Genomic DNA, 142,772 nt, shown 5'->3' on the forward strand with positions numbered 1-142,772 from the left:
AAAAAAAAAAAAGTAGCAAACCTATTTCTGGACATAAATGCTATTTATCTCAGTCTTGACTGTGCTTTTCACACTCAATGACCAGCATTCAATCAAAAATTATAAGACATACGAATATCAAAAGATAAAAACATTATCAAGACAAAGCAACTTTGATCCTGACTCAGCGATGACCCAAATGTTCAACTATCAGGCAGGGATCCTAAATGACTATTATTAGTATGCTTAAGGATCTAGTGGAAAAGGAAGACCAGAAGCAGGAGGGAACTTCAGCAGGGTAGAAACCATAATAAAGAGTCAAAAGTCACACACATTGTCTTTCTTCTTTTGGTTATTTCCTTCAATTGTTAAGACCTTTTCTTATGTTTATTTTTCCCCTCTCTCAATATTTTTGCTCATTTTGGTTCTCTCTTGATTTGTGTTGGTAGCACGGCAAGTTGTCAACCTCTCTTCCACTTCCTTGGCATCCCTAGGGCTGAGATTGAGAGATGAAACAAAGTTTACCATCTTGTCAGGAATTGGAAACCTCCCCCCAAGCCTCAGCTGTGATCTTCAAGCAGTGGGTGCTTAAAGAAAAGTAGTTTCAGTGAAAATATCAAGAAATTGCCCCAGAGGTTAGTTAAATGGAAGATCTCCTTGACTTTGTGAAAAGGGTTAATTTGTTTTTTTGTGTAAGTAGAACATCTCATTCTCTGATAGGGCCGCAAAATGGAATATTGCCTACATTTAGAATAATGATACTAATAGGCAGTCAAATTAGAAAAATGAAACAAAATAAAAACAGCTCATCATCCAATGATTATTTGTCCTACAATTAGGTCCATTTTTTTCCCTCTCAGTAATATCAAAGTTGGACACTTATTATGTTCACAGCCATGTACCCTGAAATATACCCAGATTCAGATCAGATATTGTAATATTTACTGAGCTTTGGTTCTACTGCAGTTTTTACATAGCTCTTATTTCCCTTCATTCATTCACTCATGATTTTGATATCCTAGATTGACTCTTGATATATTGTAACTGCAAGATAGGCATTATTTGTCGCTAAAGAAAGACTGCCAAAGGAAATGAAGGGCTGTGCACACTGGCCAGTTCTGCTCCATCTTGTTTCATCACTGGAAATCAAGAAAATTGGATCCATGGAGACATCTTCCTCCAGGCTATTTATCCATCAGGTACTGAAGGCACAGTGCCATCAGTCTCTGAGTTTTTAAGGACTTTCAGAAATGCTTGAGACCTGAAAAAAAAATGGTCTCTCCAATACCAAAAGAAAATTTTGTTTGATATGCTACAGGATGGGGTAATGGGACTCCAAAAGAAAAGTGCTTAGAACCTTTGCAAATCCTAAACCAGCCTTGAACCTTTGTAGGAATAATCTCCCACCTACTTTTTTGTTTGTCTACTTTGTTCTTTGTTTTGGTGAGTTGAGAGCGTTGGCTGATAGAGTACAATGGAGAATACCAGGGAATTCGAATGTTTAATGCTGAAAGCTATAGTGGAGACCATCTATCCAGAGTTTCAAACTGTGCCTCAGAAGCAAAGGGATGGTTGAGGCAGGGGGCTTTGGTCACCCTGCTCTTGTTTGTACCCCCATCTATTTCCATTCTTCGTTCTTACTGCTATCGGAGTAGCTCCCTCTTAGATGTGTTTAACATATTGAGATTCCCTGTAAAGCTTGTTTGGAAATGGAGTTCACTGCATATACCGTTAAAAATCATGGACCCATCGGACTTCATCATTTTACTAATGAATGCCCTGCAGCTCAGAGAATTTACATAAGTTCCCCAAGTTTCCCAACCAGCTATTAAAGCCAGGTTTCCTGAATCCTGGTTCAGGACTGTTTCTTTAGGTAGAGCAAGTTTGTTCCCAGATCTGACCTGTTCTGAGAAGGTGTTACTGCTGTCTTGGGAGGCAGGTGGGGTTTGCTAGAGCCCTTGTGAGATGGTTCTATCACCCTTCCAGTACTGTCTTTCAGGCCTAGGTTACATCCTGGACATTTTATCTCATTTTTAGTACATGGGTTATTCTCCAGCTTCCACCCTTTAAGAGAAAATTCCCATTTCCCCATGGAAGAAAATCAAAACAAAGACGTACAACTCACCAGAAATCTAAGAAGCAAAAATACAACAAAAGCAGAAAACATAAAAAAAGAGTAAAGGAGTGCATCTATAATGGTGAAGTACCACTAGAAGCCAAGTAAAGTTTTATTAGTCACCCCAAAGCCTAGTACGGTGGCCACTAGGCACCTGTGGCTATGGAGCACTTGAACCAAGGCTGGGCCAACGTGAGATGCACTGGAGGTGTAACTCACACCCCAGAATCATGACTTACTATGAAAACATTCAAAACGAAGGTACAAATCCCTCAATAGTTATTGTTTCACGTTGAGATAATATTTTGGATGTATTAAACTATCATTAAATTTAATTTCACTTGTTCTTTTGCTTTTTTAAGGCGGCCACAGGAAAATTGAAATTGCGTATTTAAATATAACCCTTACGTCATATTTCCATCGCACCACCCTGCTCTGAAAACACTGAACACCCGCCCATTGCGACTGAGCTGAGAAGGCTGGGGTTCTTTCTAGAAGCGCCTTCCTCCCTGCTGGCCTGAGACTAGGGTCTCCTTCAAAGAGCAGCTCCAGGCTCCCGACTCAGGCTCTGAATGCAGAACAGCCTATAACCCCCAGCAGCGAATTTCTCCCTCACCGAGTCACGGGACACTGGGTCTGCTAAGATCAGAAACGTGAAAACATGTCACTCAGCCCTTTGCTGACCAGAAATCTCTGGGTGTTTTATTTTCTGACATCTCTAAAACAAATCTTTAATCAGATAAATCTTTATTTCAGCTTAGCTTCCCTAGAGGGGCCTTTCAAAAGAGATGCCTGATGGGAAACAAAACTGCAGTTGTGTTTTTGGGTTATGATTCACTTGCTCTTCCTTATAAAAACAAAGTTTTGGTCTAAGTGGTTCTACCACTTAGAACCGAAGTTTGATTAGCATTGAAAATTGCTAGAGCCCTGAAGAATAAAAAATGTATAAAGAACCTGTTGAGTTCCAAAAACAACCCCCAAACCCAGCAAATAGAGCACCTGTTTTTTTTTTTCTTAAAGAGGCAGTCCAATAGAAATTCAAAGTTGAAATGGACCCGTGGTAGGCTGAGTGATGGTCCTCAAAGACGCCATCCACACCCTAATCCCTGCAACCTGTGAATGCTGCCTTATATCAAAAGAGAGACCTTGTAGATGTGATTAAATTAGGGATCCTGATAGAGAAAGATTATCTGTGATAGAGGAAGAGGACCCTGGGTAATCCAGGTGGGCCGTAAACGTAATCACATGTGTCCTTACAAGAGGGAGGGAGAGGGAGACTTGACCACAGAAAAGGTAACGTGAACAGGAAGCAGAGATTGGAATGATGTATCACAAGCCAAGTATTGCGGCAGCCACTGGGAGCCGGAAGGGGCTGGGAACAGATTCTCCCCTGGAGCCTCCAAGGAGGCTGCCGACACCTTGAGTTTAGCCCCATAGATTCTTTCAGGCTTCTGGCTTCTAGGACTCAAGAGAGTAAATTGCTGTTGCCTTTCAGCCACTATACTTGTGACAGTTTGTTATAGCACCAATGGGAAATTAAAACAGGACTCCTGGGGCACCTGTGTGGCTCAGTCAGTTGAGCGTCTGACTTCAGCTCAAGTCATGAACTCATGGTTCATGAGTTTGAGCCCCATGTCAGGCTCTGTGCTGACAGCTCAGAGCCTGGAGCCTGCTTTGGATTCTGTGTCTCCCTCTCTCTCTTTGCCCCTCCTCTGTTTGCTATCTCTCTCTCTCTAAAAAAAATAAATAAACATTAAAAAAAATAAAACAGGGCTCCATGACTTCACAAAATTAACATAGAGGTTGAATATTTTTTCCTTTCAATCACATTCAGTTTTATAGGCTTAACACCTGGAAAATAGAAATCTCTAAGGTAAAGGTTTTGGGAAAACGCAAATCAAAGAGCAAATGCTCCAAGGGGCATTTTGTCCCTCGTCTTCTCTCACCCCATTTCCCCAGCCTGGGGTTCCCCATCCCTTGCTCTCCCCCTCCCAATACCTTCCACCCCCCCCCCCCCCCCCCCAGTTCAGGGAACCATCCAAATGCAACCTCAGAGTTAACTTTTATGTCTGACTTGCCAAACCTCCATAGCCTTAACAAAAACATTCCGATTTTCCTTGTCAAGCCATGTATGGTGTGATAGCTAATAAATACAACTGTCAGCTCATGGTTTGTTATAGCTATCAGTTCTTTTATTCAACAAATACTTACTGAGTGCCCACTTTGTCCGAGGCACTGTGCTAGACCCTCGTGGAACAACAGTGTACAAGGCACATGTACTCCCTGCCTTTACTTACAGATTAGTAAAGAACATGGGTTGAAGCAAGTAAATACAGAAATGCATTAAATTACCGCCTGCGGTCAAATGCTGTGATGCAGGCAGAGTGCAGCAGCAGGGAATAGCAGAGCCGGCCTCTCTTAGCCAGTGGCTCAGGACCTCACCTCACCTGGTTAAGAGCATCCCGCAGAGAGATGGCACTCGAGGACCCAGGTGGGGCGGGAGCTTAGTGTGTTCCAGAAACAGAAAGAAAACCCCTCTGGGCAGAGCACACAGTGGGAGGAGAGGCAGGTTAGAGAGGCAGGGAGGGGGGTGATGACCTAGGGATTCATGGGTAATGGTAGAGTCCTTGTCGCCTTTTCTCCTAGTGAACAGCCTGGAAGTGAAAATGGCTTAGCTCAGAAATATGCCAACAGTCAAAGTTTTACCAGGAAGGACACGCTCCTTTAGATTTATCAGCATGTCCTTTACACAAGCATTTGAACACATTATCAGTTAACACTTTGGTGGGAATTAGCTTTCTGGACCGCTTTCCTGCATCCAGCATTTCTTCCAGCCCCTCTGGTGCTGGAGGGTCCCCATCTGGGGTGCAGTGTATGCCCTGGGTATCGAGGGTAGGAGACCCTGGCCCTGCCCTTGTGGAGCACAGTGGCGGTAAAGCACAACGAGGTGAAATGGCAGAGAGCAAATGCGAGTGGCTCCAGAAGTCCCCAGACCGACCTGGGAGAAGGAAGAAGGCTTCAGGGAGGAGTGGCTCTGGACCCAGGAACTGAAGGATGAATGGGGGTTGGTCAAGTTGGGGTGTGTATGGGGGGGGACCGAGGAGGCACATTCCAGGCAGAGGGAGGCCCCTGGAATTAGCACCCCAGAGGAGCTGGGAGAAGTCTAGTGTGCCAGAATGAAAGAAAGAGGCCTGGAGGGGTAACTATCAAGACAGTGCAGGGTCTGAAAGGCCCTGGTTAATGGATAGGGACTCCACACTAAGAAAAAAAGAGGCTATTAGCAGGGGAGTGAGCGTGCTACGGGGGACCTCATCAAGATAAAAAGCTTCTGCACTGCAAAGGAAACAATCAACAAAACTAAAAGGCAACCGACAGAATGGGAGAAGATATTTGCAAATGACATACCAGATAAAGGGTTAGTATCCAAAGTCTATAAAGAGCTTACCGAAGTCAACACCCAAAAAACAAATAATCCAGTGAAGAAACGGGCAGAGACATGAATAGACACTTTTCCAAAGAAGACATCCAGATGACCAACAGACACATGAAAAGATGCTCAACGTCACTCATCATCAGGGAAATAGAAATCAAAACCACACTGAGATACCACCTCACACCAGTCAGAGTGGCTAAAATTAACAACTCTGGAAACAACAGATGCTGGCGAGAATGTGGAGAATGGGAACCCTCTTGCACTGTTGGTGGAAATGCAAACTGGTGCAGCCACTCTGGAAAACAGTATGGAGGTTCCTCAGTAAATTAAAAATAAAACTACCCTATGACCCAGTAATAGCACTACTAGGAATTTATCCAAAGGATACAGGAGTGCTGACGCATAGGGGCACGTGTACCCCACTGTTTATAGCAGTGCTATCAACAATAGCCAAATTATGGAGATGTCTATCAACTGGAGATGTCTAAATGTCTATCAACTGATGAATGGATAAAGAAGGTGTGGTTTATATATACAATGGAATACTACTTGACAATGGGAAAGAATGAAATCCTGCCATTTGCAACAACGTGGATGGAACTGGAGGGTATTATGCTAAGTGAAATAAGTCCATCAGAGAAAGATAAATATCATACGTTTTCACTCATATGAGGAGCTTGAGAAACTTAACAGAAGAGCATGGGGGAAGGGAAGGGGAAAATATAGTTTCAGACAGAGAGGGAAGGAGGCAAACCATAAGAGACTCTTAAATACTGAGAACAAACTGAGGGGTTGATGGGGGGGGGGAGAGCAGACGAGAGGGGAAAATAGGTGATGGGCATTGAGGAGGGCACTTGTTGGGATGAGCACTGGGTGTTGTTTTTAAGCGATGAATCATGGGAGTCTACTCCCGAAGCCAAGAGCACACTGTATATACTGTATGTTAGCCAACTTGACAATAAATTATATTAAAAAGAAGAGGAAGAAGGGGAGTGATAGGATCAGGTTTGTATACCAAAAAGATCACTCCTGGTTTGGTGCAGAATAAGATTGGAGGGAAACAAGAATTTGGGTGAGAGAATATGAAGGAGGTGATTATTGGTGTTCAGGCAAGAGATGACAGCGGCTTGGATGGTGATGATGAGGTGGTGATGAAGACTGGCTGATCACAGAGCCTGCTTAATCTTTGCATTTACACTTATTCACAATTTAGGTTAAACATCAAGTCTATAACAGTGATGTTGTCCATATGCTGGGTGTGAGTTTTGTTCCTTTGCCAAGAAGTAGAATATTATTTTGTATATACGTGAAGTTAATTTTAGTTCCAAGCTCCCATTCTTCTGGAAGCTGGAAATCTGATTTCAGGCCATTTGGGGGTCTTTCCACCTCCTTGATATTGATCTGAATTTGGGGAGGAAGGTACGCTGAGATCTTATACAAGGTGGGTGAACGGTCTGGTCTCCTTGTTCATGTTCTGCTGTGGAGTCTACTGATGTTTTTATGGTCCCATCACCCAGGCTTCTGCTGCACCCTCTTTGCTCCGTCTTGAAACTTTCTCAGGTCTCCTCTTCCCTACACCATGTCTAATCTGTTCTCCAAGGGTACAGAAAATATTCTGCTTCTTCCAAAACAATCTGGCTGTGGACAACACTCTGAGGCTGTTTCAACCCTGCTATATTAATATTCCGCGTCTCTCTCTTCTGCTCTAGAACCACACATGGTGTGCAGGACCAACAGTTTCTTGTTGGATCTTGGGAGACAGATTCAACAGATCTCTAGTAGGAAAAAAAATGATTATATTTGATATTCATATACATCAAGGGTGAGGCTATAGGAATGACTCCGGTTTTTTTTTTTTGTTTTTTTTTTTTTGCATGAGAAACTGGGTCGTGCCTTTTTAATGAGACAGAATGTTGGAAGAGAAGCAGGTGTGGGGCAGTGGGCTGGAATCATGGGGTCACTTTAGTACATGAGGTGTTCGTAATATTCAAGAAGAGATATTGAGGACGGGGTTGGTAATGGGGAGTCTGAAGCGTGGGAAAAGTCCAGGATGAAGAAAACACACATACACATTGAGTTTCTTTCACTGTAAAATAGATGGGAGTGGAAGCCATGGCACAGCGTGAGATCCCCCGGAAAAAGAGAGAGTGCACCAAAGTCTCAAGAAGAGAGTGTCTCGAGAAGGTGGGAGTGGCTAACAGCATTAAATGCCCACCACCAAGAGGTCAGGTAAGTGGAAAACTGGAAAGTATCCTTTGGATGTAAAAGTTACTAGTGTTCAGGGCACCTGGGTGGCTCGGTTGGTTGAGCATCTGACTCTTGATTTCGGCTCAGGTCTTGAGACCAGGGTCATGGTGTCAGGCCCTGTGTCAGGCTCTGTGCTGAGCGTGGAGCCCACTTGAGATTCTCTCTCTTGGGGGAATGTCTGGGTGGCTCAGTTGGTTAAGCAGCCAACTCTTGGTTTTGGCTCAAGTCGTGATCTCACAGAGCCTGCTTGGGATTCTCTCTCTCCCCCTCTCTCTGCCCCCTTCTCTCTCTCTCTTTCTCAAAATAAATAAATAAGCATAAAAAAAAAAGATTCTCTCTCTTGGGGCACCTGGGTGGCACAGGGTCAAGTATCTGACTTCAGTTCAGGTCATGATCTCATGGTTCGTTCAAGCCCCGCATTGGTTTCTGTGCCAACAATGCAGAGCCTGCTTGGGATTCTCTCTCTCCCCCTCTCTCTGCTCCTCCCCTGCTCATTCTCCCTCTCTCTCTCTCTCTCTCTCTCTCTCTCAAAATACATAAATACACTTTATATAAGAAAAGATTCTCTCTCTCCCTCTCCCCCTTTCCCCCACTAGTACTCTCTCTCTCTCTCTCTCATAAAAAAAGAAAGTTATTGTGTTCCCATTAAAAACAATTCCAGGATATAGAAAAGGCAAAAGCCAAATTGGTGTGAAGAGATTACAGTGAACACCTGACGTAGTCACTAGATGCTTCAGAGGAGTCACGCTTTTGCAGGAGGACTAAATTAGCCCTGTAGGGAAGGCTGCCCCAAACCCACTCCAAAAAAGCTTCAAAATGTCCAGCCGATGCACAAACAGATTAACGGCCCGCTAGAATAAAATCTAATACGCTTGAACTAAGACAAACTCCAGTGCTCAATAACAAACATTCACAATTTCTAGAATTCAGTAAAAAACCACTATATAGGAGCAGCAGAAAATTGGGACCGATAATCAGGAAGAAGAAAAAAAAAATCAAACAATGCCAACAAACCCACAACGGAAGAGACAACAGAACTGGCAGATTAGCAGACAAGGACTTCAAAAGTTATTATAAATATGCCCATGAGTCCAAAGGAAAACATACACGTAATGAGAAGTGGAAGATATAAAAAAATGAACATATAAACAATCATATCAGGATTTCTTTTTCAGAAAACTTCCCCAACCCCCCAAGCTGTAACTATCCCTGTAGCCCCTTTCTATAAAAGATGTTGTTTCATGTAAATTTCTACTTTCGTTTCCGGTATGGAAGAATTTTAGAACTATCTTGGGGAACATACCGTATATAAAGAAGGAAGTTTAAAGTGACCTTGCAGGTGCTGCGGAAGCCGGCAGACGGGCATGACTGTGACAGAGCTCCAGTGCACTTTTGCGCAGAGTTGACTTTGTTTGTGGAAAGTGTAGGACTTCCTGGTCCCTGAGCACAGAGCAGGTGGCTAGGGCAGAAAGGACCACCAGGTTGCACGCATCTCAGGTGTACTTGCCTCATGGCCCATCTGAACCTGAGGTCTAACAGTTCTGAGCCTATTACCGCAGAGCTCTTGGTAATTGCTGGCCATATTATCTTTTTTCCTTGTTTGTTTTCCCTCCTTTTAACCATCCTTTGGGAGCTTTAAGGGCATTTTTTTTTTAAGGTATACGCTTAACATTAAAAGAGAGAGATTAACGAAAAGGAAAACATCAATGTTCAAGAGCTCATTTGAAATATTTTGTGAGTCTTTATTGTGGTTATGCTGATTCTAGGTCAAATCAGGCAATTTAGGGGAAAGGGAGAAGGGCTGAATCGTCTCTCCTAGCTCTGCATCCCCATCAAGGAGATGTGGGCCTCTCAGGAAGATATTCATCCCGGGGCACGTGGGTGGCTCAGTCAGTGAAGTATCTGACTCTTGGTTTCGGCCCAGGTGGTCATCTCATGGTTCGTGGCATTGAGCCCTGCACTGGGCTCTGTGCTGACAGCGTGGACCCTGCTTGGGATTCTCTCTCTCCCTCTCTCTCTGCCCCTCCCCTGCTCTCTCTCTCTGTCGAAAATAAGTAAACTTAAAAAAAAAAAAGATACTCATCCCATAAACATTGCCACCAAAGCTGAAATTTCTGGGGCGCCTGGGTGGCGCAGTCGGTTAAGCCTCCGACTTCAGCCAGGTCACGATCTCGCGGTCCAGGAGTTCGAGCCCCGCGTCGGGCTCTGGGCTGATGGCTCAGAGCCTGGAGCCTGTTTCCGATTCTGTGTCTCCCTCTCTCTCTGCCCCTCCCCCATTCATGCTCTGTCTCTCTCTGTCCCCCCCCCCCAAAAAATAAATAATCGTTGAAAAAAAAAATTAAAAAAAAAAAGCTGAAATTTCAAATGTTCAATTTTCAATTTCTCATGCCGTCAGCCTTTTCAAGTGTGTTCTACGGTAGAGAATGGATGGGGCCCACCTTACTTTGGTTCATAGATCGCTCAGTTCCTAAAACGCGAGTATCAAAGCTTCAACTTTAAAATTCTAACTGGTTGGCCATATTTTTATTTCAAATCTTTAACTGAAAACTCATTGATTTCTGTACTGCCCCATGCCAGTAAGGGAACTAGAGATCGTGTTTTTAGCTATTCCCTGGATGAGGGAAAATAGAAACGGGGGGCTCAGTCGAGTGCACCAAGCTGTCACGCTTGTATCTGGTGCCAGCTGGTCACCTGTCGGCAGGGCCAGAAGAGAGCCCTGGGACTAAATCCATCCTGGCCTTCTACATCCGGCTTCAAATAGAACATCTCCATCAGAATGCCTCCTCCCTCTGCCAGCCACTCCACTGAAGAGGAAACCTCTCTGCTGAAGTGATGTCTAGTTATCAGCGTGTATTTTCGTATCCCACAAATTAAAAACTAAATTAACTTTGAGGAAATTTCTTTCCATTACGTGTTGTTCGAAGAGATACCCACCTCCTTGCAACAGAGCACGTTTTTATCTCACAAACGTGCAGCAGGAAAAACCAGGGATAAAAATAAAAAAATAAGGGGCGCCTGGGTGGCTCAGTCGGTTAAGCATTTAACTCTTGGTTTCAGCTCAGGTCATGATCTCACAGTTTGTGGGATTGAGCCTTCGTCGGAAGCTTGCTTGGGATTCTCTCTCCCCCCTCCCTTCCTCTCTCTGCCCTTCCCCCACTCTCTCGCATGCACACACTCTCTCTCAAAATAAATATAAACTAAAAAAATAAAAACATAAACTCAAAACAACTCAGGTATCTTTATGCAGATATCTCTCTTATCCTTTGTATTGGTTTATTTTATGCCATAAACATTTTGCTTCTAAAATCCTGCCTAGGGGCGCCTGGGTGGCGCAGTCGGTTAAGTGTCCCACTTCAGCCAGGTCACGATCTCTCAGTCCGTGAGTTCGAGCCCCGCGTCGGGCTCTGGGCTGATAGCTCAGAGCCTGGAGCCTGTTTCCAATTCTGTGTCTCCCTCTCTCTCTGCCCCTCCCCCGTTCATGCTCTGTCTCTCTCTGTCCCAAAAAATAAATAAATGTTGAAAAAAGAATTTTTAAATCCTGCCTTCTTTCACTTATATTATTTCTTCATTTTACCCCCCATGGACAGGTCTGAGAAGAAGACAGAAGAAGAGGAAAGCTGGCCACCAGGACACTGTAATGACAATGACACATCAGTAGGGACATAGGCATTTAACAGACCAGGCTGAGAATACACCATTAACAACCCAGACAGAAGTCATCATCTTCTGTCATCAACTGAAATTAAAAAGTACCTCCAAGGGGCGCCTGGGTGGCTCAGTCGATTGTGCCCGACACTTGGTTTCAGCTCAGGTCACAATCTCACGGTTCGTGAGATCCAGCCCCGAGTTGGGCTCTGCACTGATAGCACTGTGCCTGCTTGGGTTCCCTCTCTCCCTTTCTGTCTCTGCCCTTTCCAGCTCTTACACGCGTGCGTGCACACACACACTCTCTCTCAAATAATAAATACATGAAAACTTAAAAATAAATTACCTCCCAAAGAACGGTTTGCTGCTTTGTCTGCAAAAAGTGCCCCGAACAGTAAACCAAAGAGACACAACAGCCTTTAGTGGATTGTCAGAAGACTTCAGGAGGTGTAAATTGTAATTAGCCATATGCCAGACATTCACAGCCCAATAAGAAACATGCCTGATGGTGCAGGATCTCTGTGGCCCAGTTTTTTCAGGTCAAAAGCAGAATGGCTGCTGAGAAAGGAATAATCCACAAAGGAAAACTACAACACTACTCCATTCTTCAGCTTCCAACACAACAGATGAGAACTCTTCTGTGTGTGTGTGTGTGTGTGTGTGTGTGGCTGCAATCATGGGGCTGAGTTATCACATATGCCCGACTAGAGTCTCTGGCTTGGGAGACAGGCAGGGAAGGCCCTATTCAGCTAAAGCCCCAACCTTAAAATCATTGTGGGTCTGGGGACACATTTACTCTTGTTTACAAAGGAATCAGAGTGCAAATATGTTACAAAGATAATGTTGGTCTATATTAACATTTCCACGCGAGAAAAACATTGTTTAGAGATGGGCCTATAATCCGAGAAGGGTCTCTGGCAGTTTTAAAAAACAAAAAGGCCCAAACTTTTGAGAACTTGGTTTTCATCCACTGCTCTACCAACTGTGGACTTTCGCTATGTTCCTTAATCATTTTAAACGTATTATCTAACCTCTGGTAGCCCTAATTCATCGTATCTATCATGGCGGGGTTGGATTCAGTGATTTGAAAAAAAAACCAATGTTCAAAGTATGTGTATGAGTGCACCCTCATTTTCTTGAGAAAAACCATTCACTTCCATTAGATTTGCAAAAGGCCACATGACAAAAAAAAAAAAAAATGGTGAAGGATGCATCTCAAGCCCTGGTAGGAGTGGAAAATGAAACCGAGAATATTCAAAATCTTGTGCTAGAATATATAATTGACTGGAGGACCTGATTTGCTCTGTTTGGCTAAGGATTAGATACTCTTCTCATGCAAATGAAGACTGAGGAAGAGGAGTTTATATTCTTTCAAATGCATTATGATCTTTTGGCTCAGAATAGCTGTGTGCCAGTAAACCGGGGATTCATTTCCTTCGGAAGATCATGCAGATTCTTTTTGTGAATTTGTGAATTATTGCAACTTTCCACTATGTGACTTTCACTATTGGGAGATAACAAGATTTGGCTACATTCTTTTTCTTTTTCTTTTTTTTTCTTTTTCTTTTTCTTTTTCTTTTTCTTTTTCTTTTTCTTTTTCTTTTTTTTAAGAGCCCGATGTGGGACTCGAACTCACGAACCATGAGATCATGACCTGAACCAACAGCGGATGCTCAACTGACTGAGCCAACCAGGTGCCCTTGGCTACGTTCTTTTTAAAGCAGATAAACACAGGGACAAGAGCCCATAGGCTGAATGATAGACTGGAGAAGATGGGCTGGATTGTAAAGCTTTGTTTATGCTCTAATTGGTTCACATTGTTATGTTTGGATTTGGGGGTGATTTCACGTTCAGATAATGCAGCAAGTGTGCAACTTCCATAGTTGCCAACTCCTCCTCCACCTGTGCCATCCAGAACTGCAGCCAAGAAGGAAGTCTTCTCTGTAATGCAAGCATCCAGGGAGAGGGAGAGGCTCCGATGGTTTAATGCCTTATTCCTCACACCTACAACAATGCCCAGTAGGGAGGAGTTGCTCAAGCCAGCTTGCTGAATGAACGTAATACTTGCATTTTCAAATGGTTTAGGATTGATGACCTCTCCTGAGATTGAGTAGATCAAGTGTGTCACACTTGGTTCTCTGAAGTCTACTTTGACTTCCTATTTTCTGAAAGCAATGTCAATTGCTGGTTTTAACTGGAAGGCCCAGTTGCAGCTAGAATTCTCTATATGCAGGTTATCATCAGCTTTATGCAATACTCAACAGCAAAGATGGTTTGGACAGTTCCCATGGCCTCCAGATTTTAATCCTGGGCAACTTGGAAGCATTTGTCTGGTAGAGGGTAAATTTTCATCCATCCTACGGAATGCAGTCCCAGTGTATCCACCCCATGCGTAAAGCAAATTCATCATTTTGGTCTGTATTCCCTTGATGGATAACTCCCATGGAAGGAATAGTAGCAACCACAGGCACAACAATATGGACATTTCCATTAAAATTGAGCACTCAAGAATGAATTTGTTGAATTCAATGAATGTCCTACTATCTAAGCTTAGTGCCTCTTGGGACAGCATGGAAACTTCGGCTCTTAGCAAGCAAAACACTCTACTACCTAAATTCAAACATACTTAATGGCTAACTTCCCTCATATTTCATATCCCTCTTCCATAACCTTCTTAAGTTTAGACCTCACTCTATTCATCCTCTTTTGTTTTATTGCTAAGGTTTAAGACATGGGAATGGTCAATTTCTCCACATTAATTTAGATTTATTTTAGTATATGTTTGTCACTGACTCACGGATGGTTTTTGAATGAGAGTTGTTAGTTTGGGAGAGTTGTTAGTCAACCGATGGAGACATGTCCTTTTCACTGCCAATTCCATTTTCTTTTTGCTTCTCTTCCCTCTGCCCTCGTGCTCCTTCCTCCCAGGAGGAAGGCTTCCTTGTGATCTGGTCATTCCCAACGTATTTGCTGTGTTTCTATCAACTTAATGTTGACAGAGGTAGTTGTACTTTGGCTATCTTTATTAAAGTTTGTTGCTGTGAAATACTAAAAATGAAGGGTTAGCACAGCATGAAGGCTTATGCAAAAGGAAAAATGTTCTTCAGATTTTTCAAAAAGATGGTAATTCTTGGTACATTTAGGTGGGTCTGCAACACTGATTGCCAAGGATCTGAAGCAACACTTGACATATGTGAAGTCTGTTATCTTGCACACCAAATTTCAGTAACCTTCTGGGACATCAGATTACCAATAAAGCAGAAGACATGATACAGTGGTTAGGTGCGCAGCTTTCATAATAATAATGTTTAAAAAAAGGTTATAATGATCAAGTCTATTTGCTTCAAAGCTTTATCTAATTTACCAGATAAAGTTTACCCTTTTTCTTCTCAGATCCCAAACAGTATGTATTTGATAGACATCCTATTCTAAACATTATTTTAATTTTTTATTATTTAAAAAACAACAACAACAACAACAACCCAAGATGCTCATTACTCCTGAGTGATAAAAGAAAGATCCAGGTACTATAAAATTATGGGAGGAAAGGGCTTAAGAAAAAGAAAAATGAGAAAAGAATAGTCCGATGGGGAAGATATGCTCTCAAAATGGAACTCTTTGCTAAGAGCCACAGATGCAATACCTTGAGCCTCAGGAGAGCTTTAATTAGGCCAGCTCTTTCTTCAGCGCATGCTCAGAAGCTCTGGCGCTGACTGTAAATTAGGGCAAGAAAATCCAGCAGGGACCTGGGTGGGTTAAGGGGGAAGGGCAGGATCTTAAAGGGGCAACGACTATTTAAAAGAGCAATGCTGGTCAGCCCCACCATTCCTATTATAGGCCCTGCAACCCACCACTACCAACCTACTCCACCTTCTGTGTTCCCTATCTCAGTTAATAGCATCTCCATTTTTCCAGTCATCAAGGCCAGAACCATAGGAGTCATTCGTGACTTCTTTCTCTTTTGCCTGTGCAAAATGCAGTCGCTATCAATTTTTGAAATTTTACTTTAAATTTGACTTGACTTCTCCATCTATATTATTACTATTCTGGTTTAAGCCCTCAGGCCCTCGTTGGGTCTTGCCTGGGCCCTTACAACTGGTGTTACATGCTTTTAATACTTCTACCAAATCATCTGTTAAAAATCACACTACTCCAGCTTAAAACACTTCAGTGGTTCCCATCACCCGTAGGAAAAAGTTCAAGCTGCTTAGCACTGCATACCTGGCCTTTATCAACCCATCAGACCTCATTACTGACAACCCCCAGGTTGTACTTTCTTATAATAGCCAACTGCTTTTAGCATAAATATCCAATAGAAGAAAAATTAATATATAAACTTTAAGGGAGTAAGATGAAATAACCCTCTTTCTACTCGACACATTATTTAGCTATCATATAAATATTAATTTATAATTTTTTCATTCTCATACATGATGATGTCAAAGAAAAACTTCCAAAAATTAAAAATATAACCCTCTTACCAATAGAGAATGAACCTGTGTCAAAGATTTTATTTTAATTGGTGAAAGGACCAGTAGTATGGTAAAGCTCGTTCTAAGAGCAGTTGAGGAACTTGTAATTCCCAGAAAAAAAAAAAAAAAAAAGAACATTAAAATAGAATTTCTAAATTTGATATAAAACAAGCTAATGTTTTATAGGATAATTAAATAATGGATTATCTTTTCTATTGAACATAATCATTTACACGTATCCCTAACAAAAATCTACAAATTTACATGTAAACACGTAGTCTCTGCACTCTAATTCATAGTAAATACAAAGTTAAACACAAGTCAGTTCTTTTACAGAATTAAATAATCCTAGAGTGGGCCTGTTAAACAACGCTTCATTACCACATTGAAAGGACACACACAGTTCTCTTCTTGCTTTCATATTATTTCCAAGTGCAGGATAATTTTTCTTAACAATGGAAAGTTTTTATTAAAATACTTCACATGAATCTTCCCCATCCATGTTTTAGTACCACAGCAATAACTTCTTGAGTCACCTAAAAAAGTTTTCCAGCATATGTAACATCTTTATGTTCTCCTATGTTTTCTCAGATAAAGCTTTCTTAGAATTATTGGAGAGAAAAAAATTTCCTTTTACCGTTCTAGATTCTCTGGCTGGTCTAATAATTAGAGAGATTAACAGGAGAAAAATATTTAATTTCACACCTACAGGGAATATGAATATGAGATCCAAGGACAAGCGAGGCAACTGGGGCTTATATGCTATCCTGAACTAAGGAATGGGATCAGGGCTGGGGCTTTAAAGGGGTGAAGGGTGATTCATAGGACAATATGAAGAGGAGTTGTTTGGTAATTAGATGTTTGTCCTACATTATAGATAAGTCTTTCAGATAAAAAATTATCTCTTGGGGCACCTGGGTGGCTCAATCGGTTAAGCACCCGACTTTGGCTCAGGTCATGGTCTCACAATCTGTGAATTTGAGCCCTGTGTAGGTCTCTGTGCTGACATCACAAAGTCTGGAGACTGCTTTGAGTTCTGTGTCTCCCTCTCTCTGCTGCTCCCCTGCTCATGCTCTCTCTCTCTCTCTCTCTCTCTCTCAAAAATGAATAAACAGTAAAAAAAAAAAAGAAAGAACGAAAAAAATTATCTCTTAGTAACGAGGTCTCCTATCTAAATTCTTTTAGGTAGTTTAAAGGAGGGGAAAATTTTTCTTGAGTCTGCTGTGCCTTTATTGCCTTCAGCTAAAAGAGTCAACATGCCAAAGTGACACATTTTAGGGAGACTTGTTCTGAACTCCTTCAGAATCTTGTGTAGGTTCCTATGAGTTTGAAAAGAAAATAGGCATGTTAAATAACTATAAACATTGTAGAACAGTATATAGTTATGAGGATGTTAAAAAATGTAAGTTTTACTACCAAATTAATAATAATAATATAATAACGCAATCTGTAGGTCTCTAAAATAGCAAAAAGAGAGAAAGGCAGGATGAAAATGGCTTTCAGACTCCAACAGATGGCCAAGAAGAAAAAAAAAAAAAAAAAAGATGGTGAACAGAAAACACTAAATGAAATGGTAGAAAAAAATTCCAAATATATCACTCACAATAAATATAAATGGATTTAACTCACATGTTAAAAGACAAAGACTATCAAAGTGGATGGACAAAAAATCCTCCCTCCATAAACATTTCTAAAACATAGTAAAAACAAAAGGATGAAAATAAAAAGACTACAAGGAAAATAATATTTAAAAACCCCGATGTTGCAATATTAATATCAAACAAAATAAAAATGAAGACAAAAGCATTAAAAAGAGGAAAGAGCTATTTTATCACAAGAGGAATGATTCAATTGGTCCTTTTATGTACCTACAGAAATAAAAAGAGAACTTGATAAAAACTCAAAAACAATAAACATTTTTGACATGTTTATTAAAAGTTGATATATCTAGTAGTAATACACATTACTTGAATACAATTAACATGATTGATCTAATATATAGAGAGTCTTGCACCCAAGCAAATGGAGACTATTTTCAGTACATTCAGTCCATTTTTCTAAAATGACCACATTCCTGGTCACAAGAAACCTCAAACAATTTCCAAGATTTAATATCATCTTGGTTCACAAAGTATTTAAATTAGTAATCAACAATAAAAGGATGGTTTAAAAATAGCAATAACCTTTACTTGGAAACTAAAAAAAAAGAAAAGAAGGGAGAAAGCATTAACAAATAACTTAGTGGTTTGAAGAGCATATTACAATATGATGGAATATTCAGAACTAAAGACAACAGAAACCACATCATGACAAAACTTATAGGACAGAGCAAAGAGAAATGCATAGCCTGAAATGTAATTATTCTTTAAAAAGGAAAATTAGGGGAATCTGGGTTTCTCAGTCAGTTAAGCCACCTACTCTTGGTTTTGTCTCAGAACATTATCTCATGGTTCAGTTTGTGAGATCGAGCCCCTGTCAGGCTCTGATTGCACAGGGCTTGCTTGGGATTCTCTCTCTCCCTCTGTCTCAAAATAAATAAATAAACATTAAAAAGAAAATTAAAATTTAAAGCAAATAAGCTAAACTTTCAAGTCATGTTGCTAAAAAAGAAATACAGAGTAACAAAAGTAAGGGTGAAAAGAATTCACATAATCCACAAAAGAGAAAACAAAGAAACACAGAAAGAAAAACCACAAAATAAAAACTGGTTTTTAAAAAAAGAATAGAGAAAAAATTTTAAAAAATAAAGAAAGAATAGAGAAACTCCAGCATGATGGATAAGAATGAGCAATAAAAATAAACAATATTAAGAATGAAAAACAGAGCATCAATACAACTAGAGCATGAGTTTATAAAACCCTATGAGAACAAGATGAACAATTACAAAACCAAAAACAAAAAATCTCGATTAAAATAGAAGCATTTTTTAAATAATACAAGTAATTTAAGAACACAAAGCCATAAAAATATATCTGATATTTCTATGTATCTCTGTAATACAGGGGTTCGCCCCGGCAAGACAAGCCAATCCAGATGGTTTAAAGGAGAGTTATACCAAATATTTCCAACTCATTTTGCTAAGCTGCTATGATCTTAATGCCAAATGCAAACAGGGACAGTAGGAAGAAAAGAAGACTTAGGCCTATCGCACTCTTTTAGATGTGAAAGCCTAGGTAAAACATTAGCGGGTCACCTCTTCTGTTCACAGTGTATTGAGGGTCATGGTCTGGACCAGGGAATACTAGGCAGCTGTTAAAACCAACCTCAGGAGATGCAGGAATGAGGGGACTTAAGGTGGGCGACCCCTCTCTCCGCCCTGCCTCTTCTTCCTCCACCTTTCCCGCCTGACAAGTGCTGCTTATCCTACAAACACCTTGGTATCCATCACCTCCAGTCTCACAGCTTAACCTTGGCTCTTTATTTCCTTTGTACCTTGTGCGTATTTCTATTTGCAAATAAGTCTCCCGGCTTTGCAAGAATGTGTTTACGTGTGACCCCCACAGCGCTACCGGGGCGTTGGACCAGAAAGAAAGGCCGGCCAGCCCTCTTCTCCGAAGGCTCTGGCACGCCCCCAGCCCCCCGATTTATACAAAAGGACAAACAATGCCGAGCGGCCACCAGGTCGCCCGGTAATCGCGCCCCCGCCCCAAGCAGGGCCGGGGATCCGACTGGCAGCCGTTTCCGTGTTTCTCCATCGCCGCGGATGTCTCAGCCCGCGCCCACTTCCTCTTCCCTCGCCCCGCGAGCTGCGCGCACGCCAGCCCCTCTCCGACCCAGATCCCCGACGCGCAGCCCCGCGCCCCGCGCCCCGCGTCCGCCCCCTCCCGGCCCCGCCCCGCCCGCGCACGCGCGCCGCCCCCGCGCCGGCTCTGGCTCTGCCCCCGCCCCCGCCCCACCCCTTCTCTCCCCTCCCCGGCCCCCGCTCCCGCTCCGCGCCACCGGGCCGAGCCGGGGCCGCCGGGCCGGGGCCGCCATGGAGGTGGAGGAGGCGTTTCAGGCGGTGGGGGAGATGGGCATCTACCAGATGTACTTGTGCTTCCTGCTGGCCGTGCTGCTGCAGGTGAGTCCCCCTCCACCCCCAGCGCTCCGCTGCCCCGCCTCCCGCGGATCCCCCGAGGGGCCCGGCCGGTAGCCCAGGCTCTGCAACCCCGGGGGGAGGGGGGGGGACACGAGCCCCCTGCCCCCGTCCCGCGCGAGGGCCGGCCTGGGCCCCAGCACCAGGTCGCCGTCAGGCCTGGTCTTTGGTGCCCGCCCCAGCCTCAGAGCCTGCCCCCTGGGGCTGTTCCGCCAGGCCCACCCACCTGCCACCTAGAATGGGAGAGGGAGTGGGGTGGGGGGGTGGTGGCACTTTATCTGCCGATGAGCTGGTTAATCGTAGCGGATGCCGGGTTCTGCGGTTACCTGGGACAACATCGTGAACGCGTGACCGAATTGTTACTCACCTGCGGCTCTGTCACCTTGGAATGTAGAGCACACAGTGAGCCCCGGTTGCCTCTGACGCTGACGAAGGTCCGACCTAGAGCGGCCTCCTTCAGTTCTGGGTGTCCACTTACCATCTTTTCCTGGATTTCAGGGGGCTTTCTGTTCCAGGTGCTTTCCGTGGGTTTATTTCTAAATAAACGGGGGTTTATTTCTCCCCCGTTCAGGTTCTGCTGGGTCATTCTGCCCAGAGGCCAGCCTCGGGCTGAGACTACTATAAATTGAATAATGTCATCTACAATGTATAAGATTCAGTTATAAAGTAGAATCATTTCTTCACTGTGCAAAATTCTCCCACACTGCTTGCCCACCCCAGCCCAAAAATGTGGGTTTGGTATGCTCAAGGTCGCTATAGATACACTTTGCCAGGCAAGAGTTACTCTTCCTTTGCCAGCCTAAATGGCCCATTTAATGACATCAGTTACCTCTCCCAATATTCTAAAGGCGTTTCATTCACAAATTCTTGATTAGTATCTACTGTGAGCCCTCATTTTACTACTCCTTCATTCAGCACATATTTAATGATGCCTACTATTTGCTTAGCAGGGGCTACCGTGGTGGGCAAATCAAAGCCCCTTTCCCCCCAAAAGACCCCCATTCTAGTGGGAGGGGGGGTTGGGTGAGGCAGGCAGACAGTTCAATAAGTACAGTTAGTGTGTGATGATTATCCCGAGGAAAGTACAGGGAAGTCGTGAGTATAACCACCAGTTGCTTGAAACTGGCATAAGGCAACTGCTCAACAGGAAGGTAGGGGGTGGGGGAGGGTAAGAGTTGCCTTACTGATTCTGTTTTCCATTAAAATGTTTGTAAGTTCAGTTGTTTTTATCTCCAGCCAGAAGAGCTGTTCAAACGATGGACTGATAGATGATGTCAGTCCTTTTTTTAGCAAAGCAAGTTTTCAGTTCACAAGTATTCAGGATTCTGAAGTTCTTTAAGTTCGGTGTTTCAGCTTTAACTGTAATTTTCCTGTGGGGAAAAAGTACTTCCTAAATCACAAAACAGTACTTAATACAGAGAGTATTTCATTGTACCCATGATGCTTGATGTTCATTTATAATACTTTTTCTTTGAGAAAATTCTTTCCTCTTCTAACCAAGAATTCCAGGAATATAATTTGTTTTCTGAACAATCCTGTCCCCCCATGCCTATACTCCACCTGCTGTCATTATCTTGTTAAAGGCCTAGCTAGGTGTCTGCCTATTTAGAATAAGTTTGTCTTGAGGGAGTGCAGCACTAAAAAGGCCACTGTTCTGGGGCCCCTAGGTGGCTCAGTCAGTTAAGTGTCCCACTCTTGATTTTGGGTCAGGTCATGATCTCATGGTTCGTGGGTTCGAGCCCTTTGTCAGGCTCTGTGCTGATATGGAGGAATCTGCTTGGGATTCTCTCTCTCTCTCTCTCTCTCTCTCTCTCTCTCTGTCTATCGTCTCTCTCTCTGCCCCTCTCCTGCTTGCATGCTCTCTCTAAATAAATAAATAAATAAATAAATAAATAAATAAAAACTTTAAAAAAAAAGGGCCACGGTTCTGGGTTCGAGACCTTTTGTTTTTCTCATTTACTTTTCTTTATGGTTGGCCCAGTTGGTTTGAGTTTAGTACCAAAGAGCTCTAAGCCTGTGACCATGATTGTTCACTGATCCCTGCCTGACATGTGGTCAGTATTTGCCATTGAAGAACCAGGTCTTATGAGTATTGGGAGTGAGTGACTGTTTATCTTGTAGGTGTGGACTGGGAGGCACCCTGTAGCTGTGTCTGTCCCAACAATGCCTCAGTCCAGGCAGAAGTGAATCCTTCATAGTGCTACATATTCATGAGTATTCAACACTCCCATTGATATACATGATAAAGGTGGTCTTGGGGTCACCCAAAGCTATCTTGGATATGAAAGTGGACATCACCAAAGACTTCTCTACCAAGTCACTTGTTGGAGATGGTTTTGGTTTGGGATGGTCTGTGGAGTGGGAATACTAGGAGCCCCATTACACAATTATAATATGATGCTTTCATCATCTTGTGAAAGTTGCTTCTTCCAGCAGAGGAAGAAAGTAGGAAGCCCTTTTCAGAGCTGGCTTAAATGGGAAGTTGATGTTTGCTTCAAAAATCAAAGCCCTGGGCACCTGGGTGACTCAGTCAGTTAAGTGTCTGACTCTTGATTTTGGCCCAGGCTCAGGTGAGGATCTCACAGTTCGTGGGTTCGAGCCCCACGTCAGGCTCCACACCAACAGTCAGAGCCTGCTTGAGATTCTGTCTCTCTCCCTGCTCCTTCTCTCAAAAATAAACTCAAAAGAAAAAAAAAAGAAAAGAAAAGAAACCAGAGCCCTGGGGTGCCAGGCTGTCTTAGTCAGTGGAGTGTATGACTTTTGATCTTGGTGTTGGGAGTTTGAGCCCATGTTGGGTATAGAGATTACTTTCAAAAATCTTAAAGAGCACTGGGTGTTGTATGGAAACCAATTTGACAATAAACTTCATATATTGGGAAAAAAAAACAAAAAAAAAAACAAAAAAAATTAAAAAAATAAATAAAAAATCTTAAAAACAAAACCAAAAACAACAACAACAAAAACCCTCAAAAAAACCAAAGCCCTGGTCTACTGTTGCCCAAGGAACATGCAGACCCACCTGCAGAGCAGCGCTAGCAGAAAGAGAGCCCTGTACACAGTAGGCGGGACTCCCAGAGAGAGGGACAGCCAGACAGGGAGCCACTGCTGAAGCAAGAGCCTTTTCTGCATCTGCAGTGTGGCAATGACCAATCCCAGTCGAGAAACACAGAACTAGAGGGGACAGAGATGGCAAATTCAGATCTTTGCATTTTCTTCTATCGGGGTTTTATTATTATTATTATTATTATTATTAGTGGTTTTAACCCCCCCATACTTCGAACATCCAAGTTCAAACTAAAAGGACAAAAGCACATCACAAAGCCAACTCGGAAGGTCTTTAGGTTAACCGTTTTTGTGGATTGTGGGTACCATCAGGTAGCGTGTCGCAAGTTACCTCAATATCCGCTTGCCTTTAAAAGCAAGGTGACTTCTGGCCACAGGCTTTGCAAACACAACCTTTAGAATCTCTATAGTGGCCACCTTTCAGGTACATAAAGGATTGATGCAGATTTTGTAGATCTCCCTTCTTATGCTGATGAAAATGCCCCTGACAAGAGTGATAGGCGGTTTGAAAGTAGATAAGCAGAAAGCTAGAGGAAAAGGGATTGCCACAGGTAAAAATCGTTGTCTTGTGAACGCGCGGCAATGTTCACAATTTTGTAGTTAGAAAAACTCTTACTGTCCAAATATAGGTGCCCTCCCTTGGACAAGAGCTATCTGTGGTATTTAAATGTGAATAATTCTGTGTGCTTTATTTCTGTTTCTATTTTCTGGTAGTGATTCAGAGCTGATGCTGTCATCGTCATTTGTGTTTGCGTACGTGTGTGTTTGTTTGCCAGGCTGTCTGGAGGAAGAAGGTTGGAATACAGTTCTTTGTTTTTTGAGCCCTTTAGACGCAAAGTGAAAATGGAACCCACTTCTTTGTGTTCTAAGCCGTTGACTCCAGCTCCTTCATTTTCCCGGGGATCATGCGTCACAGATTGTAGTATAATTTGCACAGGATTTAAAACATCCATGAGCCAACTGGAACATGTAACCTGTAACAGGCATTAGTTTCGCCAGCAAAAGTGTGATGTCATCGTGGATCTCAGCTTGAGGTACAGTCTTCCGGTGTTCTGGAACGCATTATTTTAATGTAAACTCTTAATAACCCCAATCTTATTTATCAACCCTGGGGTTACCAGTGCCTTCAGATCATTCACGCAATAAACATCCTTTCATGGTGTTTTAGAAAGCAGAATGACTGACCAGGTATTGTGCAGAAGAGGAAACTGTGATAGTCAACACAGGAAAAGATGTTTACCTTCAGTGGTCACCTGGGACGGGCGTATTAAAATGACTATGAAATATCATTTCACACTGAATAGATGAGCAGACATTAAATAGTCTAACAGTACAGGTGTGCTGAAAAAGAGGAGCGGGAACTGTGTCGTTCAGAGAATAATTTGCAACGGTCTAGTAAAATTGAAACCCAGCTTTAGATTTCTAGGTGTATGTCCTCCCACATTTCTTGAACACGTGCATGAAGATATGGCTCAGATGTTTACTGCAGCACTGTTTGTAATAATAAAAATTAGTAACCACCTTAGTGACTCCCAAAAAGGGACCAGGTAATCAAAATGTGGCATAAATTTGATGGGCTATAACAGGTTGGCGTGAATGAACCAGATCGATAAACAACTACAGCAATGAATTTCTAAAACACGGTGTTACCTGAAAAAAATAACAAGTGTGATATATACAATATGACACAAAAGTCTTACTAAAAATTGTAAAAATATCGGGCCTCCTGGGTGACTCAGTCAGTGGGTTGAGCGCCTCACTCTTGATTTTGGCTCAGGTCATGGACCCAGGGTCGTGGGATCGAGCCCTCCGCTTAGTACAGAGCGAGGGCCTGTACTCAGATTCTCGGTCTCTCTCCCTCTGCCCCTTTCCCCTACTTGCATGCACACTCTCTCTGTCTCTCTCTAAAATAAAATCTGAAAAAATTGTCAAAATATAGGAAACTGTACCATATTTGGTTTATCAGTGTATATGGACAATGTAGCAGTATAAACATATGGGGTAGAAGGCTCCACACCCAATCCATCAGACTGGTTACCTCCAGGGAAGGAAGGAGGGGTGGGGGTGAGGGGGGTACAGAAGACATTTGCTCTGTATTCATAATACCATATTTTAAAAATCTGAAGCAAATATAATACAATGTAGCTTGTTAATTGGGATGGTGGGTTCCTGAACTTTATTTTGTTTTGCTTCTCTGTGTTAAATTAAAAAAAAAAAAAAAAAAAAAGAAGAGTGTGGCATAGAAAAGATCGGCATACTGAGAAGCAAAGGCTACAGTTCACTTCATGAGAGTAACCGTCCACCCTTCTCCTGCCGTCCCTTTAACCAGTTAGCACTGTCAACTGTGGTCTATGAATTTCACACTTAAGAGAATGAGGTAGAGAGAGTTTTGTTCAGCGTGCGCTCTTGAACTTTGTGTAGAACACTGTCACAGGGAATGTCTCCTACGTGCTTGCATTTGCCTCCCGGTCCTTATCTCCCCAGGAGATTCGTGGAAAGACTTCTTTTGATGAGGTATCGCTGAGGTGGTTCTGACCCCTCAACCTTAAGCAAGTAATGAAGTTCGTAGGGCAGACATTAGGGAAGACCTCACTGTGTTGGTCATTGAGACCAGCCCTTGTGCCTCAGGAGAGTCTCACCACCACCAGGGGTTCAGCCGTGATGACAACACCCGGCATGAGAGCCACTCTATCATGACTCCAGAACACGTGAACATCTACCAGGTTCTCTGTTAGTTTGGGCAAGTTTTACGCCGCCCTTACACTCAGATTTAGTTGTGTCTGCCCTCAGACGGTGGCCGCGAGTTTGGGTGATAATCCGGGGAACCTTTGCTGGTGGAATATTCCATCACTTTAGGTAAGTAGGGCACTTCCTAAAGAGACCATAGCTACACTTGCCCCCTAGTATGTCCTCAGGAAAGCTGTTGTCTGTAGACAGACACTGCCCCCTGGCGTAAAGCAGGTGAAGTTGCAAATCAGCCAGACCAGATTTCCATCTGGGGAGGTTATGGAAAACAGGGAGCTTCTGGGAGGTTTAGGGAGCCCCTTTGAGCCTCGGGCATCTGAAGAATTGGGATGTGCCTTAGAAAGCAACTGGCTCAACACCCCCACAGCACCCACATCTCTAGCAGCATGCCTGCTGGGGCCACACACAGCACAGCTACTCAGCATGTGCCCTGACAGAGAAGGTATTACCTTAATAAGACAGCGTGAGTGCGCGCACACACACACACACACGTCATTAAAAATGTGAAGATAGACAATGTGTGGCAGAGAGAACGCTAGACTCTCTGAATGCCGTGTTGAATGCTGTGACCCTCTGCTCTGAGATGGCTGAGAGAGCTTCAGTAGGGGACCCCTCAGTCGTTTGTGTACTCTGGGAAGTGGCTGGATCACAAAAGTGTAATTCATTTGTTTTGCAAGTTCAGGATTTCTTCAAGTTGCCCAATGCCCAGCAGTTAGTTGGCGTTGTGTCAATGTCACCTTGAGGTTTTCGGAACACGAGCTTGGCCCTTCACCACGGTCAAAGCCTGCCTTATAAGGGAGAGCTGGCCAACCCCAAGATACGCACAACTCAGGAAGCTCATCTCTGACTCCCTTAACCAACTGTTCAGGCAGAAATTAACATCTGCATTTAGGGGAGTTGTATGAGGCTCAACAAGGAGTATATGGGGATTGTAGCAAAAAGAGAAAACATAGAAAAGAGAAAAGGGAAAGAAAGACTCACCAGAACTTAGACCACTCAGACATGAAACACACTCACATGTTGGTGGATTGTCTTCCAGACTTTTAGTTATACAAACATGTACATTTGGCTTTTTTGCATAAATTTGTATCTTAACCTCAATTTTTGTCTGTCAGCAATATCATGCATGCCTTGCTGCAGTCATAAATGAACAACCACATATTTTATAATGGCTGTAGCAGTGTAGCAATGTGCGGCTGTACCAGAACTTGCTTATTCCATTATCTCTTGTTGCAAACATAGGCTGGTTGGTTCCTCTCTTTCGGAGTTCTGAAACCCATGCTTTGGGCCATTGTCCGGCTCTGGTCTGCACTTCTCCCGGTTAGCTGTTGACCACTCTTCCTAAGCTCAAATTTTTCCTGACTCCATTGCTCACACTCTCTCCAGATGTTCTTTGGTCCCACTTTATGGATGGAATAGAAGTACAAACTTCCTAAACATCTCCTTTCTTTTGCTTCGAAATTAACGTTTACCCTTACCTGTCATTACATCTCTTCAGAGTGTCCAAGAGGAAGACAGCTCAACCTTCCTTCCAGGGACATCCTCTCACCTTTGTTCTTGATTCTTTGTTACTCTCTCAGTCGTTTCTAATCTTCCATCTTTCGGCATTGTCTCATGTCCCAAAGGGTGCCCTGCATGGTAGATCTAAGTGGTCTGTGGAAATTATATTGAATAGCATTAGCTTTATAAAGTGAGAGAGTTATTCCCTTTTCAGTTCCTCCTTAATCTTTCTTTAATTAGAATTTTTAAATGTTTATTTTTGAGAGAGAGACAGAGTGTGAGCAGGGGAGAGGCAGAGAGAGAGAGGGAGACACAGAATCCGAAGCAGGCTCCAGGCTCCGAGCTGTCAGCACAGAGCCCGACGCAGGGCTCGAACCCACGGACTGTGAGATCATGACCTGAGCCATAGTTGGACCCTCAACCGACTGAGCCACCCAGGTGCCCTGATCTTTCTTTCATCTAAGAAGAAAATCTCATTTGGTGCTAGCACTTCTCAAAACTTTTGCAACTATTTCTGTTTTAGCAAAGGAAATGAACTAGAAGTAAGAATTAAAGAAGGCTCAGACTTCAGACTTGGGCAGAAAACCTTACCTAGTTGAAATTTAGTAACATTATTCTTTTTTTATGGTAGTGGTCATTTTATTTTCAAAGAAACATTTCACATGAAACACAGAGACTAATGTCACAAACATACCTGTGCCTACTTCTAGATTTGACAAGTGCTAATATTGTGCCATATTTGCTGAAGGTGGTGTGAGTTGTAGTTCAACCCAAGAGGCAGAAAGCAGAACTCTTGGGATGGGGACGTGTGTGTATGTGTGTGTGTGTGTGTGTGTGTGTGTGGTATGTATTCATATGTGTATGATTATACACATAGTCAGTGAATAATTTGTCACAGAGATTTGACCACGCACAATTGTGAGAGTTGGTTAAGCCGTCCCTGTAAGGCTGTTGTCTTTGTGTCTGATGTTGGAGCTTGAAGTCTGCAGGGAAGGCAGTCTGGAAGGGAAAGTATGGTCTGGAAGCCATCCGAATTGATGGGAATCTGTGCTGTTCTCACTGCCTCCAACCTTGATGAAGCAACTGCCTTTCATCTTGGAAAACACATACTTGGCCCGGGAGTCAGAGATGCTGAGGGAGGGTCCAGGGGAACGTGGATCTGTTGCAGGCCCAGCTGTTGTGCTCTACCAGCAGAGCGAGCCAGCAAAGAAGTGGCAAAGAAAGGCAAAAAACACCTTTCCCAGCCTTCCGAGCATAAAAAAACAAGATGGCCGCTCCTTTGTTTTCACCCTCTCTCCCCAAATCCTGCTTGAAAATATCTCTTGTGGCCCGTCTTAAGTAAAAACACACTAGCCAACACTTGGCATTATGACATGGTGTTTATTTTGATAGTTCCATCTGTCTGGTCATATCTCTATTGATACAAAATTTTATTTCTTTGCAAATTCACTTAAGTTAAAAATTTTGAACTGAATTTTCAAAGGACATATCTGATAAAGGGTTAGTATCCAAAATATATAAAGAACTTATAAAAGTTCAACACCCCCAAAATGAATAATCCAATTAAAAAATGGGCAGAAGACATGAATAGACATTTTTCCAAAGAAGACTATACAGATGGTCAACACACATATGAAAAGATGCTCGGCATCACTCATCATCAGGGAAATACAAATCAAAACTACATGAGATATCACCTTACACCTGTCAGAATGACTAAAATCAGCAACATAAGAAACAACAGGTGTTGGCAAGAATGTGAAGAAAAAGGAACCCTCTTGCACTGTTGATGGGAATGCCGACTGGTGCAGCCACTGTGGAAAACAGTGTGGAGGTTCCTCAAGAAGTTAAAAATAGAACTAGCCTATGATCCAGCAATCGTACTACTAGGTATTTACTCAAAGAATACAAAAATACTAATTCGAAGGGATACATGCACCCCGATGTTTACAGCAGCATTATTGTGGGAACAGCCCAAGTGTCCATCGATGGATGAATGGATGAAGATGTGGCATATATATACAATGCAATATTATTCAGCCACAAAAAAGAATGAGATCTTGTCATCTGTGATGATGTGGTTGGAGCTAGAGAGCACAATGCTAAGTGAAATTAAGTCAGAGAAAGACAAATACCATGTAATTTCACTCATGTGAAATTTAAGAAACAAAACAAGCAAAGGGGAAAGAAAAGAGCGAGAGGCAAACCATGAAACAAACTCTTAACCCTAGAGAACACACTGACGGTTACCGGACGGGAGGGGAAGGGGATGAGTGAAATATACGGTGGGGACTAAGGAGCGCACTTGCTGTGGTGAGCACTGGCTGTTGGAAGGAAGTCTTGACTCACTGTATTGTACACCCAAAATTAATATTACACTGTATGTTAACTGGAATTGAAATAAAAGCTTAAAGAAACATCTTGAATCAATTTAAAAGAAGACCGTTAGGGGCTCCTGGGTGACTCAGTCCGTTCAGCATCTGACTCTTGATTTTGGCTCAGGTCATGATTCCAGGGTTGGGGAATCGAGCCCCGTGTCAGGCTCCATGCTGAGTGTGGAGCCTGCTTGGGATTCTCTCTCTCTCTCCCTCTCTCTGTCTCTCTAAAAGGAAAAAAAAAAAAAAAGACTAGTAAGTAAATAGAAAACAAAAAAACGGCACATAAAATTCTTGCAGGGAACACACAGGTGACCGAAGTTTGGGAAAAGCTGAGCTATCCTGTAATATTTCTTCAAAGAACACTAAAAATATGTGGTTTACCTTCTCGACTCTGATTGGCCTATTTTTTTGCCCCAAAAGTTCCTTCCTCTGAATTTGGTTTTGATTAAACCCCTACTAGGTTTTCTCTACCTAGTTTCTGGTGTCATATTTGCAACTTTTTCCTTATTCCCCAGTTAGATTTCCCATCTACTTTCTCTGTGCTCTCATCACCTCATTTCCGCCGTGGCTAATACTGCATTTGTGAAAATCTGCCTTGTGTTTGTAGCTTTCGGTACGTTTGTTGTCCTCACTTGAATGTATTTGCCTAGAAGGAAGTGATTATTTTTTAGCCATCCTTGTTATCATCTGAGGCCCACAATATAATGTGTTGCAAAGTGGTGGAGCTCACTAAATTTTTTTAAGAATTAAACTGAAGTCACAGATGGAGGGTAGTCAGGTGGGGGTATTTCCATTTTATTTGGGAGAAAGCTAGGGAAACAGATGCAGGTTAAATCACTGTTTACCCAAATACTTAATTTATCCAAAGTCTTAATTAGTGGTTGGAACAAAGATTAGGTCCTGAAATTACTGGTTTTTTTATCTTGATCATCATCTTTTTCTTTTCTTTTTCTACACCATTTTGCAAGGAATTAGTTAAAATGTATCCTAGGCTGTTAGTTATAGAGTGGTATGTTGGGTTTACTTGGAAGCATATAGAAATCGAAGTTAGCATTTCTTTCGTTCAGGAAAAGACAGATCATTAACAAATTAGAATTTCACTATATCTGCACTGTTAGATACAAAATAATATTTCCCCAGTAAATAGTGCAGCCACTGACTGCTTTGGAGATTAACAAAGGAGCCATCAGCGTGGTCTGGAGTGGTTTGTTGAAGACTTGAGAAGGGCTGAGCTTGTGCTGAACTTGGCAGCTTGGGTTTAGAGAGAAGTGGGAAGGTCATTTCAGATGGAAAACAGTAAAATTGGGGGGAAAAAAGTGTAGAAGACGGAACAACTTTTAGGCTTACTACACAGAGTGTGGCCCAGACTAGCAGCATTGAGCTCAGGAGAGCTTGCTAGAAATGTGGAACTCAGGTCTTTCCCAGGCTACAGGAGCAGACCCTGCACTTTAAAGTCTGGGAGGCACTGATAGATGCCATTTGTATGGGGCTGTAGAGTTTACTGCTGGCTAAAGAAAACATCCCATTTGACCCTCAGAATAAGTTAGATATGAATGAATTAGATTAAGATGGTTACTACCAGTGTCCAGTCTCGCTGAAAAGAAAACCTGAAGTTTGGAGAGGTTTTGATTTGCTGAAAGGTTCCTAGAGCTGAGTTTCCAACTCAGGTATACAGATTCCTTCCTCTTTTCACACCACACCATGAGAAGTCGTGCAATGGGGAGCTGAGCACGCCAGTACAGAAAGCGTGAATGTGGATTAGGTAGCAGCTGGCCCATACAGTGGGGATCTGGAACGTTAAGACATTTATCACTGATCCATTGATATGTTTTGGCCGGAAGAATGTCAGGAGGAGTGTCTCAGGGAGACCAATCTGGTGGCATTATGTGGATGAATTAGAGTTGAAAGAAACAGGACTTCGAGACACCAGTTATTCAGGGCATGATATTAAATATTTTCAATTAAAAAAAATAGGTGGTATCTGTAAGTCACCCGACATTGACTGAAGACCCAGTTTGTGCTGGGCACTGGGCATCTGGGCGTGCTGTCATGATATGCTTGCCCACGTAATGCTTTGGTTGAGTCAGTCAGTAACGGAGTACGAAGTGCAGAAAAGACTAACGGTAATGACAACAACAAAGTCATCTTCCATTTTTCCCATGAGGTGATCCCGTTCTCATCCTGGTTTTGCTATTAGTGTTATACGTGATCTTGAACGAGTCACTTAATTGCCCATTTTACCTACTTTAAGACCTAAACATCATACTTCCCATGACTTCACAGCACAAGATATTGTGATGAGATCATTTATGGGGGACGGTTTGGTTTCCGGAGTGGTATAAAAGCTTATAATGCTGTCGATATAAAATCACTTTTAAAACCTTCACTTCTTGCAACTTCAGAAATTTCAGTCCCCCGGTGCATTGTAGTCACCTAATTATAATGACACTGAAAGGGGAAGAAAAAGTGCAGCCATCTGTGACACTTGTTTTCCTTCCCTGGAGGGGGCGTTGGAGAAGGTAATGGCCTCTCTGTGGTGTTGTTGACCCCACTTGGAAGGAGCGTGGATGGTGGTTTCTGATTGTGGCTTTAAGACCCAGCCGCTGATGGGTGTGATCATTCGACAAGAATCCGTGGGCATGGCAGTTATAGGGTAATACAGACAAGATTGAGAGACTCTTTGGACTCTGGCGGAGAGAAGCAGGAGTTCTGGGCTGCACGTGTCTGACCCGTCTGGTGACATAACGCCACGGCTCTGTGTGTGCAGTTGAGGTCCCTGGGTGTACACGTGTGTGTGCACGCATGGCGTGCACACTGGAAACGCTGCGAGGGGTGGGAGGAGGGCAGAGGAGATGAGAAGGTGAAAGCGTTCATCGGGCTTCAGGTTGCTGGGAATAATACTGATTAACACAGATCATACTGATTAACTGGGTTTCACTGCTCCCCTCTGTGAATTAGCGTGTGTATGAGCACCACCTCTTTGTTTCTGAACTGTTTTCTTTTTAAAAATTTTTAATTGTTTAATTGTAATTCCAGGATAGTTAACATACAGTGTCTTTATCCATTCATCTGGACACTGGGGCCGCCTCCATAGTTTGGCTATTGTAAATGAATGCTGCAGTAAACACTGGGGTGCATGTAGTTTCTGAACTGCTTTCCACACATCGTAGCTTCTGCTGAGAATGGGAGTGTCCACGAAAAAGCACACTTCAGAGTAGAGGATCCTCTGAGCATTTCCTCTCTTACCTAGAACATTCCTTATCTTAGAACAGTCCAGATAAAAATATGATGTATTAACGTATTTTCAACAAGCACCTAGAATAGGGCTTGGCGCATAATTAGAATTTAGGGAAGCATTTGCTGCTGTTATTAGCATTCTATCCCAGTCATTTATTCATTCATTCACTTGGTGAGTGTGGGCTTCATGTGTCCAGACCCTGAGTTGTTTGGTGTGGAAGCCCAGGAGTGGATCACACAGAGATCCTGCCCTCAGGGACAGAATATTCTGGTAGGAAAAATAAGATGAGCAAGTACATAAATGGGATGGCGTGAAGAAAATGATCTGTCTCTTACTAAGAAAGGTCTAGATGGAGCTTTTGGGGGTGAACAGAAGCAGTAGAGGGCTTCCGGTGGGTTCGAAAGGAAGGTGAGGTGGGGGGGGGAGCGGTGGGAAGTGATACCTGAGTCGCATCCCAGAGGATGGAAAAGGTTCAGAGACGCTGCTGAACCAGGTGAAGTGCTTTCCATGTAAAGCAAGTGGGAGGCACAAAAGCAGAAAATAGCGTATTTAAGAAGGAAAATATAACTAGTTTGCTTTGCCCGATTGACGGCTCTGTTTTGAACATGTGTTTTGCTTCATCTCCAGAGTTCACGTGCCCCATATTTTTTCATTTCTTTGCCCTTCAATTAAGATCAGCAGATTATAATAAGGAGGGGCAGTTACTAACACGATGCAAGCGGCTTTGTAATTATAGCTGCTGCCAAATGTGTAATCTATCTGTTCTTGTAATTATTAAGGTTTTTATTTTTACAGACTGATTGCCTCCTGGTCTAAAACTTCCCTAATAGTATGCAAATAGGGGCCAGGAAGCAATATAAATCTAGAAACATGATATCTTCTGCCTTCTACAATAAATCACCCATGCAGACTGACCTGTGGTGGCTGGGTACCTCTCGGGAGGCCCACCGTCATTTGCCTCAAAACAGATTGGGGCTGCCTCATATCCTCGCAGCCTCACAGAGAGTGCAAAAATCACACCCTGGGTTTTACATTAGCTTTCCCTTATGACACACACAATGGCATGACTTCCTTTCTCTTTCCTTGACGCTAATTCCATCATTTACTTGTGATAAATTACTCTGCCTTTGGCATTTTAGCTTATCCACTCAACAGCTGAATATGCCCCTACACCGTGGAAGGAGCTCGGGGTTCACTGATGGATGGAGCTGAAGCTGTTGCCAGATCTCCTTTTCGTGCCTCAGTCAGCACATCCGTCCAGTGGGGGTGTTACTATATGCTATAGTGAAATCACAGCTTCGTGCTTTGTAAAACGCTTATTGTGTTTAAAGGTATTTTAAGATACCAGGTTCTAAATTAATGGGGATCAGTTCTTAAAATAAGAGTTCTTCCTTAGTGAGACAGTTCTCACTGGAACAGACTGATTCTGTGTTTTCCGAATTCATTTGAAGCTTGAAATAATCATCCGGCAATGAGAACTAATATAAATGGAAATTCATAGCATATAAAGGCTGCATAGGGCTCAACAGCTTGTAAACCCGATTGTGAATAGCTGTAAGGCCCAGAACAATCAGAGGCAAATGGCATATGTGCTCAATAATTATTTCTTGAATGAATGAGGGAATTTTTTTTTTTTAGGGGAACAACTATGTTTAGATTAAATAATGATTAAGTAGAGCTAAGGGTTATAAAGTGAGTATTTATTACGGGATTTTGAATTTCTTTACAGCTTATGAAAGTTGTCTATTATGTTTTAATATAGTATCTACTTGGGAGCCTGGGTGGGTCAGTTGGTTAAGTATCTGACTTTGGCTCCGGTCATGATCTCACGGTCTGGGAGCTCAAGGCCCCTTGGAATGAGCTCCACTTTTCTCTCTCTCTCTCTGTCTCTCTCTCTGCCCCTCGCTTACTTGTGCCTCTCTCTCTTAAAATAGAATAGAATAGAATAGAATAGAATAGAATAGAATAGAATAGAATAGAATAAAATAGTGTCTACTCAAGTACATATTATGCTTACCTGCTTTAATAAAGTATTTTCATTTGTGTTCTCTGTATATATGTGTTATCTATCTATACTACGTCTCTCTATATATATTCTCTTCCTATATATACTTTTTATATATACTCTCTATATGTACTCTATAAATGTTCTCTCTGTATATACACACTATATAGATTCTTTGTCTCTGTGTGTATATATATACACTCTATATGAATATGCTCTCTCTATATTCTTTTACTATGTATGTATATTCTCTCTCTGAGAGAGAGAATATATGTGTGCTGTTTTCTGAGACATTTAACTGTGCCACAAAAGGTTTTGTTTAGATGGTGAATCCAAGGCCAAGATACTCTTGGAGCCTGGTGCCTGCTTATCTGAACTGAGAGTGTAGTGTTTCAGAGCCGTAATGTCCCCCGCCCATCCCCACCTTCGCCAGTGTCATACTGTCATCCGTGTGCAGGGTCCTGGGCATCAGATGTGTCTCAAATGTAGAGGAGACCCCCTCCCCCCCCCCCCGAAAAAGCCTAAGGTGCTTTACAAGTGGGATTGCTAATGATGCTGTTGGTAGTAGATCGGGAAGCTTCCTTTCCAAGTTTCTCTCCTTTGCTTCTGATGTGTCTGGTTTTGTGTAGCTCACGAAAACACAAAAGCAAGAAACCAAGAAACTGATCTTGCGGGGCTTGTGAGCCTGCTGATCGCGAGCTCAACACTGATGGGTTTGTATGTTTCCTCCTTCAGCTCTATGTGGCCACGGAGGCCATCCTCATCGCACTGGTGGGGGCCACGCCGTCCTACCACTGGGACCTGGCAGAGCTCCTGCCCAACCAGAGCCACGGCAACCGGTCGGTGGGTGACGACCACGCCTTGGGGGACTGGCTGCTGACTGCCAATGGCAGCGAGGTCCAGAAGCACGTGCACTTCAGCAGCACTTTCACCTCCATCGCCTCGGAGGTAACACCAGTGGTGACCGTCGGGAAAACAAGATCACGATCGCTGGGTGAACGTTTCTCCTGGTCCAGATGGAACCATTTTTCTGTCTTGTTGATTTAAATGTCAGCCACCTCTTCAAATAGCTGTCGGGTACATTGGAGAGTTTAAAGGAGAATGTCGTATGGGAACACATTCTCTTTCCTTCTTGTTACAAACAGGAAAAGCATGAGCCTCGCCAGACTGGTTAGATGAAGTACGATGTGCACTCCGGAAGAGCCACATTCCAATTACAGTGTCCTTTTAAAGTTTATTTACGTTTGAGAGAGACAGAGACAGAATGCGAGTGGGTTAGGGGCAGAGAGAGAGGGAGGCACAGAATCCGAAGCAGGCTCCAGGGCTCCGAGCTGTCGGCACAGAGCCCGACGCGGGGCTCGAACCCACGAGCTGTGAGATCATGACCTGAGCCGAAGTCGGAGTACAGTGTCCTTTTAAAAAGTGAATTAAAACTCTCATTTCTTTTTCTTATGTACACAAAAATTAGCCGAGTCAAGAGACAGAAATGTGGTGACTGTCTACAACATCCACAGTTCGTGTGGATTCAGTCCAGTCCTGTGTGTAGACCACATGGGGCCCCTTGACTGTACAATATAGAATACAGGTGGGACCGCCTCGTGTGTGCAGGAAGCCTTACTTTGAAGGGGGCTTTGTGGCCAAGATAGTTCTGGTAAGGATGGCACCTTCTGGGCCAGCCCCAGGTACATAAACCAAGGACGGATAGTCTGGTGAAGGAAACCCTGGCGTAAGAGGGGCACGGCTCACGCTCAGCCAGAAAGCACGTGTACTGGTTGTTAAAAAGCTGACATACTCAGTCCTTTGCCTGCTCCCCACAAGCTATCCATTTGCCCACCACCACCCTGGCCTAGCCCTTGGTCCCGGTGATCTCGTAACCATAGGGTTAATGCCTGGTGGGCATTGCCCCAGCTCCGGGTGCTGACTGTCATGCCAGTTAGCTGCCCCCAGATCCGTTTGGCTGCCCCCCTGCAGGGCTACCAGAGTGCTTGCCAGCTGCCCTGCCTGCATCCCCTGCCCAACCTCCCCTGTGTGTGTGTGTGTGTGTGTGTGTGCGCGCGCGCGCGCGCGCGCGTGCACCATGGCATCAGCCAGTCTTACCTGTTGCTGACTGTTTTGATTATCACCCTTTGGGCAGGACGTGCCAAAAACAGAAGAGACACGAAGGGGCTATTTGCTTGGCCTTCCCTTAAGAGTTTCCATTTGAAGGCCTGATTACTGGGTTAACGTTCCGAGCTCCTGCCAGGTAGTATATTTTCTATGACAACAATCCAGTCACGTCACCCCTCATTCAAAACCTCCCGCGATTCTCCCACTGCACACAGGAAACCATGAAACCCACTTAGGGTGTTACATTCAAGGCCCTTTATCCTCCACAGCTGTGGCCCGGATGTACTTTTCCAGCCCCACCTGCACTTCCCTCTGCCTCCACTCTTTCCCACCCAAGCCCTGAGTGCTTGGCCTACCTGTTACCTCAGTAGGTAACTGACCTCGGAATGCCCTAACCTCACCCTTGTGTCCACCTGGTGAAATCCTAACCTTACCCTCTACTGCTCACCTTGACTGTCGCCTTCCCTGCGATGTCCTTTCCAGTCCACCCCCCAGAAGAAGCAAATACGCTTGTTTCCGCTGCGGTAACATTTTGTGTGCACTTACGTCACCCACGGTAGCTTGCGGTTCAGCTCTGTTTCTTTTGAAGTCATTTGAGGTCAGAAACCATATTTTGGTCATCTTTGTACTTCTGTGGCCTACTAGCAACAATGACCATCACCACAAGTGCTAACTGAGTACCACGACTGCTAACCTATTGAAATAGCAAGTAGCACTGTGGAATGATGACTAACTATATGCTAGGTGTTGTGATCTGCACCCTGAACTCATTAACCTTCAGAATAATTTATGAGGTCAACGTTATTTCCCCCATTTTACAGGTGAAGACATCGAGGCATCTTGAGGTCAGGTCAGCTCAGAGGGTCAGAGCTAGATTTGAAGCCAAGTTTGTCTTAACTGAGAGGCCTATGCTCTTAATTACTCTACTTTTTGGAAGCCTATCCCGTACAAATTGGTATGCACATCTCTTAGTTCTTTGATAGGTAACGGTAGCCAAAGAACTTAAAAAAATGTTTTTTTAGTTTGGAAATAATTTCAAACTGGCAAATTTCAAGACTCATACCGAGAATAAATACCCTTACATCCTTTAATTTCACCTATCATTACTATCTCCGTTTTTTTCCAAGCCTTTTGAAAGTTCCATATACCATACTGTTGTTCCTTTATGCCCAAATACTTCTGCGTGTACTTCCTAAAAAGTAAAGGAATTTTCTTACATAACCACAGGACCATTACTAACTTCAAGACATTTATCATTGGGGCACCCGGGTGGCCCAGTCCGTTAAGCGTCCGACTTTGGCTCAGGTCATGGTCTCAAAGTTCATGAGTTAGAGCCTGCATCAGACTCTGCTGACAGAATTCTGTTCTGCTTCAGATTCTGTGTCTCCCTCTCTCTCTGCCCTCCCCTGCTCATGCTCTGTCTCTCTGGCTCTCTTCTCTCTCTCTCAAAAATAAGTAAACATTAAAATATTAAAAAAAAAAGAAGTTTAACATTGATTCTATATTTTAATCTACCATCCATACCCAATTTTGTCACTTGACCCAGTACTGTCCTTGCTAGCACTGGTTTCCCCCTCTTGTACTCAGTTCCGTTTTAGGGTCACATGTTAACACTTAGTTGTCATGGCTCTTAGGGTCTTTTCACCTTCAGCCTTTTTCTTTTATGACATTGATACTTTTGAAGAAGACATACCTCCCCTCTTTTTAAAAATAAGAATGTTCTCCATTTTGGGTCTGTCTGATGATTTCTCATTAAGGTTACGCATCCGAAGTCAGAATAGTAATAAGTAATATGCCCTTCTGGGTCACATATGCTATCCATCTGTCCCTTTTTGGTGATAATTTTGATCAGCCACTCCGGGTATTGCTTGACTTTTCCCCTGTCCAGTGAACATTCTTTTCATTTCCAGGAATATGTAATCTATGGAGAATCACTTCAAGATTATGCAAATGTACTCTTATCAGAACCCCCCGCTCCAAATGGAGCATCTTTTCATGATGCTTTTGTAAACCAAGCTAAGACTATGATGGTTGCAAAATGATGATTTCTTTACTCTAGCACTTCCTCCATATTTACCAGTTGGCATTCTGCCCCCCCCCCATTTTTTTGAAGTATAGTTGACCTATAACATTATATTACTTTTAGGTGTACAACATAATGATTCAATGTTTGTATGCATTGCAAAATGATCACCACGGTAGGTCTGGTTAACATCCATCACCATCCATAGTTACAAAATTTGTTCTCGTGAGGAGAACTTTTAAGATGTATTCTTTTAGCATCTGTACATTATTATTATCTGTTGTCACCAGGCTGCTCGTTACATCCCCAGGACTTAAGTATTTTATAACCTGAAGTTTATACCTTTTGAACCCCTTTACCTATTTTACTCACCCCCTCTACCCCCTCCCTCTGGCAATCACCAGTCTGTTCTCTATATCTATAAGCTTTTTTTTTTTTTAAGATTTCCATGGCATTCCATTTTTAGCTGGAAGCAAAACCCTTTCTTTTCCCTTGTCCATCTGTATGCCTGCCTGTCTGTCCCTATCTCTCTATCTCTCTATCTCTCTATCTATCTCTATCTCTATCTCTATCTCTATCTCTATCTCTATCTCTATCTATGTATCTACCTATATATCTATCATTAGTATGTACTTATTGGTCCCTATTCTTAATTGTTTATGATTTTTTACCATCTTTAATTATTTTGGTGCTCACATTATCCCCAGTTTACCAGTAGGAATCTCTTCAAGCTGGCTCTTGTGTCCTTTTTAAAATATTTATTTATTCATTTATTTACTCATTCATTCATTCATTCAATTATTTGTTTTAAAGAGTGTGCAAGTGGGGGAGAGGGGCAGAGGGGGAGAGAGAGAATCTCAAGCAGGCTCCATGCTCAGCACGGAGCCCAACACAGGGCTCTATCCCACAACCATGAGATCATGACCTGAGCCGAAATGAAGAGTCAGACGCTTAACTGACTAAGCCACCCAGGCGCCCCTCTAATTTTTTTTAGTTTTTATTTTGAATATGTATTGAATTTTGTCAAATAGAGCAATTTGCAATGTTTGACATCAATTGCAGTGATTATGTGGGGTTTTTTTTTCACCTTCTACTATGGTGGGTTGTCCTGATTGACTTTCAAATATTGAACCAGCTTTGCATCTCTTGATGGCATATTCTCTGTATATATTGCTGAATTCTGTTTGCTGATATTTTGTTAAGAATTTTTGCTTCTGTATTTATGAGAGATATTGATCTGTTGTTTTCTTTTTTTGGACCTTTGTCTGGTTTTGGTATCAGGGTGCCTTCATAAAATGAATTGGGAAGTATTCCGTTCTTTTCTGTTTTCTGGAAGTGATTGGGTAGAATTGGTGTTAGTTCTTTAAATATTTGGTAGAACTTTCCAGTAATATCATCTGGGCTTTTTTTTTTTTTTAGATTTCTTTTTTGGGAGTTTTAAAATTATGAATTCAATTTTCTTAAAGGTTATGTAGCTGTTTAAATGATTTATTTTGTATTGTGAGTTGTGGCAATTTGTGCTTTTCAAGGACTTGGTCCATTTCGTCTAAGTTGTCAGATTTACGTGTGTAGAGTCGTTCATTGTATTACTTTATTATTCTTTTGATGTTTGCAGAGTCTGAAATGAAATCCCCTCTTCTATTACCCGATCTTGGTAATTTGTGTCTTCTGTCTTATTTAATTACTTGTCAGTCATACAAGCTTGTCAGTTTTACTGATTGTTTTAAAGAACCAGCATTTTGTTCATTGATTTTTCCCTGTTATTTTTCTATTTTTAATTGTATTGATTTCTGTTCTTACCTTTATTATTTCCTTTCTTGTGCTTGCTTTGAGTTTCTTTTTCTCTTTTTCTTTTTAAGGTTATAGAGTTGGTAGCCTAGATTTTTTTTTTAATTTTTTAATGTTTATTTATTTCTGAGACAGAGACAGATCATGAGCAGGGGAGGGGCAGAGAGAGAGACACAGAATCAGAAGCAGGCTCCAGGCTCTGAGCTGTCAGCACAGAGCCCGACGCGGGGCTCGAACTCACAAACTGTGAGATCATGACCTGAGCTGAAGTTCGTTGCTCAACCGACTGAGCCACCCAGGCGCCCCTGTAGCCTAGATTTTTAATGAGTCTTCTTCTTTACAAATATAAGTATTTTAGTGCTATAAATTTTCCTCTCATGACTGTTTCAGCTGTGTCCCACAAATTTTGGTATGTTGTATTTTTATTTTCATTTAGCTCACTGTATTTTTTTTCCTCCTTAAGACTTCCTCTTTGATGCAATGGTTACTTAGAAGTCTCTTGGTTAGTTACCTAGTGTTTGGAGATTTTCCTGTTAGCTTTCTGTTTTTGCTTTCTAGTTTGGTTCCATTATGGTCAGAGGACAGTGTGATTTCAATTTTTTAAAAATTTGTTACGGTTTCCTTTATGATTCAGGATGTGGTCTCTTTTGGTATATGTTCCACTGGCACTTGAACAAACTGCTGCTGTTATGTGGAGTGTTTTATAAATATTGTTTAGATCCTGTTGGTCAATGGTATTGTTGATTTCTTCTATATCCTTGCTGATTTTCCACCTAGTTGTTCTATATTGTTGAGAGAAGAGTATTTATGTCTTCAATTATTATTGTAGATTTGTTGAATTCTCCTTTCACTGCTCCTAGTTTTTCCTTCATATATTTTTTAGCTCTGTTGAGTCTGTACATATGGATGATTGCTATGTCTTCTTGATAGACTTTTTCTTTTTATCATTTTATAGTGTACCTTTATGTCCCTGGTAATTTTGTATGTTCTGAAATGTGGTTTGATACTAATCTAGCCACTCTTGCTTTCTTTGATTAGTTTTATTAGCATGATATGTATTTTTCCACTTTACTTTCAACTTGTCTGTATGTATGAAATTAGTTTCTTGTAGACAGCACATAATTGGGTCAGGTTTTTAAACCCACACTGTCAATCTCTGTCTTTATTTATATTTTTTATATAATTTACATTTAATATAATTATTTATATGATAGAACTTACCTCTTCTAACTTATTATTTTTTATTGTTTTCTGTTGTTGGTTTCTTTTCTTTGATTTTTCCAGTCTTTCTGTAGGTTATTTGAACATTTTTAGAATTTATTTTGACTTATCTATGGTATTTTTTATAGCTTTTTTAGTGATTGCTCTTGACATTGCCTTATATTTACATAACTTATCACAGTCTATTGATGTCATATCACCAGTTTGAGTGACATACAGAAATTCTACTTCACTGTATATTCCTTTGCCCTCTCCGGTTTATTTATATAATTGTTCTAAATATTTTTCCCACATGCTTTTAGAACCACATTACATAGTGTTATCACTTTTGCTTCAGCCATCAAACGTAATTTAGAAAACTCAAGAGAAGGAAAGTCTAACATATTTACCCCAGTTTTTCTTACAGTGCTCTTTTTTACTTCCTGATGTTCCACGATCCCCTTTTTATGTTTTCTTCCTTTTTAGAGAACTTCCATTAGCCACTGTCTTAGGGTAATTGTGATGCTGGCACATTCTCTTAGTTTTCCTTCATCACTTATTTTCACTGGTAATAAAATTCTTGGTGGACAGTTGATTTCCTTCAGCATTAGAAACTCCTGTGCCACTTCCTTCAGGCTTCATGGCTTCTGATGAGAAATATGGTGGTATTTGAATTGCTTTTTCTTTCTTTTTTTTTTTTCCCTACAGGGAATTTCCCTCTTCCTACTTTCAAGATTTTTTTTAGTGTTTTAGTCGCTAGTGTTTAGAAGTCAGATTATGATGTTTCTTGGTGTGAATTTCTTCAGGTTTATCCTGTTGGGGATTTACTGAGCTTCTTGGATCTGTAGGTGTATGGCCCTTGACAAATTGGGAAATTATCAGCTGTTATTTATTCAAGTACTCTGTTTTAACACTTTTTTCAATGATAATTCATTTTTGAGAGAATGAGAGAGAGTGAGCGAGCATGAGCGGGGGAGGGGCAGATAGAGAGGGAGACACAGAATCGGAAGTAGGCTTCAGGCTCTGAGCTGTCAGCACAGAGTCGGACACGGGGCTCGAACCCACGGACCGTGAGATCATGACCAGAGCCTAAGTCAGACGCTTAACTGACTGAGCCAGCCAGGTGCCCCTCTTTATTTATTTATTTATTTATTTATTTATTTATTTATGTATTTATGTATTTATGTATTTATGTATTTATGTATTTATTTATTTATATTTATTTTTAATTTTAAGCTTATCCTCTTCCCCTTTTCCTTCCAGAACTCCAATGACAGAAATATTAGGGTTTTTTTTTTGCTCTAGCCCCATAGATCTCTGAAGCCTTGTTCATTTTCTTCTGTCTAGTTTATCTTTGTTTTCATATTGGAGATTTTCCTTTACTCCATTTTCACCTGTATTGATTCTTCCCTCTGTCTCTTTCATTCTGCTGTTAAACCCACTCATTGCGGTTTTTTAGTTCTAAGCTTTCCATTTTTTTCTTTTTTAGTATATTCTCTTTATTCGGTGAGACTTTCTGTATTTCCGCTGGGTCTATTTTGTCATCTGTTTCAAGCATGTTTGTAAGTGCTCCTGGAAGCATTGTTATGATGGCCGCTTTCACATCTTTGTCAGATAGTTCTAACATCTCTGCCGTCTCAGTAGTTGTCTTTTTGTTTTGTTTTGTTTTCATTCTACTTTGAGATTTTCCTGGTTGCTGGTATCACAAATTATTTTTGTTTGAAACCAGCAGTTAGGGGGATTATGTTAAGAGATTCTGGGCCTTAAGTAAATCTTCCGTTTCAGCAGACTTTCTTGGACACAGTTCTGGCCCAGGAAGAGGGGAGAGGGGCCTCATTACTGTCACAAGGTGTTGGAAATCCCGTCTCCCCGTGAGGTCGCACCGCCACCAGTGGTGGTGGCGGTGGTATGGAGGGTTCCTACTGCAGGTGGCAGGAATGATCGTGCTGGCTCACCTGTTTTTCTTTTTCTGACACACCCAAGTGGAGTAAGGTAGGGTCACTTATTACTACCCAGCCTGGGGGGAAGGGTTAGTTTCCCCACTTAGCCTTCGCTGTGGATGGGGTTGGGGCCATAGTTGGTTCTTGTTTCTCATGGTGGTGATTGGCCAGAATAAAACGGTTATAATCTAACAATGTTCTGTCTTTCTGGGCTGCCCCTTTCCCAGGCCTTTGGCTGGAGAAAGTAGGTTTTGTTTGGGGCTTCTTTTGTAATTTTCTTGGCATTTCTAAGTTGCTGTCTTCTTCAGTCCCCAGTCTTGGGCATGTGAGGCAAAGAGAAACCCAGGGAACTCACCACTGGCTCATTCCTTGGGTCCCAGGGTCTTGGCTGGTCTTCCCTCCGTCTTTCAGAGTTCTTTTATGTTTGCGTTATACCCGATGCCCAGGGGTCTTAGTGGTATCTACTGGGAGAAACAAGGAAAAGTACATTTATTCCATTTTCCTGGAGCTGAAAGTCCTCCTGTGTCCTTCTGATGTGCCCATCATTTGCGGGTGGGGGGAGTTGAAAAAATTTTGGCATAACAAGATATTTCAGGTTCATCTTTTACCCCACCCCCCACCCCAACTGTGGAATTAGTCATTTCTCCAAAAAGCCCTTGTTCTGTTTATAAACAGTCCTCATAGGATTTTGCGGTGGGTGAGAGCCATAAGTCTGCCCTCTAACAAATCCATTACCATATTAAACTGAAAGTGGATCTCGGACCAGATTCTGCCCCATATAGAAGCATTTATCAACTTAATTCTTATTATCAGAGAAGCACAAAATAAAATATCTTACAGGCTTGAGAAGTCATAGCTTTGTGGTTCTGTCGGTACTCTACAGTTTGCATATCAGGTCACTACAGAAAAACTCCAGTTTTCCATAGTGAGAGTACTGACACTTCCCCTCCCTATCAGCATCAAGCAAGCAGAACCATCCAGAATTCGTATTGTCTCAGGACCAAGGAGGGAGTTGAGCCGAGGGCATCACCCCTTTATAAAGAATACAGAACACACTGGATTATCCCACAAATTCAGGGAAGGGTAGTGAATGTCTCTAAAATATATTGACCTAATTTATATAACTTGGGTGTCTCTAATTTCACCAGAGGTAACCTGTTTTTTGGGATCATATCATTGCTAGTCAATAGGCCACTGCTTTAATCAAGAAGAAGCAAAGGAACCATTGCTGATAGAGACAGTGATTAAAGTCCTTGCAGGACCTCGCTCTGGAGAATGGGCCCACTGACCACCACTGGCCAGTACAGCCTCCACTAGAATAATCTTGGTACCAGATGGGAGCTTGGCCTAAGTAATGTTTATGCAGAATATCCTAAGGTATGTACTTCATACTTTAAAGTAAATTAAATACCATAGCAACACCGTGCTTCAGCACAGACACTCAACACATTTCAATGCAATTGAATTAAATTAATACTAATGAAATCTATAATTAGGAGCCCTTCCAGATATTATCAGAGGGACCCCATTATTAGCAAATATTCCTTGGGCAACTACTACTCACCTGATGCTAGATAAGGCCTTGATATGGGCCAAGGAAGGAGAGTGCCGTCAGAAACTACGCTCCAGGCCAGCAGGATTGGGCGCCCTGGTCACCAGCGTACCTCCCGTGCTGGTGCCCAGTGGCTCACCCCCTTCACAGTGCTCGACTGGAGGCTGAATAGGGAAAGAAGGGAGTCCCAGGGGCTACTACTCCCAAGATAAAGAGTTGGTAGATGCAGGAGAAATGGGATTAAATAGCTTTCCCAGCAAGTGCTGATGATGTTTAAAGCAGCTCTGAAAAAAAAAAGGATGATGGGCTAAGATGGCTTCACCTTACCTGCCTGTCATGTCCCCTTCTAACGACCACTGGGGCACATCTGTGAATCACTGTCTCTCTCGCCATCTGGCTTCATCAGACTGGAACTGTGTGCCTGTCTCCCTCCCCTCCCCACCCCCCTCTCTCTTGGTCTCTCTTTTCTCTCCTTATTTTTTCCCGCTCTCTGTCATTTTGTCTCTCTGCACCTGTTTCTCTCTATCCCCACCTCTCTCCATCTCTGCCTTTCTTGTTATTTACCTCCCGTTTCTTCCTCTCTGCCTTTTTCTGTGTCTCTGTCTTACTGTCTCTGTCTTGCCTTTCTCTTTTCTCTGACGTTTCTGTCTCATTCTCTCTGCATGTATCTCCCTGTTTTTCTCTTTGTCTTTCATTCCTCCTTCCCCACCCTGTCTCCCTCCTTCCTGTTACTCACCTGTCCTTTCTCATTCCTGAGATGTATGTATTTGGCTGTATATGCTGCTATCCATCTTGATTATTATGTCTTCTCATTATAGATTTATAGATGCCTGCTACTTTCCTCCCGTGGTAGAGAGGCACACATGAGGTTCCCGTCCCATCAGGAGGTCAGTTATCTACCTCAGAGGTGTATCTCAAGGCACAAATATTCTCTGTGCGGACAGTGATCCTTGGTCTCCAGCAGGTGCCCCCAGATGTGTCCAGAATGGCGGGTGGCGGTGGGGCTGTCCAGCTGCACAGTTGGAGATATTGCTGCACTGCTGCTCTGTGGGCACCTCCAGGGGGTGGACGGGTTATCCCGCATGGGGACGGGTTATCTTTGGGGCATCCCAGATGCTAAATCGGCTGCTTCCGGCCTGAGTGGGTTCATGATGCTTCGCAAGGGCGGCCGTGGCCTGCCCACTCTGCTGATGGAGGAGTGCAGGTGGCATTGCTGGCCGCATAACGAGACAGAGGTCCACGGTCCTCACGGAATCCTCTGCTGCAGTGAGACCATTCCACGCAAAGAGTTTGTGGGTGCAGATGAGTTTTATAAGGTTCGGTGGGTAGAGGAGAGTGAAGAGGCAGGTAACTGTGACTACTTTATTTTGCTCTTATGGGAGAGGCTGTCTCTCTCAGAGACCTTCCCCATGTGCTCCTTTGTTAGTCCTGGCCGTAGCCCTACCCTATAGATGAAACAACTGGTGGGCAGAAAGTTGAAGGAATTTGCCCTAAATCACGTATTTAATAAGTCACCGGTCTGGGTTCGATGAGCCCATATTCTTTCCACTACTCCAGTGATTTTCAGGCTTGTTTTTTCTCAACAGACAGAAGCCTTTAGGTTTAACGTCTTCTCAGTTGGCATTTCAGGATTTAAAATAGCTAGGTACTTTGCTGCTGTCAGTGAAGAGAAGCGAGATCAAGGGCTTCCATACCCCCATGGCCCCCAGCCGCCCTCCACAGCCCCAGAAGCACTTCCATGTGGAACAGAGGGAGGAGCTTGGCTCTGCCTGGGAAGAGTGGCTGGAGGTATGGGTCGGTGGGTTGGTGGGAATGAAGGTCGGCCAGGTGACTGTGAGATGATGGCGCATGGTGCATACATGTTGGGTGGAAAGCTAAGCAAAATAAATCCTCACCGAGCCCGGGCTGCCCGTCATCTGCTTGGATTTGCCTCTGAGAGAGTGAATTCTAAGGAAGAAGGGCAGACAGTCACAGCGTGTGCATTGTGGCTCGCAAATTAAAAATATCAGAATTCGTGAGCTCAGAGTAGCTGGTGACTCACTCAGTGTCACACTGTAAATGGAGGAGCCTGTGGCCCTTCCACTGTGGCATATGACTGAGGTAGAAGGTTAGAGGGAGGGGGCGCCTGGCTGGCTCAGTCAGTTAAGCTTCCGACTTTAGCTCAGAGCATGATCTCACGGTTTGTGAGTTCGAGCCCCATGTCAGGCTTTGTGCTGACAGCTCAGAGCCTGCATCCTGCTTCAGACTCTGTGTCTCCCTCTTTCTGCCCCTCCCCTGCTCATGCTCTGTCTCTCTCTGTCTCTCAAAAATGAATAAAATGTTAAAAAAAAAAAAGGGGAGGAGGGGGTCAGCCCACCTGCAAATCTTTCATGAGTTTGCTGTCCCCAAGGTGATCATACAACTCTCAGGATGTTTGTAAACATCTCATGAGGAACCTGGCCAGCAGTTCCCCCCCCGCCACCAAAAAACATAAAACAATAAATCACACAAGTACTGTCAAAGTAGTAACGATTCAGTTAAGCCTCAGTAATTGTCAAGCCCAAATAAACTTACTCGTTTCCTGATATAACAAAAAATAGCGAAGGAGAATTAAGTCAAACGAGCGACAGTCTCCCTGCTCCTCGGGGGTCCACCTGCATCTAGACTCAGCGGCTGGCTGCCCTCGTGTGGATGGTACCACACACCTCTCTCCTCCGGCTATATTCAGGCGGACCTGAGAGGACGCTCTCTGCTTTGCATTTTTAGTGCAGATCTCATGTTTTCCCTTTTATTTTGAGGTGCAAATAGAGTGTGCAGGCTGCGTGCCCTCCTGCCCACTGCTCGGGCCGTGGGCGTCTCGTGTGAATTCCCACACTCTCCTTCCACCCCGGACATCGAAGCCCCGTGTGGGTGGCGTTCCAAGTCCCGGGGGTGGTTCGAAGAGGGTGCTATGGGCGGCTTCCAGGTTTCTTGCCGCTGCTACCAAAATGACAAGAGTCAGCAGAGAAGCAGCAGCAGCGGGAAGAACAGAGAGAACTAGGCTGATGGAGCAGCCGGGGCCACTAGTGGAGGGCAGGATGGCGACCGCAGCCACACCCTCGCCAGCACCCCTTTAGGAGCTGCTGGTCTCTGCACCCCCAGATGAGGTCATCTTTATTTCAGCGAATGCGGTCCCCAAGCACACCCTGCACTGACTGTCAGCATGCAGTCCATTTTAATGGCCTCTGTAGGCTTTCCTACAGTTGCTCCTCCAAATCTCCAGGGGGGTAGCATTGAAACTGGCACCTGAACTTGTCAGGTGACTTACCCAGTAGTTGGTAAATACCCTTAAGATGCAGGTTTGTGGTATATAGATGCTGTATGGTTCTGATAGAAATTATTTGGTGTAAAATAACCAAATTTGGTATTTGGTTTAAAAAAAAACAAGCATAAAGCCTGTTCACCTCTCACCTAATCCCCCTGAAAATAAATACCAGGATGGAGCCTGTAGAGCTCTATCGTTTCAGGAGACGGTATTCAAAATACGTACTTTAAAACTCCCACCCGGTACCTTATTCCATTCAGGTCAGGGCTTACAGAAGTTATTCATGGAAGGTTTGGGGAAGGGTGAATAAAAGGTTACATAGATGTGATTAACTTGGTATTAATGCAAAAAAGAACCCCTCTAATCTAGGAGCTTTGACTATTTCACAATGAGTTAATAGGCATTGGGGTGAATTTATGTAGCAAATTGCTGTCTGCTGTATTCAAATTATTCCCTGAGCTCTGACTCATTCAGAAAGTACCAAGTATCACAGAGACACACAATTATCATGCTTAATTAATGTTTGCAACCGAAAAGAGTAAGGTTGAAATCTTTAATATCATTGTAGATATCGAAGAACTGAAATTGACTGATTATTATCTTGAGATTAATATATTTTCCCCAAGCCATACCCTCGGGTCAAAGGACCGAGTATTAAAACTATTTGAAAAATTCACTACAATAATTGCTTTAGGGGCTAATTTTTTTTTTTAATGTCTTGCTTCCTTATGCCTGCACTACTGATTGTTATAGCCTGCACACTTCACCCATTAAGTGGTAATTCAGAGTGACAACTACATTGAAATGAAGCAAGTTAGTTAATCACCATGAAACTGTTCCTGAAATACCCTGGCCAAGTACTCCCGAATCACTGGAGGCCTCTGATTATCGCATTTTCTACTGAAGTGAGATTTTCCTGCACGAGGCTGTAAATATTTTTATGGGACATACAGGACGGTGGAGGGCTGAAATTTGGTTGGACTTGGTAGCAGAGAATCCAGAATCTTCTACGGAGCCACCGTAACCAGCACTGTGCAGAGCCCTCAGGGATGTCCTGCAGGCGTGTCAGGGAAGCTGCTGACAAGCCGAGAGTCTGGGTAGGGCTACAGCACTTCTAATATGACTTGATTTTCCCTAAAGCGGGACTTCCAGTGACAAAGAGCTCTGTCAGAAAACACATGCCCAGTCTTGTCTGCTCATTCTGGCTAGCCTGCCAGGACTGCTGGGAGTAGAAGGTAGGCTGTGCCACGGTTGGGGGGGGGGGTCTGTTCCCCCTCTGGGGAAGTCCGAGTCGGGGCTCGTGGTAGACACCAAGCTTGTGAACAAGTTCACCTTTCCCAGAGACACAGAAGCCAGGCAAGGGGCTTGGACGCGACTCTGAGACCTGCCACGGCCCCTGCCTGGCTTGTGGGGTCACTGATGGTCTGTGGGTTGTTCACGGCAGCATTCTTACCCCCCGCAGACCCTCCACACTTCTCTCAGTGCAGGTATTTGTGGACCGCTCACAGTGCTCGCCCAAAGCAGGCTTTGGGAAGCGTGTTTCAATGGAACAGACTTTGCCTTTCTAGGCAGAAAACTGCCATCGTTTGGGAATTGTTTTTTTCCTCCATAGTTTTCTTTCTCATTAATGTAGAGGCTAGCGATAAAGCCAAAGTATTCTCTATGTCCTCTAGGAGACCCCTCTGATTCCAGATCTCCCTCTCCCTTCCTGTCACGAGAGCGCCACTCAGTGGCCCCTGGGTGACTGGTAAGGCCGTTCCTGCCCTGCCTGTCCATAAACGCACAACTCAATCCTTGAAGTCGTGACATCGAGATATTGTATATGAAGATGCCTGTAACCCACATCATTCACTCTTGTAGCATGAATAATTCAGCATATATTTAATTAGTGCTGGTCCTGACAGGTAAGCACTTAGACGCAAATAGGGCTGCAAGAAGCTCACAGCATCCTACGCGAGAGACAAGGAAATGTGTAATTCACCAAACATCATACTTGAAGCCAAAGTAGGGAGGGAGATGGACCCACTCGGTGGACCAGGCAGGGCCGTGAAGGGTGAACAGGAGCCCACCAGGGACGAGGGGGGCTGGGGTGAGCCGGGGGAGGGCTGTACTGGGAGGGGGCAATCAGTTCCTAGAGGTGCCAGGCTTCACGCAAAGTCAAGTGATGAATGTTTATTTCCCTGTGGGGAGCCGTGCCCTCCATGGGCCTTGCAGGGCAGCGGCTCTGTATTATTCACATGTGAGTGAGGGATTATTCGTTTTCACCACTGAGGGCCAAGATAAGGACAGGCACGCACAGCCTCCTTAGGGAAGGGAAATGACCCCCTGCTTGGAAGAGCTTAGGCTAAAGGATTTTTGTTTACATAATGTGTTGTCCCTTCCATTAGAGTCATCTGTGGCTACAGCATGTTTCCAACCCTCATTCCGTGGAATGTCACCCTACAATAGAAGGGGGAGGAGCGGGCAGTTCAGATCACAGGAAAAAAACCAAAGCAGAGACAAGACAAATTTGTGCATTGACAGAGCCGGTGAGAAGTTGCCCAGGGCAGAGGCTGGGTGTGTGACTCAGTTCTCAGAGTTAAGAGGGTCTCTTCTTGCCTATTCGTCTCCTGATAGCCCTGACCAATTTTTGGAAGCGTCTTATAATGTGTTCTAGTGCTGTACGGAGGGGTGAGGTAGCATGGGGCTGTTCAGCAGAGGGAAAAAGCAAGCTAGCGAAAAAGCTCCTTTGTGTCATGTGGGTATATGAGGATGTCAAAGACTACATGATAAAAGTTCATTTAAAAATACAGAAATTGGGGGGCACCTGGGTGGCTCCGTCGGTTGAGCGTCTGACTCTTGGTTTTGGCTCAGGTCATGAATCTCACAGTTCATGAGTTTGAGCACCGCATCAGGCTCTAGGCTGCCAGCATGGAGCCTGCTTGGGATTCTCTCTCTCCCTCTCTCTCTCTGCCCCTCCCCTGCTTGCGCATGCGCTCTCTCCTCTCTCTCTCACCCAAAATAAATAAAAAATAAACTTAAAAAATGTATAGAAATTTGGGGGCACCTGGCTGGCTTGATCAGTGGTGCATGCAACTTTTGATCTTGGAGTTTGGGGTTCGAGCCCCACATTGGGTATAGAGATTACTTAAAAAGTGTAAAATATTTTTAAAATATACAGACATTTTAAGTATTTGTATTTAAAACATGCACCATGGAATGAGATAAATCCCTCCCCTGCCCACCCTCAAAAACACTTTGGAAGTTGATTGATTTATTTTTTGTTAAGATTTATTTATTTTTGAGAGAGAGCCCAAGCAGTGTAAGGGTAGAGAGAGAGGGTGGGGGGACAGAAGATCTGAAGCAGCCTCTGTGCTTACAGCAGTGAGCTCAACATGGGGCTCGAACTCACAAGCCTTGAGATCATGACCTGAGCCAAAGTCAGACGCTCAACCGGCTGAGCCATCCAGGTGCCCCTGGAGGTTGATTTTTAAGTATGTTATTCTGTTCTCCTCACTGTGAGCCTTCTCATGTTCCTCACACCCGTGGGTCATGTGACCTTAACTTCATATCTGACACAGGACCTTCCTTTTCTCCCTTTGCCCTCTCCTTTCTAGGAGCCCCTGATTCTGTTACCCTGAGCCACAAAAACCTACATGTTTCTAGTGTTGGTTCTAATATCGTTGATTTTATTTTCATAACTTCCTGGATGGAACACATGCTAAGGGTTAAGAAATAGAAACTCTTTCCCTGGTATATGGGAATTTCTGTGCTTGGGATTTAACACACTTAAATATAGTGTTATTTCATTGATTTAGCCCCACAGTTGTCCTACTTAACTAATTCGAGTACATAGTACTCAAAGAAGGAGGTTTTGAGACCGATGTCAGCATCAGGTGCAGTCTCCAAGGCTTACTCGAGTGTGATCATGTTTGAGCTGCAGCTGCGTCATCCATCAAATGGGAATAATTAATAAAAATAATAATAAATACCTAATTCTAAAATTTTTTTTTTCCAACGTTTATTTATTTTTGGGACAGAGAGAGACAGAGCATGAGCGGGGGAGGGGCAGAGAGAGAGGGAGACACAGAATCGGAAACAGGCTCCAGGCTCCGAGCCATCAGCCCAGAGCCTGACGCGGGGCTCGAACCCACCGACCGCGAGATCGTGACCTGGCTGAAGTCGGACGCTTAACCGACTGCGCCACCCAGGCGCCCCAATAAATACCTAATTCTAAAAGGTGGTTGTTGGGATAAGGGGAGAGTATTACGCAAAAGTTGGTTAGTTGTTAATTATCTGGTTATAAGGTGCTGTGCCTTTCCATTTGATATATCTTTGATACGCAGTTGTCATTACTTGGACATTAATTTTACTTTTAGGATTGTATAAGCATGCAGTCCATTTTGAAGCAATAATTAATTTTTTTAGATTATCCTATTTCTGCCATGTCAGAAAAAATGACTGAATTGACTTATGACATTTCCAGAAAGCTTAAGGTCTGATGATTTCAAGGGAGATGCTAAAAACACATTTTGTTACTTCTTTTAAAACTCATCCTCTCTCTAGGCATGCCTGGGTGGCTCAGTTGGTTGAGTGTCCAGCTCTTGATTTCAGCTCAGGTCATGATCTCACGGTTCGTGAGTTTGAACCCCGCGTCGGGCTCCACGCTAGGCATGGAGGCTGCTTGGGATTCTCTCTCTCCCTTTTCCTTTCCCCCTCCTCACTATGTAAAGTAAAAAATTGTTTAAAAAGTCATCTTCCAGCTTCACTCAATTTGTGATTGATCTCTTGGTGTCATATAATAGCTGTTTATGGATGGCTCAACCCAAATCTCTGTTTCCATCTTGAATCCATTTTCTTCTCTGAGGCCCCCACCCCATCCTGGCTGGCTTGGATCACCATAATGACCTTTGATGGGTCTATTCCAATCTCTGTGTTACAGCTAAAACACCTTTTCTTGACACACATAATACTTTATCCCTTTACAAGAAGTGACATCTTCTAAGCCTCTAAGCAATAAGAATCCAGATATTAAAAATCTTCCTGGATCCTTCCCTGCTACCCAGTCAATAGTCAACACTCTTCACTTCTATTTGCTTGCCTTTTTTTTCATCCTTAAGAGCTGGATGGCTCTGCATGGCACCTGGCTCTGTACCACGCCAGTATTCACCATATTTATGTTCCTTTCACCTTTTATGTCTGAGGCACCTGCTGCTGGTGTCTGATATTCCCTCCGGGCTACTTTCTTTAGATGGGTGAATGATTTTGCCCACATTTTTAGTGCTAGCCCCCTCAAATCCTTTTTGAAAATACAGTATAATAAATGCCCAGCTGATGAACTCAATGATTTTGGTAAGCATATGAACAAAAATACAGATGTTGTTTATAAGACGGAAATGGATTTATCCAGGTCATCCTGAAAGACTGAAAATATTTTGTCTTTCTCTTCTTTCTTGTCTGTTAATGTATGGGAAAAGAAGATTTCCAAGGTTTTCAACTTGTGAGTGGTTTTTCAGTTTGAAATGAATCGTACAAAAAAGAACATTCTAGCTTTGGAATTTGACTTGTCACTTAAAATAATAAGAGAGTCATCCCTTCAGTACTCTCTAGCCAGTTAAGGATTTGAGTGACTTATACATTTATAAATGTATGCCTCATAAAAAACACACTCTTTGAGAATATAATGGTTGCCATATTTAGGTTTATTATAGTTTAGTTTGCAATGACCTGGTGCTATCCTGGTTTGGATTTTACCTTGGTTTAAGTATTGGCCAAAGGGATAAGAAAACATGCTAGCAATTGAGTCGAGTCTGGTGAGTGACCTCTTTCCAAAACCTTACACCAGTACAATCTTCTTGAATACTATAGGGATCACGGTCCTAGTGTGTCTTGTCTGAGCTTTGACAAAACAGAACTCTTTAGATAACTCTTTATTTATGTGATAAATAAAGTATATTTGAAAAGTTTTAAAAGTTGGAAACAAAACAAACCAAAATCTCATGTGTTAGGGAGTGGTGCATATGGAAAGCTGGTTGTAAACACATTGTCCTAAGTCCCTGAATTGACATTTCTAAATCAACCATGCCCAGTTTACCTAGATCTGTCAAGGAGTTTTCCTGGGTTTCAGTTTTGTATGCTTTAATTTGCTTTTTTTTTTTTTAATTTTTGAAGTTTTTTTTTTGTTTTTTTTGTTTTTTTTTTTTTACATTGGTTTATTTTGAGAGAGAGACAGAGCACAAGCAGGGGAGGGGCAGAAAAAGAAACAGAGAGAGACACAGAAAAAAAACCCAAGCAGGCTCCATGGTGTCGGCACAGAGCCCAATGTGGGGCTTGATCCCACAAACCATGAGATCATGACCTGAGCTGAAACCAACAGCTGGATGCTCAACCGACTAGGCCACCCAGGCACCCATAATTTGCTTTTTTTTTTTTTTTTTTATAATTTGACAATGCCTTTAGGTTTTTTTTTTTTTATCCATTCCTGAACGTATTACAGGAGAACTAAGGAAGTGCATTACCCCAACCAGCATTGACATGAAGAAGAATTACTGGAAATTACTTTCACACATGAAACTGAGAATCAGAATTTGGAATTTGCTGGTCACGCATCTTGTGGGCCACTTCATCCTAAAACTGAAATCCAAGCTGACAGCTTTCCAGTTGTTGGAAGAATGGTTATTATGGCCTTCATGGTGGATTTGAGTTCTACAAATGTGATCAACAGAACAGTTGATTATCGAGAAGGCAGATTAGCCACTTCTTAATTAAGCACAAAACAGATCAGTATGAGCTTGAACATCTTGGCCAAAGAAACAGACTAGTAAAAATCGAAGTATGGGATAATCAGGACCAAAGGTGAAGACCACATTTTAAAGGCATAAAAACACCAAAGCAAATACCAACAACTTAAAAAATATAAAAAGAAGTTGTTTAAACTTCAGGATATTAAAAATCAATACAATGAGGTCTTGTTTATTGGCCATTGTAGAAGGGATATCCCTGTGACAAATATGGTCCTTTCTTTTCTAGGCCAACAGGATATGTAATATTGGATTTCTTTTTCAACCTAGAAAAATGTCACCATAGACATTCCTCATGAATTGAAAATTCTACAGTAGAACTATCTGTAATCCAAAATAACTAATTTGTTTTACAAAATAGAGCTTATCCTTCAGCTTCCAGAACTCTTTCATGTGAACTTTACAATATATTTTACCCTTTACAGATCCTTAAATCAGAGCTTCTTACTATGATTGAATCTCTTTTGCTGACTCAGGACATACTGAGTCACTCTACAGTTACTGTAGAATGTGGTGACTGGGGTCTTGAAGAACTTCAAGAATGTTTGGAGCAGGGTACTGGGGGAAGTGAGTTGGAAGAGAAGGGGGTAGAAGGAGAGTGAGTAACATGTTCTCGGTCAAGGTTTTAGAGGTGATACAGCTATTAAAGATGACTAGGTCTAGGATGGGGGTTCTTAACCTGATTGCCTAGGAGAATCATCTGGAGAACTTAAAAAATATGCCAATGCCTGGGCCCTACCCCAGTGTTCTCAGGGACCTAGGCTCCTTCAGCTTTTGACTTCACCATCCTTAATTTGTGGCCCTCTTCATCATGGCCTCAGATAGAGCCCCAGCTTCCCTGTGGACATTCTGAGTAGTGGGATAGAAAGGAAGAAGGGGCGAAGGGTAAATCACCCGTCTCCTAAGACAAAGTCCTGGAAGTTGCCACATGGTGCTTCTGTTTGCATTCATTGTGCAGAACTTGATAGCGTGTCATACCTAATTGTGAGAGAGGTTGGGACATTAGTCTTCAATCTGGGTAGCCATATGCCCAGTAAACATGCTATTACTATGGAACAGAGGGAAAGTGGCTACTGTTCAAAACAAGCTAGCATCTCTGTCAGCTCTAGAAGGGTAGTGGATTACGCCGTCTGGTAATGTGACCTTCAGGTGAGTTGATGATTTTGAAGTTTGGTCATCTTCTCCCATCCCAGGCTCTCAGGTCCATGGGTGGAAAAGGAAAAGCAGGCTCCAGTTGAGAGGGATCCGGTTCACTGAGTGATTTCTGCAGGGGACCACCAAGCTTCAGTCAGGGCAAGAATGGGAAGTACAGGGAGGTTAATGATGTAGGGGATTTTTCTGGTCAGGACATTTATTTCTCTACCCACAATCCCCTATGCCTGCTTTTCTCCTTAAACAGCATATATTCCAGTATTATACTAATCACTCTTTTGTGAATCCCCACAGCGCCCTGGTGCCTCTGTCTCTTTGTAATTCTCCTGAGAAGTCCCCGACTCTGTGTAAGCTTAACTCCCAACATCCTCCTCACAAAATTGGTAACTACACAGCTCAAGTGTATATTCACCATGGCGTGGCAGTCTCCTGCAACATTTCCCTTGAAAGGGTCACGTCCCTTTCCTCAGAGGAGTCCATCATAGTCCTCCTGAAACTTGAAACGCCCCCTTCCCCCACTTCTACTGTCCTTCGGCTAGTGGCCTCACTTGATATTTCACTGAAAAAGAAATGAAGCAATCAGGCAGGGGTTTCCTCACTGCCTGCTTCTGAGTCCACATTCTGCCTTTCCTCTCTGGCTCCCTTTACCGCGACATCTCCCGGCTTCTGTGAACGGTTAACCTCTCCGCTCTGTACCCTCAAGCCCATCCCTTCCTGCTTTTCCAGATATTTTTCTTCTGCAGGGATATCTTCTCTGCTGACTCACTCTCATCAGGATGCACCCATGTTAAAAGAAAACAAGCCAATAATCTGTCCCACATACCTGTCCGCACACTGTCCCATTTCTTGCTTCCTCTTCACAGCCAAAACTTCTGGAAGCCATTCTGTACAGAACTGGTGCCAGCAATTCCCCGTCCTCCTCCAGTCTGGCTTCCATTCACTCTTCACCGCAATTGCTATTTTGAAGTGTCCATTTGTTTCTAAATATAACCGCATGTCCCTGTGCATATCTCACCTGACCTCTAAAGCAGCATTCCACGCGCTTGACCACCCCTTCCTCCCCACATCCAATTTCTTCTTGTAGCGTTTCCGACACCACATTCCGCCCTGTTTTCTTGCTACGTCTCTGAGTCCTACTTGTGAGTTTGCTATAATGGGCATTCTTCTCCTCGGCCTCTGAACATGGGGGTGTCCTGGGCCCCAGTCCTGAGCCTCTTCCCTCTCTGTAGGTTCTTAAACCCTCATAACCTCTCCCTGGAGCTCCAGACTCGTGTCCAGATTTCTGCTCGGCATCGCCACTTGGATGTTTTATAGGCATCTCAACCTCAGCAAGTCCAAACAGAGCTCTTTCTTTCCCGCCACATACCTGGTCCCCGCTTGCCACCTTCTCCACCTCCATAAAGATCATCCACAGAGTGGCCAAAGGTAACGACTTAGGTGAAGCCCTTGATTCTCCGTCCCCCACCCTGTGTCATCCATCAGGAAGGCCTGCCACTTCTGCCTTCGGAATCCGTCACAAGTCCTTGTAATTCTCCATCCCCATCGCTTCTGCCCTCATCCAGACCACCATGGTCTCCTGAGCTAATGCACTAGCCTCCCCACTCCCACTTTTCTCTGTTGTAATGCATTCTCTAAGAGTGATCCTTGGAAACAGAATTCCAGTAATCCAACATCTTCCCTTTGCACTAGAGTAATCCGGCTCCTTCCGTGGCCCAGGGCTCTGTGTGGTCTGACACCCATGCACCTGTCTGGCCTCATCATAGCACTTGCTGGAGGCGCACTGCTGGACCTTCACCTTAGGGTAGGGGCACTTCTCATGTTCCCTGAACAGCTTTCCAGAGTGGTCACTTCTCATCATTCAGGTCCAAACATCACCTCCCTAGAGAAGCCTTCCCTGATTACCTGATTTGAAGAGCTGCCCTCCTAGTCTGTCCCTGTGTGTTTATTCCACTGGCACTGACCGTCCATTTGGGAAGGGACCATGTCCAACGTACTCATATCTGTGTTCCCAGTGTTTAGTGTAGTTGTCAACCTTCAGTAGAAACTAATCAAATATTTGTTGAATACCCGAGTGGAAACCTGTCTAGAACATATCGCAGATATTTGTCACACCGCTTCCTTCCCTCTTATTTGAATCATGACTGCCACCAGGAGCAGTAATTCCTGATTGCTTTTTCTTTTTTTACTTCTTTTTTTTTTTTTTTTTTTTTTCAATTTTTTTTCCAACGTTTATTTATTTTTGGGACACAGAGAGACAGAGCATGAACGGGGGAGGGGCAGAGAGAGAGGGAGACACAGAATCGGAAACAGGCTCCAGGCTCTGAGCCATCAGCCCAGAGCCCGACGCGGGGCTCGAACTCACAGACCGCAAGATCGTGACCTGGCTGAAGTCGGACGCTTAACCGACTGCGCCACCCAGGCGCCCCTCCTGATTGCTTTTTCTAAAAACAGTGACGCCCTAGTCTGCGATTTCTCATCCACAAGGGCCTGGGAAAACCAGTTCACTAACCTCGTTAAGAACTGCATCTGAAGACCCGGGGAATTCAGAAGTCGAGTCCAGCATTAGTGAGGAGGCGTTACCCTTGTTTATTTACCAGGGAATATTATTGTCATCACTGCTATGAATTTTGTTATTGTTGCTGCACAGAGATGTCCAGAAGCTGTGTGGTCAAGAACTTCACCATCGCCATACAAGAAGAGAGAAGTCAGATGTGCTCTGAGCCTTGAGGACTGCTTGTCAGAGCATGGGAAGGGAGGTCCAAGAGGCAAAGGGACAGCCGAGAGGGGGCTCCTCCTTGCGTGTTGGGGCTCTTCCTAAGCCTGTCTTCGGGGACTCCAGGAGAGGGGGCGGCAAAGGGGAGAGAGAAGCATTTCCTGCTTCTCTGTCTCTGTGATGCAGGTTCACTTTTACCTCTATAACCAAACATCACCTTACACAGCAGCCGACAGGGTTTCATATAATAGCATTTTAAGCAGGGGTGATTGCCTTCTCTTTAAGTTCATAAGTTTCCCTAGACCACAAGATAATAGTACTCAAGGTTTTTTTTTTTTTTTGTGCTAAAATAACATAAAATGTTAACACTTCAGCCGTTTTGAGGGTGCAGTGGTGTTAAGTATACACATGTCATGCAACCATCACCACCGTCCATCTCGAGAACTTTTCTATCATCCCAAACTGAAAACCTGTTCCCATTAAACAGTAACTCCCCATTCGCCCGGCCCCTGGCAACCCTTATGTGACTTTCCGTCTCTGGCTTTGACTACTCCAGGTGAAGGAAAAACCTTCCCCCTGTGCCTCCTTTACTGTCAACTACTTCACCATGGACCCTTCTGGCCGCCAGATGCGTGAGGTAGGGTTTGTGGGGGCAGGTGAGGCAGGTTCCCACGTCACACAGCTCCGCCTCACCGGCTGGATGTCCTACAACGACTCAGTTCTGACACCATCCACCTGGAGGTAGCATCAGATTCCACTGATTCCCACTGATTCCCACTGATTCCACAAGGCTCACCCTGCCGCCACCTTCAGACGCCAGATGCGAGTCTGCTTCGTTTCCTGGGCTTCTGGTCCACCGGAAATCAGAGGTCCCTGCAATGTCCTCCTCGGGAGAGATTAATTGGCCAGAGCGGCTCATGGAACTCAGGAAGACATCTTACCAGATCACTGGTTTATTCCAAGGGATATAACTTGGGAACAGCCTGATGGAAGAGATGCCCGGGACAAGGTGGTGGGAAGGGGCGCAGGCTCCCGCGCCCTCCCAGGGCACCACTCTCCCAGCTCCTCCACGTGTTCACCAGCTGAGAAGCTTTTCGAACCCCTGTCCCTTTGGGTTTTTGGGGAGGTGAACTGATTATGTTATGTAGGCGTAACTGATTAAATTATTGGCCATCGGCAATTCCAGTCCCTCACCCCCTCCCGGAGGCGGGGGTGGGAGATAGGGGAGGGTTCCCCTGGCTACGAGCCCCCAACCAGGAGCTTTCCAAAAGTGATCTTATTAAACTCAGGTGTGGTTGAAAGAGGCTGTTAAAACAACAAAGGACACCCATTTCTCCTTGATTGCTCTGAAATTATTTCAGGAACTGGGAACAAAACTAAATACTAAATATTTCTGTAGGAAATTAAAAGGGTTTTTAGGAACTGTGTGCTAGGAATAGGGGACGAAGACCAAATATATGTTTCTTACTATAAATCACAATATTACAGGCATAAATAAGTTCTTACAATATTTGTCTTTTTTTTTTTTTTTTTTTTTTTTTTGGTCTGCTTATTTCACTTAGCATAAGGTTAAGGTTCATCTCTGTCGTAGCTTGTCAAAATCTCCTTCCCTTTTAAGGTTGCATAATGTTCTATTGTACGGGGGCACCTGGGTGGCTCAGTAGGTTAAGCATCCAACTCTGATTTCAGCTCAGGTCAAGATCTCTCAGTTCTTGAGTTTGAGCCCCGCGTTGGGCTCCATGCTGACAGTGTGGAACCTGCTTAAGATTCTCTCTTCCTCTCTCGCTGCCCCTCCCACATGCACATGCTCTGTCTCTCAAAATAAACAAATAAACTTAAAAAAAAAAAAAGGGCTTAAGAAGAGGGACGTAGCCACCAAATGCATATATAAAAGTAGCCCTCATACCGTATTCAGTGTTGTGATAAGATGTGTATACAGTATTGTGGCAACACATTATAATAATGAATTCTAGCGTTTCTGATGACAAAATCTCCTTGGATATTATCCAAGGTAGATGACCTACCAGATCCTGGTTAGTAATGAGTCATGCAGTAGACAATTTCCAGTGTTCAAGTTTTGGTTGTACATCTGTTGTGGTTTTTTTTCTTTTTTTTTTTTTTAATAGCTAACTCCGTCCATCCGTCTTTTCTGTGATCTCAGTGTCCCTTTTGTTTTTTCTTCCCCTAGTGGTTTTTAATTGCCAACAGATCCTACAAAGTCAGCGCAGCAAGCTCTTTCTTCTTCAGTGGTGTGTTCGTGGGAGTTATCTCTTTTGGTCAGCTTTCAGATCGCTTCGGGAGGAAAAAAGTCTATCTCACAGGTAATGTGTTAGACTGTTCATGAACTGACTAGGAGGACTTATTTCCTGAAGGTTCTCAGGGAAATAACAAGGGGACTCTTTCCTTAAGGTTCTCAGGAAATTGCCATGCGGATACAGAACTGATTTTTATTACACTGGCAGGGGGCCACACCGCAGCCAGAGTTGCTTCTGGCAAAGCATGTTAAAAGGACCAGCAACATACCTGAGGAAGGCCATGTATTTGCAGTTAAGCTTTTCAGAGATGATGGTGCTTTCGGCACCTCCTGAATTCTAATTTATACCATGGTTCTAAGGAGAACAGAGATGGAACCAGAGTACTGGATCCATTTCCTTATATCTTGTGTGTCGGTTCAGTTCAACTGTGTTGTGTAAGACTCGGTGGAGTTCTCTTGACAAGCTGAGTCTGAGCTGGGATTTTTCCATTTCCAACGTTATTGTGAATAACAACGGTGCATGATGGACAGATATCCACTTGTAACGAAGAAAGAAAAACTTCGGTTTTTCTTTACAGTTTCCTTTTACAGTTTTAAAAGAGCACGGCTCAGAAAATTTAAGCTTACAAAGATTTATCTTTCCAAACGTAACGAGTATAATTTGTTACTTTGCTCAAATGCTGTCTTGTGTCTGGATTGTTGACCGCTGTTCCTCTTATTCTAGGTTTTGCTCTTGACATCTTATTTGCCATTGCAAATGGGTTTTCCCCCTCCTATGAGTTCTTTGCAATAACTCGCTTCCTGGTGGGTGTGATGAACGGAGGAATGTCGCTGGTGGCCTTTGTCTTGCTGAACGAATGTGTGGGCACCGCCTACTGGGCGCTCGCAGGTACTGCTTCACTCCGTGTACATAACGCAGATAGTGAGCTGCCCCAGAAAACCCTGTTGGGCACCAGTTTAACCCCAGAGTCCAAAAATGCACTTGGACTTGGGACTATCTAACCATTAGATTTGTGTTCCAGAGTTTGTTCTGTATGACCTTGAATGAGTCATTGTATTCATATTGCTCTGTAGAAAGTCTCCCCTGGGGCCGGAGCTTGCCTCCCATCCTCACAGATTGTCTCCAGATTGTTCTGAGAGGGTCTGTTTCCTGAGAAGGGCGTTAACTGTTTTCACCTTAAACTGAAAAATGGCGCAGACATAGATCTTAGACACGCCTCTCCCGGCACCTTCTTACTGTATTTTATTAAATACTTATTCCGTGGGCTGGGGAGAGACGCGCTGGAGGGACCAGATGACATAGGCCCCGCGCTAGGCCAAATGAGGAATTTGTTTGTATTCAAAGTGCAGTGAGAAGTCAGCGGGCTAATGAAATAGTGGAGCGGTAGGATCACATAGGATACAGGAAGACGCCTCTGGCAGAAGTGTGGAGAATGGACTGTTGAGGGACAAGAGGAGGAATTGAGGGGTCATTCGGGAGGTGGTTGTGGTTGGCCCACGAAACGTGATGCAGGCATAGACAGGTGTGGGGAGAGGAGCAGCGAGGAGGTCCATTTGAGCTGGATTTTGGTGGGACAATGACTTGCTGAAGGATCGGAGTGGGGAGAGAAAGGAATCGGGGGGACCTCGAGGCTTTGCTTGAAAACTGGGTGGTTCGCTGGCACCCTTTACAAAAAACTGAAGTCTCACCTGCCACAATTTGGCTTTTACTAGTTCAAACGGAGCAAAAATAGCAGGCTTGAAAATTACTTAAACAGAAAAGACATCTGAAAACTGGGATAAATATTTAACGGCCCACAAACAGTTATAAAACCACCAGTATGGTACTCCAGAATTGCAAGATGCAAAAATGGTGATTGGAAGTGTTCATTTTTTTTCATTAATTTTTTTTACCAAATACCTAGAGCCTTACCACACCTACATCTCCACACCTTACCTCCATTGTCATTTCCAGGCATACACGTGCAGCTTCTTGCTGGACATTAGATATGAATGTCAGTTGGACCCTCAAATAAAAATACTGCTTTCTTTCACCTGCATTTTCCATCTTCCAGCACCTCTGTGCATGGTCATCACAGTCTTTAAGGCCATTAAACTAGACCCCTTGGAATCATTTCCTCTTGTCCATCATACCCAATTGATACCAACTCTTACCGATCGTAAGTAATGGAGACTCAACTCTGCTGAACATCTGCATATAAAGGGAAATTATTTGGATAATATACCCAAGCCAGGCCTCAGAGATGCCCGGAACCAGGAAGTCAGATGCTCCTCGTCTCTGCCCCCCATCCTCCCTGAGAAGCTTCTGCTGCACAGTCACGGATGGGACCCTATAGCTCTCAGGTTTCACCACCAAGTACAGTATTTAAAATCCTGGGTAAGGGGTGCCTGGCTGGTTCAGTCAGTGAAGCATGCGACTCCAGGTCTTGAGGTTGTGAGTTCAAGCCCCACGTCGGGTGTAGAGCCTACTTAAAAAATAATCCTGGGTAAGAGCTCGACTGGCCCAGCAGGGGTCACTGCAGTGAGGGGGACCAGGATGGTCAGCCCCCACTTGAACCACGGGGATGAAGTAAAGAGAGGTCTGCTCTCCAGAAGAGGGAAGGAATATTCTTGGAATTAGACATAGTGCTAGGTAGACAATATTTGGTAGCAGATACTCACCACAGGAGGCTTCCAGATGGCTTTGTTTGGGGGGCGGGGGTTAATAGATGTCAAGGGCTATACCTGTGTCACAGCAGGATAGTATAGCTAACATTTGCATAGCATGCATTATTCCATCTGAAGCTAACAACTACTCTTTGAGGTAGGTAGTATTATTTCTGTTTTACCGATGAGGAAAGTGAGGCTCAGAGACGTTTAGTGATTTGCCCAAGGTCGCACAACAGCAAGTGGCAGAACTGGGGTCTGAACTCAGCCCCTCTAAAACAGTCCCATTTTGTGGGCTGTCTTCCTTTCACCTACCTTGTTGTCCGTGGATACCAAGTGCTCGGAGCTGTTCTGAGCAAGGACAGAAAGTCTTACTCTTGCAAGCCAGGTGCTGTCTGATACACTGTAATGAACCTGTAATAGCTATTGATTATCTTAAGTTTCCAGGGAAATCATGGCGTCCCCACTCCCTTACTTATCTGACCACATGCTCAGAACACGCTGAAGGTGCTGTCTCGGCTCTCCCTTCTTCCCCCCTTTCCTCACCAGGGCACAGAGCCTACAAGTCGTCATTGCTAGAAAATGAAAGCCTGTGGGCAAGAATCCAAGTAAACATTTCTTTTATGGGATCGTCGTAGAGAAGTCTTGTAACAAGATCGTCCCATTGCTGTGGGTTGCCCCCAGAAGCCTGCTTCTCCCCAGAAGGGCGGAGAGAGAGGATTGGTATAGCATCACAGGCTCTGTAGTCAGGCAGATCGGGGTATGGTCTCAGGCATGCTGTGCACAGCTCCGTGCCCTAACAGTGGCATCCAACCTCTCTGTGCTGCTTCCTCCTTGTGCGTGGTCCACAATGGCACCTGCTTTGTAGAACAATGTATGTAATACATTTATTAATACACGATAAATAGTAGCTATTACCACTACCGATGGTGATGGTAGTAATTATAAAAAGTGTGTCCGAGGTATAAATTCACAAGTATATTGAGCAAAGCTAGTGGGCCTACTTCCCGTCTCAGCATTTATTTCAAAAAACATAGGATTTTTTTTTTTTTTTTTAACCCATGGTTGATTTTTTTCCATCAGGGTGCTGGCGAAAATCCATGTGTCATGGAGACAGACAAGAAACAAATAGAAAATGTCATATATCTGGTGATAATAAATGAAGTAGGGAAGGGCAGTTGGGAGAGCTGAGGAGTAGCCTGTGATTTAAAATAAGGATTTGAGGCACAGCCCTGTGATAAGATGAAGTCCCACTGCTGCAATCATCTCATGACCTAAAAACCTTACCACCATCCAGGAAAACATCGTCCAGACTTCAGCACATGCTCAGGCAGATGTCAACACAGCCTTCGATGCAGAAAGCATTTGGACAAACCCTTACAAGTCATCTTGACCACATGTCATTCATATTTTTCACCTGTCCTTCCTCCTTTCCCACTAACTTGCTGGCCTCTCTTCTACTTTTATCATCTGATGCTCAATATTTGGGTAGGATTTTCTTTCCTGTTGATGTCTCCCAAGGAAGGCATTGGCTTGTGACTTGGGTTGGAGAGGGTGACGGGGAGGGTGCCGTCTCCAGCAACAGGCGTCTCTTCTTAATTAGGATCCATCGGTGGCCTCTTCTTCGCGGTTGGCATCGCCCAGTATGCCCTGTTGGGATACTTCATCCGCTCCTGGAGGACCCTCGCCGTTCTGGTTAACCTGCAGGGAACAGTGGTCTTCCTCCTATCTTTGTAAGTAGTTTTTCTTCTAAGAGGTTTAATACACAGAAGGAATGTCTTAAGAGGATGCGGGTCAATGAGTGGCGTTATTCCCTTTCAGGAGTTTACCTGAACTGACTTTGGTGAAGAGCTAAATTCCACAAGTGCTCCAAAGCTTGGCAGATGCTGGGAGGAGAGATGCTTAATTAATTCAGAATGCAGGTATCCCTTATTTGAAGTAACCTCTCCGTAGACCATATTTGAACCTTCGAGTTGTTGACCCAGGGTACCCATTTCTTTTTTAACCTAATGCCTCAAGTGTAAAGATCTTCAGGCTGGATCAGATCACGTGCTAGGTGTATGGCCCAGGTACGATACCACAGGACACTCCATCCGTATCCAATGCGTAGTGGCACCTCTTTATCCTGCGCGTAACTATTATCTCAGGGCCTCTAAATGTGGGCGTGGGAAGATTCTCACATATGGCAGAAACCCGTAGGGTGGATGGGCTCAATGCCTGGTCAGGGCAGGGCGCTCCAAACAACTTGCCCAGATGCCCCACTGTGGCGCTCTAAATGCGGGAGGTGAGCCACCAACGTAGAGCTATCTTATCAGTGCTTTTTCCCCACAGCAAACACTTTATTAATATTGTTTATTATATAATGTATATCACATAATATAGAATACAGGAATGTTATTTATTAACATTTTTCCCCAAATAGAGTCCGGTAACAATAAAACAGATATTTCAGAGACATTTACAGAGTTCTCCGTAAAATTAACATTAAATGCTGACCATCTTGCTGGGGCTAAGGAACCCAGTTTTGCCTGTAAATACCGTACTGCATTCGGATCTTTAGTCGCAAAGTAATACTTGGTTCATCTCTTATTTCATCAGTTTAATGATGTGCTTAAGAAGTTCGAGTTTTTAATTTTACTTCCCTAGAAGTTTCAATGTGCTTGTGAAAGGCTGTCTCCTGAGGTTTCAGACCTCTGATTTGAACCATTAAAATCTTTGGAATAAATGAAACTTTCAGCCGGCGGTCCCAGCTTCTATGCCGTAAAATGAGGGATAACTGTAGTAGAATTTTCCTTCAGATACATCTTTAACGCAGTAGTTCTTTCTTCAAGTTCCACTAATTGAGATTTGGTGAGGGTTGAGCTGCAATCTGTTTCTGTATTCCCTTTGAAATAAGAGAATTAAGCGCAAAAATGAATATAACAGTGGGGCGTCTGGCTGGCTCAGTCGGAAGAGTGTTTGTGGCCCAGCGCTAGGTGGGGACATCTACTCACTGGGAAATGAATTCAAGTCAGGAAAAAATAGGAAACGGAGAGAAAAGAGCATGTAAAACTGAAATAGGCCTGGAATGCGAGCCTTCCCACAGTCGGCCTCCAGCTGATCTGCCCTGATTTTCTCCCACCCTGTTTCCCATACCCTGTGTTCCAGACACAGCCGGCTGCACGGAGTTTCCAGCACTCACCTGGCGCTGGCCTGCTTCCCTACCTCCTAACCACTGCTGCACCTGCCCCTTCAACACCCTTCTCTCCATTTCTTCCTGTTTAACTCCTAGCCTTCTTGAGTGCTCAAATTGCCACCCCCTCCAAACTTCTGATCACACCTCTAGCTGCAAGTCATTTGCTTCTGAATTCTGCAGCACTAAACCCATGCCCTTCGAGTGGGGTTCTTATTTCCACCTCGTGCTGGTGTGGAGCCCATCTCTCTGTACCAGGAGCTCCCTGACGGTTGCAGGCTCTCGGCTTGGCTACGTGTCCCCCAGCAGCAAAGCCCAGGGCCTTCCCCACAGAAGATCCCTCATATCCGTTGGGCAGGTGTTGGCACAAAAACATCTGGAATCAGCCTTCAGAATTAGCTGTCAGCCACATACGAAAATGTCACATTCGGGGCGCCTGGGTGGCGCAGTCGGTTAAGCGTCCGACTTCAGCCAGGTCACGATCTCGCGGTCCATGAGTTCGAGCCCCGCGTCGGGCTCTGGGCTGATGGCTCAGAGCCTGGAGCCTGTTTCCGATTCTGTGTCTCCCTCTCTCCCTGCCCCTCCCCCGTTCATGCTCTGTCTCTCTCTGTCCCAAAAATAAATAAACGTTGAAAAAAAAAATTAAAAAAAAAAAAGAAAATGTCACATTATTTTAGGGTCATACCTTGTGTTTTTTCCTAGAAACATTATCGCTTAGTTTAAAAAAATTCCTCGTTTTCACAGTACTTGGATTTGAGCAGCTTTACTTAAAAAAATCACACTCCCATAATTTACAAAGATTTTCCATCTTCTAAGAGATTCATAGGACATGTTTCGAGCAGAGGCAACATTGTTAAATTAGCACCCAAATTAGCACCGTGGCTTCTGAAGTTGTCCCCAGCACTACTGAGAGGGCAGTGTGTTCAAAGACTGCTTTTTCTTTCAAAACACCTCTTGCTGTTTGATATGAAAAATCTGCATGTGTCAGAATTTACATTCCCAAGTCCGTCCATTAGCAGATAGGTGAGCCTTTGTATAAGAAAGCTCATTGGCTTCCCCAAATGTGGGAACATGTCTGGTCCTCAGTTAGTGCCCGAGATACGTGCTTTCCCAAGTAGAAATACTTGATTAACTCAAATTTCCAAAGCCTCAATATCTCTCATGTCTCATCTTTAACCATGATTTATAAACATTTTTTTAATTTTTAATGTTTATTTCTTCTTATTTATATATTATAATTATTTTATTTATTTATTATAAATATTTTATTTATTATAATAATTATTATATATTCTTATTTATGTATCTATTTCTTGAAAGAGAGAGACAGAAACAGAGCATGAGCGGGGGAGGGGCAGAGAGAGAGGGAGACACAGAATCTGAAGCAGGCTCCGGGCTGTCAGCACAGAGCCCGACATGGGGCTTGAACCCACAGACCGTGAGATCATGACCTGAGCCAGAGTCAGATGGTTAACCGACTGAGCCACTCAGGCGCCCCGATTTATAAACATTTTAACGATAATTAACGCTTATCAACAATTCTGGAAACAATTGAATTTAAGGAGAAGGGAAACATGACCTAAATTACCCAAAGATAATGACTGTTAGTATTTTGGCTATTTCCTTGTCTTTTTTTTTTTTTTTTCTTACTTCCCAGTTCTCCTCATTTTTGATTTTTATTATGATAGACTTCTGGTGGCTCACTTATCTCTCCCAGGTGTACTGTCTACATTCATCACATTAGGCTTCATTTATGCTCTTTTTTCTTTGCATTTAGACTCAGCTGGTGTTGTTTTTTTTTTAATTTTTTTTTTCAACGTTTATTTATTTTTGGGACAGAGAGAGACAGAGCATGAACGGGGGAAGGGCAGAGAGAGAGGGAGACACAGAATCGGAAACAGGCTCCAGGCTCCGAGCCATCAGCCCAGAGCCTGACGCGGGGCTCGAATTCACGGACCGCAAGATTGTGACCTGGCTGAAGTCGGACGCTTAACCGACTGCGCCACCCAGGCGCCCCATAGACTCAGCTGGTGTTTATGTGGTACCTTGTAAGCGGCCTTGTGGATAGGGCCAGTCGGTCCAGTTGATGATCGGCAGACCTAACTTCCAAGAGAACGATATTTTACTCGATCATCCACCTTGTGTATTAGTGATAATAACCAGAGGGCAATAAAGAAGGAAATAAAGGATGGCCTACGTTCCTGCTTTTGTTGACAATCAGATAATCAGACAATCAGACAATCTGCATGGATATTCTCTGTCCAGCAGCAAAGCTCTGGGAGAATTCGTGCCTTTCTGTTTCCTCTGAGCACCTACTACACAGCTCAATACAAAATCGAAAGTGCTCAACAAATGGTTATTGACCGACTGGCTGTCCATGAAGTTCCAAATTCTGTGGGTTTTGTTGCCACTTCACTGCCCTTACAGAAGGGCACGAATTCCAAAAGGCACCTTAAATAGCCAAGTTTCCTTAGAGAAGTTTCATTTTAGGCAAATAATGTCACATTAGGTCAAAAGGCACTGGCTGCTGTATTTATTAAATGCGTGTCTGTGTTCCTATCACAGTTTGGCCTTTCACAAGTCCTCGGTCCTCTAGAAGTGTGCACACGGCTGTGAGAGGAGACACATCATAGTTAAGTCTTGGAACTATTGGAAAATACCAGTGGTGACATCACTGACATTCAGTATTCAATAGAAAAGAATTGTTGTTATGTAACTGAAAGTTAACCAGGAGATGACTTTTATTCTTTAAGATCTTGGGGGGGGGGGCAGGAAATATCCTGAGGACATATTAAAGCAAGTGTATCAGCTAATTCGAGTATTTTGAAGGTGGAAATGCTCAAAAGTAGCTGAGATGGGATAAACCCTGTTTAATTTTCATGTAGAATCATGAAATAATCTCTGCCTTCTTAATAACATATCACAATGTTAAAAACACTTTTTAAAAATTTATTTTTTTCTGATAAGACGATAAATATTTTTATCTTCTTTGTGAAGCTTTGTCAGAACTTAAACACCTGTTCACTCTGTGGTACTGTTCTAACACATGGCTATGATTTAGAGCCCTCTATCCGACCTGTGTTTTATGAAAAATTTGAAATTTTCAGTATTCTCGGCTTAACTTGCCATTTATCTATTAAAATTTATTCAAAAGGAAATGCATACTGCTTACTTTTTTTTTTTTTTTTTTTTGCTGCTGTTTTGGAAGTGTGTTCTTGGTTTCCATTAGTAAAGCAGACCACCGTTTAACACTGGCACGCTGTTGAAGGGGACCCCCCCCCCCATGTCATTGGGAGAGTTGGTTTTAAACCTCACGTGGAATCCAGTTGTGGTGAGGAAATCTACATGCTCCTTCCTGTGCCCGTGTACCTATATGAATATACAGCCTTTAATGACGTCTCTTTCAGATTCATTCCTGAATCACCTCGTTGGTTATACTCCCAGGGTCGGCTGAGTGAGGCTGAAGCGGCTCTGTACCTCATTGCCAAGAGGAACCACAAGCTCAAGTGTACGTTCTCACTAACATATCCGGCCAGCAGAAGCTACAGGGAGACCGGAAGTTTCCTGGATCTCTTCCGTTACCGGATCCTCTTGGGGCACACGCTGACCCTGATGTTCATCTGGTAATTATATCTAGGGGGTGTTGTCTTGATCTTCAACTCAGGGTGCTAGAGGTCTGTTGATGACGTCCTTCTACAGGGCGACAGAAAACGTAACCTGATTTGTCAGCCTGACGTTTTCATGAAAACAAGTTTTGTGTCTTGATGCCTGCGTCGTGCTCACCTCTGCTTTTGCAGCACCCTCCCTGTCCAGGAGGAACTGATGGGGCCTGATAGCACGTCCATTGAACTTGAATAAACAGACAGCAGAAGCACATCTGTGCTTCTGAGCTATTTAATGTAAATATTTAAGAACCGCCCTCCCCCACCTCTAAAAAAAAGGAAAGTAAGAAAGCATATTAGAAACAGAAGAGTTTCTAAATAGGAGTTTAAAATACCAACTTTGGTTTGGCATCGAGTGGTCAGATAGCACATTCTGTGGCGTTCCCGCTTGCTCACTCACTCACTCACTCACTCACGGGGGTGGGCGGTGTTGTTCCTTGCCCTGATGGGATCCTGGGAGTGTGAAATGACGGACCTGAAGCCACTTGAATAGCTCATTCCTACCTGCCTCTCAGAATGCTCTCGGCATCCATGTAAATTGCATCGAATGACTGAAGATGGTCCCATTTGCAGAATGACGTGGGAAGGGGTCAAGTGGATGGCAGTACTTGCGTACTGTATAGACATACCACGTTTTACTATGCTTCTCAGATGCCGCGTTTTTATGGTGGAAGGTGTGTGCCTGTGCTGCGGCAAGCGACTCTGTTGGTACCGTTTTCCAACAGTATTTGTTCGCTTCACGGCTCTGTGTCAAACTTTGTCATTATTGTTACATTTGCCATGGTGATCTGTGATCAGTGCTCTTTAGTGTTACTACTGTGATGTTTTGGGGCACCACGAACCACACCCATAGAAGAGAGTAAACCTAATAAATGTTGTGTGTGTTCCAATGACTCTGCCGACTGGCCGTTCCCCCATCTCTCTTCTTTGGGACCCCTCTCCTCCTGGAAACATGACAATACTGGGATTAGGCCAGTTAATAACCCTACAGTGGTCTCCAGGTGTCCAAATGAAAAGAAGAATCACACACCTCTCACTTTAAGTCAAAAGCTAGAAATGACGCAGCTTTGAGGAAGGCAGGTTGAAAGCCAAGGTAGGCCAAAAGCTAGGCTTCCCGACCAGTTAGCCACACTGTGAATGAAGGAAAAGTTCTGGAAGGAAGTGAGAAGAGCCACTCCAGTGAACACATGAATGATAAAGCAAAACAGCCTGATTGCTGATACAGAGAAAGTTTGAGTGGTCTGGAGAGACGATCAGAGCAGCCACAACGTTCCCTTAAGCCAAAGCCTGGTACAGAGCAACAACCTCTCTCCCATTCTATGAAGGCTGGGAGGTGAGGAAGCTGCAGAAGGAAAGTCTGAAGCTAGCAGAGGTTAGATCATGAGGTTTAAGGAAAGAAGCCATCTCCACAGTATAAAAGTGCACAGTGAAGCAGCCAGCAGGTGCTGGTGTAGAAGCTCCAGCAAGTTCTCCAGAAGATCCAGCTAAGACCATTCATGAAGGTGGCTACACTACACACTAGATTTCCAAGTAGATGAAACAGGCTTCGTTTGGAAGAAGATGCCATGTAGGACTTTTATGGCTAGAGAGGAGAAGTCAATGCCTGGCTTCAAAGGGCAGGCTGACTCTTGCTAGAGGCTAATGCAGTTGGTGACTTTAAGTGGAAGCCAGTGCTCAGTGACCATTCTGAAAATTCTAGGGCCCTGAAGAACTATGCTAAATCTGGGGGTGCCTGGGTGGCTCCGTCGGTTAAGTGTCTGACTCTTGATTTCAGCTCAGGCCATGAACTTGCGGTTTGTGAGTTTGAGCCCCGCATTGGGCTCCTCACTGACAGGGTGGAGCCTGCTTGGAATTCTCTCTCTCTCCCTCTCTCTCTGCCCCTCCTCTGCTCACACACTCTCTCTCTCTCTTGCTCTCAAAATAAATAAATAAACTAAAAAAAAAAGAATTATGCTAAATCTATTCTGCCTGTGCTCTGTAAATGTAATAACCAAGCATGGATGATAGCACATCTGTTTGCAGTACGGTTTACTAAATTTTTAAGCCTGCCATTGAGACCTACTGCTCAGAAAAAAAGATTCTGGGGTGCCTGGGTGGCCCAGTTGGTTGGGAGTTGAGCTCTTGATTTCGGCTTGGGTCATGAACTCCCGGTTCGTGAGATCGAGCCCCATGTGGGGCTCTTAGCTGACAGCATGGAGCCTGCTTGAGATTCTCTCTCCCCCTCTCTCTGCCCCTCCCCCACTGTCACACACACACTCACTCTCTCTTTCTCTCAATATAAATAAGTAAACCTTAAAAATGATTTTAAAAAAGATTCTTTTCAAAATATTACTGCTAATTGATAACACACCTGGTCACCCAAGAGCTCAGATGGAGATGTGCAATGAGATTAATGTTGGTTTCATGCCTGCTAATACAACCTTCTCCAGCCCATGGATCCAGGAGTAATTTCAACTTTCAGTAATTTCGATCTTATTTAAGACATACATTTCGTAAGGATATCGGTGCCATCGATAGTGATGCCTCTGATGGATCTGGGCAAAGTAAATGGAAAACCTCCTGGAAAGGATTCACTATTCCTAGATGCCATTGTGAACATTTGTGATTCATGGGAAGAGGTCACGATATCAACATTAACAGGAATTTGGAATAAGTTGGATCCAGTCCTCATGGATGATTTTGAGGGGTTCCAGATTTCGGTGGAGAAGTAGCTGTGGATGTGGTGAAAACAGCAAGTGAACTAGAATTAGAAGCGGAGCCTGAAGATGGGACTGAATGGCTGCAATCTCATGATCAAATCTGAACGGATGAGGAGCTGCTTGTGATGGATGAGCAAAGACAGTGGTTTCTTGAGATGGAATCTGCTCCTGGTGAAGATGCTGTGCAGACTGTCAAAATGACGACAAAGGATTTAGAATGCTCCAGAAACTTAGTTGATAAAGCAGCAGCAGGGTTTGAGAAGTTAGACTCCAATTTTGACAGAAGTTCTACCGTGGGCAAAATGCTGTCAAATTGCATCACATGCTGTAGAGAAATTGTTTGTGAAAGAAAGGGTCAGTCAAGGTGGCAGACTTCACTGCTGTCTTAAGAAAGACAGACACAGCCACCCAACCTTCGGCAGCCACCACCTCGATCAGTCAGCAGCCATCCACATCGAGGCAGGACCCTCCGCCGGCAGAAACATGATGATCTGCTAAAAGCTCAGATGATGGTTAGCATTTTTTAGCAACAAAATATTTTTAATTAGGTAGGTGCATTGCTTTTTAAGGCATAATGCTTTTGCACACATAGTGGACTACAGTATAGTGTCAACATAACTTTTATACGCACTGGGAAACAAAAAAGTTTATTTGACTTGCTTTACTGCGATCATCACTTTATGGCTATTACAGTGTTCTGGAACGTAACCCACAATATCTCCTCGGTATGCCTGCAGCCTCTGCTAGGGTGCCATCGATGTTATTGGGTCCAGTATTGGGTGTGAGCATCATATTTACTGGCCTAAAAGGACTGCTGTGCTGTGGTTGGTACGTATTTGCCTTGAAGGCTGTGCGGAGACCTACATTTTCATGTGGGGATTAAGGAGAATTGTTTTATTTTATTTTTTTATTATTTTTTTAAATCTTTATTTTTGAGAGACAGCGCACCAACTGGGGATGGGCAGAGAGAGAAGGGAGGGGCAGAGAGAGCGGGAGACAGAGGATCCAAGCAGGAGCTGCGCTGACAGCAGAGAGCCTGATGTGGGGCTTGAACTCACGAACCATGAGATCATGACCTGAGCTGAAGTCCGCCGCTAAACCGACTGAGCCACCCAGCGTCCCCAAGGAGAATAATTTTATATGAAAGTGATCTTAGGTACACAGCTGTAAAGAACAGCAGATTGAGAACAAGAAGGTGTGAATATATGTTTCCATATCGTGATTCTCCCTGGCTGCCACCTGTGTGATCAGGTCACACCCACTGCCACCTTCCCCACAGACCCAGCACAGTGTTGGAATATTGCCAATATTGCCAAACCTGACAACCCAGCACAGGAGCAACTAATTTGAGGTTCGGTCGAGTGCAAACACTTAGAAAATATGTGCTGGCGCTTAGGGCTCCGTAAAACTCAGCATTTGCAAGTCAAACCCTCTGCCTTCTTCTTGAGGATAATTTACTTCTTGTTTTAAGGTTGTTTGTTTTTGGAGGCATGTTAACTTCTGGAGTCTGGCCTTCAGGGGATAAAAAACAGATGAACAAACCAACAAAGTAGACATGGAGCCAGGGAGAGCGTCCCTGTTTATTTTATAAATTTTTTTTTAATGTTTATTTATTTTTGACAGAGAGAGAGAGAGAGACAGATTGTGAGTGGGGGAGGGGCAGAGAGAGAGAGAGAGAGAGACAGAATCCGAAGCAGGCTCCAGGCTCTGAGCTGTCAGCACAGAGCCCGTCGAGGGGGTCGAACTCACAGACCGTGAGATCATGACCTGAGCCGAAGTTGGACGCTCAACCCACTGAGCCACCCAGGCACCCCGTCCCCGTTTATTTTATATCTTACACAGCCACAGGAGTTCTTCTCAAATAAACCTCTTCCCCTTGGGCTCCAAATGCTAAAATATGCCATAACAGAAGCAGAGTCATTCCACATACTGCTGTTCTTTCTGAAGATGCCATAAAATTCCGAATTCTTTTCTGTGGGTCTGTCATTGAAGAAAGCCCTTCCCCAGGAGTAAAATCACACCTCTGTGTTTCACATCTGTTCTTCTGGTTACTCCCCACAGTGGTTCCTTTTTCAACAGTTCTTTGATGCCCTAAATATACCGTTAAATATTATGCAAGCATTTTAAAGTTTGCTTGGGCCCATAAAAAGGGTCAAGATGATTTTAATAGCTGTAATTATGCATCCCAATGACCAACTTGCCATTAAGGAAGCTCCCAAGCGTAGTGCCCGCCTTGGGACTGTAGGCCCTCCTTGCCCGTGCTCTCCCCGTTCTCCCTCCCCACGAGAGGGCACCAGATGCCTCGTGTGTCCTGAACTGGGCTTTATTTGAGCCTGACTTGCTGCCATCACAACTGGGTTTAAATACGTATGTGTGTTTCCATGGTGGGAATTGCTTCACCGGGATATCTATTTTATTTATTTATTATTATTAGTTTTTAATGTTTATTTTTGAGAGGGAGGGAGACAGAGAGAGAGAGAGAGAATACAAGTGGGGAGGGGCAGAGAGCCCAGGGTGGGGGTACAGAATCTGAAGCAGGCTCTAGGCTCTGAGCTGTCAGCACGGAGCCCGACGCGGGGCTCGAACCCACCAACCACGAGATCGTGACCGAAGCCGGATGCTTAACTGACTGAGCCGCCCAGGCGCCCCTGGGATTTCTATTTTATTTTATTTTTTTAATTTTTTTTTTCAACGTTTATTTATTTTTGGGACAGAGAGAGATAGAGCATGAATGGGGGAGGGGCAGAGAGAGAGGGAGACACAGAATCGGAAACAGGCTCCAGGCTCTGAGCCATCAGCCCAGAGCCTGACGCGGGGCTCGAACTCCCAGACCGCGAGATCGTGACCTGGCTGAAGTCGGACGCCTAACCGACTGCGCCACCCAGGCGCCCCAGGATTTCTATTTTAAATGCAGAGTGAACACACTGATAGATACACCTGTCAGAGGAGAGTATCTACTGCAGGTACAAAGGATTTTAAAAATACTTTAGAAAACTGCATGGGTTTAAATTTTTTAGCTTACTGCTTACAGACAGGGTTCTGGGGGGCAGGGAACACAGACAACTCAGTGACCCCTTGCATCCTTACTCATGACGTCCTGGCTCCAACACTGCTCATCATCCTTAGAACACGAGTGACAGCTCGCCCAGTGAGAGGTAATGGGAAGTAGCTGGCACCCCTGGCTCATTTGCCAGGAAGGGATGACCCACCAAGCAGTCGAGCTCCAGGGTCCCCTCTTCCCATCCCCCACACATCTCCTGTCCACTGTAGCCCCTTCTTAATAGCCCAGGGCGCTTGGCCCACTTTGCTGTTTTGGCAGAGATGGAAAGAAAGCTTTCCCTTTTCTGTTTGATCTCATCACGCCACAGCTCATCAGATTTGTTCTAAGGAAAATTAAAGGGAAGCAAATGGAAATGTCCCCGGAATAAACACCTGTCAAAGTGAATTGCAAAATGTAAAAACTGATATGCTCCCAAAACCTGTAGTACATTTAATAGAAACGTATGGTTAGGAAACATATTCGTCTACTACTAAGCCTAGTTTCAGGGTTTTGTTTTTGTATGTTCTGTTCTGTTTTATTTTTAATAATGCAGTTTCCTAGGCACACAAGTTTGTATTATTTCCTTCACTCTGAGAAATCCTCAACCTGGGGCTTCAGGATGGTACTTTGCTTCGCTTATTTAAAGCCTCTGGGCTTGGGGCGCCTCAGTGGCTCAGTCGGGCGTCCGGCTTCGGCACAGGTCATGATCTCGTGGTTCCTGAGTTCGAGCCCAGCATCAGGGCTCTGCTGTCAGCATGGAGCCCGCTTTGGACCCTCTGTCTCCCTCTCTCTGCCCCTTCGCTGCTTGTGCACGCTCTCACTCAAAAATAAATAAACACTAAAGCTCCTGGGTTCCTCGGTTCCCAGACCTTGAGAGGTTGGCTCAGTGCCTGCCACCCAGGAGGCTCTCCCTATGTATTGCAGTAACGGCATGCAGAAATAAACTAGTGGCTTTTTAAAGGGTCCTTCCTCTGCTGTCCCCTGGTCTTCCCTTTCCTGTCTGGGTGTCTACAGCACATACGCCTGCTGAATGGCGGGCGGGGTCAAGAACCTGGTCAGGGGGGTGCAGTGCCAGTCATTTCTGGCCTATACAGGTCACCACCACCGACTCCAGTCGCTTCTCAGTGCATGTTCTCAACACCATCCTCTCTTGGCTTTCCCCCCGGGAGTTCTTCTTTAGAGTCACTTTGACCCAGCAGTCACCTACCGCAAGGGTTCCGGTAACTGTTGGATTAAAGTAAGAATCGTCCTTGTCTTCTATTAAATGCAGATATGCTTGATGAAAGGCCAGCGTGTTTGCTCTTTCAGCAGCTGACCACTCATTTGCTTTAGAGAGCATCCAAGTGCAGCGCAGATAATTTCCAAGGCCCCTTACGTTTGTATTTTTTCCTAGTAAAAATTTCGATCGGGATAGGAAGGTCAGTGGGAATGTCAGGCTCACTGCTTACGACGCATGGCATTACACTGAACCAGTGATCGAATCTTCCCCGGCAGATTCTTAATGTACTTGTTCTGTTGTCCTTCTTGTCTTTTACCCCCAACTGCAGGTTCGTGTGCAGCTTGGTGTATTATGGCCTCACTCTGAGTGCAGGTGATCTCGGCGGAAATATTTATGCCAACCTGGCCCTGTCTGGCCTCATAGAGATTCCTTCTTACCCTATCTGCATCTACTTGATTAACCAAAAATGGTGAGTATAGACGAGTATGAAGCGGACTACATAGAATACGTACACACACATGCTCTTATATCCATAAATACTTAAAGATTTTTGTCTTTGTCCACAGCTAGTATCTGTTAAGCACGCGATGGTGATTTATTCTCAGACCAAATGCAGTTAGAATTCATTTTTTAGGGTGGCATTTCTTGGGTTTCATGTTTGTGAGTTTTTACGTAGGTGTTCAATCCAAATGCACTACCACCAGAAGGTTTTTGAGTAGCCTGTGTGTCATTTGTTAGCCCCAACAGATAGGAGTATTGGCTCTGTGTAGATAGAACTCCATGGACCCAGCCCCTGTCACGTGCACATTCCTTCACAAGGCATAGAACTGGAGAGCCTGGAAAGACTTTTCTTCCCTCTTAAGACCCACTTGACTTTGTTGAGGGGAGGAATACACCCTCCTTTTGCTTCTCATTGTCAGTGGGCAGTTTTACAAGGCCCTTTCAAAACTCTTTGACAAAGTACCTTTTCCTCAGTTTCCTGAGGTCACTTCTGTTCCTGAGCTCCTGACCAGGACAACCGAAAACCCCATTCTGTATGAACCAGGAATCTGCTGGATCGTGTCTTGTCCCACTACCCAGAAACCATCACTCAAAGCAAAACAGCATTCCTTGGTGATGTTGTCACGAATGGCATGCTTAGCGCCTTCCAAAGGGCAAGTTTGGATTCTGTTCAGTGGAACCCTTTCTCTGGGGGCGGTCCCAGTTGTCTCTGCCGACCTCTCTGTTAGTGACCAAGCTTGCGGTTAGTGCTGGTCCAAGAGCCGAGTCAGGCTGCAAATTCAGAAATCCATCCCCAACACTTCCAGCGTGCCAGATGCCCCTCCTCTATGCTGTCACAGCTGCCCATGCGCACCTCCGAGGACGACTGAAGGTTTAGAAGGGTGCCATCCACGGGAGTTCCCTGTGTGGCTTTGCCTCCCCACTGCCTGCCTAGCATGGTGCCTGTCCACTGAAGGGCGTTCAGTACTGGTGTTACATGAAGCACAGTGTGACCTGGGGACCCACGTCCTGTCTGTCTCCCAGCCGCTGCCACTGAATTCAAATCTGGTCCTAGCCACGTGTTAGTTTTACGGCCTTAACAAGCTCAGTAAGCTGTACTTACCCTCAAACTAGGGATTATAAAATTCCCTGGCAAAATTGTCAGAAAAGTTACAGATGCTACCGAAGGTCCTGCAGGGGACCTAGCGGGTCATAGGCTCCTCGTGAAGGGAGGCTTGTCACTGCCAGTGTCTTTCGCCCAAGCCTCAAGCTCTTCTTTGAAAATGATTTCCCTTCATAAAGCGTGCCATAAATTTCACTTGATTCTGACGTACTAACAAGAAATTATTTTCAGTTTGCATTTTTAAGAGAGAGGAGTTTGTTTTACAGCGTTGAAAATTTGAAGTGCTTGGGGCACCCGGGTGGGTCAGTCGGTTAAGCTTCCGACTTCAGTCACGATCTCGCAGTTCATGAGTTCGAGCCCCGCATCCGGCTCTGTGCTGACACCTCAGAGCAGCCTGGAGCCTGCTTTGGATTCTGTGTCTCCCTCTCTCTCTGCCCTTCCCCTGCTCATGCTCTGTCTCTCTGTCTCTCAAAAATGGATCAATGTTAAAAAAAATTTTTTTTAAATAAATAAAATAAAATCTGAAGTGCTTAAGATTTCAGTACCGAGGAAAGGAAGTGAGTAGGGAGACTCCATTCTCCATGTTTTATTTATTTTCATTCTCTGGAAGACGGAAGGCACAGCACATGCCTTATAGGTTTATTTTGAGGACTAAGTAAAATGCTCGACAGAAAGCATTCAGAACCACCCGGAACAGAGCGAACGCTCAAGAACAGAGCGATTCTCTGTTCTTCTCCTGCACACGTCGTTTGATGCTGCCATCCAGCTAGTTCTTTGCATTGTGATGGTCACATATTCTATGTCCTGGTCAGTCCCATTTGCCACCCATTCCTTAATCAAAGACGAACGTATATAATGCCCCTGGGGACGTTTCAGGAGGGAGGTTCAGGAGAAGCCGCAGATGCGTTTACAAGATCCCCAAGAGAAATGTGTCATTTCTTTCCATTGTTTAGGTGTGGCCGGAAGCGGACCTTAGCAGCATTTCTGTGCCTAGGAGGACTGGCTTGTCTTATTGTGATGTTCCTTCCAGAAAAGAAAGGTAAGCCTTTCAGATTTCTACATAAGGGTTCTGAACGGCGCTTTTATTACAATGAATCCCAATGTCGTGGAGAGATTACCATATGCCATGCTTCATTTCTATGATTGCATGTTATTTAGCGATTGTGTGGAGCATAATGGGCCAGAATCTTGCCCGTTGCCTAAACTGTTCTCTGGGTGAATAATGTGCTTAGAGGTGCGCTATTAATTCTTGCGGGCGATTAAGCCACCATCTGGGGCGTCTGGGCTGCAACACTGGTATTAGAGTTGCTTATTTGCTGATGGGGAGGACCATGTAGTTCTGCAGAGAGAAACTCCATCCAGGGTTACAGATTGCACTCCCCGTTCCAGCCAATCACAGATCAGAGGTCAGAGACGCTGGTTCTCAACGGCACCCTCAGCACCTCCATCCATACTCCCAGGGCACCCTGATGATAACAGCAGCAACAATATGAGTAGTGTTCACTGTTGGTGACGCCTGACATTTTCTCATTCTTATATAAAGTGTGAACAAAACAGCTTTAGGAAACTTTGGCATTTTTCTATATTTGTGGCTGTGCAAACATAGCTGCAAGAAAAGGGTCCCTTTGGCATCCTGATTTCTTTCCCTTTATAGAAAGTGTATAAGAGTGATGGTTCTCAACCTTTTTTTTTTTTTTTTTTTCTTGCACTAACACATGTGAGGCCTACTAGCTAAAACGTCAAAAAACTGATTTGGGTAGTGATTTTCTTTACTTTTTTTTAAAAAAAATTTTTTTTAACATTTTATTTATTTTTGAGAGACAGAGCGCAAGCTGGGGAGGGGCAGAGAGAGGGAGACACAGAATCCGAAGCAGGCTCCAGGCTCCGAGCTGTCAGCCCGGAGCCCGACGCGGGGCTCGAACTCATGAACCGTGAGATCATGACCTGAGCTGAAGTTGGACGTTTAACCGACTGAGCCACCCAGGCGCCCCATGGGCAGTCATTTTCAACAATGAGGAGCGGGCCGTAACAAACCCGGTGCTGCTGGGGGCATACGGTACAGCAAAAGCCCTGTTTGGGGGGCTTTTGGATCTTAATGGGGCCCCATCCTGGAGCTTTTACTTCAGGTGGGAATCATTGTGAGGCGGTTTCACAGCTACTGGAGTTTGACAGCTACTAGAAAGGCAGCTGGAGAATGTCTTTCCTGACAGCAAATCACGTATGAAACGCACCTTTGGCCATTGCTTCTCCTCGAGGTTCAGTTGCACCAGTGCCCCACTGCAGACCCCAAAGCCTCGTGTTCTAGTTCTGGAACCCTCCAGGACACCTGCTATGCTGCCAGTTGCCACCTCAAGTTCTGTGCCTAGAATCCAGAGGGCAGTTTGTTCATGACTGTGGATTTGACCCAGTTATTTGACCCAGCCTTAGAGTGATTTTCATGGAATCGCAGAAACTAGAGAAGTGAGTAAGTTTGCTTGTTTTTTATTGTCTAAGGAAACTGTTACCTTTGCTAGTGCCGGGAAAGGGAGACCGGCCTCAGCTGCTGCCCTGCCGTGGGCTCGTAGAATTAAGTGCCCGGTTCTGTTGGTCTGGGACAGACAGTAGTGGTTTCAAACCATCATATTGTGGCTTTAGATTCAGCTTTTGTTTTTCTGGGGCGCCTGGGTGACGCAGTCGGTTAAGCGTCCGACTTCAGCCAGGTCACGATCTCGCGGTCCGGGAGTTCGAGCCCCGCGTCGGGCTCTGGGCTGATGGCTCAGAGCCTGGAGCCTGTTTCCGATTCTGTGTCTCCCTCTCTCTCTGCCCCTCCCCCGTTCATGCTCTGTCTCTCTCTGTCCCAAAAATAAATAAACGTTGAAAAAAAAAAAGATTCAGCTTTTGTTTTTCATAGACACCTTGGAAATTCAGTTGCTTTCTATCTCTAAAAGTCCATTGTTCTATCTGTCACCTTGGAGAGAAAAATGTTTCCTTGTTGCTCTAAGCACACCTGTCACCTCTCACACTTCTGCCAGCCAGGCCAGTTTATGTCCTTCCCCCTCTCACCTATCTGTGCACTCCAGGGAACCCCCCCTCCCGACACTCTGCACGGGGCCCTTTCTACAGAAACCCAAGTGAAAGCAGGTGTGTGGTCTCCATCCAGACCCACCCCACACTTGAGAGAAAAAGCTCAGTGGGGGCGGGCGCCTGGGTGGCTCAGTCGGTTAAGCGTCCAACTTCGGCTCCGGTCATGATCTCACAGTTAGTGCGTTCGAGCCCTGCGTTGGGCTCTGTGCTGCTGACAGCTCAGATTCTGTGTCTCCCTCTCTCTCTGCCCCTTCCCCACTCATGCTGTCTCTCTCTCTCTCTCTCTCTCTCTCTCTCTCTCAAAAATAAATAAACAAACATTAAACAAATTTAAAAAAAAAAGAGAGAGAGAGGAAAAGCTCAAGCCCTTTGTTGATTGTGCCCCTTGGTGGACTGTGAATAAGAAACAGCATAGCAGGGAATCTTTCAGACCCCAGGAAAGTGCCTCACCAACATGGTACCTCTGTTATCCTTAGAAAAGTGGACGTCTACTCTATTTTTTGGAGATTTCCAGGGGAAAAAAAATCTCACACTGTCCCTTAGAAAATTGTTTCTATTTTTTTTTTTTTTTTAAATTTTTTTTTTTCAACATTTATTTATTTTTGGGACAGAGAGAGACAGAGCATGAATGGCGGGGGGGCAGAGAGAGAGGGAGACACAGAATCGGAAACAGGCTCCAGGCTCTGAGCCATCAGCCCAGAGCCCGACGCGGGGCTCGAACTCACGGACTGTGAGATCGTGACCTGGCTGAAGTCGGACGCTTAACCGACTGCGCCACCCAGGCGCCCCAATTGTTTCTATTTTTAATAGCCATTAGAGTGGGCCTCTTCTGTCACAACTGAGTCCATTTCTTTTCATTTTATTCATCACTAGGGCGAGAGGACAGGTGGCCACCCCCTTCTTTTGCATAATCCTTCCTGTGTTTGCCAGGAGTCATCTTAACTATTCCTGAATCTTCTCTTCTTTGAGCTGAAAACATTTGTTCTCTAAACATTCTTTGAACCTTTCCTGTTTACTTCTTAAAATATTTCGATGGCCCTCTTGTAAATCTCAGTGTTTCCAAAGTGCTCAGCCTTAAGCTGCCTGTTCCAGAAGTTCTGATAAATATATATTAAGAAAGACACCTAGTAGTTTGAAAAATTTTATTAGCATCTTGTCAGAACTTTTTGTACCCATTTTCCCCTCAACTTTTCCCGCCAAACATGCATTCCCTCTCTTCTTCCAGCCAATTTAGGTGTCCCAGTACCTGCCAACTGTTTTTTAGTACCTGAGTATGATTGTGGTTCTCTGTGTCTGAGGCACAGACAGACAGACGGACAGGCACACCCGTAGAAGAAACAGCCAGTAAGCTAGAAAAAAGATTGTTTGGCGTCCCTCGGCCTGTGGTTTATAATTATTAGGCAAAGTGTCCTGCCCAGTGCATATTTGCACGTTGGGTGGCCTCCAAGTAAATGTTCTCCCTGGGGGTAGTGTTATCAGGTGGCTACTAATGCATTTTACCTGACTTCTATCTTTGCTTAAAGGATCCTTATTAAGCCTACAATACTATCATTTATTAAGAGTTAACGGTATACTGGGTTGTCTTCATCTAGAGAAGATATCAGGTATTACCCCCATTTTATAAGGAACCTAAAGTTCAGGTAGGTCAAGCAACTTACCTAGGTTTGCACAGCAGGTAAGCAGCACACGTAGGATTCAGATTTCAGATCTTTCTGATTCTAAAATCAGTGCCTTTGGGGGAATGCTGATTTGCCATCTTGGAGTTTTACAGCCAGCGTATTCATTGCACATGGTGAGACTTTTGTCTTAGAGAATTAACGCTGCCTAATTAGAGTCAGTTCTTAACTCTTCAGCAGATAGGTCTGATGGGAACTGGCCAGGGTTCAAGAACCTGCATTGTCAGACTGACTGACACTGGTCTCTTATTGGCAAGGAGGTTGGTTCCTGGCAGTTACGGTCCTGCCAGAGTCTGAATACTAGGAAGTCACAGCACACGACCAGATAAACAAGTTTCATAGTTGAAACATTTCAAGGTGCTCCACTCTGAGCACCTCTCTATCTCATTTCTTTTATCTATCTTGATCTGCCCATTCTATTCACTTGACTTCTCTTGTGCTGGCCACGTACAGGACACAATTCATAAACAAGACCTAGTCCCTAGGCCCTAAGAGCTTACAGTCTGGTGAGAAAGATGAGTGATTAGAGAGAAGCAACAACAGTAAAGCCAGAAGGTGCCATATGAGAATCGACACGGCAAAACACTATGGGGACTTCAACTTTGGACCATGATAGGAATGGAGACCAGCTATCCTCCTGTGTTAAATAGCCATAAAACCAGACAAATATAAAAAAACTCTGATTTTTAGACACTGGACAGCAGGCTGTCCAGGAAAGACAGTGATCCCCGAGAGGAAGGAAACAAAGTGCTCCCCAAGACTGACCTAACCCAGGGTGTCCAAGTCATGGTGCAGGGACAGGGAGCCCAGCACTGAACTGAGAAGACAGTATTAAAACCTGGGGAGGCCACGATTTCTAGAATTCGCTAGAAAAATGACTGAAGAGGAGTAAGATACACAGAGGATGAACTCCAGAGATCTGCAGAAGGGGCCTCTGAGTCTTAGGCTGCTTCCTGATTTGTGCAGGAGTTTGAGGAAACCACTGAGGCCAGAGAGAGGACCACGAGGAAGCAGCATTTGGAATAATTCTTGGAATCCAAGGCCATGCCTAGTTTGTGTTCTTTTCAGCCAGATGTGCAGCATTGAGTAGAGACCTCCTGGGTCAAGGCAGCTCTAAGCTAAAGGCCTTCTCTGCATGTCCTCAAAGTGCTTTAAAAATCTTAGAAGGATCAAATGATTCAAAGTAACAGCATCCCCCCTACAAGAAAAAGCCTCCCCCCAAAAACAAAGAAGAAAAACAAAGTAACAGCATCCCAGAACAAAGAGCAGTCAAGGAAGACAGTAAAATCCAGCACCGTAATATCCACAGTGTATGGCATCCAGCCAAAACTACCAGGCAGGATAATACCACCTATAACCAGGAAACATATCAATAGAAACAAAACCAGAAATGACCCAGATGATAGAATGAGGAGACAAGAACTTGAAAACAGCTATTATCAAGATGTTCCACACATTTAAGAAGATAGAGGAAAGCATGATCATCATGAACAGAGAAATAGAGGATAAAAAAAAAAAAAGACATCGTGTGACATCTAGAAATGAAGCATATGTTATATGAAAAACAAATCCAGTGAATGAGATTAACCACAGAAGATCAGTGAAAAAGACATATCTAAAGAAACCATGCAGAATGAAGCAGAAAAAAATAATTGAATGAAGAGTTAACAAGGTATCAATGAGTTATAGGGCAACACAAAGCCTAACGTGTATTTGTAATTGGAGTCGAAGAAGGAGGAAGTAAAGAAAACATTATTTGCAGAAATGGCAGTCAGATACTTTCCTCATTTGATGAAAGCTATAAACACGTAACGAGAAAGCGTGTTCATCAAGAAGATGTAATAGTCCTGATTGTGTATGCATCTAATAACAGATTCAGAATACAGGAAGCGAAATTGGGTAGACCTGAAAGAATAAATAGACAAATCCAAAATCATAGTTGGATATTTCACCACCCCTCTCTCAACCACTGACAGAAAAATCAGACAGAAAATGCCAAAGGATATGGAGACTTGAACATGACCTAACTGCCATTTGTCAAACACTGTACCCAAATACAGCAGAACAGGCATTCCATCTGAAAAGCGCATGGAACGTTTACCGAGAAGGGTCACATTTGGGCCGTAAAACAAGTTTCAAAAATTGAAAAGGATTGAAATCTTCCCAAAATAGTTATTTTTAAAAAATTTTTGAGAGAGGAAACACAAATTGGGGAGGGGCAGAGAGAGGGAGAGAGAGAGAGAGAGAGAGAGAGAGAGAGAGAGAGAGAATCCCAAGCAGGCTCTGCATTGTCAGCACAAAGCATGATGTGGGGCTCGAACTCATGAACCGTGAGATCATGACCTGAGCTGAAATCAACAGTCAGACGCTTAGCTGACTGAGCCACCCTGGTGCTCCCCCAAAATAGTTATTTGATGAGAATGGAATTGAGCTAGAAATCAGTAACCAGAAGATATCAGGGAAATCCTCAGATATTTGGATTTTAAAAGACATTCTTGTAAAAACGGGTCAAAGAAGAAAGGAAATTGCAAAGGAAATTAGAAAATATTTTTAATTAAACAAAAATTATAATGTATCAAAGTTTGTGGGATGCAGTAAAGCAGGGCTTAGAGAAAAATTTAGTTGAAAAGTTTTCAAATTAATGATCTAAGGTTCTTTCTTAAGCAAATAATAAAAAAAAAAAGTAATGACAGGAGCACCTGGGTGGCTCAGTCGGTTGAGCGTCCGAATTCAGCTCAGGTCATGATCTCATAGTCCCTGCTGACAGCTCAGAGTCTGGAGCCTGCTTCGGATTCTGTGTCTCCCTCTCTCTCTGCCCCTCCCCTGCTTGCACTCTCTCTCTCAAAAATAAACATTAAAAAAGTTTTTTTAATGACAAATTAAGCACGATGCAAAGAGAAGAAAGGAACTAATAAGAACAAATATCAATGAAATAAAAACTGAAAAATACTAGAGAAAAATCAATGAAACCAAAAGCTGGTTGTTGAGATATATAAAGTCAGTAAACCTCCAGCCAAAGAGAGAAGACACACATCAGCAATATCAAGAATGAAAGAGGGGAACCCGTAGAACCTGTTGGCATCTATAGGAATATTGTACACATTTTTATGCCAGTAAATCCAGCTTAGGCAAAATGGATCCATTCTTTCAAAGATACAAACTACCAAATCCTACTCAAAAAAGCAGATAAACTGAATAGACCTCTATCTATTAAAGAAATTTAATTTGTAGGTAAAAACATTCCTGTAAGAGAATTCCAGGCAGAATTCCAGGAAGAAATAATACGAATCCTGTATATTCTTCCAGAAAATACAGAAGGGAGGAATACTCCCCCAACCTCATTTTTGAGGCCAGCAGTTATCCTGATATAAAACCAAAGACCTTGCAAGAAAACTGCAGGTCAGTATCGATGACAAAAATCCTCAACTAAATATTAGCAAATTGAATCCAGCAATGCTCAAAAAGGGTAATACATCGTGACCAAGCAGGGTTTATGCTCTCAGTGCAGGGTTATTTTGACATTCAAAATCTAATCAGTGTTATTCACCATCTTCAAAAGCTGAAAGAAAAAAAAATCCTATGATCATTTCAATACAAGTAGAAAAAGCACTTGTCAGAATTCAATATCCATTCATTACAAAAACCATCAACCAACTGGAAGTAGTTGATCAAGGTCATTGGGGGAAACCTACAGCCAACATCGCATTTAATGGTGAAAAGCTAAGTACTTGTTCCCTAAGATCAGGACAAAGGCAAGGATGTCCATTCTTATCACTTCTATGGAACATTGTGCTGAAATTACTAATGAATACGATAAGCCAATAAAGAGAAATTAAAGGGATCCAAATTAGAAAAGAAGAAGTAAAACTGTCTTTATTCACAAGGGTACATGGTCGTCTCCATAGAAAATCCTAGGAAATATTAAAATCTACTAAGATTAATGAGTTTCAGAGTCATGTGACACCCTTTTATTTCTATCTATTGGCAACAAACAATTTAAAATGACAGAGGGGTGCCTGGCTGGCTCAGTTTGTAGAGCATGCGACTCTTGATCTCAGGGTCGTGAGTTTGAGTCCCACTTTGGGTATAGAGATTACTTAATTCAATAAACAAACTTAGAAAAAATAAAATTGAAAGAAAATACCATTTATAATAAATTAAAAATATGATGTATTTAGGGATAAGTTTTACAAAATATGTTTCAGACCTGTAGAAAACTATAAAATATAAAATGTTGATGAGAGAAATCAAAGCAGAGACTACATAAATGAATTGGTGGTAATAATAATAATAAAAATAAGTGAAGAGATTACCATACTACTAAAGGTCCGAAGATGTTGTTTAAGGTGTCCGTTCTTCCCAAATCACACTGTCTTCAGCACGGTCAATCCCAATAAAGTTTCCAGCAGACTTCTTTTTGTGGACAGATGTCGACAAATTAATACCAAAATTTTTATAGAGATGTAAAGGATCTCGAATATCCAAACTGAGTTTTATCAAGAAAAATAAAGTTGGAAGACTTACCCTACCTGATTTTAAAACTTCCTACAAAGTTACATGAATCAGGACAGTATGATATTGGCAGATAGGAATGGATATATAGATAATAGAACAGAATTTAGTATGAAATAAGCCCATGCATATGGTCAGGTGACTTTTATTTTGTTTTTTGAGGGGCCTGAGGTTTTGATCACCCTTTAAAAATGTTTTATCCAATTATAACGTTACAAAGAGAAAAATGCATCTGGTTAATTGATTTTTGGCAACGATGACAAGTTAGTTCAGTGAGGAAAAGATAATCTTTTCACCACTTGGTGCTGGAATAATTGGATATCCATGTGCAAAAAATTTGACTTCAACCTGCATGTCTCATCATATGCAGTAATTAACTCAAAATGGACGAGAGACTTAAATGCAAAGGCTAAAACCATACAACTTCTATAAGAGAACGTAGAGGCTGACCGTATCAAACACTGACCATGATACGGGAGAACCAGAACTCTTATATACTGCTGATAGAAATGTAAAATGGTAGCGACACTTTGAAAAACATTAGCAGCTTATTTCAAAGGGAAACATACGCTTGCTATATGACTCACCTTTTCTGAAGGGAAGCAGAAACACAGATTTGCACAAAGACTTTGATGCAAATGTTCATAGTAGGTTTATTAATAATAGCCCCCAAACTGGAAGGAGCCCAATACCCACCAGCTGAAGAAGGGATAGACAAATTGTGGTATATTCATACAGTGAAATATTACTCAAAACATTAAAAGGATTGAACTGTGACCTACTGATACATACAACCACATGGATAAATGGCAAAAGCATGAATGGTAACTAAAAGAAGCCAGACACAGAAGTCCTCAAACTGACTCATTTCATTCATGTGAAATTTTAGAAATTTCTAACTTAGAAATTTAGAAAAAAACTGTAGTGACAGATCTTTATGCATATATAGTATTTTTCTTTAAAAAAGGGGAAGCAAATGAATTGTGGGTTTTTGCCCGCAATTATGTATCATAGTAGAGGGCATACCACTGTCTTAAAGAATTTTAACATATATGTGAACCATCCCAAATTTGCCGTATTCAGCCAGTGAATGAGGTGAACGATTAAGCTTAATTTTTACTATTTGGGGTCAGTGAAATATGACTAAAACATTCTTTTTGTTCTGATGACCTCATATGGGCTCTAAGAAAACTTCCAGACAGCTAGTCTCAAAAATGATGGTCGTATAACTGCATCATTGGAAAAAACTTACGTCTTGAATTCAGTGCTTTGAAGGATACACGTGTTTTAAGAATTACCTTTTTTTCCCCCCAAAGATAATTGAGTTTAATTTTCCTTTTTAAATCACTCTGTTTTCAAAGCAGTTACTTTGGATATTCACTGGTAATAGGCAGTAATATTTGATTTTATTTGCAGATCAAGGTCAAGAATCAAAGGATTTAGCCCAGTGGCTAAAAAGCACTACTAAATATTGATTCAGGATGACCAAGAGTCTAGAAGCTCCCCAAAAAGGAGCCTCAAAAAGGATAAGAGGGGTGCCTGCGTGGCTCAGTCAGTTAAGCATCTGACTCTTGATTTCGACTCCGGTCATGATCTCACAATTTGTGAGTTTGAGCCCCATGCCGGGCTCTGCGCTGACAGCCTGGAGCCTGCTTGGGATTCTCTCTCCCTCTCTCTCTCTGCTCCTCCCTCTCTCTCTCTCTCTTAAAACAAAAAAAATATACTTTTAAAAAAAGATAAGAAATAATTTTCTTTTTTTAAATTTAAATTCAAGTTAGTTAACATACAGTATAGTCTTAGCATCAGGAAGAGAACTCAGTGATTCATCTCTTACGTAGGACACCCAGTGCTCATCCCCAAAAGTGCCCTCCTTAATGCCCATCACCCATTTAACCCATCCCCCACCCACCTCCCCTCTAGCAGCCCTCAGTTTGTTCTCTGTATTTAAGGGTCTCTCTCTCTCTCTTTTTTTAATATGAAATTTATTGTCAGATTGGTTTCCATACAACACCCAGTGCTCATCCCAACAGGTGCCCTCTTCAATGCCCATCACCCACTTTCCCCTCCCTCTCACCCCCCCATCAACCCTCAGTTTATTTTTAGTTTTTAAGAGTCTCTTATGGTTCACCTCCCTCCCTTTCTAACTTTTTTTCCCCCTTCCCCTCCCCCATGGTCTTCTGTTAAGTTTTTCAGGATCCACATAAGAGTGAGAACATAGGGTATCTGTCTTTCTCTGTATGACTTATTTCACTTAGCATCACACTCTCCAGTTCCATCCACGTTGCTACAAAAGGCCATATTTCATTCTTTGTCATTGCCAAGTAGTATTCCATTATATATATATAAACCACATCTTCTTTATCCATTCATCAGTTGATGGACATTTAGGCTCTTTCCATAACTTGGCTATTGTTGAAAGTGCTGTATAAAAATTGGGGTACAATTGCCCCTGTGCATCAGCACTCCTGTATCCCTTGGGTACATTTGTATTTAAGGGTCTCTTAAGGTTTGCCTCCTTCTCTGTTTTTATCTTATTTTTCCTTCCCTTCCCCTATGTTCTTCTGTTGAGTTTCTCAAATTCCACATATGAGTGAAATCATGTGATATCTGTCTTTATTTGACTTACTTTCCTTAGCATAATACACTCTAGTTCTATCCACATTGTTGTAAATGGCAAGATTCCATTCTTTTTCATCGCTAAGTAGTATTCCATTGTGTATATATATATATATATATATATATATATATATATAAACCACATCTTCTCTATCCATTCTTCAGTCAGTGGACATTTGGGCTCTTTCCATAATTTGACTATTGTTGATAGCACTGCTATAAACATTGGGGTGCATGCGCCCCTTTGAATCAGCATTTTTGTATTCTTTGGATAAATACCTAATAGTGCAATCGTTGGATCATAGGGTAGTTCTATTTTTAATTTTTTGAGGACCCTCCATACTGGTTTCCAGAGTGGCTGCACCAGTTTGCATTCCCACCAACAGTGCAAAAGAGATCCTCTTTCTCCGCATCCTCACCAACATCTGTTGTTGCCTGAGTTGTTCATGTTAGCCATTCTGACAGGTGTGAGGTGGTATCTCATTGTGGTTTTGATTTGTATTTCCCTGATGGTGAGTGACGTTGAGCATCTCTTCATGTCTGTTAGCCATCTGGATGTCTTCTTGGGAGAAGTGTCTGTTCAGGTCTTCTGTCCATTTCTTCACTGGATTATTTGGTTTTTGGGTATTGAGTTTCGTAAGTTCTTTATAGATTTCAGATACCAACCCTTCATTAGGTAAGGAATTTTCTAATAAACAGAGCTGTCTGAAATTGACATGGGCTTCCTTGGGTGAAAGTGAATTCTCCCCAGATTCAAGTGGTGACTGCAGACTCCATTGGCAGGGATGTACAAGAGAAGTTTCAAGCATCTGATGAGGTGTTGGGCTTCTGCAAGCACTCTGTGGGTGTGTGGCTGGAGCCAGGCTCCACAAATGGGTTACAGCTGGAAGTGTCCTGAGCTTCATGCAAAAGACTTCTTCCAGCTTTGGATCCTGCGGGTGTGTAGATAAAAGTCTTCCATGGTGTGCCATTAGAATTCAATTTTCAGGGGCGCCTGGGTGGCTCAGTCAGTTAAGTGTCCGACTTCAGCTCAGGTCACGATCTCGCGGTCTGTGAGTTCAAGCCCTGCGTCGGGCTCTGGGCTGATGGCTCGGAGCCTGGAGCCTGCTTCCGATTCTGTGTCTCCCTCTCTCTGCCCCTCCCCCGTTCATGCTCTGTCTCTCCCTGTCTCAAAAATAAATAAACATTAAAAAAAATTGAATAAAAAAAATTCAATTTTCAGGATGGTAATCCCCTAACCTGTTGTTAAAGATGTTAGAGTATCACTATACTGTTCCGAAAGACGCCATCCTGTGTGTATTGAAAACAGTCCCAGAGATCATTTGCAGTAAAGCAAATGTGCACATTTCTGTTGGCTTCAAGGCCACTGAATACCTTTTCTTGACATGCTAAGTTTTCTGGAAAATAATTGAAGAATTGCCCTTATTATTGGTTTAATCGATGAGATTGTTGATCTCAAGTGCAGACGTATTTCTCGGGGAAAATGCTGAACGGCACAGTTCTTTTTCCAGAAGCACCTCGTGGCCTAAAATAATATATTCAGTCCTTAAGAGAGCTAGCGTGTTCTTCCAAATAGCCTGGCAGAAGAGGAGAAAGCCCCAGATGGTCGGGTTTGGCAATGCCTGGGCCACTGTGTTCAGGATGCCATCTTTAAAGTAGATGAGGATTTATTTCAGAGTCACGCAGGGAAGGCGAAGCATACTTTAGGATGGCACGTTTAAATAACCCCCTCCTTAGAAGTTGAAAGAACCTGAACACAGATTCTTCTCACTAAATTAATTCCTATTGTAGTCCTTCTTCTTCGTTGTTCCACAGATACGCAGTGGGCACTGCTGAGTATTGTACTGTGGAAGACGGTATTGCCGTGAGGGGCACAGATACAACCAGATACCAGCCTTAGGCTGAAGTAACTCGAAATATTTGGGGCAGGCAAGATGGAAAAGTAAGCAACGGCAGAAGCGTGTCTGAAGCATGCCATTTAATGGATCAGGACATAGGGACAGTGGAGGTCAAAGGGAGGAAAGGATATTGCTTTTGAGTTATTTAAGGGTGGAGTGGTTTCTATGAGTCCTGCAGGCTGTCCCAAGGAAGGGGACAGGTGTGTTCCATTTGGCAGAAATGTCAGGGGCAATGAGAGGCAATTACTTTGGTGATTAGGACTTCACTGTTGACCTTCAAGAGCAGGACTTTCAGCAGAGGATGTTATTAGAAGTCAGAGCGCAGTGAGCTACAGGGCAGATGCATATGCGGCAACAGTGAGTTGCTCGCTCATTGAAGATGTTTGCTAGGGAGGGGGGAAAGGACAGCAGAGTCAATGAGATTTTTTTTTTCTTAGAAGGGGAAATTGTTATTTTGAAAGCAGAGACTAGTGGGTTATGGAGAGGTTAAATATGTTTGAAAGGGAATAATTACATTGCAAGATCCCAGGGAGAATAATGTTAATAAAGGAAAGGAGCATGAGATAATTGATAGTATCTAAACAAAATTTTTTTAGTGTGTATTTTTTTGAGAGAGAGACAGAGCACCAGCGGGGGAGGGGCAGAAAGAGAGGGAGACACAGAATCCAAAGCAGGCTCCAGGCTGACAGCACAGAGCCTGACACGGGGCTCGAACTCACAAACTGTGAGATCATGACCTGAGCCGAAGTTGGATGCTTAAGTGACTGAGCCACCCAGGCACCCTGACAGTAATTTTTTTAAGTTTATTTATTTTGAGAGAGACAGAGACAGCACGAGTTGGGGACCGGCAGCGAGAGACGGGGAGAGAGAATCTAAAGCAGGCTCTGCACTGTCAGCACAGAGCCCCGTGCGGGGCTCGAACCCACAAAGTCACAAGATCATGACCTGAGCCGAAACCAACAGTTGCAGGCTTAACCAACTGAGCCACCCAGCTGCCCTGATAGTATTTTTGATAGGGAAAGGAACTGCCATAAAATGTATTTTTGTATTTTATATAAAAACATTGCAGTTAGAAACTGAAATGTCATTAGTGGTTAGTGATTCAAGTAAGAAGTTGGGAAAGAAGAAAGATTAAAAGTAGTTCCATATTTAGAGGCTCGTTCTTTAAAGAACATTAATATTTGATACCTTCTGGTTGTAATTTATTGGGATTATTCCTTGTCATCCAATGGAACACCAGGAAATACAGACTGCAGAGAGGAGATTTTCTGGACCTTGCCTCTGTCTGTCTCATATCTGTCAGACTTACTCCACGTGTGCCAAGGCTTGTCATGCTACCCACCATTTCCCGTCACTGGTTGTTGAACAAGGCTGGGAAGGAGAGGCGAGTAGCCCCCGTGGTGGATGAGACTTAACAATCCCCACAAAGCCTGCTTTTAGTAAAGAAGTATTCCAAGAGCTCTGCCATTGAGGAGTGAGCAAGTTCAGTCGCCCATGATGACTGCCATTATGGACGACTTCACAGGGATAGCCAAGACGTTGAGAAGATTCGTTTGTGTGTGTGTGTGTGTGTGTGTGTGTGTTGTGTGTGCTTACTAAACCTTCTGAGTGTGTATTCAGTTTTACCACCTCCTCACTGTTTGAGATCCATATTAATGCCTCTGGCTTAGTTCATCATTGTGTCATTTAAAGGAATTTTTCTCCCAGAAGGACCTCACAAGTGTTAACTCTTGTCCTCCTCAGACACGGGTGTGTTTGCAGTGGTGAACAGCCATTCCTTGTCTCTGCTCGGGAAGCTGACGATCAGTGCTGCCTTTAACGTGGTCTACATCTACACGTCTGAGCTGTACCCCACAGTCATCAGGTATGCCTCACACATCCCGCATGTTTCGCTGTAGATGCTCACAGCAACAGAGGTGTGGTTCTCTTTCCACCGGGAGCACAGTGAGTGGGGGCCAGCAACAAGTCAGCGAGCAGCCGCAAGCCCAGAAGCTGTCTGTGTAGACCACACTTTGCCCGCTTGGCTGGGGAAGGCGGAGCTGTGTTTTGGGCCGAACTCCCCTGTGTAAATCGTGAGAGAAGTACTCTACGCAAAGCACATCCCGTCACCCAAATGGGGCTCGGTTGCCATTTTTATTTCAGTGGACTTGATTGATTCAGTCACCCAGCCTCTGTCAGGCACAGACGGACAAGAGGACTGGGTCCGTGTTCTCTCAGAACCTACATTTTAACACAAAATATACACATCTGTAAAAAGATAATTCCAGGGGCACCTGGGTGGCTCAGTTGGTTGAGCGTCCGGCTCTTGATTCCCACTCGGTCATGCTCTCACAGTTCATGGGTTTGAGCCCCACGTCGGGCTCCATGCTGACAGTGCAGAGCTGCTTGGGATTCTCTCTGTGCCCTTCCCTTGCTCGCGCCCTCTCTCTCTGCCTCTCTGTTCTTCTCTCTTTCTCTTAAAATAAATAAACTTAAAAAAAGATATTTCCATATAGTAATAAGTGAACAGGAGGTTTACGTATTGATTGTTAAGTGTGGTTTCTAACAAGTAGGACATGCTTATATGAAAAACAACATATTCGATCTGAAGTTTCCCCTTCTAAAAGAAGTCTGAAAACAAAAAATTAAACCCAAATTTGAAGGGCAGGGACCCAGCTTATTCTTCTCAGAATTGCCTCTGTGAACCCAGCGGGTATTCCCTAGGTCAGCCCTTCCCCAGTCCTTCTGAGGAGCGTTCCAAGTGTTTCCCACATCCATCAGACTTCCTGGTTCTTTCTGCCTATTAATATCAGCTCCCTTTCCCCCCAGTTTTTCCCAGACTGCATGTGATTGACTAGTCATTTCCTAATTATTCCTCTGACCTGTTTTCTCTGCCTGCTGGCTATGAAACTAGGATGATCATTTTGTCCAAACTGGGACACTCTGGAGAGCGGATATGGGTGGGTGGGGGGAGCGGTGGATGGCCACCTTGCCTGTTCCCTCGTTCCCATGCCCTACCCCCCCCCGTTTGCATGTCCGTACTCCTCACAAACGTAATGTTCCTCGTTCCTATTTATATGCCTGACCCTTTAATCGCCAGTTAGTTGACTTTAACTAAATGGGCAAACTTCTCAGATCATAAAGCCCTAGGTCTCCATGGCTATATTAATTCATAGCCATGAGAACATTTGACACAAAACCCATGAGAACATTTGGCAAGAAATATTCACATGGTCATTTCTGTACTATTCTCTATAGTAACCGCACTGTCCAGTATGGTAGTTACTAGCCTCATGTGGCTATTTAAATTTAAATCAGTTAAAGTGAAATAAATTAAAAATCCAGTTCCTCGGGGTGCCTGGGTGGCCCAGTCAGTTAAGCATCCGACTTCAGCTCAGGTCATGATCTCATGGCTCATGAGTGTGAGCCCCACATCAAGCTCCATGCTGACAGCTCAGAGCCTGGAGCCTGCTTCAGATTCTGTGTTTCCCTCTCTGTCTGCCCCATCCCTGCTTGCACTCTGTCTCTCTCTCTCAAAAATAAACATTAAAAAAAAAAAATCCAGTTCCTCATTCTCACTAGCCACGTTTCAAGTGCTCACAGCCGCAGGCATCTAGCAGCTTCCATACTGGACAGCGCAATTATAGAACATTTCCAGCATCTTGGAATGTTCCGGTAGGGAGCACTGCTCTACAGGAACCTGTGCTTCCTCCACTGTGGGATTCATGATTATAGGTCCACTAAGCCATGCATCTTTAAATTCTGCCCCCCCACCCAGAACTTACTGACTTTCCCCCCTTTTTGTATTCCTTTCAGGAACGTTGGGCTTGGAACTTGTTCTATGTTCTCCCGAGTTGGTGGGATTATTGCTCCCTTCGTCCCCTCACTGGTTGGTTTGTACCTCCTAGTTTTGTTTTTCTCGATCCTCTGCTTTGGAAATGCTTATGCTTTTGAGTAGAAAGGGGTAAGGAACAGTTGCCACTTATGATCAGCCTGACCCAAGTGTGAACCTTGTACCTTCTAGATTAAGGACCCTTTTAGGTGACGGATCCCTCGGGGCAGATGGACTCGTACCAGAGGCTCTGACTGTTTGCTTCTCTGTATTTACTGGAGGGTTAGCTAATGCCAGCTTGCCCCTTCCCGTCTCCATTCGTAGGTTAGTCACTTAGCGAATATTTTTTAAGCTTCGGCTGTGGACTGGGCTCTGTGCTGAGCACTTCAGCACACATCGTCTCAAGTACTATTCACAGCCACCGTGTGAGGCAGCATTATCGTTACCCTCTAATAAAGATGAGAAATGCAGCAGAAGCAGATTAACTTGCCCGATGGCACACCACTGAGAATAAGAAAACTAGGGGCGCCTGGGGGGCTCAGTCGGCTAAGCGTCCGACTTCGGTTCAGGTCACGATCTCACGGTTTGTGAGTTCGAGTCCTGTGTCGGGCTCTGTGCTGACAGCTCTGAGCCTGGAGCCCACTTCACAGTCTGTCTCCCTCTCTTCCTGCCCCTCCCCCACTCGCACTCTGTCTCTCTCTCTCAAAAATAAATAACCATGAAGAAATTTCTTAAAAAGAAAATTAAAAGAGGAAATATGCCTAGCAGTGTGTCTATTAAGAGTTTCTAGCATTTTCTAAAGTTCATGGTCAAAAGATAGACTAAACGGCAGTTCTGAAGATCCTTCCTGAACTTGACATGTTCAGGTTCTGTGACAGAATCCGTGGAGCCCTATGCATGTCTGTGCTTGGTCTGACCTGTGGCCTTGCCAGCCAGGACTCGGCAAAGGCTGACTAGATTGGGTGTGGGGATAGCTGTTCGTCACTCGGGCAACTTTTCTCAGTGCTCCTTAGCAATGCTGGCGGGCCAGGTCCACGGACCCAGCGGGGTTCCCGCAGCACCAGCCCAGAGGGCCCTTGCCTTCACGCAGGATAGAAGTCCAACACGAGCCAGCAGGAGGTGAAAGCAGCATTTACTGAAGATACAGAGAGAGCAGGTACACACAGAGTGAGTGTCCGAGAGACTCAGAAAGGAAAGGAGAGAGTCTCGTCGTTGTTCAGGGTCAGGGTTTTTCTTGAGGACGGGGCTCTGGGGGTACGTGTCCTCTCAGGCAGCCAGGAACCGGTTGGATCAAGGATGAGGGGCCAGGTGTTACACCTTGGAGCCAGGGGATCTTGGCCATGAACTGTCTACCCCAGGGGTCTGGAATACGCGTGCGATAGCTTCCCCTGGTCATTCTCACTTGCCCCTCCCTTAGATGTTATCTGTTCTAGAGAAATCATTAACTCCTTGTCCCTTACAAGGACATATGCTGTTTACATTACAAGGCATGTGTAAAGTGGGGTGAGGGTACAGGTCCTAGGAAGACTAGAAACAGGTAAAGCAGCAAAGCCATGAAACAGCTTTCTCTCTCCCAGGGTCCCTTCGGTTTCCCTGTCTCACTAGTACAGGAGGATGTCTTGGAAAAGCCTTTCCTTTCTTTCTTTTTCTGAGTTCACTTCCTTCTCATGAGTATCTCTTTCCGTGTTTCATGCTTAATTTTACATTACAAGACCATCCTCTCATACGGATTTGCTCCATTCTGCAAAATGTGTCTGACATCAGGTGTTTGTCTCTAAAGATCTCCGACTTTGGATGGCCCTCCTAGAACATTAGAAAACCCAGCACTCTGTCTCTACTGATCCCTGCTCAGTTGAGAAGAGATCAAAGTGTTGTGTCTCCCTTGATTCTGCAACACACCCACAGTGTTGGACGTGTGTTTCCATGTGGGTGGCAGAGGTGAGATTCTCCCCTCCCCGCTCCCCATCACCTCCATTCCCCCCTGCCCTCTTCTCGATCATCTCCATCGTCTCTTTACTTCTGAAAAATCAGGAACTTATTAAATCCGAGAGGAGATCCTAACTAGTAGTGGTCTCATCCACAGAGTTTGGAAGCCCAAATGAGAAGATGATAATACCATTCTTGTGCAGGAATTTAAGAATGTTAAAATCAGCTCAGAAAGGCCCAGAGCAGCATCCCAAAGATAGCTTTCTGTGTTATCTTTGAACCTGTGTGTGCCTAAAAAATTTTTTTAACATTTATTCATTTTTGAGAGACAGAGACAGAGCACACGTGAGGGAGGGGTAGAGAGAGAGGGAGACAGAATCCGAAGCAGGCTCCAGGCTCCGAGCTGCCAGCACAGAGCCCGACGCGGGGCTCGAACTCACAAACCGTGAGATCATGACCTGAGCCAAAGTCGGAAGCTTAACCGACTGAGCCACCTGGGTGCCCCGAACCTGTTTGTGTTTAAAGAAACTATGTAAATATTCCCGAGAATGTCTTTTGGATCTCTGAAGCAATGCTTGAATTACCGTGTTCGGTTCAGGTAGTTTCCAAACCACACGGGTGTGCTAGGTTCTTCAGGCTTCTCTTTTTCTTTTCGGGGTGTTTACACCCTTAACCCCTGTCTTCCTGGTTACGGTGCCGAATGAATGAGCGAGCATACGTGGGATTGTTTGGCCGATTCCAAGGTTGAGAAGGTCAAAGTTCATCGGGCGCGAGTATCTGGGGAGTCTCCTAAGTGAAAAGTATGTGGCGATCCCCGTGTTATAAGCGAGTCGCCTGGAGCAAAAGCAGTACCCACCCCACTCCTTCTGATCCCCATACCTCTGCTGCCTTTTTATGTTCTCGCTCTCCCTTCTGTGTGGCCGAGCAACCACTCGGTGATTTTCCAGGCAGGGTCTCTCTTGTTGGGGAACAAGTGGCTGACAGTACATTCTAGTGGGGAGGCGTGAGTTGGGTAGTAAATGTGGCAGCTCCTCGGTCATAAGACTACTGATGTCATGTGCTGGGAAACGAATACTGAGTTTTTGTATGGTTTTTGTTCTACCCTCTGCCCCCACAGAAATATGTGCAGTGGTCCTTACCCTTCATTGTCTTCGGAGCCACCGGCCTGACTTCGGGCCTCCTGAGTTTATTATTGCCAGAAACCCTTAACAGCCCATTGCTAGAGACATTTTCTGACCTTCAGGTGTATTCATATCGGAGGCTGGGGGAGGAGGCGTTATCTTTACAGACCTTGGATCCCCCACAGGTATGGTGGTAGTTTTTTTTTTTTTTAACGTTTATTTATTTTTGAGACAGAGAGAGACAGAGCATGAACGGGGGAGGGGCAGAGAGAGAGGGAGACACAGAATCGGAAGCAGGCTCCAGGCTCTGAGCCGTCAGCCCAGAGCCCGACGCGGGGCTCGAACTCACGGACCGCGAGATCGCCACCTGAGCTGCAGTCGGACGCTTAACCGACTGAGCCACCCAGGCGCCCCAGCAGTTGATTTTTTGAGAGAAATAAAGATGGCTCGTGATTCATTTACTTTCTTAGAACACTTTAGGGCCAATTCTTAGGGGAAATAGATGTCATAAAAATGCATCTGTCTGTCGAATGGCAAATAATAATTTGGTCCTTGCTCTCCTTTCCTATTTCAGTCTTCAGACAAGGAGAACACTTTAGGGAGTGAGAGTGAGGAAGAGGAGGAGTTTTTCGATGCGGATGAAGAAACACAGATGATTAAGTGAAGAGCCCCCGAGCCTCCGTCACAAGCAGATGATCTCCTTGCCTCTGGTCAAGGCAGGCTTTTCTGGGAAACTTCAGAGAGTTGTCGAAATACAGGCTTGAACGTACATGGAAGGTACTCCTTATGGGCTCATTGTTTTCAGGCACCAGGGAAGATGGAGAAGACATTGCATGAGAGAAACATCACCATATCAGGGGAACAGTCGTCCAGAATTCACGTTCAGTTCAGAACCTTGACATCTGGCCAGGTAGCTCAAATCCACATGCCGGAGGGGAAAGCTAATTTGTTTCTGGAAGTCTGATCGTGTTGCTTATCTTTCCTCCTGACCTAAAGGCAGACATGTAAAATTTCTTCTCACCACACTAGTGGGATAAGAGAAACCACCCTTCACATCTCATCTGAATACCATATCTGACGCCTCCCCCTTACCATTTGTGCCTCACTCACCAGGAATCTCTTGAGGCAGATTGGCATTAGCATTTCACTTTGGTGCCAGAGGAAAAGCACTGAGAGGTGACTGTGTGTGGCCCGAGGCCTCCAGCTTTACCCTAACTGATGAGACCTGGGTCCTCAGCTTGGTTCCCAGGCTAATGGTTGGCTTGAACTCCTTGTGCCGTTGGTCCCACAGACAATCCACTCGGAAAAGCCAACTGTATTGAAGGGATTCTCTCAGAGCCAAAGGCGTGGCTGCAGCTGCTTGTTCACTCCCTTTGACACTCAACTTGGGTCATTTCTTCAGTTACGACTTGTGTGCACCTCCAGGAAAATTTCCATCTCAGATTCTAGTACCAGCAATAACTTCAGAACTGTGTCAGTAAGTGACGAAGCTTTTAAAAATGGAGGGCAGTTAAAAAATGACATGTTGAGGGGTGCCTGGGTGACTCAGGCAGTTAAGCGTCCGACTTTGGATCAGGTCATAATCTCTTGGTCCGTGGGTTCGAGCCCCATGTCGGGCTCTGTGCTAACAGCTCTGAGCTTGGATCCTGCTTCAGATTCTGTGTCTCCCTCGCTCTCTGACCCTCCCCCGCTCATTCTCTCTCTCTCTCTCTCTCTCTCTCTCTCTCTCTCTCTCTCTCTCAAAAAGGAATAAACATGAAAAATTTTTTTAAAAAGTGACATGTTGAGCACTTGGATGTTAGGGGGGAAAGGTGCTTTTTTAAAAAAAATTTTTATGTTCATTTATTTTTGAGACACAGAGCATGAGCAGGGAAAGGACAGAGAGAGAGGGAGACACAGAATCGGAGCAAGTTTCAGGCTCTGAGCTGTCAGCACAGAGCCCGATGCAGGGCTCGAACCCACCAACCTGTGAGATTGTGACCTGAGCCAAAGTTGGACGCTTAACTGACTGAGTCACCCAGGTGCCCCAAAAGGTGCCATTTTTTACAAGGAAGAAAAGAACGTGACCTTTCACAATTTTGTGTTCTATTTTGGGCATTGTGCAACGAGGCACTTGGGTAACATTTAAGAGCTTGAACACTTCTAGTCCCAGATCAGTCTCTGCCTGTTTAGTCAGAGTGGAAAGCAAGTAATTTCATAGGAAATGGTTTTCTGCGAAGCACCACCAACTTTCAAATAAATCGGTCGCACTTAGTTTTCTAAAATCATATGCTGAAAATCTGTTTCCCTAGAAACTTGAGTGCTCTCTCAAATAGGAGTGGTACTAACCTGGAGTCAACAGGCTTGCGCAGCAATGCTTTTGGTCACTTTCCCAACAAGGAGCATTTCTGTTTCTTCAGAATTTCTCTTTCTACTAGCTCTTGGAGAGAAGGGAATTGCATTGGAAGTAAAGAGAAGACGTCATTGTGACTGCTTCTGGAAATCTTGGGGGCATCCCCCCCCCAGTTGGCTCTGACACTTCCCTGTCCTCTTCCACATTAACCTCATGGTTTGCACTATATTAGCCTCCACCTTTGTGTTCAGGTATTCTTCTGTCCTTTATGCCCTTGATCATGTTTTAAGTTCTTCATAAATAAGGGCCATCTTTACTGCTGTTTGTTCCTCTCTGCCGTGCCCAGAAGAATATGGGCCCTAGACCCAGTGAGGACGTGATAAATGTTACTGTTCCTAGCCATCAAGAAAACCGTGGAATTCTTTGCAGTATCATTTTTATAAATCCCAGATCAGGCAAATCTGACCCAAACCCCCAAACTGTGGAATCCTGTTTGTCTTTCTCTGGCAAATGGAGACCCTGCCCACCACCAGGAGAGGAAGAGAGAAAGAACTTACAAGGACACTTAGAAGCTCTTTTTTAATGGTCAGGCGTTAAAAATAAAACAACGATCTAGCATATATGTGCTCTTTGGTCAGTTAGCACGGCCTTTGCATTAGAAGAGGAATACATCCCGTTATAGAAAATTTGGAAACTAGAAGGTAAAAAAAAAAAAAAATCTGTCACTCGTAGGCCCAACGCCCAGAGGCAACCAGTGTGGTGGCTTTGTTCTAACTGAAGACCAGTTGGGAACCCATCTCTCAGTTGGCACTGGGGTTCCCTCTGCCTCTGGCTAAATAGAGGAGGATTCTATTAGCCCCATCCCTGGGTATCGTCTTTTCCCAGCTATGGGGTGGAAGAACGGAAGGAGGACACACAGTTTGAACACATGTTACTTAAACAGGCCGGGCAGGTGATCAGCTGCTCGTGTCAGCTAATTAGGTAGTCATTTCTTTCTAGATGGTCTTCTGGGGAAGTTTAATAATTACTGGGTGTTCACTGTACTGCCTTTTATAAAATCAGATTTTGTTTCCTTTTGGTATTAACTGCACATGTGTGTATTCGCATTGATTAAATGATCAGAAAGCTAATTTACAGGTAACATATTTTGTTTGTGCAGGTGATTTGTAAAAAGCATCCTTTTAATGTTTTTATTGCATTCAAAATTAAATTTCTTTTCTCCTCACAAGCAGCTAGAGAAATGTAAGATGCTTAAAGGTCAAAGGTCTTATAACATCTGGTTCGGAACCTTGGTACCACACTGATATGTTAAAAGATACTGTGCTGTAGCTTCCTGATTTGGTGAGTCAAAACCACTGCCTGTTGAAAATGCAGTATTTGTCATTTGACTGCTTTCGAGCAATATAGACATTCTTTAGTATTTAAAAATGAGCAAATAGGGGCGCCTGGGTGGCTCAGTCAGTTAAGCGTCTGACTTCAGCTCAGGTCATGATCTCCTGGTTGATGGGTTCGAGCCCTACGTTGGGCTCTGTGCTGACAGCTCAGAGCCCGGAGCCTGCTTCTGATTCTGTGTCTCCCTCTCTCTCTGCCCCTCCCCCACTCGTGCTCTGTCTCTCTGTCTCTCAAAAATAAATAAACATTAAAAAAAATTTTTTAAAGGAGCAAATAAACACGATACAACAAAAAAGCACATGAACGTGTCTGGGGCACTGCTTACGTGAATATAATCTGGGCAGGTGTTTTTGTGGAGGTCAAGTTGATGAAGATACTGTTAGTAGATTTATATTCTCAACAAAAATATGGAAATAATTGTCACTAGTATATCAGAATTAAAATATAGCTTTCCAGTAGGACTTAGTCCTCTGTTATAAAGTCTTATTATATTATTGGTTCTGAAATTAGAACAGTATCTATAAAGGATTTTTTTTTAATAAAGTGCAGGTATTTAGGCTTCCTATTAATTTAATAAAGAATCACAAAGCATAGGTCTATTTTGTTGTTAGAGAATGACTCAGGATGTATAGTAGCATCTTTGACAAACTGGGCAAATACAGAATCTGCTGGAAATTACGGGTGGTATATGCAGCAGGGGCTGTAGCAAGAGAGTCATGACCCAATAGCTAGGGCACAACAGGTAACTATAAAAATATTTTTAGAGAGAAAAATGCAAAGATAATACAGTGTTGGAAAATTCATCTGTGTCACATATTAAAGGAGAAAGAACTTAATGATTACCTCAATATATATGTAAATATTATTTGGCAAAATTCACCTGTTCAAAATAAAAGGTATTAGCAGATGATGAATCAAAGGAAACTTCCTTAGCAAACTAAGGGATATTGTAGAAGACGTGATGAATTAGCACATAGTGTCTCTACACCTTCCTGGGACCTTGGCCTCCAAACTTTCTTGATCATGACCCACAATAAGAAATGTTTTCTTTTTTTATTTTTATATATATTTTCTTTCTTCCTCTTATTCTTACTTTCTCTTTCTCTTATGCCTTATTTATCTATTTAAAATATTTTTTTTTACTTTCAACCTTTTATTTGGTAGCATTTTTTTTTTTGGTATTTTAATTTAATTTTTTAAGTTTACATCCAAGTTAGCATATAGTGCAACAATGATTTCAGGAGTAGATTCCCTAATGCCCCTTCCCTGTTTAACCATCCCCCCTCCCACAACCCCTCCAGCAACCCTCTGTTTGTTCTCCATATTTAAGAGTCTCTTCTGTTTTGTCCTCTCCCTGTTTTTATATTATTTTTGTTTCCCTTCCCTTGTGTTCATCTGTTTTGTCTCTTAAAGTCCTCACATGAGTGAAGTCATGATTTTTGTCTTTCTCTGACTAATTTCACTTAGCCTAATACCCTCCAGTTCCATCCACATAGTTGCAAATGGCAAGATTTCATTCTTTTTGATTGCCGAGTAATACTCCATTGTATATATATACCACGCCTTCTTTATCCATTCATCCATCGATGGACATTTGGCTATTGTTGATAGTGCTGCTATAAACATTGAGGTGAATGTGTCCCTTCGAAACAGCACACCTGTATTCCATGGATAAATGCCTACTAGTGCAATTGCTGGGTCGTAGGGTAGTTCCAGTTTTAATTTTTTGAGGAACCTCCATATTGTTTTCCAGAGTTGCTGCACCAGTTTGCATTTCCACCAGTAGTGCAAAAGAGATGATCTTTCTCCGCATCCTCGCCAACATCTGCCGTTGCCTGAGTTGTTAATGTTAGCCATTCTGACAGGTGTGAGGTGGTATCTCATTGTGGTTTTGATTTGTATTTCCCTGATGGTGAGTGATGAGCATTTTTCCATGTGTCTGTTAGCCATCTGGATGTCTTCTTTGGAGAAGTGTCTATTCATGTCTTTTGCCCATTTCTTCACTGCATTATTTGTTTTTTGGGTGTGGAGTTGGATAAATTCTTTCTAGATATTGGATACTAACCCTTTATCTGAAATGTCATTTGCAAATATCTTCTCCCATTCCATTGGTTGCCTTTTAGTTTTGCTGAGTATTTCCCTTGCTGTGCAGAAACTTTTTATTTTGATGAAGGCCCAATAGCTCATTTTTGCTTTTGTTTCCCTTGCCTCTAGAGACGTGTTGAGTAAGAAGTTGCTGCAGTCAAGGTCAAAGAGGTTTTGCCTGCTTTCTCCTCAAGGATTTTGATGGCTTCCTGTCTTACATTTAGGTCTTTCATCCATTTTGGGTTGATTTTTGTGTATGGTATAAGAAAGTGGTCCAGGTTCATTTTTCTGCATGTCGCTGTCCAGTTTTCCCAGCACCACTTGCTGAAGAGATTGTCTTTATTCCATTGGATATTTTTTCCTGCTTTGTCAAAGATTAGTTGGCCATACATTTGAGGGCCCATTTCTGAGTACTGTATTCTGTTCTGTTGAGCTATGTGTCAGTTTTTGTGTCAGTGCCATACTGTCTTGATGATAATAGTTTTGTAATACATCTTTGAAGTCCGGAATTGTGATGCCTCCTGCTTTGGCTTACTTTTTCAAGATTGCTTTGGTTATTTGGGGTCTTTTCTGGTTCCATACAATTTTTAGGATTGTTTGTTCTAGCTCTGTGAAGAATGTGGGTGTTACTTTGATAGGGATTGCATTGAATATGTAGATTGCTTTGGGTAGTATTGACATTTTAACAATATTTGTTCTTCCTATCCAGGAGCATGGAATATTTTTCCATTTTTTGTGTGTGTTTTCTTCAATTTCTTTCATAAGCTTTCTATAATTTTCAGTGTATAGATTTTTCACCTCTTTGGTGAGATTTATTCCTAGGTATTTTTTGGGTTTTGGGGCAATTGTAAATGGGATCAACTCCTTGATTTCTCTTTCCGTTGCTTCATTATTGGTATGTAGGAATGCAACCAATTTCTGTGCATTGATTTTATATCCTGCCACTTTGCTGAATTCATGGATCAGTTCTAGCAGTTTTTTGGTGTAATCTTTTGGGTTTTCCATATAGAGTATCATGTCATCTGCAAAGAGTGAAAGTTTGACCTCCTCCTGGCCAATTTAGATGCCTTTTATTTCCTTGTGTTGTCTGATTACAGAGACTAAGACTTCCAATACCATGTTAAATAACAGTGGTGAGAATGGACATCCCTATCTTGTTCCTGACCTTAGGGGAGAGCTCTCAGTTTTTCCCCATTGAGGATAATATTAGTGTTAGGTCCTTCATATATGGCTTTTATGATCTCGAGGTATGCTCCTTCTATCCCTACTTTCTTGACGGTTTTTATCAAGAAAGGATGCTGTATTTTTTCAAATGCTTTCTCTGCATCTATTGAGGGGATCATGTTGTTCTTGTCCTTTCTTTTATTGATGTGATGAATCACACTGATTGTTTTGTGGATATTGAAACTGCCCTGCATCCCAGGTATAAATCCCACTTGGTCATGATGAATAATTTTTTTAATGTATTGTTGGATCTGGTTGGCTAATACCTTGTTGAGGATTTTTGCATCCATTTTCATCAGGGAAATTGGCCTATAGTTCTCCTTTTTAGTGGGGTCTTTGTCTGGTTTTGGAATCAAGGTAATGCTGGCTTAATAGAAAGAATTTGGAAGTTTTCCTTCCATTTCTATTTTTTGGAATGGCTTCAAGAGAATAGGTGTTAATTCTTCTGTAAATGTTTGGTAGAATTCCCCCTGGAAAGCCATCTGGCCCTGGACTCTTGTTTTTTGGGAGAGTTTTGATTACTAATTTGATTTCTTTACTTTTGGTTATGGGTCTGTTGAAATTTTCTATTCCTGTTTCAGTTTTTGTGATTTATGTTTCCAGGAATTTGTCCACTTCTTCCAGATTGCCCATTTTATTGGCGTATAATTGCTCATGATATTCTCTTACTATTTTTATTTCTGCTGTGTTGGCTGTGATCTCTCCTCTTTCATTCTTGATTTTATTTATTTGGATCCTTTCCTTTTTCTTTTTGATCAAACTGGCTAGTGGTTTATCAATTTTGTTAATTCTTTCAAAGAACCAGCTTCTGGTTTCATTGATTTGTTCTACGGGTTTTTTTGTTTTTTGTTTTTTGGTTTTTTGTTTTCGATAGCATTGACTTCTGCTCTAATCTTTATTATTTCTTGTCTTCTGCTGGTTTGGGGTTTTATTTGCTGTTCTTTTTCCAGCTCTTTAAGGTGTAAAGTTAGGTTGTATATCTGAGACCTTTCTTCCTTCTTTAGGAAGGCCTGGATTGCTATATACTTTCCTCTTATGACCACCTTTGCTGCATCCCAGAGGTTTTGGGCTGTGGTGTTATCATTTTCATTGGCTTCCATGTACTTTTTAACTTCCTCTTTAACTTCTTGGTTAGCCCATTCATTCTTTAGTAGGATGCTCTTTAGTCTCCACGTATTTGTTATCTTTACAAATTTTTCTTGTGGTTGATTTCAAGCTTCATAGCATTGTGGTCTGAAAATACGCACGGTATGATCTCAATATTTTTGTCCTTGTTGAAGGCTGATTTGTGTCCCAGTATATGATCTGTTCTGGAGAATGTTCCATATGCACTGGAGAAGACTGTATATTCTACTGCTTTAGGATGAAATGTTCTGAATCTATCTGTTAAGCCCATCTGGTCCAGTATGTCATTCAAAGCCATTGTTTCCTTGTTAATTTTCTGTTAGATGGTCTGTCCATTGCTGTAATTGGGGTGTTGAAGTCCCCTACTATTATGGTATTATTATCAATGAGTTCTTTATGTTTGTGATTAATTGATTTATGTATTTGGGTGTTCCACATTTGAAGCATAAATGTTTACAATTGCTAGGTCTTCTTGGTAGATAGACCCCTTAATTATGACATAATGCCCTTCTTCATCTCTTGTTGCAGTTTTTATTTTAAAGTCTAGATTGTCTGATATAAGTATGTCACTCTGGCTTTCTTTTGTTGACCATTAGCATGATAGATGGTTCTCCATCCCCTTACTTTCAATCTGAAGGTGTCTTTAGGTCTCAAGTGGGTCTCTTGTAAACAGCATATAGATGGATCTTGTTTCTTATCCATTCTGTTACCCTATGTCTTTTGATTGGACATTGAGTCCATTGATGTTTAAAGTGAGTACTGAAAGATATGAATTTATTGCCATTATGTTTCTCATAGAGTTGGAGTTTCTGGTGGTGTTCTCTGGTCCTTTCTAGTCTTTGTTGCTTTTGGTATTTATTTGTTTATTTATTTAGTCAGTTAGTCAGTTAGTCAGTCAGTCTTTTCTCCCCTCAGAGAGTCCCCCTTAAAATTTCTTGCAGGGCTGGTTTAGTGGTCACAAACTCCTTTAATTTTTGATTTTCTGGCAAACTTTTAATCTCTGCTTCTATTTTGAATGACAGCTTTGCTGGATAAAGAATTCTTGGCTGCATATTTTTCTGATTCAGCACACTGAATATATCCTGCCACTCCTTTCTGTCCTGCTAAGTTTCTGTGGATAGGTCTGCTGCAAACCTGATCTGTATTCTCTTGTAGGTTAAGGACTTTTTTCTCTTGCTGCTTTCATGATTCTTTCCTTGCCTGAGTATTTTCTGAATTTGACTATGATATGCCTTGTTGTTGGCCGGTTTTTGTTGAACCTTATGGGAGTCCTCTGTGCTTCTTGGATTTTGATGTCTGTGTCTTTCCCCAGGTTAGGAAAGTTTTCTGCTATGATTTGCTCACATAATCCTTCTACCCCTTTTTCTCTCTTTTCGTCTTTGGGGAACCCTATGATTCTGATGTTTTTCCTTTTTAATGAGTCACTGATTTCTCTAATTCTTAAATCATGCTCTTTTGCCTTAGTCTCCCTCTTTTTTTTCTGGTTCATTATTCTCCATAAGTTTGTCTTCTATATCACTGATTCACTGCTCTGCCTCATCCATCCTTGCCGGGGCAAGGCATCCATTAGAGATTGCATCTCAGTTATAGCGTTTTTTATTTCATCCTAACTAGCTTTTACTTCTTTTATCTCTGCAGAAAGGGATTCTAATCTATTTTTGACCCCAGCTAGTATTCTTATTATTGGGATTCAGAATTCTGGTTCAGACATCTTGCTTGTATCTGTGTTTATTAAGTCCGTGGCTGTCATTTCTTCCTGCTCTTTCTTTTGGGGTGAATTCCTTTCTTTCATCATTTTGAAGGAAGAAAAGAAATTAATAAGGTACGGGGCGCCTGGGTGGCGCAGTCGGTTAAGCGTCCGACTTCAGCCAGGTCACGATCTTGCGGTCCGTGAGTTCGAGCCCCGCGTCAGGCTCTGGGCTGATGGCTCAGAGCCTGGAGCCTGTTTCCGATTCTGTGTCTCCCTCTCTCTCTGCCCCTCCCCCGTTCATGCTCTGTCTCTCTCTGTCCCAAAAATAAATAAATATTGAAAAAAAAAGTAAAAAAAAAAAAAGTAAAAAAATTAAAAGCAACACACACACACACACACACACACACACACACACACACAATCAATCAATAAAGGAAGCTAGATCCTAGGTGTGTTTTGGTCTGGTTGTTGAAAGGAGCTTGACAGATTAGAGAAACGGGGGGGCGGGGGGAAGGAAAACTGAAAATTTGATTAAATGAATAAATAGAATAAAATGAAATGATGGAAGTAAAATAGAACTTGAAAATTTACAAAAAAGTAAAAAATAGAAAAAAATAAAAATATTTTTAATAAAAATTGAAAATAAAAATAAATTTTCTCTCTTTCTGAATTCAAGAGAAAGAAAAGAAATTGAACAGACTGAAATATGGTTGAAATTACACCATTTTCCCCTAGAAGTCAAGCTATGAAGCACTTTATAGTCCATAAACTAAGCAGGCGGAGAGATTTGTCATGTTTCTGAAGAGTGAGGTTGGCCCAGTTGGATGGGGCTCAGTGTAATGGCTCCGTTCTCCACTAGATGGCGCTGCTTAGCTTACCAGGGTGGATTGTTGTGGCGCGTGTAGGTGCGTATATGCGCATGCGTGGGAGGGGCAAAAATGGCGTCACCCAGCTACCCCGTCTCTCCTCGCGCACCCATCCTTTGTCTCTGGCTTCCCGCGGCTCCCCACTTTTATACCCTCCATGACCAAGTCATCAGGGCTCCAGGCGGCATTTCCCTCCTGAGTTTTATCTCAGATGAGACTGTGTTTCCCGACCCCTCACTTCTGAGGGACCGCGGCTCTGACGCGCTCCACCCCTCTGCGGGAGGGTCTCACCGAGCACAGGCCGGGTGCCGCCGTCCCCAGGAACGTTGGCGGGACTGTGCTGCTGACGCCCAGAGACTGCGGCTGAGCTGGGTGCCAGCCGCCCCAGAGAAAGTTCCCGCGATCGGGTAGCAGCAGCGTTTCAGGGATTATGGAAAATCTCAATGCACATCTGGCTTCACCCCCAGCGACCTTGTTCCAGCACCAGCGAATGCGATTGTTCTCCGGGGTCCACTGGGACCGGGTGGCCGCACAGCCTCTACCGAATGTCCTCCCAGCAGGGGAACCGCCTCTCCCCGTGTGGCCCGAAGAGCCCCGGACCCCACTCTGCTCCTGGGGTTTCGCCCTTCCCACCGGAGCACCACCAGGTATCAGCTGCGGAGTTGCAGACTCTGCGCTCCCTGTTTATAGTCTTAATGGAATTTAAACCTTCTCCTCTCCTTTCTCCCTTTTCAGTTCAGTCCCTGTGGCTGTTTCCACTTTTCTGTTTTGTCTCCAGCTGTTTTTTGGGGGGGGGGGTGCTTTTCCCATATTCTCCCCCGTCTGCATCCTCTCTCCACGAGGAGAAACAACTCCCTGCCCTCTGTGGCTTCTCTCCCCTGGTTCACCTCTCGACACCGCATACCTGCTGAGTTCTGTGGTTCAGGTTGTGCATATTGTTGTGTCAATACTCAGATTGGTTTTCTAGGTGTGAAGGATGGTTTAGTGTTGGTCTGGTTGTGTTTCATGGACCCGAGAAGCAAAAAAAAAAAAAACCTTCCATTCTCTTCCACCATCTTGGCTCCTCCCCCTAAAATATTTTATATATATGTGTTTGTGTGTGTGTATATATATATATATGAATAAGTATTGTTTCATAGAAGTTTTATATATATAGTATATATTATATATATATATATATATATATATATATACATATATATATATATAGACCCTTAATGAAACTATTCTTGCTAGGTACACTGATAACTTTTATTCTGTTCTATTTCATTTTTTAAAATACCATTTATGACCCACTAATAGAAATCAATTATTGAAAATAAATCGATTATTGAAATCAAGAAATTAATTTCATAACCCACTAATAGGTTGCCACCCATAGTGTGAAACCTGTTAACTGCTCTGTACTGCAAAGGTTTTAAAGCTAAAATGTACTCTTCCCATAGTCCCTTACAGCCAGGCTTCTAGGTGTGATTTAGTGTCCATCAGTCAGCGACAGCTGGAATTTGGAAGATGGGAGTGATGTAGAGGCCATGTGTGTGATGTGTTGGTTTTTTCCAGCTGGGGTCCGCAGTGACCGAGGCACTTGGTTTTGCTGAGGCAGTTTCAGCAGCATCATTGACGAGGGCAACTTTGGTTAACATCTTACCAAGATTTTAGATAGAACATAGATTGAACAAGATAGAACCTAGATAGAACAAGGTTTTAACATAGAAGCTGGCAAAATAATTCTAGTATTTGATTGGAAAACAAAGGTCCAAAAATATTCACACTGAATGTTTCATAATCCTGAAAGATAAGAGCAGGCAGAGGGACTTGACTTCCCAGATATCGAAACTTATGGAGAATCTGTAGTGTTGATGCAGCAAAAGCAAGTGGAACAGCTGAACATAATAGAGATCCCAGAACAAGACCAAGCATATAAAACAGTTTGGTGTGTTTAAAAGATGGCCTCACAAGTCAGTGGGAAAAGAGCGAACTATTCAGTTGTTGATGTGAGTACTGCTGGGTTTCCATATCAAAGAAAACAAAATTAGATCCTTTCTTCTCACTGTAATAAATGTAATAAAAGTAAATTCCAGGTGAGTTACAGACCTAAATGGAAAAAAAAAAAAAAACTTTACAACTATTAGAAAGTGATACAGAAAAATATTCTTATGACCTTGTGGGATAGATAGATTTCTCAGATAAAAAGTGAAAACTACAAATCATTAAAAAAACTAATATGATTGATTATATCTAAATTTAAGTTTTCCTTCTACATGACTAAACATACCACAAAGTTCAAAGAAGAGCAATAAATTAGGAAAAAATATTTGCCACTTCTGTATAAGGATTAATATTCAGAATATATCAAGAATAAATGCAGCAAATTACCAATATCAAGAATCAAAGAATAGACATCACTACAGATCCTCTAGGTTGGTGAGACATGATTATGAACAACTTTATTCCAGTAAATTCTACAATTTAGATGAAATGGAGAAATACTTTGAAAGACACAAACTGCTAAAGCTTACCCAAGAAGAAATATGTAACCTGAATATTCAGTCTCTATCAATGAAAGAAATTGACATCCCAGTTATAAATCTTTCCACAAAGAAAGTTCCAGGTCCAGCTGGCTTTACTTTTGAATTCTACCAAGTATTTAAGGGAGTAATGTTACCAATTCTACACAGTCTTTCAGAAAATAGAGGAGAGGGATACATTTCCTACCTCATAGAAAGACCTAAAAGATTTACCAAAAAGCTGCTACAACTAAAAAATTGTATAAGGTGTATGCATATAGTCAATATGTAAAAATCAATTGTATTTCTATGTTATAGCAACAAATAATTGGAAATTAAAATGAAAATGTACCTCATTTCAGCTGATTACAAGCAAAACAGTAAGAATTTTATAATTAGATTGCCTGGGTATGAATCAGAACTCTGTCATTTATTAGATGTGTGATCTTCAATAAAATTTAAGATTTTTCTTTAAAAAAACCCTGCAAATTAGAAAGAAAAGTAATAGGAAATTTATAAAAATTCACAATTTTTGTTAGGCAATTCACAGATGAAAAGATGCTCCAATTCACTGGAGGGTCAGAGAAATGTAAATTGAAACAACATAAAGATATAATTTTAAATCTGTTAGATTGGGGAGGGAGAGTCATAAAATCTAATTTTAAAGATACGAAGAAAAAGAAATTCACTTACATCCTCATAGAAGCATAAATTCATTCATCAACTGGATTGTTAATAGAATCAGATTGAAAATGTACAGAAATTGTGCTCCTATGTATTTATCATAGAACAGTTTTCAGATATTGGGGTCTCTGCTGTCAGCGCAGAGCCTGCTTCAGATCCTTTGCCCCCCTCCCTCTTTGCCCCTCCCCACTCATGCGTGCTGTATCTCTCAAAAATAAATATTTAAAACAAAAGAATAGATTCTGATGGAATTGCGTTGCTCCAAAATATAACTTCAAGAAATTGAATGAGATGATTGTGTAAGATGGGCAAAAAATGCACACTCAACTCGGAGGAGAGTTTAATAAATGAGTGATTTATCAATATGTGGGCAGAGCCTCCAGAAACCACAGAAGAGAAGTCAGTATGCGGAAGGAAGCCCGCTGATAACAGCGGACACAGTGATCACAGGGGCTCTGGATCCAGAGAGGCAGACAGGAGATACCTCGCACTGGGAGGCACTTGAGAGTTGGTGAATATCCATCACATCAGATCATTAGGGTCTTAAAATCACTGAAGCCAAGCTCTTATTGCAGGTGGTAACACAACAGACTCATTTGCTTCCTCGAGCCACTTTAATTATTATAGATGCACTTCATATTGCAAATGTTTGCTTTCCTATTTGCTGTTGCAGGCGGCTCGCATCCGCTTAATTGTGTAGCATGATTCAGTTACACGTTTTCGGAGATAAAAGAAGGAGGGCTGGAACGTGTTTTACACTGCCTACAGCTGGAGTGTGGTCTGCCTCTCATCCCTCCCTTCCCCACACTCATTCTTTCAGTGGGCACTGAAGAAATGCTGACAACATCAAGGATGGCATCTCACCACATTGCTGATCCTTTGTGAGGAAATGAAGATTGATTGTCACCAGCAAACAATTCGAAGCCTCATGATTCCCCCCACCCCGCACACTAATTTCCTTGATAATAGCAAATAGAAAAAGAGTGATCTGAAATGAGTTGTTATGTCTTACAATATTCTTGCCTCTTACGCAGCGTAGATTGGAAAGATTAATTCTCAAGTTTATAAGGAAGAAAATTAGCAGAGAGCAGCAGTTCACTTTCAAATAATCTTCTTTTCAATGTATTAGTTATTGTAATTAGTTTTTCCATCTTAGTTTCCTCTGAATGGACACTGTGGCCAAGGGAGAGGAGGAGAATGAAGAGTATTTTGCTTCTACAGGAAGTATGGCAACAGAAGAGACCAGTGGTAAGGAAATGCCAACCACACTAACTTCCATAAAGACTCCCGAGGTCCCTCTTTGCTGACTTAAGTAATGGAGTGTGGTATCTGTTTCCTGTTGCTCTAACAAATTATCACAAACCTAGTGGCTTTAGAAAACACAAGTTTATTCTAGAACGGTTCCGGAGGTCAGGCTACAAGATGAGTCTCCAGGGGCTAAAAGGAAGATGTCAGTGGGCTAGTTAGTGGCTTCTGAATTCTCTAGGGAAGACTCCATGCTTTGTCTCTTGCAGTATCCAGAGACAGCAGTATTCCTTGGTCCTGGCCTCATCACGCTGGTCTCTGCTTCTGCGGCCACGTAGCGTTCTACTTCTGACCTTCTCCCCACCCCCCACCCCCTCACCCCCCCCACCCCCCCCACCCCCCGCCTTCTAAGGACCTTGGTGGTTACATTGGGCTCACCTAGATGATCCAGGCTAATCTCCCCCTTTCAAGATCCTTACCTTAATCACATCTGTAGAGTCTCTTTTGCCATAAAAGGTAACATTTACAGGTTTTGGGGATTAGAATGTGGGTGTCTTTGGGGGCAATTATATAGCTAATCACAGGTGTTTTTTAAGTGTGTGCCATCAAGGGATCCCAAGTAGACAGGACGTGCTGGCTCGTTAGTGTATAACTGTAAGTCCTGTGGGGTAACCTCACCGTTGTTGGAGAAGCCAGACCCAGACCATGGGTACAGTTTGAAATGTACATTTATTGCTGATTTTATTGACCCAGTTAGTTAAGTCTGAAGTCTTTCACTTACTGTTTGAAGATTGAACCACTTACAACAGAATTTAAACCTACTGAAACTTTGTTTCCGAGTTTTATTTGTTGCTGTGCCTCAACAGTTTCTAGCAATCTCTCATCAAAATCAATTCTATTATTCCCTCTACCTTTGTCATGTGCCCTTAGGCATCCTATAATTTTCCATTATAGCACTTACTGTATAATGTAATAAATGATGATGTCTTCCCTAGGTCGTTCATAGGCCATAAGCTCTGTGAAGACAGGGGACATGTCTTTCTTCTGTTTTTACTACATGCTAGCTCACTGCACTGAACCCTGGGTGTCATAGGCATTTAATGATTTTGAAGGAATGCATGAATTTCTCACCACTCCTCCTTATCAACTCTACTGCTGCACTGCGTTCAAAAGCAAACAAGGACTGTTATCTTATTCATCTTAGTAACTAAGAACTAGCACAGTATTTGGGACACAGAGGATGTTTTAAATGAAAGCCCAGACACAAGTCAAGATTAGCTTAACTGACCTATCAAGTAATGTACTCAAAAGGAATATTCTTCTCCAAAACTAACTTGACAAGGGGTCTGTGGGTTGCTTAGCTCTGAGAAAGCTACTTACAGATGACCAGAAAGACCATTCCACATTAACCTTCTTGCTATCTAATCTCACCATTCTGTGCAAAATTAGAATTAGGACTAGAATATATTTGAGAGAAATGATCCCCCTTAACAAGGTCTGAGATGCCTATTCTGAAAATGGAAGTAAGCAAACAAGGGTTGATTATTAAATAATCTTGTCCACAAAATAACAAGAAATAACAAGTGTTGGTGAGGACGTGGAGAAAAAGGAACCCTCGTGCACTGTTGGTGGGAATGCAAACTGGTGCAGCCTCATCATGGAGGTTCCTCAGAAAATTACAAATAGAACTACTATGTGATCCAGAACTCCACTATTGAAAATTTATCTAAAGAAAATGAAAACACTAACTCAAAAAGATATATAGCCAAAATATAGGAGCAACCTAACTGGCCATCCGTAGAAGAATGGATAAAGAAGATGTGGCATACATATGCAATGGAATATTACTCAGCTATAAGAAAGAATGAGATCTTACTATTTGCAACAACATGAATGGACCTAGAGGTATTATGATACATGAAATAAGAGAAAAATACCATATGATTTTACTTATATGTGGAACCTAAAAGACAAAACAAAAAACAAAAACACGTCCATAAATATAGAGAACAAACTGATGTTTGTTGGTGGGGGGGGGGGCAACATGAGGGAAGGAGAGTGGGAAGTATAGGCTTCCAGTTATGGAATGAGTAAGTCATGGGGATGGAAAGTACTGCATAGAGAATATAGTCAATGGTATTGTAAAAAAAAATAATAATCTTGTCCATGTATTTATAGATTTATTACCAAAATAACCATTCATCCTAGAGTACCAACATCCTAGAGTTGTAGAATAAATGAATTTGGTGATTTTTTTTTTAACTGAAACATTTCCCTGCCTCCATAGAGAGGTAATGTATTATCTTAATTCCTCAACTAAGGAATTTTTGGTACAACCATCAGATCTCCTAAAATAATTCATCTAAAGGAAACATTTTAGAAATGGTATCAGTTTCATTCCAGCCATTTGAGGGAGCAGCACATTCAGAGAAAACAAAAAAGTCATTAGGAGTTGGATCAGTGTCTAGATTTTTCTGTTTGCTTGGTAGCTGAGAAACTGGCTCTTGCGTGTTGACTAATATATAGGTTACCTTTGATTTATTCAAGGAATGCTTGGTCAAAAGAATGAATACATACATGAAGACAACTGTCAATAAAGCCTAAGGGGAAAGTTAGACAATAAGTAGCTGTCTTTATTCCTCCAGTCCGCTGCATCCCAGAAGAGGCTACTCATTAATTTATGAATAGCTCCCAAAACATCTTCATTTTGTTGTGAAGAGACAATTTTCTCACGGCAAAAGAATTTATAATCTTCCCAATCCAGTCCATCCGGAGAGGGATGTGGCTTGATAAGGAGTCAGCTGGTAAGGAGAAAGGGGACTAGGTAAAAGGTTTTATGACAAGGGGTCATAAAATGGCATTCAGTGAGAAACGGAGTGGGCACCGAAGCTTTGTGTGTCTCAGTTTCCTTTCAAGCATTTCAAACCACCCCAGATAGCTTCAAGTTTATCCTAGGAAGATGTACGTACACAAGGTATCAAAAAATTTCCTTAACTAGTTTCTAGTATTCCAAAGATAGTTTCGGAGTGGGGGGGGGGGAGGAATCACATTTATTTATTCATCAAATATTTTGAGTACCTACTATGTGCTGCATTCTCTTCTAGGTTCTATGTTAAAAGAGGTAATGTGTGATGAGCATTGTCCTAAAACTTTGCATTCCTTGGCATATCTAATCCTCAGAAGAAAACTATGAAATGTGTGCTATTGATTCCATTTTATGGATGAGAAAACTGAGGCTCTAGTTAAGTAACTTTCCCAAGCCATGCAACTAATAATTGGCAAAGCCTGGATTATCTGACTTTAGAGATCACTTGTTAAGTCACTCTGCTGTATACTGCTACGATTCTTGAGGGGTTTTGATTCTAGCCAGCCCTTATGTTTCCATGGGCTGTTCAATGACAATAATGACAGTGAGGATGGCAACTGCCATGCATTGAGTGCCATGCTCCATATGACCATGTGAAATACATTCTATGGTTATGTCATACTTCTCAGAACAACTCTATTAAGTAGGTTTATAATCCCTCCTCTGTTGATGAAAATAATAAACTTGGAGTTCATTAAATAGCTTTTTTTTTTTTAATTTTTTTTCACCATTTATTTTTTTGGGGACAGAGAGAGACAGAGCATGAATGGGGGAGGGGCAGAGAGAGAGGGAGACACAGAATCGGAAACAGGCTCCAGGCTCTGAGTCATCAGCCCAGAGCCTGACACGGGGCTCGAACTCACGGACCGCGAGATCGTGACCTGGCTGAAGTCGGACGCTTAACCGAGTGCGCCACCCAGGCGCCCCTAAATAGCTTTTTTTTAATGTTTATTTTCAAGAGAGAGACAGAGAGAGAGGCACAGAGTGCAAGAATGGCAGGGGCAGAGAGAGAGGGAGACACAGAATCTGAAGCAGGCTCCAGACTCTGTATGTGACTGCTAGGTCTAGATCCCCTTTTGTCTTCTGCCAAGGTCCATGTGCTTAGTTACCCCTTCTGGTCTGCCTCCTGTGAAAGAGAGTTAATTCAAGAGAAAAGGGGACACTTCTCTTTCAAAGAGTGTTTCAGGACAAGTTCAGGGCACGAACAGTAAGTTGAGAACAGACACTGGTGGAATCCTTATGAAACCAAGACAGAACTTTTTTTTTTTTTTTTTTTGAGTGTGAGTGTAGTTGACCCACATTGTTACATTAGTTTCAGGTGTCACACAAGTGATTTGCCAAGTGTATACATGATGCTGTGTTCACCACAGGTATAGCTACCATCTGTCCCATTACATCATTACATCGCTATTACAGTATCACTGTATTCTTTATGCTCTGCTTTCTGTTCCTAGGACTTACTCATTCCATAACTGGAGGCCTGTATCTCCCTCTCTCCTTCACCGATTTTGGCAACCATCTGGCAACCATCAGTTTGTATCTGTATTTATAGTTCTGATTCTGCTTTATGTCTGTTTATTCATTATTTTTTTAGATCACATTTATTTTTTTAATTAATTAATTTTTAAATTTGCATCCAAGTTAGGTAGCATATAGTGCAACAGTGATTTCAGGAGTAGATCCCTTAATGTCCCTTGCCCATTTTGTCCCTCCCGACTCCCACAACCCCTCCAGCAACCCTCTGTTTGTTCTCCGTATTTAAGAGTCTCTTCTGTTTTGTCCCCCTCCCTGTTTTTATATTATTTTTGCTTCCCTTCCCTTATATTCATCTGTTTTTATCTTAAAGTATTCATATGAGTGAAGTCATATGATATTTGTCTTTCTCTGACTGACGAATTTCGCTTAGCATAATACCCTCCAGTTCCATCCACATAGTTGCAAATGGCAAGATTTCATTCTTTTTGATTGCCGAGTAATACTCCATTGTACATATATACTGCATCCTCTTTATCCATTCATCCTCTGATGGACATTTGGGCTCTTTCCATACTTTGGCTATTGTCAGTAGCGCTGCTATAAACCTTGGAGTGCATGTGCTCCTTCAGAACAGCACACCTGTATCCCTTGGATAAATACCTAGTAGTGCAATTGCTGGGTCGTAGGGTAGTTCTAGTTTTAATTTTTTGAGGAACCTCCATATTGTTTTCCAGAGTGGCTGCACCGGTTTGCATTCCCACCAGCAGTGCAAAAGAGATCCTCTTTCTCCGCATCCTCTCTGACATCTGTTGTTGCCTGAGTTGTTAATGTTAGCCATTCTGACAGGTGTGAGGTGGTATCTCATTGTGGTTTTGATTTGTATTTCCCTGGTGGTGAGTGATGAGCATTTTTCCATGTGTCTATTAGCCATCTGGATGTCTTCTTTGGGGAAGTGTCTATTCATGTCTTCACTGGAAGAAATGGGTGTTGAGTTTGATAAGTTTTTTATAGATTCTGTGTACTAACCCTTTATCTGATATGTCATTTGCAAATATCTTCTCCCATTCCGTCAGTTGCTTTTTAATTTTGCTGATTGTTTCCTTCACTGTGCAGAAGCTTTTTATTTTGATGAAGTCCCAATAGTTCATTTTTGCTTTTGTTATTCTTGCCTCCGGAGACACGGTGAATAAGAAGTTGTTGCGGCCAAGGTCAAAGAGGTTTTTGCCTGCTTTCTCCTTGAGGATTTTGATGGCTTCCTGTCTTACTTTTAGGTCTTTCAGCCATTTTGGGTTGATTTTTGTGTATGGTGTAAGAAAGTGGTCCAGGTTCATTTTTCTGCATGTCGCTGTCCAGTTTTCCCAGCACCACTTGCTGAAGAGATTGTCTTTATTCCATTGGATATTCGTTCCTGCTTTGTCAAAGATTAGTTGGCCATACGTTTGTGAGTCCATTCTGAGTTCTGTATTCTGTTCTATTGAGCTATGTGTCAGTATTTGTGCCTGAACAATACTATCTTGATGATTACAGCTTTGTAATACAGCATGAAGTCCAGGATTGTGATGTCTCCAGCTTCAGTTTTCTTTTTCAAGATTGCTTTGGCTATTCGGGGTCTTTTCTGGTTCCATACAAATTTTAGGATTGTTTGTTCTAGCTCTGTGAAGAATGCTGGTGTTATTTTGATAGGGATTACATTGAATATGTAGATTGCTTTGGGTAGTATCTACATTTTAATAATATCTGTTCTTCCTATCCAGGAGCATGGAATCTTTTTCCATTTTTTTTGGTCTTCTTCAATTTCTTTCATAAGCTTTCTATAGTTTTCAGTGTGTAGATTTTGTTACCTCTTTGGTTAGCTTTATTCCTAGGTATTTTATGGCTTTTGGTGCATAGATCACATTTATGAGTGAATCATATAGTATTTGTCTTTCTAGTCTGACTTAGTTCTCTTAGCATAATACCCTCCAGGTCTGTCCATTCTGTCTCAAATGGCATGACCTCATCTTTTATGGCTGTGTAATATTTCATTGTATATATGCCACATTTTGTTTATTAATTCATCTATTGATGGACCCTTAGGTTGCTCCCATGTAAATGGGAGCTTGGGCCACAAGACTGTGACCCATTAGGTTGCTTGGCTATTGTAAATAATGCAGTGAACATAGTGGTGCATATATCTTTTTGAGTTAGTGTTTTCATTTTCTCTGGGTAAATACCCAATAGTGAAATTATTGAATCATATAGTATTTCTTCAAAAAAACCTTTTTAATGTTTATTTAATTTTGAGAGACAGAGACAGAATACAGGTGGGGGAGGGGCAGAGAGCAAGAGGGAGACACAGAATCTGAAGCAGGCTCCAGGCTCTGAGCTGTCAGCACAGAGCCCGACACAGGGCTCGAACCCACGAACTATGAGATCATGACCTGAGCCGAAGTTGGACGTTCAAATGAGCCACCCAGGTTCCCCTACAGTATTTCTATTTTTAATTTTTTGAGGAACCTCCTTATTGTTTTCCACAGTGGCTGCACTGATTTATATTCCCACCAACAGTGCATGAAGAGTCCCTTTTTTCCACATCCTTGCCAACACTTGTTGTATCTTATCTTCTTGATCTTAGACCAAGTCTCAGACATTTTGATTGGGCTCCTTCTCCAGCAGACCATTTTAAGGAAGATTCTCCCTATATTTAGAACCATTGAGGTTTTTTTTTTTTCTCCAGAATTAAATGAGTCAATATTATGGATTGAGAAGCTTGTCAAAATTCAGACTTCTCATTAATGGGCCAAATCCAGTTATGAGCTCATAGAGGAAATGGAAAAGTTTTCCATGTCTGTAGGGGACCCTTTGGGATTACTTTCATTATTCACTCTAGGGCTGCTATTAACCCGACATTCCACCTAGTATATTCAAGAAAGATTTACTGGGGCCTAATCTGTGCCAGGCATTGTAGTAGGCTTGACATTGTCAGAAAACAGTGAGGTGGGTTGCTCAAGCAGTGAGCCTTCCCAGAGTCTTTGACCTACATGGGATGTGGGAGGGGTTGATACAGCAAAGGTGAAAAGGCCTGGGGCACCCGGGAGTTGGGGGGGGGGCAGGAGTTAGAACTTCTGGGATCCAAGTTTAGGAAACTGGTTAGTAACAGCAATGGATCTTTTTCAAGGAAGAATTTCTTAAGAAGTAAGATCTCAGGCCAAGGCTTCTACCCATGATTTCAAGGGAAGTCCAAGTCATATAGCCTCTAGGTTATCCCTCCCCATATGCCTTTAATTATGCCAATAATTAAAATTAATCAACAGCCTAAAACCTGTTAGGAGAAGAAGCTTGCTGCTAACAGCAAAGGGAACCATAAACATTTTCTAGTATTAGCCACATTTCAAAGCCCAGAGCAAATGACCAGGCTTCCCCAACTCCACCACTTTTTCCCCACATTCGTATTTAACATCTTTATTTGATGTTTAATAAATTTTAGCTTTAGGGCAGTTCAAAATATTCCCAAAAGATATTTTAAGTACCTTCTATGGTATTCACAGTATCACATGAATATGGCTTTAGAATCAGGGAAACTTCTCGTTGTCATTTTCTTCTTCTTTAACGTGGAATGTCAATAATACCATCTTTACTATAATTCCATTGTGCCGATCGCTCTGCAATATGTATGTAGCATTCCAACTGCCAGGTAGGAGGGCTTCGATTAATGGTACCACTTAGGAACTGTCCCAGATTTTCAAACAAGGATTTAACCCACACATTTTTAAAAGTGATGAAAAAAAGGTGAACTCTCATGGTGCCATTATTTCTCAAAAATGAAATTGATATAGAATGTTTCAAGAAAATATATTTTCATCGGATCTACTTTGTTGGCCAACTAATCTCGTAATTGAGGAGATAGGACTTTTGTGAAACTACTTCCGTCTTCTTTATTGTACTTGAAGATCTGCATTTCCTATAGAGGAATTGCCCATGAGCAGTGAAGAGCATCCCCCCCACTGCTGCCCCCCCCCGCCCCCACTTTTCTGAGGAATCCTGGATTGGGAGGAGGGAATAGCCTCCTAGTGGGAGGGGTGGAAGGATTTTAAAACACCTCCTCTAGCTGAGGTCAACAGATCTTCTCTGCCCCTTTTGGAACCAGCTTGGAGGGGTAAGTGTGGGAGAGTTAATTGGGAAGGGTGTGTGTGTGTGTGTGTGTGTGTGTGTGTGTGTGTGTGTGTGATCTAGATCTCTATAAGGGAACTGGGGAGAGGAAGCCAGGAGCCCTGGTTGCACCATGATCTGGGTCACAAGGGAGAGAGAATGATCCTTCAGATTCTTTGGGTGTGCTCAGGAAGAGTGTGATATGCCCTGGGTACTATCTACATTTAAATCATAAAAACCCATGGAAGACTTAGGTAATTGAGCAGGAAAGCAAATTCGATTACACATTATATGCACCACCGTTAAGGTTGATGGACAGGTCTCACTGTTTTAAGGACAAAAAAATACCATCAGACTCATTCATATCTAGTTGTTCCCATGGGTGGTATCCTTTGCCCTTTCCATTTTATACACTCTCTCCGAGCGATCGCAACATCATCTACTCTGAATATTGAGTTTGATTATCTGCATATTATATCTTGTTTCTGTTTATAAAAATCTCAATATGTTAATTGTAAAAAGAAAGTCAAACAATGAAAAAAAAGTTAACATGAAAATAAAAATTAGATATAATCCCATCGCCTCGAGAAAATGATTCCTAACCTCCGTGTATGGGTAGTGTTTTGTGACCAGCTTTTTTTCCCATTTGTCAATACATTAGTAACACTTTTTTGTTATTAAATATTCTTTTACTATGTAATTTAAAACAAAATTTTTAATGTTTATTTAATTTTTTTCAGAGAGAGAGAGTGCAAGTGGGGAAGGGGCAGAGAGAGAGGGAGACACAGAATCTGAAGCAGGCTCCAGGCTCTGAGCTGTCGGCACAGAGCCCAACACAGGGCTCGAACCCACGAACTGTGAGATCATCATCTGAGCTGAAGTTGGATGCTTAACCGACTGTGCCACCCATACTCCTCTCTTTTACTATGTAATTTTTAAAGGTTGCAGAGTCTTCCATTGACTTATAGCCAGTGTCCAATTACCAGATATGTAGTTTGTGTCCATTTTTCCTACTATAAATGAGGCATACAGAGACTTAAAATACCTCTCATATATCCTTCAGATAAATTTTAAGATGTAGACTCATTGGGTTAGTGGCCATGATTTTTTTATATCAATTTACACTGCAAATGTTAATATATGAGGACAGACTCCCCACAGCCTCCTAAGCACTATTATCTTTTTCTGATTTTCACCAAATTATCAAATTGGTGGGGGGGGGGGGCAGGAAGGCACTGAAGAGTGTATCTCATTGTTAGATTTTCATTTGCATGTTTTTGGTAACTGGAGATGTAGTAGTTTTGTGCTTATTAATCATTTGTATTTCTTCTTTTGTGAATTGCCTATTCAGGTTCTCTGCTTATTCTCTACTGTGAAATTATGTTTCCTAATTTTGAAGTTTTGAATATTTAATTAAAATTTTCTGTACCTTCAGGAGTGCCTGGGTGGCTCAGTCGGTTAAGCATCCGACTCTTGGTTTCAGCTCAGGTCATGATCTCGTGTTTTGTGGGTTCGAGCCCTGCGTCAGGCTCAGCGCCGACAGTACAGAGCCTGCTTGGGATTCTCTGTCTCCCTCTCTGTCCCCCTCCCCCGCCCTCTCTCTCTCTTTCTCTCTCTCTAAATGAATAAACTTTAAATTTTTTTTCTGTACCTTCAGTATATAATATATTCCTCATACACACAAACTTAGATAAATGCTCATGTCTATTTTCTTCTGATTTCTTTTACGATTTGTGTTTATATTTAACTCCTGAAATGTGTTAAATTTAACTCTTTTACTTGGAATGCATTTTGGTTTATGGAGGAATATAGGGACCTGGCTTTATTTTCTTCCAAAGAGGTGAGTATGCTCCTTTCCATCATTTACTCAGTTGTTTATCTTGTCCTCAGTGATTAAAATCCCACCTTTATCTCAAAGCATGTAAGTAGGAAGAGCTCAGGTGCAGACAAGGTAGTTTAGGCAGAAGAAGGGTAGTGGGTGGGAAGAAATGGGGGGCTTGGGAAAGGCATTAAGGAAGGAGATTTCAATTGTCAATTATATATTTTTTAAAAGAGCAGCAAAAATGACAGATATTTTCATTTATAAAGTCTGAATGTATGGGCCTGGGAGTTTTTTCTGTGTTTTTCTGGTGCTCTGTAAAAAAAATTGTGGGAACTATATATTCCCTGGAAGTTTAAAAGAATTAGTTAATTGAGCCCTGCACTTTCTTAACAATGTTATCATATCTTCTATAGTGGTTTCTCTTAAAATGTTCTTAACTTCTTTTTTTAATTATTTTTTTATTTTTTTAATTTTTTTCTTAACTTCTTTTCAATCAATGTTCGTAATTAATCATCTAGTTCATTCAGATTTTAAATTGATTAGCATGTGGTTTAACAGAGTAATCTCTCCATATCTGTGTCTATATCTTTCTGATTCTTATTTTGTGTATTGTATATTGTAATTTTCTTTTTACTTTATAAGATTAGCTAAAGTGTCTTGTGTCTCTGTTGTTTTTAATTATTAAGAAAAATCCAAGTAGTTGGAATTGGTTTGTATATAATCATTATTTTTGTTGTTGTTTTGCACTGGTCAAAAGATGTAGCCAGTATGATTGCTTTTTAGAATATTTAAGATTCTCTTTGCCATGGATTTTACAAAATCTTTTTTAAAGATTTTACTTTATTTTATTTTATGTATGTATGTATGTATGTATTTAAATGCTTATTCAGTTTTGAGAGATGGAGAGAAGACAGAGCATGAGCAGGGGAGGGGCAGAGAGAGAGGGAGACACAGAACAAGAAGCAGGCTCCAGGCTCTGAGCTGTCAGCACAGAGCCTGAAGCGGAGCTCGAACCCACAGACTGCGAGATCATGACCTGAGCCAAAGCCGGACGCTCAACCCACTGAGCCACCCAGGTGCCCCAAAGATTTTATTTTTAAATAATCTCTTACTTATGTTTGGGGATTGTGGGATTTGAACTCACAACCCCAGGATCCAGAATCGCATGCTCTACAGACTTAGCCAGCCAAACATCCCTACACAATTTTTATGAACTTTTGATAAGATGGCCCACATTTCTATTTTATTTTTTGCCTTCTTGATCTGCCAAAGACTGAAACAGGCATGTTAAAACTTCTACTGCCATAGTGTTTCTGCCAGCTTTATTTTGTACTTCTTAGTAGTATATGCTTTATATGATTATTCTTGATGTTAGTAATGACACATAAGTATTCTTGCCTGACTATTCTGTTTTCATAGTGTCTGTTAAAAAGAGCAGAAAGTTGAGGGGCACCTGGGTGGCTCAGTCGGTTAAGCATCCAACTTCAGCTCAGGCATGATCTCACGGTTCTCGAGTTTGAGCCCTGAGTCAGGCTCTGTGCTAACAGCTCAGAGCCTGGAGCCTGCTTCAGATTCTGTGTCTCCCGCCCTCTCTGTCCCTCCCCTGCTTGTGCTCTGTCTCTGTCTCTCTCTCAAAAAGAAATAAACATTAAAAGAAAAAAAAAGAGAGCAGAAAATTGAAATCATTGTGTCCGTAAGGGAGTTTAACCCACTAGCATTTATTGTCATAACTGATATTTTTAGCCTCTGTCATCGTATTTTTCTGGCTTGTATGTTTCCTTGCTATATTATATACGATATTTTTCTTTTCTTTTCTTTTCTTTTTTTCTATTCTGCAGTGAATTTTATTGAATCCATAGGGGACATTCCTTTATGAAAAAGAACTGAAGTTGTATAGGCATGCTTGGTGAGACAAACTGGTGACGAAGCCTGCTCAGACCAAACAAGAGCAGACACCATACACTATATTTTTCTATATGGGTTGTGTTTTTAGGTGATAAAATGGATGTGGCATAAAATTCACCATTGTAACCATTTTTAGGTGCACAGTTCTGTGACACAAAGTACATTGACATCATTATACAGCAATCACCACTACCCATCTCGAGAACTTTTTTGTCTCCCCAGATTGAAACTCTATTCATTAAACCCTGAATCCCCATTCTTTCTTCCCCTAGACTCTGGTTACTACTGTTCTACTTTTTTTGACTCTATGAATTTGACTTCTCTAGGTACCTCATGTAAGTGGAATCATTCAATATTTGTGCTTTTGTAACCAGCTTATTTCACTCAACACAATGCCCTCAAGATTCACCCATGTCGTACCATGTTAGAATTTTCTTCCTTTTAAGATTGGAATATAATTTATTCCAATATTATATTGAATATAATTTAAGATTATATTCCATTATGTTGTGTACCACATTTTGCTGATTCATTCATATGTTCATAGACACTTGGATTGCTTCTACCTTTTGGCTATTGTGAACAATGCTGCTATGAATATAGGTGTACAATAAGAGACTCTTTTTCTATTTTCAACAGTGTTGTTTTATTCATTTTTATTTTTTTGTTATTTTTTTAATTTAATTTTTTTTTTAATTTACATTCAAGTTAGTTAGCATATAGTGCAACAATGACTTCAGGAGTAGATTCCTTAATGCCCCTTACCCATTTAGCCCATCCCCCCTCCCACAACCCCTCCAGGAACCCTCAGTTTGTTCTCCATATTTAAGAGTCTCTTCTGTTTTGTCCCCCTCCCTGTTTTTATATTATTTTTGCTTCCCTTCCCTTATGTCCATCCACGTAGTTGCAAATGGCAAGATTTCATTCTTTTTGATTGCCGAGCAATACTCAGTTGTGTGTGTGTGTGTGTGTGTGTGTGTGTATACATATATATATATATATGTGTGTGTGTGTGTATATATATATGTATATATATATCACATCTTCTTTATCCATTCATCCATCGATGGACATCTGGGCTCTTTCCATACTTTGGCTATTGTTGATAGTGCTGCTATAAACATGGGGGTGCATGTGTCCCTTCGAAACAGCACACCTGTATCCCGTGGATAAATGCCTAGTAGTGCAATTGCTGGGTCGTAGGGTAGTTCTAGTTTTAATTTTTTGAGGAACCTCCATACTGTTTTCCAGAGTGAATAAGAGACTCTTAAATACAGAGAACAAACTTAGGGCTGGTGGGGTAGGGTAGGGGGCGTTGGGTTAAGTGGGTGACGAGCCTTAAGGATGGCACTTTTTGGCATAAGCACAGGGTATCATATGTAAGAGACGAATCACTGGGTTCTACTCCTGAAGCCAAGACTATACTGTATGTTAACTAACTTGAGAATAAAAAAATAAAATAAACTGAAAAAATGATGAATATAGGTGTACAGTAACAGTGTGAGTTTTTGCTTTGATTTCTCTTCAGTATATACCCAGAAGTGAATTGCTATATCATGTTAATTAAATGTTTAATTTTTTGAGGAATTGCTATACCATTTTTCACAATGGCTGCACTATTTTACATTTCCTGCATCAATGCACAAAGTTCTAATTTCTCCACATCCTCCCCAGCATCTCTGTTATTTTCCAATTTCTTGAATTAGAGCCATTCTAATAGATGTGCAGTGGTATCTCATTACGGGTTTTGATTTGCATTCCTAGTGATTAGTGATGCTGAACATCTTTTAATGTGCTTATCGGCTACTTGAAGATCTTTGGAAAATAAATTATTTGAGTCCTTTGCCCATTTTTAAGTTGAGTTGCTTCTTTGTGGAGTTGGAGCAGTTCTTTATATATTCTGTATATCCATCTCTTTTCAGAAATATATATGATTTGCAAGTATTTTCTCCTGTATGTTGTCTTTTCAGTTTCTTGATAATGTCCTTTTTGGTGCACGATGTTTTAGTTTTGATACAATCTAATTTATCGATTTTTACTTTTGTCGCCTATGCTTTTGGTGTCATATCCAAGAAATCACTTCCAAATCCAATGTCACGAAGCTCTTCCCTTATATCTTCTGCTAAGGGTGTTACAGTTTTAGTGTTTACATTTAGGTCATTGATCCATTTTGAGTTAACTTTCATGTATTTGTAAGGTAACTTCATTCTTTTGGCTGTGGAAATCCAGCTGTCCTCATGAATTTGGGTCAGTTTTTCAGGACGGCTATGTAGTTGTATGCTTTCTAAATTCTTAGATATCTGAGAATGTTTTTGCTGTCTTCATGATGATTAAGAACATTTTCCTTCAAAACTGTCAACTTGTTGTAGTCTGTCACTTACTGTTATAGAGAAGTCTGAGGCCACCTTATTTTTTGCTCCTTTTTAGGTTTTTTTTTCTATCCTAGATGTTGGTAGAATTCTTTGCTTATCACTTAAATTACAAAGATTTGCTTGGGCAGGTCTAACCGTATCTTGTCTCTTCATTTATGTTGTAGGGGACGCATGAGTCCTTTATTCCCTGGATTCAGGTCTTTTTTTCACTGGTGAAGGCTTTCTTCTGTTTTTTATTTAATTATTGATTCTATCCTATTTGTTCTGATCTCTTCTTAAGGTGCACCGATTTTCTGTGTTGGGTCTCCATTTTCTTTCCTTCATATCCATCACCTTCTCGTCATTTTAATGTTTTTGTCTTTTTTCTTTGCATTTTAGCAGAAGTTTTTCAAATTTGTCCACATGATTAATTCGTCTTTCTTTTATTTTATTTTGTTTGTTTATTTATTTTGAGAGAGGTCGGGGAGGGACAGAGAGAGAGGGAGAGAGAGAGAATCCGAAGCAAGCTCAGCACTGTCAGTGCAGAGCCTGATGCAGGGCTCAAACTCACGAACTATGAGATCACCAGGTCTTTCACCGTTAGGTATGATATTAGTTGTGGGCTTTTAGTAGGTGGCCATTTACATAGATGGCCTAACAAACTTCATAACTTGTTGTTTATCATTTTTTATCATGAAATGGTGTTGGATTTTGTCGAATGCTTTTTCAGCTCTACTGAGCTTATCATGTGAGCTTTATTCTTTATACTATGCATATGGTGTGTTACATTTTTTAAATTTTTATATGTTAAAACAACCTTGTGTTCCTGCAGTAAATCCCATTTGGTCATTTTGTATGTATGGTCCTTATATAGGTGGCAGGATTTGGTTTGCTAGTATTTTGAGGATTTTTCAACCTATACTCATATAGAATATTGCTCAATAGTTTTCTTTGCTTGTGATGTCTTTGTCAGGTTTGGGTATTACCTCATAAAATAAGTTGAGAAGTGTTTCCTCTTATTTCTTCTGGAAGAGTTTGTAAATAATTGGTGCAAATTCTTTCTTTCTTTTTTAAGTTTATTCACGTATTTTGAGAGAGAGAATGTGTGAGAGCAAGGAAGGACAGAGAGAGAGGGAGTGAGACAATCCCAAGCAGGCTCTGCACTGCCAGCATGGACCCAGAAGCACAGCTCAAACTCACAAGCTATGAGATCATGGCCTGAGCCAAAACCACGAGTCAGATGCTCAACCGACTGAGCCTCCCAGGTGCCCTTAAATTCTTTTTTAATTGTTTGGTAGAATTCACCTGTGAAGCCATCTGGTCCTGAGGTGTTTTTTTCAGGGAAGTTTTTTGATTATTAATTAAAAATCTTTAATTGTTTTAGGTCTATTCAAATGTCCTCTTTATTCTGGACTCAGTTTTGATAGTTTGTGTCTGCTACTAAAATTTGTCCATTTAGGTTATCTAATTTGTTAGCATACAAGTGGTCATAGTGTTCCATTATTATTGTTATCTTTGTACTTCTATAGGATTGCTAGTGATGTCCCCTTTTTCATTCTTGAGATGTATTTTGAGATGTCTCCCTTTTTTCTTGGTCATTCCAACTAAAGGTTTGTCAGTTTCATTGATCTTTTCAAACAACCAACTTTTGGTTTCATTGATATTTCTCCATTATTTTTCTATTTTCTCTTTTATTTATTTCCACTCTCATTTTTATTACTTACTATTTTCAGTTTTCCTTGAGTTTAGTTTGCTCTTCTATTTTAGTTTCTTTAGGTAGAAGTTGAAATTGTTTGAGATCTTTCTTTGTTTTTAATGTTTTCATTTCAAAGTATTTAAAAATTTCTCTTGTGATTTTATTTTTGACCTGTTTGTTATTCAGGAGTGTGTGGATTAATTTTTACTATTTTTGAATTTCCCAAATTTCTTACTGTTATAGATTTCTAATTTAATTCTTTTGTGATTGAAAAATATATTTCATGGGGCGCCTGGTGGTGCAGTCGGTTAAGCGTCCGACTTCAGCCAGGTCACGATCTCGCGGTCCGTGAGTTCGAGCCCCGCATCGGGCTCTGGGCTGATGGCTCAGAGCCTGGAGCCTGTTTCTGATTCTTTGTCTCCCTCTCTCTCTGCCCCTCCCCCGTTCATGCTCTGTCTCTCTCTGTCCCAAAAATAAATAAACGTTGAAAAAAAAAATTAAAAAAAAAAAAAAAGAAAAATGTATTTCATGTGGTTTCTGTCCTTTTAAAAAAATATTGATGTTTTCTTTAAGGCCATGCATCTGGCCTCTCCTGGAGAATGTTCCATGTTCACTTGAGAAGAAAGTATATTCTACTGTCAATAGGTGAGTGTTCTATAGATGTGTATCAGGTCTCGTTGCTTTATAGTGTTGTTCAAGTCTTTTATTTCCTTGTTGATCTTCTGTCTAGTTCTTCTATCCATTATTGAAAGTGGGGTATTGGAGTTTTCAACTATTATTGTTTAATTGTCTTTTTCTCTCTTTAATTCTGTCAGTTATTGCTTCCTTTACTGATGCTCATTTTTTATATGGATTCAACCTACTGTCTAGTGTCCTTTTATTTTAGCTTGAAGGACACCTTTTAGTCTTTCCTATAGAAACTGCCTTCAACAAACAGCCAGGCAGTTTACAACTTTGCCTTAGCATTCATTTCCGGCTTGATGTGGAGCCTTAAGTCAGCCAGAGGTGAGAGCATAGGGCTTTTTCAGCTCTTTCCTGAGCATTTTTTATCCCATGGGAATGTGCACAACCATGTGTACAGGCATAGCCTTTTGGATTCCCAGAAATACCAACGAAATTTCCAAATCCTCTCTGAAGATCTCATTCTCCAGTTCTTTTTAAGTTCTTGGTTAGTCTATTCTTTGCCCCAACTATAATTCACCTCTTTGGGCAGCCATGAAGTAAAACTGTTGATTGTAATTGTTTTGACAAATGTGCTTAGGGACAAGTCTGTACCAGAAGAACCAGAGTCAAATCAAATGATAGACAGCAAGTGAGGTCAGATATAGACAGCAAGAACAGGAATTACTAGCCAGGTGAAATCGTGACAATTCTCTGGGAATGAGGCTGTGGGGAAGCTCTATTCCTGTTCCTTCTCTGGTGGCTGCCAGCCTGCTGGTTTTCATCATGATTATGGGCTGTTAATTTTCAAGGCTACTATAGAGTAGCAAGTGAAATAGAGGAAAAGTTAAAACACCACAAAACGCTTTCTTTTCACCAAGATTCAGCTACTTTTCCTTTTTTAAAAAATGTGTATTTATTTATTTTGAGAGAGAGAGAAAGCACGGGTTGGGGAGGGGCAGAGAGAGAGAGAGAGAGAATCCAAAGCAGGCTCTGTGCTTGGTGTGGAGCCCTACGCGGGGCTCGATCTCACGACTGTGAGATCATGACCTGAGTTGAAATCAAGAGTTGGATGCTTAGCCAGCCGACTGAGCCATCCGGGAACCCCTCAGTTGTTTTTCTCGAATAAATCCTGCCCAGATTGCTGTAAGTTTACTTTACTTTAAATCTTGCCCAGATTGCTGTAAGTTTAAAGTAAGTTTACTTTAGTTAGTTTACTGCTTTCTGAAAAAGTTTATTTTGACCACTGTTGCCAGTTTTCTCATTATTTTTAGGGAGGAGAGAAGTTTTGAAGGTCTTTGCCATTGTCACTGACATCACTTGCTTCCATGCTTTTCAACCTGCCATTTTCTTGTCATAAGCATCCTTACCTTCCTAAATAGCCTCATAAATCCTTTCACCTATAAGGCTCAGTCTAAATGTTCCTTCTTCAGTGAAGTGTTTCCCTAACCTGCTGGGAACATTGCTTTTATTTACTTTGGCACCACTCATGGTCTTGTGTGTATGTATCACTGTTGTCCTCACTCTCACCCTGCATTACAATTAAGTGTCTGTATTTCTCCCATTATTAAAATGGGCCCTTTTCATTTCTCTTCCATGATTTTGCAAGTTTTCAGTGTCGTGCCATGTTTCACATAAAGAAAAGCATTCTCAGTGTTCAGCTTCATTTAAATGCACACAACTAATCTGCAGACTTTACTTAAGTCTTTAAGGGAGAAAATGTAAAATTAAGTTATCAAGAGACTAAAACCCAGCTATGGATAGACCCTCAAATGGCAGACAGATTTGTCAGTTATGTATTCTTCTATTTTACGTAGCAGTCTTTCTAGGAGTAGTTGGCTTTTACCCAATTCAGGATTACAAACTATACAAAGAATAATTACTGTGTCCTCAGCTTGTGGAGAAAAGCTCTAATATAATTCCCCAGTAATTATAGCCATGGTTTGTTATATCTTTAACTATATCATTTCAATGAACCTGAAATATTTATAACAGACGTTTTGGTTTAGGAAGCTTCTAGAGATTATTAATCAAAAGAAGTTATGGTGAATTGTTCGAGGCACTCCAGCTGGGATACAAAACCCCACAGATGGGGTTGACCTGTATGCTGTTTCTTCCATTTCCTTTCTGATAGGCCTTTTTTGTGTGGTTTATTTGTTGCCTAGTGTCGTTTAATGTGGCCTTTTATCTTGGATCATTTTAGTCTCATTTAATGATGGGGGTATAATTTGATTGAGCTGGAAAACTGAGGATTTATTTAATCTTACTCTTAATGGGCTATTGAAGAGGAAACCAGAATCTAAGCAGTCCTAGATGTCAAGAGCCCAAGAGCCCTTGGATCTCCCCAGTGCTAGTGACTGGCTACTTGATGTCATAATAAGGCAAGAGCTTACAGAAAAACAAGATTATTATTTGAAATAAAGTCACATGAGTTGGAGATAAAGACTTAGTCTTTACTTCCGGGTTGTTCTGGCTGCTTATGATGATGGGGGTTGTCATGGTAATGGGAGAGAATGAATTGGCAGGTAGCCATGATAGGTATTACAGTGCAGAAGAAGGGGACTTAACATACGTATCCTTTGTTAACAGGACTTTGTCATAGCCTTCCAATGCATAGGGTTTGAAATATTGTGTTCCTTTCCTGATGCTAGAGTGTGAAATGAAGTCAGTAAAAATATACTATGTTCTGCAAATCAGACCTGTCTCTGTCTTCACTCCATTATCCCATGACCCCAAGGAGGCTTAGATATGAGGCAGAGACTTGGTAATGAAAGACTTTTAGTGTTTATATGATAAGTTTAGGAACTACAGCCAAATGTAAGACTTATTTCGATTGGTACCAGTCATTTGACACTTTGTTCCAAGAGTTTTTTTTCTTTATGAAATGTTTAAAAATAAAGACTCATAGATGTTTAGATTTCAGACTTCATTAATTTTTTTTCTAGTTTTATTATTGTTATTGTTTTGTCTAAATGGTTTAACCTTGATCATTTTTATTGGCGGGACACAAAATGCCAAATTTTATTTTCTCAACATTGTAGATTATAAACCGCCATATACCTGTGGTAAAACGCCTCGTTTTCCTTGGCATTTGGTCTCCTTAATCATGTTTCAATAACAAATATTGTGGTTTCTGAGTAGTGGAACAGAAGTAGGGTCTGAGTGTTCCTTTTGGTGATGATGCCTCCAGCATGTATTTTGAGACGTTTTTCCTTTCTCAAAGGAAGGGTTCTCTCCAGTGTAGCCTTTGTGGGCTTTCTTGGTTTCCCAAAGCCCTGAGAGAAAGTGCAGAAGAAAGATTTAACTTTAGTAGATTCCTGATTTGGATGCCTAAACCAAGAACTCTGTTACCAAGGCTGAACATCAGGTGACTCATTTGAAGACTACCTGATAGGCCTCCTGAAGAGAAATAATAAAGCTGGGACAGTGGTCATAGTGAGCTTCCTGTGGTCCTAAGATTGAAACTCCTGTGTAAAGAGGAACACTGTCCCCAACTTCTGGGAGAGGTAGAAAGAGTATCAGAAACCCACCCCAGAGAAGCAAGAAACTCACCCTTCAGAAGACATCAGCTGAAAGGTTGTTCCCCCCTTCCTAGGGCAACCGGTTGACTGATAGGAGGTAGGACAACACAGGGTGGTGCCACTAAGATGTCTCTGTCCAGGTGTGGGAAACCCAAGTGAGTGTGTTAGTCTGCTAGAGCTGCCATAACAAAATACCACCAACTGGGTGGCTTCAACAATGAAATTAATTTTTTCACGGTTCTGGAGGCCAGAAGACCAAGATCAAGATCGAGGTGCCAGTAGGGTTGGTTTCTTTTGAGACTCCTTTCAGATGGCTGCCGTCTCCTGTATCCTCACACGGCCTTTCCTCTGTGTAGGTGCATCCTTGTGTCTTCCTTTTCTTATAGGGACTCCAGTCAGATTGGACTGGGGACCCACTCAAAAGGTCTCATATTGATTTTATTACCTACCACCTGAAAGGTCCTGCCTTCAAATACAGTCACATTCTGAGGTACTGTGGGTTAGGAATTCAACATATGAATTTGTGAGGGACATCATTCAGCTAATACCAAGATGGGATGGGAAACTCTACCACTGGGGGCTGGAGAAGGGGAAGTTCACAAAAAAAGGGAACGGTAACTTACTTGGCAACTGATGACCATCAAAGTATAATCAAAGGAGCTGAAGTGTACTTAAAAGGACGGAAGCCTCTGGGATGGTTGGGATTCATTCCAATTTATCTTTCTCCCAGAACAGCAGGAGAAAGTGACAGCAGCCGTGGGCATGATATAAGGGAAGATGGTGATGCTCTGGAGGGAAACAAGGGTTAGTAACATATCAAATCACCCACAGACAGATCTGTTGAGATTTCAAGAGAATAAAAAGGTGTAAGACACAGTCCCAGACATCAAAGACCACAAAATCTCATTAAAACACAAGGAAAGTTATTAAATACAGAGAAATGATCCAAGTGGTTACTAAGATTTTTTTTTTTTTTTTGGAGACCCCCTATGTGCCCAACAGTGGGAAATTGATGGAGAGCAAAACAGACCTGGCCCCTGACCTCTTGTGGCTTCTACTCTAGAGGGGGAGACAGACTAATAGCCATACAAATAATTTCAAACTGTGTTAAGTGCTTTAGAAGCAAAAGACAATGGGACAGGGTTGAGTGTGAGAGAACAAATCCATCTCAAAGGAATTCTGCAGGCCCAAGGATAACAGTTAGCCAGAAAATCATCAAAGGAACCTTGTTCCAGCAGAGGCCATTATGTGAACTAAGAGCAACACATAGCAGGGGGAGGGGGAAGGATAATGTGAAAGCTTTTTCTTTTTATATAATTTATTGTCAAATCGGTTTCCATACAACACCCAATGGTCATCCCAACAGGTGCCCTCCTCAATGCCCATCACCCACTTTCCCCTCTCCCCCATCCCCCATCAACCCTCAGTTTGTTCTCAGTATTCAAGAATCTCTTATGGTTTGCCTCCCTCCCTCTCTGTAACATTTTTCCCCCTTCCCCTCTCCCGTGGTCTCTGTTAAGTTTCTCAGGATCCACATATGAGTGAAAACATATGGTATCTGTCCTTCTCTGGCTGACTTCATTTCACTTAGCATAATACCCTCCAGTTCCATCCACATTGCTGCAAATGGCCAGATTTCATTCTTCCTCGTTGCCAAGTAGTACTCCATTGTATATATAAACCACATCTTTATCCATTCATCAGCTGGTGGACATTTAGGCTCTTTCCATAATTTGGCTATTGCTGAAAGTGCTGTTATAAACATTCGGGTACAAGTGCCCCTATACATCAGCACTCCTGTATCCCTTGGGTAAATACCTAGCAGTGCTATTGCTGGGTCATAGGGTAGATCTATTTTTAATTTTTTGAGGAACCTCCACACTGTTTTCCAGAGTGGCTGCACCAATTTGCATTCCTACCAACAGTGCAAGAGGGTTCCCGTTTCTCCACACCCTCGCCAGCATCTATAATCTCCTGAGTTGTTCATTTTAGCCACTCTGACCAGCGTGAGGTGGTATCTGAGTGTGGTTTTGATTTGTATTTCCCTGATGAGGAGTGATGTTGAGCATCTTTTCATGTGCCTGTTGGCCATCTGGATGTCTTCTTTAGAAAAGTATCTATTCATGTCTTCTGCCCATTTCTTCACTGGATTATTTGTTTTTCGGATGTGGAGTTTGGTAAATTCTTTATAGATTTTGGATACTAGCCCTTTATCCAATACGTCATTTGCAAATATATTTTCCCATTCCATCGGTTGCCTTTTAGTTTTGTTGATTGTTTCCTTTGCAGTGCAGAAGCTCTTTATCTTGATGAGGTCCCAATAGTTCATTTTTGCTTTTTTTTTTTTAATATTTTTTTTTCAACTTTTTAAATTTATTTTTGGGACAGAGAGAGACAGAGCATGAACGGGGGAGGGGCAGAGAGAGAGGGAGACACAGAATCGGAAACAGGCTCCAGGCTCCGAGCCATCAGCCCAGAGCCTGACGCGGGGCTCGAACTCACGGACCGCGAGATCGTGACCTGGCCGAAGGCAGACACCCAACCGACTGCGCCACCCAGGCACCCCTCATTTTTGCTTTTAATTCCCTTGCCTTTGGAGATGTGTCGAGTAAGAAATTGCTGCGGTTGAAGTCAGAGAGGTTTTTTCCTGCTTTCTCCTCTAGGGTTTTGATGGTTTCCTGTCTCACATTCAGGTCCTTCATCCATTTTGAGTTTATTTTTGTGAATGGTGTAAGAAAGAGGTCTAGTTTTATTCTTCTGCATGTTGCTGTCCAGTTTTCCCAGCACCATTTGTTAAAGAGGCTTTTTTCCATTGAATATTATTTCCTGCTTTGTCAAAGATTAGTTGGCCATATATTTGTGGGTCCACTTCTGGAGTCTCTATTCTATTCCATTGGTATATGTGTCTGTTTTTGTGCCAATACCATGCTGTCTTGATGATTACAGCTTTGTAGTAGAGGCCAAAGTCTGGGATTGTGATGGCTCCCACTTTGGTCTTCTTCTTCAAAATTACTTTGGCTATTCGGGGTCTTTTGTGGTTCCATACAAATTTTAGCATTGCTTGTTCTAGTTTCGAGAAGAATGCTGGTGCAATTTTGACTGGGATTGCATTGAATGTGTAGATTGCTTTGGGTAGTATTGACATTTTAACAATATTTATTCTTCCAATCCATGAGCACAGAATGTTTTTTCATTTCTTTGTATCTTCTTCAATTTCTTTCATAAGCTGTGAAAGCTTTTTCTGATTATAAAAATGATGCATGCTTATAGGATATGTATTTTATGCATTAAAGTATTAAAAATTACCTAAAATCTCGCTTCCTTGAGATAACTATTATGAGAATATATGCTGTTTTGTATGGTAAACTTCAGTTTAAAGCCTGTCTTTCTTTTTTACTTTCTTCCCATCCTGTCTCTGCCTCCTCTCTCTCTGTCCTGGACTCGTGGGCCATTTGTACCCCATTTCTTAACTAATAACAACCACACCTGTATATTTCCAAACATTTTCCATGTTTGTGTGTGTGTATATATATATATATATATACACACACACACACACACACACACATACATACTGCCCCCAGATGCTGATTTATTGGTTTGGAGTTGGGTCCACGCATCTGTGTTTTTTCAAATGCTCCCCAAATGATTCTGTATTTAGCCAAGATTCAGAACCACTAATCCAAATCATTCTTTCAAATAGTCGCACACTATCATATAATATGGATGGTCACATTTAAAAAAAAGTTTTTTTATGTTTATTTAAAAAAAATTTTAATGTTTATTTTTTGAGAGACAGAGAGAGACAGAGCATGAGCAGGGGAGGGGCAGAGAGAGAGGGAGACACAGAATCTGAAGCAGGCTCCAGGCTTTGGACTGTCAGCACAGAGCCCGATGTGGGGTTCAAACTCAAGAACCATGAGATCATGACCTGAGCCGAAGTCGGACGCTTAACCAACTGACCCACCCAGGCGCCCCTATGTTTTTTTTATTTTTTAGAGAGAGAGACAGAGCATGAGCGGGGGAGGGGGAGGGTCAGAGAGAGAGGGAGACACAGAATCTGAAGCAGGCTCCAAACTCTGAGCTGTCAGCACAGAGCCCGATATGGGGCTTGAATTCACCAACCATAAGATCATGACTTGGGCAGAAGTCAGACACTTAACTGAGCCCCCCAGGCGCCTCTGGATGGTCACATTCTATTCAACCATTCCACCATTGATAGGCAATCCCTGTGTCTCCATTATAAATAACACTATTATATACATCCTTTTCTAGTTCACTTATAAAAGGGAAATAATGATAACACTTACCTCATTGGGTTGCCATGTAGATAAAGTGGCATACTATTTGTAAAATAGTTATAACAGTACCTGGCATATGAAATGTATTTAATAAATGTCAACTATTATTATTGATGGTATCATTATTACTTGTATCTGATATTCTTATGATTATTTCTTTGGGTTGGATTCTTAAGGGTGAGATTTATGGGATATATATATTACATATTTAAATGTTCATTTATTTTGAAAGAGAGAGAGAGTGAACGTGTGTGCGTATGAGCAGGGGAAGGGTGAAGAGAGGGAGAGAAATCCCAAGCAGTCTCCATGTTCAGCACGGAGCCCAAAGCGGGGCTCACTGTCACAACTGGGATCAGAACCTGAGACAAAATTAAGAGTCAGACGCTCAACCAACTGAGCCACAGATGCCTCTCTGGGATATATTTTTAAAAATTTGATAGATATTGTCAGAATATTTTCCAAAAGGTAATGATTCATACTTACGCTGACAATGTTTCAGAAGGGAACACTGAGAGGAAGAGAGAGAGATTCTCCTTTTATTTTCCTTTGCCTGTATTTTCTATTGGAATATTTGTCTTTTTCTTATCATTTGTAAGAGCTCTTTGTTAACACATATAGTGTGACCTTTATTTTTTCCATTTACCTTGTGAACATTTTATCCCAAACTATTATTTATCTTGTTAGCTTTTTTGTGGTGCCTTTGTTCACATGATTAGTTTTGATGTTTGTATCATCAAATATATCTGTATTTTCTTATATAGCTTCTGGGTTTCTTGGTTGGAACCCAATTTGTAGGTTATACATATATTCTCTTAAAATTTGGTTCAAGATTTAAGAAATTTGTATTTATTTTACCTTAAAAATATGGTGTGAGGTAGGGTGAAGAAATCTTTATTTTCTGCAGGATGGAGAGCCAGTTTTTACACCAGCATTTATTAAATAAGCCATCCTTTCCAGCTTGGTGCTTTTAGAGAAATAAGAAAAGGTCTTTGGGACCAAAATTTTACCGGAATAGGGGGAGAAGAATAGTGAGAAGTGAGAGTTGAGAAGTAGGCAGGAATCTGGTCACACAGGATCCTATGCATAAGAAAGGACTTTGGAACTTACCTTAAAAATGCAATTCCAGGGGTGCCTGGGTGGCTCACTTGGTTAAGTATCTGACTCTTGATTTAGGCTCAGGTCATGATCTCAAAGTTTGTGGGATCAAGACCTAGGTCAGGTTCTGGAGACTGCTTGGGATTCTCTCTCTCTCTCTCTCTCTCTCTCTCTCTCTCTGTCTCTGCCTCTCACCCACTCGCACTCTGTCTCAAAATAAATAAATAAACTAAAAAAAAAAAAGGCAATTTCATGCAAGAGTTTCAGCAGAAGAGTGATATGATCCAATGGGAATTTTAAGATTGCTCACCCCAGGAGTCTCACCTCTCTTTGGGGCTCCCATACCTATACATGTAATAAAAATTGGGTTTTTCCCCTCCTTAAAAAAAAGAAAAGAAAAAAATATTGCTCACCCCAGTGTGGAAATGGTGCTGAGGTACAAGTGAGGAAGTGGAGGGATGATTTATACTGGAATAGTCCAGGAAAGATGTGATGGTGATACAGAGGAGCAATGGCACTTGTGGTCCAGATTGGGTTGATGAACCCAAGAGCTATTTTGGAGGCGGGCAGAGCTGAATGGAAGATTAAATGTGGAAGGTGAAGGACAGGAAAGAGTCAAAGATGACTTCAATTTGGGGATGGTAGTGGTTCCTCTTCCTGGTCTCCATAAAACTGGACAAAAAGCAGATTTGAGAGAAATGTCAAGAATTTAGTATGAAAGAGATTAAAACGATCATAAAGGAACACTATTATATAAAAGTCTGTGGCAGTAAACTTGAAAATGGATGGAATGGATGATTTTTTTTTTTTTAATTTAGGTTCGAGTTAGTTAACATTTAGTGTAATATTGGTTTCAGGAGTAGAATTTAGTGATTCATCACTTACATATGTCACCCAGTGCTCATCCCGACAAGTGCCCTCCTCAGTGCCCATCACCCATTTAGCCCATCCTCCCCCACCTCCCCTCCAGCAACCCTGTTTGTTCTACTTAAGAGTCTCTTATGGTTTGTCCCCCGTCTCTGTTTTTATCTTATTTTATTTTTCCTTTCCTTCCCGTTTTGAGTCAAATGTAAACTGCCAACACTGACCCTAGAAGAGGCAGAAAAATTAAACATATCAGTAGCCTTGGGAGATGTTCAAAATGGAGATTTTTTTCCTTTTAAAAGGACCAGACCAGGCCAGAATGCTTTGGCAGCTGAGTTGTATCTAAGGTTTGAAGAAAAGATGTTTCTTATATTACTTAAGCCATTCTAGACTACTGAAAGATATAGATGAATTGCAGATGAATTGTTTTCAGGGAAACCTCGAAAGAAGGGAAATGCCCACCAGAAGTAGAGTAAACCTGAGGCACCCAGGTGGCTCAGTTGGTTAAGCATCCGACCTCGGCTCAGTTCATGATCTCACGGTATGGGTTCGAGCCCCACGTCGGGCTCTGTGCTGACAGCTCAGAG

General features: G+C 42.5%; 1 protein-coding gene across 3 annotated transcripts; it reads left to right on the top strand.

Annotated features, from left to right (window-relative positions):
• Nucleotides 1-19,774: 19,774 nt before the first annotated feature.
• On the top strand, nucleotides 19,775-102,251 carry SLC22A15 (solute carrier family 22 member 15). 3 transcript variants are annotated; one of them, XM_043575933.1, is made up of 12 exons: nucleotides 19,775-19,952; nucleotides 35,632-35,844; nucleotides 61,621-61,753; nucleotides 62,411-62,575; nucleotides 65,936-66,065; nucleotides 70,912-71,127; nucleotides 78,453-78,593; nucleotides 80,681-80,766; nucleotides 95,236-95,356; nucleotides 97,288-97,360; nucleotides 100,347-100,535; nucleotides 100,925-102,251. In XM_043575933.1, exons 1-12 carry the CDS (start codon nucleotides 19,866-19,868, stop codon nucleotides 101,012-101,014), a joined length of 1,644 nt encoding a protein of 547 aa, XP_043431868.1. In that variant the 5' UTR covers nucleotides 19,775-19,865; the 3' UTR covers nucleotides 101,015-102,251. The 3 variants fall into 3 exon arrangements, 2 of the variants coding, with proteins under 2 accessions (XP_043431868.1, XP_043431869.1); XR_006296722.1 differs by having other exon boundaries at nucleotides 19,787-19,952; nucleotides 97,288-97,364; nucleotides 100,925-101,967; XM_043575934.1 differs by lacking the exons at nucleotides 97,288-97,360; nucleotides 100,925-102,251 and having other exon boundaries at nucleotides 19,787-19,952; nucleotides 100,347-100,519.
• Nucleotides 102,252-142,772: the final 40,521 nt, after the last annotated feature.

This window comes from Prionailurus bengalensis, chromosome C1 (genome assembly GCF_016509475.1).
Source record: "Prionailurus bengalensis isolate Pbe53 chromosome C1, Fcat_Pben_1.1_paternal_pri, whole genome shotgun sequence".
NCBI classification, from domain to species: domain Eukaryota; kingdom Metazoa; phylum Chordata; class Mammalia; order Carnivora; family Felidae; genus Prionailurus; species Prionailurus bengalensis.

Bases quoted from the DNA above. Each gene is read 5' to 3' on its own strand.
- SLC22A15 (XM_043575933.1), top strand. From the start codon at position 19,866: ATGGAGGTGGAGGAGGCGTTTCAGGCGGTGGGGGAGATGGGCATCTAC. The intron at 66,066-70,911 runs GTAAGTAGTTTT...CGTCTCTTTCAG, and splicing joins GTGGTCTTCCTCCTATCTTT to ATTCATTCCTGAATCACCTC. The intron at 71,128-78,452 runs GTAATTATATCT...CCCCAACTGCAG, and splicing joins CTGACCCTGATGTTCATCTG to GTTCGTGTGCAGCTTGGTGT.